Genomic DNA, 133,597 nt, shown 5'->3' on the forward strand with positions numbered 1-133,597 from the left:
TGTCAAGGTGATTTGTTTAAGTGACGCATATTTTGTTCTCATTCCATTTGTCAGCTTAACCAAACACCGTGTCACCTACACTGGAAGAAACAAAGCACGTGTGCAGACCCAAAAGTATTAAAACTGACATGACATCTGTAATTTACACACCAGGGTTGATGCCAGTGAGATGACAGAACTGTACTATAACCTTGAGACGAATGCCCATGTACGCCTTCCTATGGGGATGTCATGGTTCCCCATTAATCCATGATGGCGGTAAAAGACAAATGTGATGTTGACCTGTTTCAAGATATCTGACCAACATTATAAGTTTGGTGCCATTTATCAATGGTTGAATATGTATGCGTGTTTAGATATAATCCTAATGTTGGCACCGAATTCGCAGAGTAAGTCAATTGTTCACGCTCGTCTTCAGTGACCAGTTACTGAGACACCAGTACTGGTGAATCAGGTACCATTATGGCAATTATTGGGGAATACATCATCTTTTGATGACGCGTTACTATCTGCCATAAAGTAGAAACAATATATACGAACGACGCTTTCACCTTATGACACAAGAGTCACATGTATTCCAAAGAAGTCAGATAAAGTGAGATGTTTGTAGTTGTTTTTGTTGTCTCCCGATCCGATCCCCTCCAACACGCTCCTCATTTAATTACCGGGGTGGACAGTCTCAATGATTCTTTGCATTATATCATTCTGGGAATAATCATATAGTATGTAAGATCTCCCTCCCAGACATCTTTATATCGACCATAAGTGCTATGTTCTGGCACATGTGAGTGAGTGAATTAAAATGTAAAGTCACTTTGGGCAATATTTCAGCCATATCGTGACTAAAACAAGTTATAGAATAATAATAATTAAAGGTAAATTATAAAACCTGTAAACGAAGTACAGTAAAACAACTAGGATAACACATACACTAGTAATTAAATTTAAAACATTTTAACTATAGAGGAGAACACAATGTGAAAAACAGGCTATAGATTGCCAACAGCTGAAAGTTGATCACCATACACGAACCATGGGGACTAACAGTACTGTTGCTGCCTGCATGGACACTAGCTGTATTTTCATAATCCCTTCAGTCGCTGGCGATTGTAGTCAAATGTAGCCATATTTTTTTTTTAAAAAACCGTTAAAAAAATACTACGTTTAAAAACCTGATAAATGTTAAATTTCCTTTGAATGTTTCGGAACTTACGTACCCTAAATATTGCCGATGTGACGTAAAATCCTAACTCACTCACTATTACATGCTAGTTTTAATTCTAACTGTGATAATCGAGTTGTTTTACTGTCCTTTGACGACAGGTTTTATAGATGTTCTTTATAAACGTCAAATAGTTTTCGTTACGATACGGTGAAACATTGCCGATGTGACGTAAAATATTAACTCACTCACTCGCGCCTAGTTAAAGTTAGCATTGATGCATATTGGCAATCTGAGTGTAGGTATTCCAAATTCTACTTAATGCTCAACATATCATATTTTTAAATTGTCGATAAACTTGAAGGATATTGAAAAACAAACCACCCCCTATGTTTTGCAGTTCAGAATTTCTGCCATTAATTCCAATGAATATTACCTAAAATATCGCACGCCAGACTAATATCCGTTGACAAGGACATAATCTGTTTGCCTGTCATGTGTGATATCGACACATACAATTGGAACTAGGGTGAAGACCTTGATTCATCTGTAAACCTTGTGTAACACCATTAGAGCAAAGTGTGCCTCTTGCTTAACCCAATCTTAGCGCCAAAGGGCACACCTTTTGTTTACAGATTGCATTTGCCAGTAGGAGCAGATTTGGACCTATTGTCTAGTGTTTTCTACTAAATGAGGCAATCTTGTCTATGGTTCGCATTTCTATCACTGCTAACCTCAGGGCTCACTGCAACCTCGATCATTTTTTCCTAAAGCGGTGAAACAGCCCTTTTCCGTGTGCCGGAGATTCGAGGAACTAAGGGCACTGACGTCCCAACTATCGTTTCCACAATTCGCCAATGTGTCAACAGTGACTCGGGGGCGTATTAAACATTGGCAGCATAACGAGACATGTCATCTGAAGATGATCCATGCAGCTGAACGCTTTGGTCGTGGTTCAGTGACAGTGTGGGGTTGCGATTCCCATGAGCGCACGTTTTATCTCAGACCGTTCCGGGGGACTAAAGAGTCAAAACGTTTTCAACACGAAGTACGTTACACTGCCGTCGTGCCAGATTTTGATAAACCCTTGTCAATCGTTTAATATTCCTTTTGGAGCTGTCATCACCCATTTGCAGGGAATCGAAACATTACCATAGCCCACAAGAAGGGTCGATATGAACCCTATTTACCATCCTTGGGATTATCTTGCAAGCAAGATTAAAGCTTGAGATGGTCCTGATTAAAATTTGCAGGAATTGGTGAAGACACTGCATAAAACATGTGGAAGTCACGGTGGCTGAGCGGGTTAGGCGGTTAAATTTGTGTGCTGGCGATTAAGTGCCTGACTCTGAGGGTGTGGGTTCCAACCCCAGGTGGGACTCAACCCAAGAAAGGTAATATAATCTATACTTTACTAAGAAAGTGTAACCCCAAACATAACATATGTTACATTTGACCACTTTCTAAATGACATTGTGTATTCAAGACACTGCATGAAGTCTGGCAGAGAATTTGACGCATAATTGTCAGCATGGCGAGGAGGCTGACAGATGTTAACCATGCTATACCCAGCACAGTTAACCATGATATGGACAGTGGCAGATCATACCATCCCAACAATTATTATTTGACAACTTTCTGACCATCACATTTGTAGCGTAGTCAAGGATAACCATAACTTCCGGTATTGCTCATATTTTGGAGATTCCAAACAAATTGTTACCAAAACTTCATTTTAAATTTTGTCGGAAAAACATATGTTAAAGTAACAATTTCAATTAGGTTTGGTGGAATATTATGTAACGCTACACTCATTCACGCACCGAGTATCAGTTTCACCTACTTGTGTTGTCACTCCAGATATGAAGACGTCATTTTGTCGTATTTTCCATTTTCAATATACTCCCCGATACTTCTTAAGAGGTGAGATCCTCCATTCTCTCTTCCTTATGATAACAAAATTGCAGACAAGTATGTCATGCGTGACTTGACAGATATTTTCGTAACAAGGAATCGATGTTTCAAATCTTCATCTGTGAGAGATTCCTTTACTGGAATCAATTCTCATATAAATATTATTTTGTTAAGGAAATTGAATTGGTTCATAGTACAGTTGCTTCCTATATAACGGCTGCGTATACAAATGAAGCTACATGTAGTTTATTAGTGGCTGTGTCCCAGACTGAGGTTGAAATACTGTAAAAGTTTTGTCGCCCTTGGTGGGTACCGTAAGGGCTTTACTTAAATACATGTTATTTGTGCCATCGCAGTGTAACTGACAATTTCAGTTGATGGCTAAAACTGGGTACAATCGCCAAAACGTAAACGATGGTTTAAAGCCTGATGGGGAACCACACAATTAGTAGAAGTATCGCAAGTCCATATTCCCCCTAGTGTGATGGTTCAACTTTAGTTAATGGTGATTTCTAGGTCTTTTGAACAACGTGTTGTTAAATGATATTATATCCTTTTATGCATACAAATTAGTTTCAGTTCAAATCTGTGACACTGGATTTCACACTGTGGGATTCTGGAAGCTATTGTGGGTATTGTAACCGTCCGAGACCAGGATACATCTGTTACGTGGGGATTTTACAGTAAAAGGTCCCTAGGGCTTCCTGCTATAAAACTGACATAAAGCGATGTCCGAGGGGACACAATATTGTGATGGGGTTCAAAATGTCATAGCATCTATTGATCCAAATCTAACACACCACCATTACACGATAATATATTTTTCGTAATCTGCATGCAATAGTTCGTTATATATCCAGTTGCTTTGATTGGGAATATCGGGGTTGCCGCCCCTTTATTCGTCATCCGAGCATATCCCACACATGTTCTATGAGGGAGAGGTGGGGCACATCGCTGGCCATGGAAGAGTTTCGATTTGGTGCTGCAGGAGATGATCAAGGACAATGTGAGCATGGTGAGCCCTGGCATTATCATCCTGGAAAATGAAACCTTGTCCGTGGCGGCGTGCAAACGGCAGGACGTGTGGCGTGATGATGTGGTCACGGTAGCAGACTCCAGAGACTCTCCCTTGGTAGATGTCGGTACTGCACGTCATCGTGATCCCATCCCACACCATTACAGACCCCCTTCCACATTGATCACCACTAACATCACATGGGACCATCGGGCATTGTTCCACCGTTGCTGACGATGACACCAGTCATTCCGGGCCTGCCTGTGGTGGCTTGTTAGGGGCAACGGGATGCATGGTCGCCTTGCTTGAAGGTGTGCAGTATGGAGACGGTTCCGTATAGTCTGTGTGGAGATGCGGTTGCCAGTGGCCTGTCTGTGTACTTGCTACAGCTGTGTTGCATTTTGTCGACGATCACGGAGGGCTCCAGTGATGATCCGCCGGTCATGCAAGGTCTCTTCCATTAGCAGTGTAACGTGCCCACAGCCCGCTGACCAGAGACTGCGACACACCCAATTGTGTTGCTGTGTGGGCTTGTATTCTTCCGGCCTGGAGCATCCCTATGACTCTCAATCTATTGTCTTCTCGTAATCTTTGCATTATGGACAAAAAGGTGAAATGATGGCTGGCCATGGTCCTAGACCGACATTTATAGCCACCCTTGCACATGCAGCACGTGCATTTTGCCATTTCCATGTGTGAAACATGGTGTGAGTTTTCATTCCCACCCCCAGGTGCATTTGATTCCATTGTTTTCGGATCCAAGGACACAAAGTGGTCAATGTGCAACATGGTGAGGTGGGCCAATTCTTATCCTCCACATATCTAAAGTACTCGGAGGAAAATACATTCCAGTTTTTTGCCGCTGTCTTTAACTTAAATATATCCTACTTTTTTGGGAGCAGTTAGAGTTTACGAGGACTAATGGGAAAATAATAAAAAACAAAATAAAAGTTATCTCTATACATAATGCAATAATGTAGTGTAATTTGTAAAATCCTGTCATTCGTATTGGAGGTCTGACAATGAAAGTAACACATTACCTGGCAACTCTCTTCCCAATTCCTTCACAAACGCATACACCTCCCTACAGCCTAACAACCACTCTAAACTATTCGTCTCTTCGGAATCTCACTCAGAGACTAACACAAACTTCTAGGTATAAAATTGTCGAGCGTCCTGCCGAGATTCGAACCACGGACCTTGTGATCCTGAGGTAATGATGTCATCTGTGGGATAACTCCACGCCCTGCTCCGTACTGCAACGTATTGTCTGACGATATCGTGACTGTAAAACGTCAAGTGCTCGTTCCAACTTCAAACATATCAATTGCAGGCAGACATTCCTGACGTGTCATGTCAAAATACTTTTCGTATGAGTTACAACGATATCAGAATAAATTTTCGTCTTTTTTTGTCACTGAAATGTTCATTAACACACAACCACTGTCAAGTCTACCTTGCAGGGAATTGGATCATTCATGACACGTTGTGAATAGAATAATCATTTTCTAAATCTATACACAATCATTAAAATTGTTAAAGTAAATATCCGAGGCATGCTTTAACGAACGACTGTTGGATCTAAGGTACATGGACCATGCCCTATTATATGTAACTGAATAATATCTCAAAATATCCTGGAGTTGCCGCGCCCTTACTAATCTCATCGTACACGTGATCCAAAGTAATTATCGAAACACCAGGAAAACGTTGTTTTTTAAAAAATATATTGACATTTGCTTCTTCCTTCTCTCAGCGTTGCCTAAATTCTTCTGGAAACATCCGACACACAGCTGACAGTACGCGTGTTGATATACACGAACCTGACCTCTGCCTGTTGCAGACTGTGTACACATGTTGTGGGTTATGGAGTGCTTTGTCACAGTTGTGACCAGCATGAACACAATATGTAATATAGTAAAAAAGTTCAAAACAGGGTTTCATACTTGGCAGTTATAAAAACAACTCTTAATTCAGAATTATAATTTTGTTACACTAACAATTCATGGAAGAACGGTTGAAGTCGAACCTGTTTAATTTGGTTGATATTAGTTCTAGGCATAGATCAATGTAACCATAGAATTATAGATGTCCCCAAAGTTGTAAATGTCTGAAACCAGTTGACATGTGACTGGACACATGAATAGAACATGAAACCAGGAGCTTATAGCACCTTTTTTCAGGAACACTAGTAATACATGCAGGCTAAGTGTGTGAAATATGTGTCACTCCTACCCCAATATAAACTTAACTGCGAATCCTTAATCCGAATTTCAACCCACATACTAGGTGAGATGATCTATCCTGAAAATCAAAAATGTTTTTTGTTGTATGTGATTGACTACGTGGACGTTTGAGGACTATTGCAGCTACGACATCACTGTCGAATTTCACCTCAAGTAATCTGATCCAGGATGAAACATAACTGAGGAACTTTTCGTTTGACTCCAAATTATTTGACCTTTTTAACATAATATCATGCATTCCTAACGTGTTTCATCGACAGAGATGCTGGTGCTCTGAACTACTGAGAGACTATGTACGATAGAAAGCGCTCAATAGGAAAGTTTAAATGGTTTGGAGGTGGCATGTCACCAAAGTATTTGACGAAAGTAAGTATCTGAGAAAGAAAGTATACTGAAAGCCATTAAAAACCCAATTTGGTATTCATACTTTCTTTACTCACACTCAAGTCAACATACATAAATGTAACTGGCAGATATGTTTTAAGCAAACATCTGTGAATAATTTCATCTGAAACTGTCCAATCAACAACAACATCAGTGACGCAACAACATCATCAAATGAAGGAGGGTCCACTTGCAGTCAATATCGTGTGTGTCCGCCGTGTGCTGCAAGATGTGCTCGAAGTCTCCGGGATATTGAATGACACAAATTTCTGAGGAACAGCTATGGGATGGTCTACCAGTGATGTTGAAGGGCCTGTGTCAATTCAGCAACTGTCGGATGCTCGATTGGGTTCATGTCTGGTCCCTATGAGGGCCAGTCCATCACACGAACATTCTCATTATTCCAAAAATTCCTTGTTATGCTGGATGCATGGGGACGTGCATTATCATGCTGTAACACAAAATGGTTACGACCGCCATGTTAATCCACCATTGTCAGTACAGCCGTACGAAGGATATTGTCCACATAACGTTGAGCATTCAGACCATGACTCCACCTCCTGCAAAACGATCATGTTCAAGGACACTCTTTGGCTCAATTCTTTCTCCTCGACGTCGATAAATCCGTTGACGTCGATCTGCAAAGGATACGTTAAACCTGGATTCATCTGCAAAAATGACATCTCGCCATGGCCTGTTGCCAAGATTGGCCCCATTAGCTGCCCATCGCTGTCTGGCAAGTCTCTGGCAATGCAATATGGTTGGACCACGGTACAGGCGACGACACCGGATGTTGAAAGTTTTCGCACCGTTTGGGCGCCGACATGACGTTGTCTTGTCCCAATCGTCCTTCTTGCCGTATCAGCAGCTGTTTGGAACCGATTTCGCAAGTGTGAAGCTCGGATATTGCGGTCCTGTCGAGCTGACGTCACAGGTTGTGCACCAGGCCGTGGACGATCAGCAACACTTCCGCATGCCCGAAAACGTTGAGTCTACGAACAGTGGATAGATGCACATAAAAGTGCCTGGCAATCATCACATCTGACCATGGCGATTGCCTTATTCCTTTCTTCTTGGTTAAAGCGTGGCATTTTCTCAGTGATTGAGTTTCACAATTCCTTGTGCCTTTAAGTGGCCTAGGTGCACGTAATGCACGTGCACAACTTGTTTCATGAATGTGGTTGTGTTTAAGAGAACTGTCAAAGGTTCAGATTAAAGCATCAAAGTTCATGTGAGAGGAATGCTCGGGGACTCGAACTCGAAATGGGCCAGAATAACAGCCTTTTATGCCTACATCCTCTGTATCGTAGGAGAAAAATCGTAGATAGAACTTTCGTAAGTTCCAGGACAACAAATACCAATTGCGTTTCTAATGGCTTTCAATATATATATACAGTTTTTACCTCGACCTCAAAGTGTTACAACGTCTTGGTATACTTTTGTGGAGTTCTCATTCTATGCCCAACTTAAATCGCAGTGACTGTGTAGCCTTTTTAATGCAGTTTAGTGATGTGAATAACATAATGCAGACAAATTGCGTCAGTTTTACGAAACATTTTGCTTGGCAGTAGTTACTAGTGATATCGCGGGAAGAGAGCAATAACACGATTTGGGGAAATTATGAGAATCATTATCAATTCAGATAAGCCTGTTCTCTTTGAAGTAAACGACCAGCCTAAAATTGTATTTTCGCAAAGAAAGACAATATGTCCAGTGTCTAGAGCGCGTTCACGCATAATCAGATGCATCGTTAAATATAAGAAGTCGTCATTAAGAATTGGTGTAGAATTGATGAAATAGGCAGATAACCCAGTCACACAAATCAGTCAGTCAACAGATATTACCACGCGTAGCAAACGCCGATGTACTTCGGGTTTACTCTCGCCTAAGAGACCTATGTTGAGTGTATTTTTTTGTGTATTGTGTATAGTTTCTATAGAGAAGAGTTATGCAATAATGAATTCTGATATTTATTATACTTTTCCCCAAATTCTGAATCGATGTGAGGATGTGTGCATCATACGTGGGTATGGTACTTCGTTCAGTACAAATTGGAATATCAATTTAAAGGTTAAATGGCGTATGACTTTACAGGATGGGGGATGAGGGCAGTCATATGGATCATATTTCTAATAGAGGTCGCTTATATTTGGGAGAGAGTGCTAATTGCGTGGAATACGGTATATGTTTAGGTAGATAATACACAAAACAACATTTGTCTCATTCTTTTTTCCTCCTAATTTACGGTCTGTGTTTTAAGTAACAATTAGTTAGATGTTAAATCTGACGCTTTGCAGTTCTTGATAGTGCATGAAAACAATGCCAAGAATAGCGTCTGTCACCCTTCTGCCCTATCTGCAATGAAATGGCCTAAATGATACATGTCTAGATTTACTCTAAATCTCCGATGTCACGGGAGCTCCTTTTCTTTTAAAATGTATTATTGGTTTGTGTCAAAATTGTATGTATTCAGAGACTACACGTTAATCAACCAAGACCACAGCAGAACAGATAGCGAGGAGTGTTGGAATGATGTTGATTGTTGCTTAGCCGGGTCATTTGCAGGAACCTCGGGTTCAGTTGCCTGACCACTACTTCTGGCTACACCAGACTGGGTGGACAATGAACTGAGCACCTAGCTGTAGACAACGTGTGACCACCCCAAAGAACTTCCACCATCTATTAACTTTACATGTACGCGAGTTGTCTCTCCATTCGGTGTTGATAGGACTGAGACGTGTCAATAGACATACACTGTCCTGACGATTTTCTGACATAATGTTCTACTTTGGCAATGCCAGGCTCCATACTTACAGAACAACTTACCCGTCATCATCACACAACTTCAAATGGTCTGACTCGAACACTGAAGCAAACATGTGCACAATCCTTACTCCTGACAATCTGACTAGGACCCTAAAATATACATCTAAACAGTCCTAACTCGGAAGGGGTCGTGAGATAGTCTTTTGTTTAAAACCTTCGCTCGTGCCAGACACCCGGGTTTGATTCCAAATATGGGTACCCTGTGCAAAAATATTTTTTGTAGTTCTCAGACGTGATATTCCTGGAATATTGCTAAAAGTTAACTCAGACACTAACATAGACATTTTCTTACTGTCTGACTCATATCGCTAAAGCATACAACTAAACAGTCCTAACTGGGACACAAGCACATACCTCATAGTTTAACTCCGCCGTCCAAACTCACACGTCAAACGATAAGTCCTTCTTGTTTCAAATATAATCCCCACTTGCATCTCATATATAAGTGATGCAGTTACATGGATCTTGATTTGATTTGTCGCCTTATACCACACTGTGGAATTGTTGGCCATGGCAGTTATATATTATTGTGTGAACAATCTTGATCCAAGTAACAATGGAGCTTTATCTGTCAGTGAGGTCTAAACGGTGTCTCAACGAACGATGCTGTCACGTAGCGACACCACACTCACATGTATTCCAAAGAAGCCAGATAAAGTGAGATGTTCATATTTATTGTTGTTGTCGCCCTATCCGATCCCCTCTTACACGCTCTTCATTTATAGTCTGCCAACCCAACTTTTGGGACACCCCTTTTTGTGAAATATATACCAACTGACAACATGCCATTAATGTAGTATCTTAATGATCCCCTTTGACATGACCCCGGGTCCTCTTTGCAAGTGACTTGGAAGGACAGTTGTTGTCAGGATAATTTCCCCATGTTAAGCAAAGATATGAAACTTTTATCAAGAATGTGTATATTGTTTTTCAAGAATGAAGCCGAAAGAGGATATCCTTTACAATCTATCACCAAGTGTACAGAAGGAACAGTGGCAGCATTAAAAATAAAGCGTTCAACACTCTATCGTGTTATCTCCCCTGATCAGGTAATTGACAGTAGTCTTTTAGGGACCGTCTCTAAACCAAATACTTCAGTATAGTTGGACACTTTCAATTTGAGACTAATCAGAGACATAATTTGCCGTTTTTATCAGAGAAACCAAAATCTCTCGTCAAGAAAACTGAAGAAATTCTTGATGATGAACACGACTTCTGCATTTCCAGATTTACAATATGTAAATATATTAATTATTCGTGAAATTCGGATTCGTTTTAAACGAATATCCGGCACAAACGTTTCACTTTTTGAAAGAGGTGATCACTTGAGACTTTGAAGTAGTCTATTTGGATGAAACTTGGATTGTTGCTAACCACATCCCTTCAAATCAGTCGCAGCACTCTGACTCCAAAGAAAACAGGATGATTCTTCCAGGAAAGCGTGAGAGACTTGTCATTGTACAGGCAGGGTCTCATCTGGATTTCCTACCAGGATGTGACTTGGTGTTCAGATCTGAATCTACTGATGGTCGTGAATGTCATACAGAGATGAACTCAGTGTTCACAGAATACGTCACAGAGCAGCTGCTGGTGGTTATGGACAATGCACCATACCACAGGGTTAGAGATCCCCTGGAGAAGACTCTCTACCTCCGCTTCCAGAAAACATGAGATGACTACTTGGTTGTCCGGGCATGGTATCGACTTTCAAGCTAAAGCTACTAAAACTAAACTGCATGATATCATACTAGCTCGCAGACCAGCCCCTGTTTACTTGACTTAAACCATGTTGAAAGAGCAAGGTCATGAAATTCTACGTTTGCCGCCCTATGACTGTGACCTTAATCCAACTTAACTGATCTGGGGCAATTTAAAGGATTCAGTTGCACGAACACATGTTTCTGTCAAGCTCAAAGACGTGAAACAAATTTTCAACGAAGTAATAGCAACAATTTCACCAGAAATATGGCAGCAATGTGTACCAGAATTAATGCAGCAATGTGCCAATCATGCGATCAAGGTGGAAGAAGAACACTGGGTTAAAGATGGTATACAAAGGAAACGTGTCCAGCCCATCTTGATCAATCTAGACTCTGATGACGATCATGACACTGGTAGCTCTGATTTTGAAGCGGGATTGTCGTGACGTAAGTGTGATTATTCTTTAATGCTTTTGAGACGTTCCCCTGTTATAGACATTTGAAAGCGAACCGAGCGCTGTTTCGACCCGAGCGTGAATTGCGCGCTGACCTAAACCGTAAGCAGCGACTACACCCCGTCTCTTGCCCCAGTAACTTTAATGATAGTGACCAACAAAGCTAAAACTATTTTTTCTTATTACGTCAAAGGGGTCATTAAGATATAACATGATGAGAATAATAATATACAATGTAAGACTGGATCTCTTCTGCTGGCGAGGTTGTAACTATGACGTTTGGCGTTGATAAAAATAGGTTTTGCAAAATGCAAAAAGAAATACACTATTTGCTATCGTTGCTGGATACCTTCCTTCAGACTCAAATCTTAATAATCAGAGTGGCTAGTGTCATTATCTGTGGATAGACAAATCAATGTACACGAGTCTCTCCATTACGTAAACCCCAACGATCCACCAAACACGATTTCAAAATGTATTCAGTAGTTTATCCTGAACTGAAACTGATTCATAAACTGCGATATCTATATTGGGAAATAGTCAAAAAATAACATAAGAACTTATCCGCTTTTTCTAATTTGAAACAGAGAAAACAAACGGCAATGAAAAAAATATATAAGATCTGTACCAACATGCAAAGGCAAATGCATTATCGAGTAAATGCTATTGAATAGTATCACCAAGAGAACATGGCATATCAAATTCAGTTGATAAACTGACTCATGTAACGAGGTCACATGTTAATGTTCAAAATTTCACAACCGTTAGTAATGATCGAAGAAATTTTGCTCACGCCAAAGAAGCAGTTATTCACATTCTTCTACATTTCTGGTCATAAATATATATATATATATATTTGTAGTTAAAATAAACTTGTTCAACAAAATAAAATTTTGATTGATAATCAGAAAAACGCGTGTGAAACGGAAGCGTCACATGGCATTTTTTGTACTCCTTCATTTCCAGATGAAGATAGACATCTGAGAAATGACAGTGCCAATGTAGTGTTAATGTGTTGAAAAAAGAACTACCTCTCCAAAACGTGTTCTGAAAGGAACGAAATAATGAAACTATATACATTACTGGTCCTGCCATTATAAAATTCGGATTAACATTTCAAAAACTGACAAAGTACAAGGTTTACATTGAGAATCATATACATAGCCAACAGAAAACACCTTAAACATTTAGTTTTGCTTCTGTAAATAACATAAATAGATTTATGGTTGATCTCTCCGACAGGGATAAACTGAGGAAGTACTATGCAGATAATGTCCATGGTCTTCTGTTTCAAGGGGACATTGATACGACCCAAGAAGTACAGCCTCATCATCCTGTACAACATACAGAACAAGCTCACCACACTCTCCAGGATCAACGCGCAGACAAACCACAGACAACTACAACGTACCAGATAAAATCCTTGGCGAAAACCTACTCTACGCTGGAAGGTGTACCAAGGATAAAGACTAAACGTGTAGTCTTATCTAACATAAAGGCCGATAAACCTTTTGACAGTGTGAAACAGCTCATTCACGACTATGCACATGCTCGCTATGTGCGTGTGACGTACACAAGACTGCTACGCAAGCGCTCATACTATGACGGAACAGATACCTTCACAGTGCAGGTCAATATGGCGTGTGACGACTACACTGGTGATATGAACGATAACTTCTGGCCAGCTGACATCACATGTCGTGACTATGTACCACGACATAGGAAACGGGACAATTATGGGCAATATAGTGATAATGGATATTCATATCAAAATGAGTAAGTTTCTCCTTGTTTCCCTATATATCATGGCTCTAAGTTTAATATCATGGAATATTCGCGGCTTAACACATGATTGTCAAGGTATTGTCAATAATATTCCAGATGATGTTGATATTGTTGCTGTGCAAGAACATTGGCTCAATCCAGATAATGTCCACAGTCTCAATGATATTAATGGTTTTTCACTCATTTCATCTATTTGTAACAAAACAACTTCTTCTCGAGGTGCTGGCGGTGTTGCCATACTGCATAACAATAAGTCCACCTGGAAGCTCCGCAGAATTGCAACCAAGACAGAATTTTTTGTTGCTGCAGTTGTATATGCACATGGATACCCTGATATGTATGTAATGTCTTCCCTACAACCTTCTACTAATGTTCTGCACTCTGTGTATGTAGATGCAGTTGAACAACTCTTTGATATGTATGATATCCTTAGTCAAAAGGGTGATACTTCTATACTGGGTGACCTCAATGCAGTTATCTGTAAAAACATATTATCCCCACGTGATAGTGTGCTTTATAACTATATCACAGAACGGCATCTTATACATGCTGTTAGTACATTACGCAACAACGGGCCTGGCCATACATTTAGAAGTAAGGACGGCAGATTTAAATCGCTCATTGAATACATACTCCTCCCGTCACACCTGACCAATCAGCTTGCCTATTGTTGTGTAATGGATGATTGTAGCTACGCTGTATCTGACCATTACCCATGTCTTACTACTGTATCTAGACAACAGGAACATGTACGCAAATCTGATAGCCTCTATTTTCCAAAATGGCATAAAGCTGACCAATGTGACATTACCGTATACAGCGAAGAGAGTTTCCGACTTCTCTCTACCTCCCCATGAAATTGAATCATACACATGTAAAGATATAAATGATTTACAATCCGCCAGTTCCCGGTGTATTCCTTCGGGTGTTTTTAAAGCACATTTAAAGCCATACTGGAAATCAAACGGACTAAACGATTTGCATTACAATATGCGCGTAGCTAGACGCGAGTGGTTGGTTGATAGTAAACCAAGGACAGGTAACTCGCCTTTGTATATTAATTACAATCAGCTAAGCGGGAATTTAGACGATTACATAGTAAGTCTAAACGGAAACAGCAGTCAGACTTAAGTAGCGAATTAGAAAGGTGCTTCGACGCTGATATGGGTACTTTCTTTAAATCAGTTCGCAAAATGAGGCGACAGAGTCCAGTTGTTAAAGAGCTAGTATTTGGTCATAAATGTGCAAACACAGCAGAAGATATTTGTGAACTATGGGGTGATTACTTTGCAGATCTCGCCAAACCTCATTACTCTCCATTATTTGATAGCAACTTTCTAATAACAGTTAACAGGAAGGTTAGAAATATAAGCCAGAAACAATCCTCATGCAAAGAAGATATTTTATATAAATATATTGAAAGTGATGAAGTGAAGGAACATATCAGTAATCTCCACAAAAATAAATCTCCTGGCCCGGACTGTATTCAAAATGAACATCTTATTTATGGTGGTGATGACATCGTAAATACATTAACGGCACTTTTTAACTCTATTTTAGGATCTGCATATGTCCCTAGCACTTTCAGAAGAGGTGTAATTATCCCAATATATAAAGGTAAAAAGGCGAAAAATGACCCAAAAGATTTTAGAAAAATAACTCTAACTTCTTATATAGGTAAACCTTTTGAAAAAGTCTTATTGGCTAGACTAGAAATCTGGGTGCAAGAATACATACCCTCATTTCCAGACAAGCTCCAATTTAGGTTTAGAAAGGAACATGGAGTAACCACTTCAGTCCTTACTCTAAACGAAAGTTTATCATAATATCTAAGCAGAGGTTCTCCAGTTTATACAGCCTTTATGGACAATGAGAAGGCGTTTGATCGCATATGGCATAATGGACTCTTTTTAAAGCTATATCAAATGGGAATAAAGGGCAAAATGTGGCAGCTCCTATATCAAATTTATACATCAAGCTCTGCTTTTGTGCAATATTGTGGTCTGAGATCAAATGAATATGTTATCAAGCAATGCGTTGGGCAAGGTAGAGTCTTGTATTCCTGGTTTTTCCTTGTTTTTATTAATGATTTGATATGTGAACTTAGAGATTTGGCATTTGTGTAAGTGGCATTAATATCCCATGTATTCTATTGGCTGACGACACAACCCTTGCTTCCACTTTTCCAAAAGGTCTTCAATCATCACTTGATACTGTTTATAGCTATGCTTGTAAGTGGCGTCTAACGTATAACGGTTCTAAAAGCACTTGTGTCATTTTCTGCAAATATAAGAAACGTCTGGGTAATTATTCTTTCAAATTTGGTGATTCAGACATACCAAGAAGTGATTGTGTTAAGTATGGAGGCATTTTACTTTCGTCTGATCTATCTCCAAAATCTAGAGTATATTCATACTGCCAGAAAGCACGGCAATCTGTAAATTCTCTAAAAAGTCTTGGTTTAAATGGTAAAGATCTCCACCCTACTTCCTCTGTTAAAATATGGAAAAGAATGATACTTCCAACGAGCTTTTACGGTTGTGAACTTTTACCCATTTTTCGAGGTAAAGATTATGACTTGGTAGAAAGTACACAGAGATATTTTGCCAGATGCATTCAGGGTTTCGGTAAGCGCTTTTCCTCTGCTTCAGTGCTAAGTAACCTTGGATTGTGGAGCATGGATGGTTATATAGATAAATGTAGACTATTATTTCTCGGCAAGCTGTGCAACAGCAAGTGTAACTCTTCTTTTAAGGATATTTTCTGTGTACATTTAGCCACCTTTCAAAACAGAACAGCTGTCTTACACAGTATATGTGACACACTTATTCAAACCAGTTTAAAATACAGTCTCCTCAATTATCTTAGTGACCATCTCGATTTTGGAAGGTTTAGATGTAAATCGTCACGGCGAAGAATAACTATTAATTGCATAAATAAATCTGAAACTGAACGATGGGTTTCTCAAGTGTGTGTAAGGCACGATATGAATAGATATCGCTTGACCTACAACTTCTTTGGTGTACATAGATTGTATTGTTTGATGTATTTTTACCGACAGTTTAAAGATATATTACAGTTTTGTGTACAAATCAGCTCAAGGGGAAAATTCTCAAAACATTGTGAACTCTGCAAAAGATATTGTAATGATTATGACTGCCATGTAATTCTACACTGTGAACACTTAACTATATGTACAACAGAAATAATTTCTTTTCAAAACTTATAGATCTCTTTGATGTGGATGTTTATGTACAAATAGAATTATTATCTGAAGATGAAATGTTATCACTATTTTCTGGGGGTGAACCACTAGTTACTAACGATATTGATGAAATGTCATGGATATGTATGATTGTCCTCTTCTGTAAATACCTATATTCCTTGCTTCCCTCACTAAACTGTGCATTCTAGACCTTTCATTTTTCTTTTTACATATGTGTGACTATATGAATGTGTTGTGAATATATTGCTATGATTATGTTGCTGTAAATATTTCATGTACATGTTCATAATGATCTTCGGAATATAATCTGGAGGAAATAAAGAGATTCATTCATTCATTCATTCACCAAGAGAACATGGCATATCAAATTCAGTTGATAAACTGACTCATGTAACGAGGTCACATGTCAGGCGTACACTGCTGTGTTGCCAAGTTAGTAATGCATTAGGACAGATATATTCTTGGAGTTCAGGGACTGTTGTTTATGAAGAGCACACAATGTGACGTTGAGGACCAACAGACGGACTTGTGTTGTCAAATCGACTAGTGTCCATAGAGCATCGACAATTCACCACATATGCCATCGGCGGATAATTGGTTACAAGGGGGATACGTGCAGTTTTGACAGTTACAAAGGGTTAGCATCCCTGGACAAGTTATTCTATTAACTACGAAGCAACAACGAGACAAGCTCTCATCAGAGATAAGATGTCTCTCTTCGTTGCAAGGTATCTTTTCCTTATCGACCTTCATTATGAGCAACGCGAGGTGGAATTGACAACAGACGTGAGCAAATGATGCATTAACATACCACTTAATCTCTTTCAACTCTGTACATCTCATCTAAACACATCACTTAATCGCTGTACATTTCAATCTGTAATACTATCTTCCTGGCTTCCTTTGGATACTATATATTGCTTGTATCATATTCTGTCATTCACACCATGAAGGGGCAAGAAGTAGCCCAGAAACGTTGTGTTGTAAATATTTCAGAAGTTGTAAATCCATACCATACGTTGTTGTGTGAGTAAATGATGCTTATAGAACAGAAATAATACTAGCTACAATATTTTTTTCAAACACTTAAGGGTTTTTAGCTATAACTCTCACAAAATGTGACGTCCTCTGCGTTGACAAGAAATCCTTATTTTGGTCTGCCACTCATTATGTATGAGCACTGTCATATGACTACCTATACTGAGTCAAAAAAGAAACTTCACATTCTCTCTTCAGGGCACTATAAAAGAACAAGAGATGGTAAGATGGTTAAAATTGTTATTATTTCATTGCTGAGATCTGTGTGATGTACTCGATACACTGACAGTGCCATAATCAGTTCCATTAGGCTACACCGCCGTTCCAAAACATAGGTATACAGAATGTCAAGTCATAAGAATAAAAATGCGAAATTTCTCAGTTTAATATCGTGTATGGCCGCCCCGTGCATTCACCACTGCCAAACACCGTCTCCTCATCGACTGCCTGATGCTTGTGAACACGTGGTTGGGGATTCTGCGCCATTGCTCTTGGAAGGCAGCGCCAAGTTCCTGCAAATTCTGAGGTTGGTTCCTAAAACCACGAAGCCTTCTCCCAAGTGCATCCCAAACGTGCTCTATTGGATTAAGGTCAGGGGACCTCGATGGCCAGTCCATGACGTTGATTCCAGCGTTTTGAAGGAAATTTGGTGTCAACATCGCGGTATGCGGCCGAGCATTATCATGCTGGGAACTGTAGACCTGGACCATGTGCCGCCATGAAAGGAACGAGTTCAGGGGTGAGAACCTGGTCGCGGTTAGCAGCAGCTGTGAGGTTTCCACGGATGACCAGAAGACGGGAACGGTTGTTCCCACAGAAAGCACCCCACGCCATGCAACTTCCGCCCCCGAATCTGTCGACTTCCTGTACACAACATTGGGCAAACCGTACACAACGTCGTCTCAAGACTCTGTGCCTGCCGTCCGCGAATCTGAGGGTAAACCTGGATTCATCGCTAAAGACGACTCGATTCCAGTCTCTCTGGGTCCAACGGGTGCCGTTGGGGCCACAGCAGACGTTGACGTTGATGAAACGGCGTCAATATTGGCCCACGATATGGACGTCGAGAATGGAGTTTGGCAGCCCGCAACCGATTTCGAATGGTTGCACATTTGACAATCGTGGCATTTCAAGTACCGTTAGAACTGTGGTTTTAAAGTGTTTTTTCAATTCTTGAGGCCAATGCAAACACATGCATATGAAGAAAACTTCGATGCGAAGATCACATGATCGACTGCACGTGCAAAACCTGATTTGGCACTAACGTCATTTGCACGACGAATGGATGGGTTTGAGTGGGTTTTGCTAACGTTTTTTCTAGAGTCGAAAGATAGGGATCCCATTTCGGATACATAGATTTATCATCAGAGAAAAATCATTCATTATTTTTTCAAATTACATTTTGTGAAGTTTCTTGTTTTACTCAGTATATATGAAGGTATACTGTCTGACCAATATCATTGTCAGAGTGATTTGTTTAAGTGACGCATATTTTTGCATTTGTCAGTTTAATCAATCAATGTGTCACCTACACTGGAAGAAACAAAGTATCAGTGCAGACCAAAAACTATTAAAACTGACATAACATCTGGAATTTACACACCAGGGCTGATGTAAGTAAGATGACAGAACTGTACTATAACGTTGAGATGAATGTCCATGTATGCCTTCCTACGGGGATGTCATGGTTACCCACTGAACCATGATGGCGGTAAAACACAACGTGATGTTGACCTGTTTCACGAAATCTGACAAACAGTATAAGGCTGGTGCAATTTATCAATGGATGCGTATGTATGAGTGTTTACATATAATCCTAATTTTGGCACCGAATTTGCAGTGTAGGTCAATCGTTCACGCTTCTCTTCAATGACCAGTCACTCAGACACAAACATTGGTGAATCATTTGCAATTATCGCCATTAATGGGGAATATGTCATCTTTATTGACGCGTTACCATCCGCCATAAAATAGAAACAATATATAGGACCCACGTTTCCTCCGTCCATCACTAGTACTTCATTTCTAGACATGGTTAGACATGACAAAGACATTTGATATAAAATGCCATATACTGGAGATGAGAGTACCGTATTTGCGATGCGAGTACCGATTTCTAAACCAAAGCCTGTCTCTAACAGCTTCACGTTGCCCTTTTTAGGGCTTATCTTGTTTACAGGCTGTCGTAATCGTTGATGAGTTCAGTGTTGAAAAGAACGCATTTGCCAGAAGTAATAAGAATCAGTCAAATACGTTACATGGCAGTGCTGCCTAACCAACGCTTCCACCAGTTCAGAAGTACATACACTGACGTTTTTAACTATCATGTTGGACATGTCGAACTGATGTAAGATGCCTTTATCGTCTCTGTGTCATAAAGTGTAAGACTCAATAACATGATTGAGTGAGTTTTACGCCGCTTTCAGCAATATTCCATCAATAACACCAGAAATGTGCTTCACACATTGTACCCATGTGTGGAATCGAACCAGGGTCTTCAGCGTGACGAGCGAACTCTTTAACAACTAGTCTACCCCAACGCCCCATGACTCAATAACCGCATCAATGCGACAAAGATGTCTTCTATGGTCCACGGCCTGTTGATCTGCTGAGAAGTAAGATATGTTGTGTTGCACATAGTGGAACGGAGTTTTGTTATTAAGAATCAGTAAATGTACAACATCAACTGATCATGCATTCTTTCAATAACCTATAAGGAATATAAGGTTAAATATTCATCTTCTAAACAAGTAAAGTATAACTAACCATTATTGAGAATTGCGGTTATTATGTGATATAGTGGATGCTATCACTGCTTAGTAATTAATAAAGGGATATAAAACACAATAACTGTGAGTAATAGACTTTTAAAAATTAGCTATATATGAATCACCCATGGGTATAGACTGTAGTTAACAGTAATTCTCCGATCACGAGATACGACTTGAGACCAATCAGAACTATATCATCGGGACATGTGACAAGGGTGGAGCGGACTCGAACACTTTAAAAAGACATCGTCAGAACTAGCAAAGTGGTGCGGGTTTCAAAGACAGCAGAACGTTCACATCGTGATCGTTGCAGTTCCACGTTTGGTCAAAAGCTTGCCCTGTCCTGTCCAGTCCGAGTCACCTTGTAATGAAGAGTGAGTAAGTGAGTTTGGTTTTACGCCGGGGCGGGGGACACAAGAAATGGGCCCTCCACACATTGTACCCACGTGGGGAATCGAACCCGGGTCTTCGGCATGACGAGCGAACGCTTTAACCACTAGCCTACCCTACCACCCCTTGTAATGAAGTGGGTGAGTTTAGTATTACGCTGCACCCAGCAATGCTCCAGCTATATGGCGGTTGTAATGAAGAGACGGAATGAGTAAACCCATGTGAGAGTAGAACGTGGGGTTGATTTCATTATTTGTATGAATGTGCGCCAGTACATGAATGCAATGTGGTTAGTTAGGAGTCATGGCCGTCCAACTCTTCACTCCTTGACTAAGCATCACTCGACGGACGACATGAGTGTAAAGCTTGAGCTTAATTCTCAACAGAATAATTTAGAGTGAGTTAATATTTAACGTCACATCGGCAATATTTCAGCCATATCGTGAATAATTTAGAACGGCCATATTAATAGGTCACTGTTGTAGGGTCTAATGACATCCAATCGGCAGTTACGATATAGCTTTTCATGTCATCACATTAAATATGTAAAATAGTGACACTTAATGCATCAGAAAAATGTGAAGTTTTGGATTGCCATTGAAACTTCCATGTATGGTTGTTAGACCAACGCAGCATTTGGACCTCAACAGCTATGACTGGACGACGTGCGCTATCGGATGGAAACAACGATGCACAGGTTTACGATTCTGCAAACTTTTGAAGATGAATTGTGCGTTACGCATGGTTCCATATGTTGTGCACTAGCTTGCAGCACCAGCTTTAATAAAACTAATCCAACGAGGAGGGTTGTTATGAAGCAGTGGTATACGTTGCACGACAGTGTTTTAACTGGTTTACATTTTACCTGTAGCTTCAGCAGTGAGGGGAGGCGGTGTACCTACCTGACAGGTTTCCCCATTGACGCTGTGAACAGCATAGACATTTATCGATTTTTTTCTAAGGTATACTATTGGAAAAAAGTAACTGTGCACAGCATAAGATCAACACTATTTGAAAAATTAGAAAAGAAACCCTAAGTAAACATGTAGCAACGAACTTTGCTTGACATTTGAGATTGCGTATCGTACGTGAACTTACTTACTTTTTGCGTGCTTTTCGACACCTGAAGTACACACTCATGATACATCCCATAGTCGGATACAACTTGTCATTTTCAATGGCAATAGAACAGGGATAAGATCATTTCATTTAAGGACAGAGACGTAACTTTGTGTGTGTGCGTGCGTGCGTGCGTGCGTGCGCGTGCGCGTGTGTGTGAGAGAGTAACGAATTATTGCCTCACATTGCATCTCAAGCCACAAGAATACAGGCATTATATGTGATACTCATGACCTGGACACTCTCTGCCTAGACATTTCTTTCAAGTTGGATTACTGTTAATGAGAAGTGAATGTTACCACAATTGTTCTTATTGCTATTGTCAATGCTCTTGAATCTGTATTGCCACAATCACTGGCAATGTCTTAGTGATACCTTTGTATTGAAGAGTGAAATTAGTTAAATCTAGAATACAATTGATAATTGCATCACATTTCATAGTTGGTTACACACGTCCTAGTTCTTTTACGGAACGATAACTGGTTAACGTTTTAGTTTCAGATTGGGAATCAACAAATCACAGGGTCAATTGCATAAATCGATGTCTATATACTTACGGTGAAATAACAGTTGTGGGTTAATGAGTCAGTATTGCACTGGACACGTGTACCATTTCTTTGCTTTCTCTCGTTCCAGGAGTTTTATGTGTACCACTGTACCTCAATAATTGTTATGTCTAATATATTAAAGTATTTTGTTCTCAATTCAATAAGATGTATATTTTTTTTCAGATTGTGAAGATTGTCTGGTAATGAAACGAATTATACACGTCCTTGAATGGAAACATACACTAAGAAATCACTTGACTCTTATTGTAATTTAAAGGTACCAAATCACTATGATCAGTCTTGATTAATATAGCCGATCACTGCAGTGCCACATTTTATCGAAGGGATTTTTTCTCAGTTTAGTCGTGCTTTTGAATAATTATGATCATAGACAACGAAATGCAGAAGTGCGTGTGTATCAAATTTGGGGTCCTTATAATTAAAAGGTACATTACAAAACAATGGTGTATTATCATTATTTGTTTTGAACAGTCGTGGATGGGGTATAGTGCAAGAAGGTCATGTACCTTAACCGTATTTTAATAGTATAAAATTAAAAGCTGATAAATAGGTTCATTAAAGTGTCCTGGTATTTTATTGTGGCCAGTTTCTGTTGATCTAAATATCAAGCGGATAACGGAACTCATTAAAAGCTACCACGGCACACTTCAGAAAAATTTCCATATCTATCTTACGCTGTAGAAATGCTAATTCAATTTAGCATATTGAAATGTAATCAAGCTGCATGTCTTAATATATGCAAGCTGGGAAAGATGAACAGTCTTTTAAACCAAATGACCAAATGATATAGGAGAAAAATCCATTACCATTCAGCTTATAAGACAAGTCGATTTCATAAACATTTACTACTTACTACTTGAAAATCTTACAAAGTGTGTGACTCACTCTCTATCGGGATCGACTGACTATCGGTGAAATGGTAGTGAATGACGACCAACTTCCGGTTAGGCATAGACAGGGCTTAACCCCTGTGTTATATATCGTTTATAATTATTAAACAAAATGTATACTGTTAAACTAAATATCATCGAACGGAAAACGGAGCTCATTTAGACCTACCACGGCACACTTGAGAAAAAAACTTATATAGCTACCTTACACTGCATGTATAAATGCTAATTCATTTTAGTATGTTGAAATGTACCAACTTGCTTCTCTTAATATATGCAGGCTGCGAATATGCACAGTCTTTGAAACGTACATAAAATGCCTTTCCAATCCTGAAGAATCAATTAATTAATGCTTTGATCAAGCAAAACGGTATAAACATTACGTTTGTTGGTTTTCTCAGTTCAAAGTGATCATGTATGATATGGATTGTTTGGCATTTCGTTATGGTGGTCCTTCCCCAGTTCTTGACTTTCCCGATATGATTACATTCTTTTGCAAAATTTTAGGCTGACATGCCATACAGGCCACTGATATACGACGGAAATGGTCTCATATCACATCTCAAATAATTCAGAGATTATATAAACATACTATGCAATTTTGTCAGAATACATTTTACTGACAGCATGGGGCGGCGGGGTAGCCTAGTGCTGAATGCATTCGCCTTTCACGTCAATGGCCTGTGTTCGATTTTCCACTGCTGCTGTTTAAAACATCCTGTTTTCTTATATAGCATTCCATTTATTGAAAATCAAAAGCCAAATCTGACTGACAAAACTTCATTCCTTCACACCTACAAGATTAGTTTTAACCAGATATGTCCATCTTCTCAGATACATTGGTACATGTATTCAGCTGTGATGTGTGTATGTAAACTGTAGTATTACGTACACCAGTATGTGGCTGGTACAATACTACATCAAAGTACCTTATTATAGTGTGGAATCGTGTAGACATCTGTTTTACTTCAGTTTTCTGTGGACCCGTGAAGGTCCGGGTTAGAATGAGGCTTCAGTAACCCATTAGAGGCGACAAACGGGATCGGGTGGTCAGGCTCGCTGACTTGGTTGACACATGTCATCAGTTCCAAATTGCGCAGATCGATGATCATGGTGTTGATCACTGGATTGTCCGGTCCAGATTCGATTATTTACAGACCGCTGCCATATAGCTTGAATATTGCTGAGTGTGGCGTAAAACTAAACTCACCCACTCACCAGTTTGGTGTGGTGTAGTATGGCAGTTGACCCTAACATTACCCATGTCTTTTACTGTAACAGTAAGTAACAATGAAGTCAGACTTGAAAGAATGTTTTCAACTTCATTAACGGTTCTTTTCCGATGTAGCATATTCTTATCAAGCAGATGAAACAAGTGTCAGTTCACGTTTCCGAATCATTTGACTCGAGCCCATCACTGTTTGAAATAACTTTCGTATATCTCACCATGTCAGTGAAACGAAGTATATATAACTCACATTTGTTGCAAGGCAATGGGAGGAGTATGGGCCCAACGTATTGCATAAAACAAACAGACAGGGTATATATACTCTCCCACAAAAGAAACGCATCTTAAAAATAGCAATTTCATGTAGCAATGAATTAAAACGTGATTCATTTTACCAATGGTTTTGGTCTGTTTATGAGTCCTATGGTGTTTATGTTTTGAAACATCACAGCAAAACGCACCATCCGTAAAATACCCGTAGGTTGATCGCTGTTTGTCAATTATTCACTGTATTTGGAATATTGTTTACGAACGCAAAATGTCACGTCTAAGTGAAGCCAACCGTCATATCGCCATTTGTTTGCTTGAAGCTGGCCAGTCTCAACGTGCAGTTGCCCGACGAATGAATGTTCACAAAAGCACAATTTCTCGGCTCTAGGAGAGATATCGCCGGCAGAATGCGGTAGCAGATGCCCCTCGCAGCTGGCGACCTCGAGCGACCACTGCGGCGCAGAATCGCTACATCCGGGTACATCACTTGCGTCATCGAACAGCTACGACGACCAGTACACCTTGACAAATACCCGGATTGAGGAGGCTTTCTGCACAGACCGTCAGGAACAGGTTGAGAGAGGCTGGTTTACGTGCCAGAAGACCTTATTTTAGCCCTGTGCATCGACAACAACATCGTCGACATCGAGTTCAATGGTACACCAACGTTCAGGCCTGGAACCTACCGAATTGGTGAAGAATCTGGTTCTGTGATGAATCACGATTTCTATTGGAACGACGCGATGGAAGAATTCGGATGTACAGACGTCGACGTGAACGTTTCGCCGACGCTTGCGTTCCCCAGGTGGACAGATTCGGCCGGGACAGTGATATGATGTGGGGAGCGATCACCTGCCGTAGGAGAAGTGATTTGGTGATGACCCAGGGCAACCTGACAGCTCAACAGTACTGTGACGAAATCCTACGCCCACACCTCCTTCCAATCATTGATCGCCAGAGGGAGTTGTTTCAACAGGACAATGCCAGGCCCCATACAGCACGTCAAACTAGAGACGTCCTCCAGAACCACAACATGAATGTGCAGGCCCTCAAGATCACCGGACTTAAACTCGATCGAACATCAGTGGGATGCCCATGACAGACGGATGCGACGCCGTAACCCTCAGCCCCATACACTTCAGCAACTCGCACAGGCACTACTGGCAGGGTGGGCTGCGATTGGGCAACACGAAATTCTTAGACTTATTCGTTCGATGCCGAGGCGATGCCGTGCAGTTCTGGATGCCCACGGTGGTCACACGAGATATTGACTTCAGCGCCACCACGCGTCTCAATATGACACTCAAACTGACTTTCCTCGAGTTGGTGCCAAAGACGGATAAGTCTGCATTCCCTGTGTGCAATTTCGCTATATTCCATTGACTCATAAAGCCTACAAGATGTTTCAAAATAAACATAAAAATACAGTTGAAATTCCTATATGCGTTTCTTTTTTAGAGACGATATGTATGGTGTATGTTGATTAGCAGGTGGTGACACAACATTAATTTTGCCAGCGTCACCTGTAGTTCTTCAACTAAACATTTATCGATGTATCTTGAATGCATTCATTATTAAAAAAACCAAAACAATCAGTTTAATTAACCGGATTGCGAACGTCTTTTAACAAATTATTAATGTACAGGCTACTCTGGTGTGTTGAGTTGACTGACGTGTATGGGTTTACATTACTGGCGGGGTAAACGATGAGCCCTGCGTTGTTTCCCTTGCAGAGTATGAACGAACGCTAGAGTGCATGGATGAGAGCAAGATTGTCAGCTGTAATGGATTAACATAATCATTTTGGCTAGGGTCACTGACCGGAACCAACTGGTTACCGAAAGAGTGAGTGAGTTTACTTTTACTCCGCTAATATCAATATTCCGGCGATATCACGGAGGGAGATTCCAGACAGGAGGAACCCAGGAACCGGCCCCGTAAAACTCTGTCTTCCCATTCTCATAGTAATTATAAAATACGTTAATCAGGCGAAACGGTATGAACGTTGTTGGTGTTCTCAGTTCAAAGTGATTATTTATGGGACTAAGTGTTTAGCATTTCGTTTCCAATTTAGTTTCGTCAAATCAAATAATTTACGCCAGTATGATACCTATTAGCCAACGAAAGCCAATGTCAGTAAGGGTATTGTTCACTTTTTGTGTCATTACCTGTAATTCCTACCGCCATGACCACCTCAGTGTTAAGTGACAATTGATGCTTTTCAAAACACCCATTTTTTCTTATGTAACCTCACTGGTAATGTACTTATACAATGAAATCCCAACCATACTGACAAAATCTAATTTGTTCACACTTCCAAGATAGATATATTGTTATTCAACTATGAGATTTGTGATAACACGTAAGTGGTTTCTACTTTCACTAACATACCAGATGCCTCTAAGTGCCATTTTAGAAAGGTCAATGACTGATTTTAACTTTATTGGCGTTTCGACACAGATAATAGTATCGTTATTAAGCATTTGAAACAGGTTACAGCTAACACACACATAAAACTTTATTGGAGGAATAAAGAAGTTGAAAACAATATGCGACCGAAACTGTAGATGTGCTGAGTTGATACGAAATATCTCTGGCATATTTACGGGACACCGGTTGGTAACATTATGCCATTGTTATACAACTACAGGTACACAGACACTACACCATACTGCACCTCTCCTGTCAGCTGACATGCACTATTACTGGTCTACCTACACTGTGTGGTAGGTAGATGAAATGTCTGATAAAGGTACTTACCCAACGTTGTCTCTCACGTTCCTGAAACAGAAGATGTTTTGATAAATTCCCAAGCCAATTTGCCACGGGGTGCACGTCAAAGCAAAGTAAAACAAATGAGGTACATTTCAGGCAAGAACACAGATGAGTCACTGACCATTTGTGCATGTCCGAATCAACCAATTGGTGGATGACCCCCAACTCATCGACAAGAATGAAATACACAAAAAACTAAGACATCCCCGATTCATCTGTACAATTTTATCAGTGCCAATGACCAATCACCGCGACTTACGTCTCCCAGTCATCTGAACCAAGTCCGTCACTGTTTGAAATAGGTTTCGAAAATCTCACCGTGTCATGTCGATCAATGAAACAAACTCATACTGTGTTGACTGTAATGAATGTGTTCGCACTAGTGACAGGGTAAATGACGAGCCCTGCTTTCCCCAACAGACTATGAATGAACGCCAGAGGGCAGAGATGAGAGATTGTCAGATTTATTTCCTTTTCTTGACAACATGAGTGACTTAGATATTTTGGCTAGATTTGTATATTGGTTAGACTGATTGAAGTTTGCTTTGCGTTACATAAATATTTGCGTGAACCTCTGAAACAGACGTTGAAAATGATTCAGATATTAGAGACATGTCTACCATTATTATTCAGAAAAGGTGAACAAAGTGCTCTTTGTTTTGCCATTTGCCTAGGTTGGATCACTGACCAGCCGACCAACCAACTAACTGGCTACCGGAAGAGTGAGTGTGTTTAGCTTTACCCAGCCATATGACGGTGAGGGACACAAGAAACGGGCTTCACACATAGGGGGGCAGAACCCGTGACTTAAACATGAATATTGGACGCGTTAATCAGTAAGCTACCTCAATGCCCCTGCAATGGAAAGAAGCAGGGACCTGAATATGTATACATAGTAGGAACCAAAGTTTATAACTATTTTTACTCATATATTTTAAGTAAGTCTGCCAAGGCCTTCTGATTTGATTTTGCTGTTGTTAACCAAGTAGCATGACATCACCTGGGTTTGTCTTCAGGCCTTACTTTATGTAACAACACATAGAGATGTTCGATGTTTCTACTGTTCAATGATATAGGGGCAGTTATATTAACTATGACCTATATCTGATATGTTGTGGTCAACGTCATTGTCTGTGAGAGGAACTATTTAACCAGACTTGGCAAATTAAACGCATGTTGTTTTGTGATTTGGTATACTTCTGCTGTGGATATACATAGTACAACGTTCAGATACACGTTATATTCTGGAATTATCATTAGAATGGTATCTGTCTGAGTATGTAGATGTCAGGTCAGGTATCTACGTGTCAGGCTGGGTATGTAGGTGTCAGGAAGACCATTACTGGAATTTTGCTGAAAGTTGCGTAAAAGTAAACTCACCCACCCACCCAATCACAACATTGAGATACACGTTTTTTTTCTGAAGTTATTATCTATCTGGAAACGTTGTGTTTGGACACCATGTGCAGGTCAGGTATGTGGGTGCATGACTGGATCAGGTTCAATTTGATGGTATCTTCTAGGATAAACATGTAGGTTCTGTATGTTGGTATCAGGCAGGATATGTAGGCATGAGGTATGTAGGTATCAGTGTAGATATGTAGGTATCACTGTAGGTTTGTAGGTATCAGTATGCGTATGTAGGTATTAGTTGGGGAATGTATTTCCAATGTCCGCTTCATATTTGCAATGTCGGGTTCAGGTTGGGTATGTAGGTATAATGTTAGGTGTGTCACAACTGACTGGCTATGTAGACACGTAACTTGATTTGTGTTTTATACTAAGTGGCGAGAGGCAGATGCGCACGGGTCTGTACTCATGCCAATAATCGTTTGAAGTTAAGTAAAATCGATTATGGAATAAACTTTTTATGGATGAGACTGCCCGGCAGTTAAACCAGAGAGGATGTCTTGTCCTTACACTGAAGCACTTGTACCATGGGATTTCCTTATGCAGGTTATGTTTATAGAAGTATTGTGAATGAACACTCTGTGGAGAGTGTAAGGGTTATGGGTGTGAACCTATCCACTAGACTAACACATCTGGGTTGCACGACTCGTAGCGGTTGTTCAGAATTTCAGAATGAAAGCACAAACCGATTGAGAGACATGCAATGAAACCATCTAATATTGTCCCAACTCAGATATTGGATATCGCATTCATCCAGACTCTTGCACAAATGTAACATCTTATTCTCGTCGCTATATGGCTGACATATTGCCGATGTGACGTTAAATTTACGCTCATCCATTATATTGATGCATTTTGATTACGAGAGAAGGTTATCCATGTCAGGTGAACGGCGATTTTTTTCAATAGTGCACGTGATATCAACACAACAAATCATCGTCATCCTGTCATGGATATCACGGGCAATTCCCGTGCGGCACGAGCCAGATATAACACTGCAGCGGGGAGTGAGAGCTGCTGTTTGAACGAGGCGGGAAGAACGTCCCATGACTGTCAGTGGCTTAACTCATGTTTTGTATTTTTTGCAGCATCATTACTTATGAAAATATTATATCAATTCAATATCCAACTAGGCAAGTGGAGTGGGGATGTACTTCAGCAAAACAACTTTAACATCGTAGGGTGAATGAGTTGAAGTCGTGTTTATATGCAATGTTCAAGTATGAAAAAATGCAAGTTGATGGTTATAAGAAAACGATCCACAGCGTACTATTCCATAATATACGACAGATCATACATGTCATGATTATCATTTTTGGTTGACCTGACTTCACAATTATTATGCCTCGAGTGCCATTTCGTCCTCTTGCCAAACAAACAGGATGGAGAATATATCTAATCGGGACTGGGGTTAGCACAGTATTTCAAGCGTGTGCTCCTCACGCGGAAGGCCTATAGTTAGGTTCACACATGTGTTTAGTTAGTGAAGTCAGTTCAAAGTATTCTCTATATTGGTGACAGATGGGTACAATGTGTGAAGCCCATTTCTGGTGTCCCCCGCCGTGATGTTGCTGGAATATTTCTAAAAGCGGCGTAAAACCAAACTCAGTCAGTTTATGTTGGTGACAAAATACTTTATTGGTATAAAACAAAACGGACATGAAGCAGTGGTATACGTTGCGCGACAGTGTTTTAACTGGTTTACATTGTACCTGGGTGGTGGGGCACACTTTATTTCAACCGATTTCACGAGTTTCATTGGTCATTTATCAAACTTTCAGGACAGAATGCGTGTGTGGGGTTGTCAAGCCTGCATCAACGCCAATGTTGGTCACAGGTGATACTGAATTTGTGAATTGACTTTCAAAAACAAATCTTTTCAAGGGTATGTCACGATGCCTAGTGTCAAATCATACATATTCCGATATTATCCTGTGAACAGTTTACAACGATTAAGTAATAGCCCACAAATCATTTTATGTTTTTGCAATAAAATTGTCACAACGTCAAATAATGCACAGCTACTTTATTCCAATAGTATATAATTATGTGTGGGGAGCTAATTATTGCCTCACATTGTATGTCAAGCCACAAGAAGACTGATTTTGGGTCCTAATAATTAAAAGGTACATTACAAAACAATGTGGTATTATTATTATTTGTTTGAACAGTCGTTACAATTTAAAGCTTCTCTTACCTACATCCCAAAGCAGCTGATGACACAGCCTGGTGTGATGACACAAATTTGGATGGGGTATAGTGCAAGAAGATCAGGTACCCTAACCGTATTTTAATAGTATGAAATTAAAATCTGATACATAGGTTCATTCAAGTGTCCTGGTATTTAATGTGGCCAGTTTCTGTTATATTAGATACGGCGCTAACATTATACTGTCCTTCGTGAGAGTAATTCATCAACGTAATTGGTCCCTTCACTTTGTGAAACACCGGCAATGAGACGAAACATTTCTACTCATTTACTCCTCTCATTGTTTGGGGAGAGCAGAGAGCTTGAGACCCTGACACTTTTCATTTCCAGTATGACGTCTTAACACTTGTTGTACAAAACATTGCAAATCTTGATATATTTTTGTTAGGAAGGTTGGTTGATGGTGAACTGAGAGTGTCAGTGTTACAAACATTTAATACCTTCATAGACACGAGTTATGGATAATGATAGAAAGCAGCACAGAAAGTGTCACTTTTGTCTGGCATTTTTATGTCGTATTATACAGAATGTATGCTGTTGATCGAAATATCAAACGGATAATGGGGCTCATTTTAAACTACTATTACACACTTCAGAAAAACTTACATAGCTACCTTACGCTGTAGAAATGCTAATTCAATTTAGCATATTGAAATGTAATCAAGCTGCATCTCTTAATATATGCAAGCTGAGAAGTCTTTTGAACCTAAATAAATGCCTTTGCAATCATGAAGAATTGATTAATTAATACGCTGATCAAGCAAAACGATATAAACATTACGTTTGTTGGTTTGCTCAGTTCAAAGTGATCATGTATGAGATGGAATGTTTAGCATTTCGTTATAGAGATCCTTGCCCATTTTCCCGACATGATTACAGGTTTTGCAAAACTTTAGGCTGACATGCTGACATAAGCCAATGAAATACAACGGAAATAGTCTCATATCACATCTCAAATAATAGAGAGATTATATAAGCATGCTATGAATTAATAGATTTATAGAATAGATTTTACTGACAGCATGGGGCGGCGGGGTAACCTAGTGCTGAATGCATTCGCTTTTCACGTGAAAGGCCTGTGTTCGATTGTCCACCGGGGTACAATACGTGAAACATATCTCATGGATATTGCTGAAATATTGCACAAACGGTGTAAAATCATACTCACTCACTCACTTTCTCGCTCACCACCAGTAGTATAAAAAGAGTTCACACATTCCGCACACTCCGTTCGACGTGCTCGACATTGATCAATTGCTAATTGTGAATCGACGATTTTGCGGCCCGATTCACAATAATGGCCTTGGGTATCGTTTATATCTGGCGTCCTAACAATCATCAGGATTTCGTTGTAGTCATTTACGAATTGCTACCGTCGCTCGTCAGGTAAAGCAATATATTTGCAGGTCAGGATGTGGCAGTTCTCTGTGACAACTGCTGTTGTTTAAAACATCCTGTTTTCTTATGTAGCATTCTATTTATTGAACATCAAAAGCCAAATCTGACAGACCAAACTATAATCCTTCACACATACAAGATTAGTTTTAACCAGATATGTCCATATTCTCAGATACATTGGTATTTAGCAGTGATGTTTGTATGCAAACTGTAGTATGACGTACGTCGCACCAGTATGTGGCTGCTACAATACTACATTAAAGTACCTTATTATAGTGTTGAATCGTGTAGACACCTGTTTTACTTCAGTATTGTGTGGTGTAGTATGGCAGTAGATCTAACCTACAATAACATTACAGAAATCTTTAACTGCCATTTCAGATGTAACAATGACGTCAGACTTGAAAGAGTGTTTTCGAATTCATTGACGTTTCTTTTCCGATGCTAGTATCGTTAGCCAGGAATTGAAACACATGTCAGTTCACGTTTCCCAATCATTTGACTTGTGTCTGTCATTATTAACTTTCATATAACATAATGTCAATAAGTCACATTATCATCTACGTAGGCCAAGACGATATAACATTGATAAATCCAAAGAATTCATTAACAACTTAGACACCGCTAGGATAAATAATCTGAGCCAGAAGGAACATTTAGCCAGACTTGAGAAAGTTGACCTAGTACTGGTGAGTGACATCACTGATGAGGTCGCGCACGTGCTGACAGAGACTGCACGAGCAGCCTTCGGAGACCGAAGTCAGAGAGAAAGAAGGAAGAAAAAATATAAATAACCTAAACCGTGCTTTAGTGTAGCGTGTCATAATGCTGTAATAAAGGAAAAGATTCAATAAAGCCAAACGGCGAATTAAAAAATATCATTCAGTTTATAACAAGGATTTTATAGAACAGCATGAACACGGAGATAATGGTAATACTGACTATGCTACACAGGTTACATGTGATGTTTTAGAAGAAGAAATCATTTCTGCAATTAAACAACTCAAGAGGGATAAGGCATCGGGGATAGACTTAAAATAAGAGAAATATTTGATATATAGTGTTGACTTGATGGTTCCGTTATTAGTTTAACTATTTAATGTCATATTTGAGAAGGATGTTTTACCAGAATCATGATTAACGAGGATAATTAAACCGATTACGTTGGCATTTCAGGGAATACAATGGCCGATCTTGCTGCCAAGGCAGCACTCAACAAATCTGTGACACCACTTCAGATCCCATACTCTGATTACAAAGCTGCTATTAGATCTCATATCCGTGATCTAATGCAAAAGAAGTAGGACACCCGAGTAGGTATCAGTAAATTACATGCAGTAAAACCAACTATCGGTTACACCTACTTGGGTTGTCAGTCCAGATTTGAAGAGGTCATCATACGACGATGTCGTATTGGCCACACAAGATGTACTCATGAGTACTTATTAAAAGGTGAGGATCCTCCGTTTTGTATCCCTTGTGATGAAAGAATCACGGTCAAGCATGTTCCATTACAAGGGATATCTATTTCAAATCACGAACTATGAAGGATCTTTTTAGTAGTATAAGTTCTCATTTAATTATTGAATTTTAAAAAGAACTAGACTTGTTAATTGAGGTTTTGATAATTTACCATTATTTACTATGTATAACATTAATTGTTCTCGTCACGATATGGCTGAAATAATGCCGATGTGACGATAAATTTTAACTCGCTGACTAAACTTATATCAATATATCTTGGAACAGTAAATTATTTGAAAAGAAAAACCATCAGTTTCATAAAACAGATAAGAGTACTTTTAACAAGTTGTACATGTATGGCATAATCTGGTGTATTGAGTATTGAGTTGTAGTGTATGTGTTGTGGCAGGGTAAATGGCGAGCCCTGTTTTGTTTCCCCTACAGACTATGAATGAACGCTGGAGTGCAAGGATGAGAGCAAGACTGTCAGCTGTATCGGATTAACATCATTATTTCTTGCCAACCTGCATGGATTAGATATTGGCACTACGTTCATGTTGATTTGAAGGATTTAACATTGTCTTGCATCGCATATATATTCGCGTGAGCCATTTTCTTTGTATGCTAAATGTAAAGTACTAGAACTATTTGTAAATTCAACAACTGACATAGAAGTTGCGAAAATGATGTTCCATATTATGTGAGCCATATTATTCAAAATAAAGAATAATGTGTTGTTTGTTTTGTCAGTGACCTAAATCAACTGGCAACCGGAAGAAGTTGGGTAACCAAGTGGTTAAAGCGTTTGCTCATTACAAAAAAATACCCGGGTTCAATTCCCCGCATAGGTTCAAAGTGTGAAGCCCATTACTGGTGTCCCCCGCCGTGACATTGCCGAAATGTGGCTGTAAAGTGGTGTAAAAGTAAACTTATTATCTGTCTGGTAACATTGTGTTTGGACACCATGTGCAGGTCAGGTATGTGGTACATGACTGGATCAGAAGCACTTTGATGGTATCTTCTATGGTAGGCATGTAGGTTGTGTATGTTGGTATGAGGTTGGGTATGTTGGTATGAGGCTCGACATGTTGGTATAAGATATGTAGGTATAAGTGTATGAATGTAGATATCAGTCGCGGTAGCTGAGCGGGTTAGGCGGCTGACTTTGTGTGCGGGTTACTTTGTGTTATCATAGGGTTCAGGTTGGGTATGTAGGTTTAAAGTTAGGTGTGTCACAATTGGATTTGCAATGTAGGCATATAACTTGATTTGTGTTTTATAGTAAGTGGCGCGGGGTAGATGCGTATGATGTCATGTCTGTCAGATGAGTCTGTCAATAGTCATTTGATGTTGAGCAAAGTCGGTTATGGATTATACTTTAACCCCACACTGAAGCACCTGTACCATGGGATTTCCTCAGGCAAATAATGTTTATAGACGTATGCCTCACCCGGCAGTACCAGGGCATAGATGGTACAGATAACTTGGCATTGTGAATAAACACGGCCTGGACACTATCCCATTGACAGGGGTAACAATGTCAGTGCTTTCTGCATTCTCTGCATTACATTTTCCATTTACAAACGTTCGACAACTTTCATTTGTTTTGAGCTCTCGACTTTCTTCACTGAAGTTTTCTTTAAGCATTTGAAACTTTTAGTGGAGCAACGCCCTCTCTTTATGCATATTTGCATCCCATAGAACGTCACAGATCATACATATTTTGCTGCATGGAATTGAAATTCTCTCAATATAAAACAATGACGCTACCTTATGAAAGCAGTAAATTGTGTGTTACTTTTGAAAATGTTTCCTTGGGTAGGAAGGTACTTACTCATTTGTAATATGTTGTCTCATATCTAAACAAACACCTGCCATAACAGGTACAACACACTTCCATGACTAACACATGTGTGTGTATATTTGACGTAGTGGATTCTATAATGCATGTACATAAAGCTATCAACGACACTAGTATTGCTATTATGTTAAATTGAAAAGAGATTTAACTTTAGCAATCTGATAGTACTATTTTCAAGTGGTATATGATATTTGAATAGTTCTATTCTTGCTCCAAAATAGCCAGGGAGCTGTTTCAGTATGAATGTACAAAGTCATCTAGTTACCAGCTAGGCGACTGTACACTAAACGATAATAGAAACGTTACCCTCCTACCTTTACGAATTAAAGATATGTTAGAAGGTATAAGTTTACAAGAAAGCTAAACAACGCAGCTTTATGGAAATCACGTTATTCAAATGCATTCATATTTAGGTGAAATGCATGTTTCAGAAGAGGTAAATCGTCCTATTTTCGACCATGCCCGAAATAAACCAATAACAAAGGTTGAAATAAAATTCTCCTTCGAGACAAAGATAAACCATCTAAAGTCACCATTTTTCAACTATTGAAACAAGAAACAGATGTTGTAGAGTGTGTAGCATTGTAAAATAATCATTCCTATGATTTCAGTCTCTTAAAACATGTTCTGCTGATTTGCATTAGTGAAAACAAGTAAAACATGTCTTTAATATTGTAGAAAGGTGTTTAGGAACATCTAAAATGATCTTTGTTCACATCTCTTATTGCAAAGTAACATTTTTTCTATTTTCTGTTTACACATTGCAATATCAGTCGCCAAACCGTAGCAATATTCTAGCAGTATTTGCATCCATTTCACATGTAGAATGATTCTAAGGGTATAAAGAGAGACTTGAATGCATGATATCATACACAAGTACAAAAAATATGCCACCATTAACAGCTGAAGAGAGAGAAAGAGCCATTGGGATGTGTCCAGATGGGGACGACATACAATGCTGTTGCCAAAGCCCTCGGATGCCACCGTATCACGGTTATAAGACTTATTCAGCGCTATAGACAGACTGGGATCACCGTACACAGACCAAGAAGTGGACGTCCAAAATAGGCACCTCCGTAAATAAGGAGGGAGGGTGACGTTTCATTTGGCGTTTAGTGTACTTTATGCTCGTTACTTTAAGTCACTACATTGAGGATGGTGAAGCAACTTCGACAACAGAGGACAGTTGGCTACCCTAAAGAGAGGGAAGGACTGGACTGGAGCTGATCGGCTGCCCCAGCAAACTAGACGATCCTAAAGTACAAACCACGTGTGGCTTTAAACCTATTAAACCCGCATGTCTGGTCCGTTGAGGCACTGGTTTTAACAAATAACCTACCGAGCCACAAAGAGCTTATTCCTTAAAATGTAAGTGTATATATGCCCAAACGCACAGTATCAGAGGTATCATGTGTCGCACTGTAGTTTTGTATCATGTGTGTATGTTCGTACGAGTGTGTACATGTGTATGCCTGTGTGTTCTCAAGGAACTTTTTTATATGATCTGATTCGTGGATAGAGCAGAAGGATTAGCGGAAGTACAAATGAAACTATATCAACATGATACACAAAGCCATTAATGGCAATAGTATTACTGTTTTATTGCATTCAATGTAGGTTTAATAATCGGCCAAAAGTAGTTAATGAGTCAATGTCAATGGACCTGAAAAACCAACGGCATACTCACTACCAGCTCACCGATTGTAGAACGTAAATGGATGGTTCCATGGTTACGTTTTATGAAACATATCCTTGATAACTGCTGTTTATCCTACGTGTTTCTAAATCCGTCTATATGCTCGACGCCCTTGTCTCAAGGGTCGAAAACACCTACAGAGCCCAGGTTTTTCCAAAATTGGAAGTCAAATGTTTATTCAAGTTCCAAGGGAGATTATTATAAATATTTCAAACCCAAACCAATCTTAGAAAAAACATCTTTTTCTTCTTCCAAAAAAAATATATACTACCCAATTTTGAAGATTAGAACATCTAACCATAAATTACCAACTGAGACAGGCCGATAGTTGGGCATTCCACGTGAAGACAGACAATGTCCACTTCGTGTATCAAACGCTGTTGGAGACGAATTTCTATACTTGTTTAGATGTGAAGCTTTTCTCCAACTGCGACGTCAGTCTCTGAACATTAAATATTTCCAAATTTGTCTATCTTTAACAAACTCTTGTCTACTGCCAGTATAAGCGACCTTAAAGGCCTTTCTAAATTACTGAATCATATATGTAATACATTTAATAAATGGAAATATTGTTATCTTATATCTTGCTATCATGTAAGCTGCTGTCTTGCATATTATGTAAATGGAAATACGTTTATCTCATGTACCGTCGTTGGCGGTTTGTAGAGAATAAAGAGTTTGAGTTGAGTTTGGTACCTTATGCTGAGACTAGACTGGAAACAATCGGCTCATCCAGAAATTTAGGCTCGTCATATTAATAAATAGGTTCTACCACTCTCAACTTTTTCAACTCCCTTACCTGGACCCGATTACATTGATATCTCTTCGATCGGCTCTAACTGCTCAAAATGTCATAGTCATAATGCCATCAGATGTACTACAATTCGACCTGTACGTGTGTGTGCGAATGCGTGTGCGCGTCTCTGTGTGCATGAATGCATGCGTGCAGATGTGTCTGTGTATGTGTGTACGTGTGTGGCAATGTTAAAGTTTGTATCAATCATGATGGAATCTTCACGTAAGCAATATGGCACTAGGTGGTTCTTTTACACCAAGAACAATACAACTTTGATTTAGGCATAGCAGTGTTTGCCATGAAGGAGGGTGTAGTTTAGAATTGCTGTGAACCAAGAACTATAGATATGCATACATGCATAAATCACTCGTTTAGCTCGTCTTCCATACTCTTCCAGTAGGAAAACAGCTCAGCTGGGAATGTCTCACAATAGATAAGTATCATTTCATTATCATTCGAGAAAAGCAGCTTGATAAGTAGAGAGAAAGTATGGAACGACTTCCTGTGATGTTTCTTTCCACGGTTATGCAGGTAATATTCCTTGTGTGGAAAATGCCTGTGTGCTGTTTAAGCAATGACCCCTGAAATATGACAGTTTATATGTATGTTTGTAAGCAGTGACATGCACCTCACACATACACTGCTTCGTTTTGTCTGGCATTTATACACAGGGTTTAAGTCCTGTCTACGCTCAGCCTGAAGTTGGTCGTCCTCTACTACCTTTTCCCCGATAGAGAGTGAGTCCCAAACTTTGTAAGATTTCCAAGAAATTAATGTTTATGAAATCGACTTCAATGTTTCAGATATCAGAGACATGTCTAATATATTATTCAGAAATGGTGAATAATGTGTTATTTCTTTTGCAATTTGTCTAGGTTCACTGACCGGAGCCAACTGCCTACCGGAAGGGTGAGTGAGCTTAGCTTTATCCAGCCTTTAGCACTATTCCAGCAATATCATGGTGGGGGACACCAGAAACGGGCCCCACACATAGGGGAATCGAACCCGTGTCTTCAACATGAGAAGCGGACGCTTGAACTAGTAAGCTACCCCACCGCCCCGAGTAGTAGACAGGATGGTGGTTCTGGATCAAGGTAATCTAAAGCTTCATTACATAGATAAAGCTTTAGTTGGATACCTTATTTGTACTGTTATTACCTATACAGAAAGCCTTATTTCCCAAATAATGCTTTAGTTATGTCCACTCCTGGACCAGGGTAATCTAAAGCTTCATTACATAGATAAAGCTTTAGTCGGATACCTTATTTGTACTGTTATTACCTATACAGAAAGCCTTATTTCCTAAATAAATGCTTAGTTAGGCTCTCCGGCTTTGATGTCTATGACACTATGCCATGTTTACCTCAACGAAACAGTTTAATGTAAATCGTCTGTTATATTTTTGGTGTTCGTTATAAAGGCTTGCCGGGCTTTTTGTACCCCCTGTTCTTTTTACTTTTTTTTCTCGTCCTCGCTTATAGCAGACTTATGAGACTTGGATCGAATCTCTTGTTTCATTTCGTTATATTTTGTGAGTTCAGAGAGGATCAAACGAAACTCCTCCTCGGAGATCTTACTATCAGCGAGTGCCGTGGAAATACGTTCACTCACCGTGTTTAACTTCGCTTCAGCCAGAACCCTTATCTCGTCGTGTTTTAATGCCATACGATGCAGTCTACGGGATACAAATTTAAGTATCAACCCTAACACTCCTGTCACTCCAGCCGTTATTTCGAGTCCCATCACTATAGGTACAGCCACGATGGTGGTTAATAACCCAACACCTGTCACCCCTAGACCCATGCTGGTTGTCATAAGGGTGGTATCAACACCATCCACGGCATTGAAAGCTCTATGGTATTTTTTATATAGAGATTTCCGCGTATCGCGGTCTTGTTCTAGTTGGCGTCTTACATCGCATAATTGCCTCAAGCGGAACCCGTCTACGGTTTCCAGGGTCTTCACTACTTCATCTACGCCTGGGTACAGTCCCATCCTATAATATATATTACAAAAGATATTTTAATTGGGTTTCATTTAACCTTCGATCAACGTACTTGAGACTTATAAGGTGTGAATCCTCATGTAGGAGAATAGTGGAGAAGTTAATAGGTAACTTTGCATCCACACTATCCCCCTCGGAGGGGATTATTGAGGGGGTTATAGAACCCGTTGAGTCAGGTTGTATGATGATGGTGCGGTGACGTTCACTACGGTTCTGGGGATTCCAGTGTACTATCACCCCGGGTACAAGTTGTTGTTCTAGATTATTACTATTAACTCTAGTGATGTAGACTTCTATGATGAGTGTGGAGCCAGGTGACACAACTGGAATATCCAATCGATTTCTGTAGCATTTATACTGTAACTCACCCCCTCGGAATGATAGTAACATATTAGGTAAACTCGGGGTTAGTATAATCTTTGTATTAGGTCCCGGAACGAAACACCCGAGCGCGGTACCGCTATTCTTAATTTCATAGATATACCCATCTTCTTTTGATGTGATATAAGGTGAGGCGAGTGTTAAGTTGACTATCCATTTGGGCTCTTTAAAATCTGATAACGACACCCGCCTATACACGTTGTCTTTCAAGTGTAGGATGTATAAGGTGTCTTCCTCACCAGTCTGATCAAATCCCTCCGTATCCCCTAAGGCGTTAAGCGTAGTGTTGGGACGAAGCCAAGACATTGCTATAATACTATTACGATATAATTTCCAACTGTTTTTCCGATAATAGTTCAGGGTGAAGTACAACCCCATAAAATGTATATTGTCGGGTAGGAATATCTTGGTTAGTGATATCACGTCTTCCACGATCACGTTGACTCCCTGCAGACTGGTTTTGGAGTTGACACCCACCCGCACGTAAACGTTACAAACGTGATACTGTTGTTGTTTCCCCCACCGGAGTTTGACCCCTTTCACGATCTCTACATCATTCCGCGATGGTTCTCCTAGGTATACTTGAATGATAAGTGTTGAGTTCGCCGGTATACTCTCCAGGATCTTGATCACGCCTTCGAATTCAGACACCAACTGCAATACCACGTTTTGCATACTCGGTTTACTCGATAGCATGTGAGATGGTGTACTGGCGACTGGACTGATGATTACGCTACGCCTCTGAGCCGGAACGTAAGCCACTAGCAGGGTTCCGTTGTTAACGACTTTGTTTAGGTAGTTGTCTTTATTATCCGTGAACACGTAGGGGGAGCCGAGCTTAATATTGAGAATCCAGTCGGCTTTATCGGGTAATAACACCCACTTGTCATCGTCGGTGAAGACGAGTGTATATGGTTTATTTTTGTGATAGCCCGCCACGCTGTTCTCAACATCGCCTAAGTCGAAGCAGTTTGCCACCGAACGATGGGTATATTATCCAGTCATCACCGGTGCTGACAAGGGTGTACTTAGTGTTGACGACCGCTCTTGTGGTATCTACTATATCGCTTAGATTGCTAGTACCACCGGAGGGAACTTCAACGCGTTTGTAAATGCTGTTTTTAGTTGCAAGGCGCGACACTTTACCATCCACTCCGGGTCGTCGAATCGTGTGTCTCCGAGGTCGGAGATCCCCACATTGATGCATTTTTTCAACTTCATTCCAGGACCTTGTGCGCTGGTCATTTTATGTGCAGTGTTACTGAGGTATCCTATATTCACGAGATTATGATTTATATCTAACACCGATATTATCAGTTCAGGATATTACCTTGGGTTAATCTCTTATATTGCCACGTTGAAAACGACTCGGTTCTGCCGTCGTTGTATTTCTCCGCTTTTTAACCGCACTGCTCTAAGTATAGTGGAAGGGTGGCCTCCTTGAATATTGTCCGTTGTGCTAACCTGGTTGAGATGAATGCACAGCTCGGTACGGTACTAGGTCGGGTAACTTCGCGCCTGTGACTGTAGTCGTTGGTTTTACCTCGTCAGGCGGCATACCGAGTGTTCTCGCCAATGTTCGGCCGAGCTTCAAGGAGTTTCTTCCGTTGTTGATTAACACCACTATGCCGTTTGAGTCGTTCATCTTGAGTTCGGCTCCCAGTGGTTTGAATACCTCGTCGCTTAGAGAGCACACGCTGTAGTAACCGTCAATTATCTGATTGCGATTACCACCGACAAACAGTTTATTGTTGCTAGCATTGATGTTAGTCCATCGCGGCAGGTAGGATATATCGCACAGGGCTACTTCGAGTTGACCCGACGTATTATCGATCGCGTGCGTCAGCTGAACGGACTCGCCGCTAGTTATTCCTGGGAGTGTTATGTACATGTTATATAAACTCATTATATAATAGTTTTAAAACATGAAGATCGTGGTCGCTGATGGGCTGTATTTCGACGCCCAATTCATAGATGTGTTCGATAAGTATAAGTTTTCGGTGACTAACGCTAAGACAGTGCACGCTTGGCTCAACAATCCGATGCAGTTCTGGCAGAATCAACTCAACTTCGCAGTGTGGTGCGCTACAACGGGGTGTGGTGTATCCGACACTCGACGTGGACCGCTGAGTCAGTCTGTGTTCACGTTTCACGTGTACTATCAGGTCAGACGTATCCTTAAAGAGATCAGCGCTCCACTCTCACAGGAAAAAGCGTGGAATGCAGTAAACAACCAGTACGATAGACGGGCCTACGAACGTATTTGCAAACGAATTCGAATCGACACTAAAACGGATTGGCGTTTGCTGGGACCGAACCACGGATTGGGTATTCCTATCGTTCACAACATGCCTCTCGTGGAAGCCAGCGAGAAGTTGCAAGATTGGGGATACAAGTCGTATCATCATATCACAACCAACGAGTGGGATGACCGTTATATGGCATTCGACGACAGCAAGGATTACCGAGTCTGGAGGTTCGAGCAGGGTGGTGACTGGAAAAAATTCATGTTGGAATCGAAAGGATATACTCGTGCCGGCACCGAACGCTTGAATGACTCGATTCGAACGTACGTGTGGGCACTGTTGGGTGCGCAGACGCAAACGCGTTCAAATATCCTAGGCAAAGGGACTGTTTACGACGCACAGAAACAATTCGTTGTCAACGTAGAGGATGCTATCAATGCTCCAGTTGATCTACCGAGTGCCATAAAACGCTACCAAGACGTGTTGGAGTATGCCAGGTCGAAAGTCGACTACGTGTTCGACGTGGGACTGTACATGGCTCCGAGCGATATGCAACTGAGAATAAAGAAAGTGGTGGGGTACAACAACGAAATAATTGTAGCCACGGCGGACCAAAAGTTGGGCGTCAACCTCGATGTCAACGTCCCCCACGTCCCACCACCCCCGACCGGTGAAACGGGTATAGTGGCGTCACCACCGGAGCCTAGGGTTCAACCACCACCACCTGTGGGGGTGGCTCCACACGTTCTGGAGCAGCACATCGATAATAAAACAGCAATGGTGGTTGGTGGGGTGGCTTTGGGTATTATTTGGTTAAAAATTTCTTAGCCGCTACGTACACCAAACCAGCTACGGCGACGATAGCTGCCCACAAGTTTTGACTGAGCCACGTAGCAGTTTTAGCTAAAACACTCAGCAACCACGAGACGATGCTACCAAGGATGCCAGGCAGAGCTTCGGCGGCCTTACCAGCTAGTTTAGCCAGAGTTTCCCCTAGTTTTTTAATCCAGGCTCTGACACCCCCACCACTTGGTGCAGGAGTGGGTGTACCCCCACCGCCGCCGGCAGGCATCAGTGACACCACCAGGGTTGAAATGATGAAGCCCAATGCAGTCAGAATGCTGGCGATGGTGATCCCTTGTTCCCGGAACAGGATCCGAATCCTGTCAGCTAACGTGGTGTCTTGGTGGAGGACTCGATCGATGGTTTCCCGCACACGACTGACCTGGGATCGAAGCTGTTCTCGGAAGGAGGAGGCCGTTTCTAGCCGGGTCTTCTTTTCCTCTTCCAAATTACGTATTCGTTCCTCGATAGTGGCTTTCAGAGACTCGTCCTCCGTTTCACCGAGTTTGGCTTTTTCATGGGCGATGTGGTCGTCTTTTGCGTCCAGTTTGGCCGTGTTGTTTACGAGATGTCCGCGAATGGTTTGCATGGCCATGTCCAGCCCCGTAGTTCCCGCGAGGTAAATTCGAACCCGGGCAAGGGTTTGTCGTGGTAGGTGGCCAATAGCTTTTCAATGTTATCAGACATATCTTGATCCGATGTGGCGCCCCGATGTCTTGCAGATCTTGAATGGGGAGGGTCTTAGGTAAATCGCCACCGTGAATCTACGAAGCCTAGTTCATCGCGGATCAAGTCACCACCATGACGACTGCCGAGTGTTGATAAAGCAAGCGGTTCTCTCGTGCGCTTATTCATGAGATCGATCTCCGGGTAAGCCTTCAATCGCAACGTGCCCTTATTATCCACTGTAAACTTGGCATAGTCCCTACCCAACGGCTCTACGTAATTTCTGTCATCTTTTAAACCATCGTAAAACCCGTTGACGGCCTGCTTCACGAGTTCGTTGCCTTGCGAGGATGAAACATCATCCATGGCACTATCATCCCACATATCCTCCATAGGGATATACTCGGCCATTATTTAGTATTAAAACTTATATATTTCATTTATATAACAATGTACGGTAGAAAACTAGATCCTTTCAGGTGATCGAGAGAGCCCCTAGGCGTCAAAGCCGTGCGTCAGTCTGTGACAATCACTAACAATCCCAGCAAGATAGACCAGAATCAAACGCTGCTGGTTAGATTTCCAAACCTTGGCGCGAATGACCTCATTGTACCAGGCACTGTTCGACTGGCATTCAACATCACGTTGACCTCCACCAACGACAAACGCGAGCTAGAAGTGCGGAACGTGAGGGTCGATCCATTATCAAGAAAACGACCATCAAGATCAGCGGTAACGAGGTGCTGAGCATAGACGACAGCGACGTCTTTCACTGCTACAAGGACCTCTGAAAAGCGAGGGAGAACGTCAACGACGCGGTACCAAGGTATCAGTAAATCGACCAGATCGCGCGATTGGGTATAGCTTCACGCAAGAACAGCTAGACAAGCTATCGGACGGTGAAAAGGCCATCGCTCAAGCGTACGGAAACAGGTTCTGCGTGCGCTTCGACTTCGAAGTTGTTTCACCGAACATCGCCGCTTTTACCAAGCCGCGCTGGGTGATAGGCTTGAATACGAGCTCACGTTTAATGACTACAGCAAAGTAGTGCGTACGCCGAACGGCGATGAGGCTAGTTACGCCATAGACAACATCTCTCTAGAGTTCGACATGGTCACTAGTCCAGAGCTGGCAAGGCAGGTTCGAAGCCAGTACTCGGGTAATGTAGCCATCCTGTACGATCGCGTACTAAGACATAGATCTATCGTGCGGGATAAGAGCGACACTGTGTGGAATATCAACCTGAACGTGCCGGCACGATCGATGAAAGGCATCCTGGTAGTCCCCGTGGAGGATTACGAGCCGTTCCGGAGGGATAGCGAGAAGTTTTTCAATCCCGAGATCGAAAAGGTGGAAGTGACCATAGAGGGCGTACCCAACCAGCTGTTTAGTCATGGTATGCGTGCGTACCAACAGTGGGATGAGATAAAAAAGATGCCGAGCAAACACCCATACGTAGCCAAAGACCTGGACCTATCCTCCGTGCAAATCAGCGAATACTTAACTAACAAGTACGCGCTGTGGTTGGACATGCGATCCACGGATGACGATAAACTGCACGGTAGCGGCCGTAGAATAGACAATGGTAGCGAAGGAATTACTATCCAGATTACCAAGAAGGCTCAACCTGCTGGCAAGTTGAAATTATATCTGTACGTTATTATGGATGCGCAACTTAATATAGACAATGGGAGATTCGTGCAAGCCATCTACTGATTTGCCTGGCGGCAAGCCATCTACTGATTTGCCCCGCGACCCACACTGCGCCATAGTGTGCGGGCAGACTGGCTGTGGGAAGACCGTTTTCGTGTTGGATATGTTGGAGGGGTACTACAGGGATGTGTTCGATCACATCGTTATCATGTGCCCTACTCTGAGCATGAATAAAACGTACACGGAAAGACCTTGGGTGATGACGGACCCTGACGTACACAGAGTCGATCCGGGGCCACGTCTACAGGACTGGTTGAAAGCTTACCATATGAAATTTAAAGGGGAGTCGACGTTGTTCGTACTGGACGACTGCAGCGTTAATCGCGAGATAACAAAAAAGAGAGATATGCTATCGTACCTAGCATTTTCAGGCCGACACGCAAAGCACAGCGTCTGGGTGCTAACGCAGAAATTCAACTCCGTGTTGAAAGACCTCCGAGAGCAGACGCGATGGGTTGCCTTATTTCACTGCAAGGATAGGGATTCGTTCGAAGAGTGTTTGAGAGAGAACGATGTGATGAGCAAATTAGAACGGGAACGGGTGAAGAAACAGCTAGCTGAAACTAAACACGCTAAGCTCGTGCTCAAGACCGACCAACCAGTAGCCTATAGTGTGTTTTAGCTTAGCAATGCTTAGCAATGCTTAGCAAATGCTTAGCAAAGCTAAGTAAAAGCTTAGCAATGCTTAGTATAGCTATGGTATTTGAAGTGTTCGTCGTGTGCAACTTAACCTTTATTTCTCTGTGTTTCGCTTATATCGTATATTATATAGTTAAAACTAAAACTTACTTGTTACATTATAGGATGGAGTGTGAGGAATTGTTAGAGCAACTGTTGGTACCTCAATCACCACAGGTGGATGATGATAAGCGAGAGAAACTGGTGGCGTTGGCTGTTGGTGGCAAAGCCAAAGATTACTTTGGGGAGTACACTCCGGATAAAATTCACAAAATGTCAGCCGAAGAAATCGATAAACTGTACGCTAAATACGAGGCTAGACTAGGTTCAGAAATGACAAAAACAATAGGATCGGCTATGACCCAGATATACACTGGTATTGCGTCATACTTCCTTCCCATCCCCCCGGAGCGCCGACTTTACCTGTGGGAAGACCTCGAGAAAGACCCTTTTATCGAAGACGCCTTGAGCTCTATTAGCCGCGAGCTGTATCACAAATACGGTATGTTGTTAGCCCCGGTGACGGCGGCGATTATCACGGCAAAGCATTGTCAATTTGAGAGGAAAAATAATAATAATAGTATAGATGGATGCTGCACAGGAGACCCCACAACTGGCGGAAACCCCCACGTTGGGGAAACCCCAACTGGAGGAGACCCCTTCAGAGGAGACCCCACCACAACTGGAGGTGACCCCTTCACAGGTGACCAGGCAGAAGAATCCTAAGAGAGTAGCTGCCGGTAAAAAACGGTGGTGTAACCAACATAAAATTATCAGGGTGACTCACCCGGAGCGACTCTTGTTAGTTGTATGCGCAACTGCTGCCGTGGCTATCTCGTAGTTATACACACGACAAAGTGAGAGTCACCCGGAATTAAAAGTCAACCCGCATATCATGCAATAAAATATATATTTTTATATCATATACATAATGTCTGAGGGGAAAACGTTCGTCAACGACGCATACCACGCCACAGTGGTCGCCAGTCTAGCCGTAGGATACGCTCGGTTGACCAAAATGGTGCTTAAACAACCAACTATCAAGCTAGATTTCAACCTACAGGATATGGGTATGCTAATAATGAACCTTGGTATGGCGATGGCCACAAAAGACATCCTAGTAAAACAAGGAATAATACCTGAAGATATTATGAAATAAATATAAGGATGGCTACGATTGCTATGATGGTCGGTGGTGCGTTAGTGAATGCCCTGGCATTTTCCGGGAGTAATTTCCTCTTTTCGAAACTACGAGAGTCACACGCGGCTGAAATACAGGCGGAGAGGAAGCGGCACGATCTCGCTATTGAGAACTTACAAACAGCACAGGCCGAGTACGCTAAACAACGCCTCCAGCGGATCGATTACATTAACGAACAACTCAGGCGTGAAAACCATGCCGTTCAAACATTCCACGATGTCGATGACGCAGCGAGACAATACTACTTATTAACTGGTAAACGATTGGAGCCACTACAGAAGCCAACACTCGCTCAGTACTACACACCATCCAAGGGACAAATGGACCGTGAACTGACCTTCATAGCGCTTGGTATAGCGGCGACTGCTTTGGTTGTGAAGCAATTAGACTAATACACATATAAGTATGCTAGACATGTATAGATGTGAATACATACTTATGGGTAAGACCGAGACGTGTGGTAGGGAATGCGGTACTCATGGGTACTGTTGTTTCCACATGGGAAGTCCTAATTACTCGTGTTCTGTGTGTGGCATAGGGGTCAAAGGTCACTACTGTCTATGTAAAGCTCACGGGGCGAACGTAGTCAGACATCACCTCATCTACGAGAATAAAAAGGCCTACATAAAAGAACGTAGGCGATTTCTCAAGATAGCAGTGTGAGTTACCTCCCTTTGACTATGCCCCAATTAGAGATTATTACACACTTACGTGTAGATATGTTTGTGGAACTTGATCCAAGTGAAGACATCGAATCTCGGGTAAAAAACATACTCAAAGATAAACTAAACTTACGGAGATGCTTCAGATTTCAGGTAATATTGAAAATGGTATGGGTTAAAGAGGGTGTTAAGTATACTCGTCCCTTCGTATGTTGGAGGGCCATCACGGCTCAACACCAGATAGATTGTTTTACGAGTATATCGGAATACATGATCAATTTCAAGGAATATTTTATCCAACAATGGGAGTACTGGATCGAAACAGCCCATCTAAAAATAATTGATTGGGGTGACGGAGAGGATATATAGATCGGTGACCCAATTAGACATTAGTTATTATGTGTGTACACAATGACTACTATACAGTTCGTACGCACTGAGCGCGCTGTAGGTAAGTATTTAAGAGGCTGGCGCATGCATGTTAATAGGAATATAGATGTCTCAGATATTAAGCCCCTGATAGATGATAATATAAAACAGGAACTAGCCAGTCTGGGAAGTATTAAATTTCAAATCACAATTAAAATGACACTCGAGAAGAACGTAGGGGATGTTACCGAGTACGTTCAGCCTTACTTCCGAGGTGTACAAGAGGTCGTGACCCAGATAGAGACTATAAACACATCGATCGATATTAGTTTTCAGCAGATACAGGAACACCTAGAACGCTACACACACTTGGGATCCGGGTGGGCTGTAGATAAAATCGATATTGTCTATCTAGACATAGCTAACTACGTGCCGTTCAGAGGCGGGTCATACCTAGACTTGCCTCCCTACTATAAGAAAAAACATGCCATAGTCAATGTCAAGAATAGAGGAAACGATTGCTTGAGATTAGCTATCAGATCAGCCTTGTTTCCAGCTGACACTAATTCGAACAGGCCTTCTAGTTATCCCCAAGACGATGGACTCAACTGGGATGGTATAGATGAACCAACCACCATATCTCAGATCACTAAAGTAGAAAAACAGAATAATCTAGCTATAAATGTCTTTGGACACGAAGACGACACAACAATAATACACAGGCTCAGCTCGTTGGTGGGAACGGGGGGAACCCCCCTCATGTTATCAATATATTTATGATCCAACGAGGTGAAAAGTATCACTACACGTGGATAAAACATTTCAGTCGGTTGTTGTACGACCAGTCGAAACACGGTGGGAAAAAACACTTTTGTATGCGATGTCTGCACGGTTTCAGTCGAGCTGATTTATTAGAATCCCACCGGGAGTATTGTCAAGGTGTGGGACAGACGGCTATACGCATCGACATGCCCGAGGAAGGTGACAATATCCTAAAATTCTACAACCACAAGCACCAAATGTCCGTGCCTTATATTATATACGCCGACTTTGAAGCATTGGTCAAACCAGTTACAGGTGGGGCTGTTGGGGATACCCCAACCACACTCAAAACACAAGAGCATGAAGCATGTGGATTTGGATACATAGTCGTCCGTTGTGATGGGGAAACGAAAGCTCCCGTGGTGTACAGGGGTCCTGACGCGGTTGAAAGGTTTCTAAAGTGTTTGAAGGAGGAAGAAGAAATTATTAGGGAAAAGTTGCATAGAATCGCTCCCATGCGTATGACCCGAGCTGACAGGTTAGCTCACTCCCGTAGCATTAACTGTCACGTGTGTGACTCACCACTGAACGGTGATTCGGTGAGAGATCACTGTCACATAACCGGTAAGTATAGAGGCGCCGCTCATAACGAATGTAACCTTAAGCTTAGAATCAACCCTAAGACAATAAACATTCCCGTAGTCTTTCACAACTTGAGAGGGTACGACTCTCACTTAATCATGCAGGCCATCGCGAAAATCGATGGTAATATAACGTGCATCCCCAACAACATGGAGAAATATCTCTCTTTCAGCTTAGACGGACTTAGGTTCATTGACTCGTGTCAATTTCTATTGGCGTCACTAGCAAGCTTGATTAAAGCCAACGATACCTTCCCTATTACCAATCGATACACAGACGCCGAGACTAGACCCCTGCTTATGAGGAAGGGTGTGTACCCCTATGAGTACATGGATAGTTGGACCAAGTTCGCCGAGACCAGACTACCCCCCATCAGAGAATTTTACAGCAATCTGACCGACTCGGAAATATCCGAAGACGATTACTCGTACGCTATTAATGTATGGAATAAACTGGGTTGTAAAAACCTGGGTGACTATCACGATCTGTACTTGAAGATGGATGTACTACTATTAGCCGACGTATTTGAGACATTTAGGCGGACATGTATCAAGCAGTATAAACTAGATCCGGCATGGTATTACACCAGCCCAGGTCTGTCGTGGGATGCCTTGCTTAAAAAAGACCGGAGTTAAGTTAGAATTGCTTACTGATTATGACATGCACCTGTTCATTGAGAAAGGTTTGCGAGGTGGGATCTCCATGGTAACCAAACGATACGCTAAAGCAAATAATCAATACGTGAATGGCTACGACCCTAGCAAACCAACCAATCACATTCTCTATCTCGACGCAAATAACCTGTACGGATGGGCTATGAGTCAGTATCTACCCACAGGGGGATTCGAATGGGCGTCACATGAGGTCGATGTTATGAGCATCGCCCCGGATTCGAACAAAGGTTATATCCTCGAAGTTGATTTGGAGTATCCCAAGGCATTACACACGTCACACAACAGCTACCCCCTAGCCCCCGAACGTATGAGGGTTAACCCAGACTGGATGTCTGAATACCAACATAACTTGTTAGATAGGCGGGTGACGGGCGTTGAAAAAACTCGTGCCTAACTTAATGAATAAGACCAAGTATTTCGTTCACTATCGCAACCTGCAGCTGTACCTGTCGTTGGGTATGAGGCTGACCAAAATACACAGAGTGCTCGTGTTCGACCAGAGCCCCTGGATGGAGCCTTACATCAGAATGAACACGGACCTGCGAAAGCTGGCCACCAGTGACTTTGAGAAAAAAACTTGTATAAGCTCATGAACAACTCGGTGTTCGGTAAGACTATGGAGAACCTGAGGAAACGCGTGGACGTGAAGCTGGTTCGGTCAAATGAGGAGGAAAAACTCAGGAAGCTGATCGCTAACCCTGCATTCAACCGTAGTAAGATATTCGATAACGACCTGGCTGCCATACACATGAAGAAAAGTCACATAATATTAAACCGGCCTGTTTACGTTGGGATGAGTATCCTCGATTTATCCAAACACCTGATGTATGACTTTTATTACAACGAGCTGAAGAAACAGTATGATGACAGGTGTGAAGTGCTATACACTGACACAGATTCCTTGCTGATGGAGATTCGAACCGAGGACGTGTACGATGACATGAAAAAAACACCTCGATTTGTACGACACCAGCGACTATCCTAAGGACCATACCATACACAGCACGGTGAATAAAAAGGTCCTAGGTAAGATGAAAGACGAGTGTGCTGGCACGTCCATAGCCGAGTACATAGGGTTGAGGCCTAAGATGTACTCCATACTGAAAGCCGACAATAGTGAGATCCGGAAAGCTAAGGGTGTAAAAAAATACGTTGTTAAACAACACATCAAACACACCAGATTCAAGGAAGCCCTGTTCAAGACCCGTACCTTTAGACATAAAATGAACACACTTAGAAGTGATGGCCATAGGATATACGGGCTGACTATAAATAAAACATCATTATCACCTATGGACACTAAACGTTGGATAGCCATTGATGGGATAAACACGTACGCGTATGGACATGAGAAAATTGAACCAAGAACATAGGTATAAATAAATGGTGACATGTCACGGAACCAGAAAAAATTTGAGGCTATTTACTATAGTCCGCGTGGGTATTGGAAAGGAGCTAGCGCTGTAGATAAGCTAGCTAAAATAACTCGAGTATCCCCGGAGGAGGTCAAAACATGGCTTGAAAAACAAGCACTTTGGCAGATATATTTACCACCACCACGCTACGTGCCTAGAAGGAAGTTTGGTATTAACATACCTAATAGCGTTCACCAAGCAGACCTGCTGTTCCTACCTCACGACAGGGTGAGACGCAAAACCTACAAGTATGCTCTGACTATCGTGGATGTAGCCAGCCGCTACAAGGAAGCTGAACCATTGACCACGAAAGATTCTGCCCAGGTAGCTCAAGCTATTGAGCGTATATACAAACGCAGTCCACTGACTTGGCCAACAGAGCTCCAAGTTGACCCCGGACGTGAGTTTATGGGAGTTGTGTCGCAGTTGCTGACTAAGCACAAAGTACGAGTGAGACGTGGCACGGTTGGAGCCCATCGCAGCCAAGCCATAGTAGAGAGATTTAATAGGACTTTGGCTGAGCGCTTATTCGGACATCAGTATGCGAGGGAGATGGCCACCCCGGGAAAACGATCGACTGAATGGGTCACGAGGTTACCTAAGGTGGTGTCGGCAATCAACCATGAAGTCACTCGTCTCACCGGTAAAAAGCCGGCAGACGCTATAAAATTAAAATCGATAGCAGCAGAGCCGGCCGCTCCTTTGCGTGGGAAAGAGAAACAAATACCAGATAGGACCCTAGTTAGGTATTTATACGAGCCTGGGGAACACGAGGGGGATACTCGGAAACGATCCACCGATCCTATATGGTCAGTCAAAACTTACAACATAGATAAGGTAGACATCAAAGCCGGCGAACCTAACTTGTATTTCTTGGTGGATGGGCCAGGGAGGGGTTTTGTAAGAGAAGAATTATTGATCGTACCGTACGGTACAATGCTACCTCCCGTAGATACGACATAGAGGATATTTGATCAAATAAACGTTTTCATGGCTTGACCCAACTAAAGCATTTATTTAGGAAATAAGGCTTTCTGTATAGGTAATAACAGTACAAATAAGGTATCCGACTAAAGCTTTATCTATGTAATGAAGCTTTAGATTACCCTGGTCCAGGAGTGGACATAACTAAAGCATTATTTGGGAAATAAGGCTTTCTGTATAGGTAATAACAGTACAAATAAGGTATCCAACTAAAGCTTTATCTATGTAATGAAGCTTTAGATTACCTTGATCCAGAACCACCATCCTGTCTACTACTCCCCGGCTAGTGGGAGAAGCTGGGACCTGAATATGTATACATTGTAGGAACCAAAGTTGAACTATTTTCATTCATATATTTTAAGTAGGTCTACCAACACCTTCTGATTTGATTTGGCCGTTGTTAACCCAGTGACGTGACATGATCTGGGTTTGTGTTCATACCTTACTTTATGTAACAACACATAAAGATGTTCGCTGTTTCTACTGTTTAGTTACATTAAAGGAGAATACTAGACAACTGCAATAATTTGAGCTTCGGTCATTATGCATATTCCGCTGGAACTCACGTGACCTTTACGCTCGTGACGTCATATGTGACATGGGCCCGCAATATTGTCAAAGAACAAGCGCTACAGTAATACACATCGTGTTGTTTCTTTCTTTTTTGTAAATGGTACGATGGTGTATTCCGATGCCTGGGGATGCACGGAATCTTCGTAAAATGGAAAGAGCCACCATGTCTTCCGTTTTTAAAGTAAAGAGACAGATTTAGGCAGGACAATTGCTCCGATCATTCTGAGTCGGACGCATATGGAAGAGACATGCACACATGGGGTGTGAAAATCCCAAAACTAGGCTGAAGAAGGAAGAAGTACCAAAGAGATTCATTTATACTCCATCATTCCCTGTTACAACTTACTGTTAGTGGTATTTATAACATAAATTAGATTAAAGTCCGATTGCCAGTTGAATTGCCCCCGCTACAAATTGCCTCATCAAATTTAGTCAAATTTCCCCGAAGTTTTGGTCATATTGCCCCAAGGGGTAGTCAAAATGCCCAAATTTATTTAAAATGAGTAGATATAGGCCATAAATGCATAGTTTTGTCAACTTTGATATCCTATTCCAAACAAGATATGCATAACCCTGAACTCTGTTGCGAAAATGTTGTATTTTCAAACATGTATAACTCGCCCACAAATATACTTTAGGACATGAATATTTACATCAGTTTAGAAGAAGGTAATGTTTATATATCTAAGTGGATAATTTTAGATAACGGAGACGTTGAGAGCGATGGTGACCACGTAGCATGGTCCCGACGTTGGGTCTCCTGGCTCTCAGTCCAATCTCTCTCAACCTGTTCCGTACAGTTTGACCGGATATCCTCCGAAGTCCAGGTACCCTGGCTGCTGTGCTCTCACCCGTGGCAGTACGATCACGCAAATGTAGTATCCGGATGTACCGATCTTGGGGTGCAGTGGTGGTCTGCCTGTACGGGGACGGTCATTTGTTATACCTGTTTGGTTGTAACGAGCTGCAAGCAGTGATATCGTGCTCAGACTAACATTCATATGCCTGGCAACAGAAAATTGGTAATCTCCAGCGTGGATTCTTTCAGTGGCGATGTTCTGTGTCGAAGACGTGGAACAGTGATTTGACCTTGAAACTCCTTCAAAACGAATGCCGATTTCCGAAAGTAATCTGATATTTTTATAGCCAGACAGTGCATGCTCTTTGCTGCACAATATATAAAATATATGTACAAAATAAGTGACCCTCTGCATAGCATGTAAAAAACTGATAAATGACACCCTCCCCTCCCATAATTTCTAAGCATAATTTTAAACATATTTTCATGCTGACCCCCAACTACATGTGTACACATTTGCTGACCCCCTCCCCACCTCCCCAGAACAAAATTGGCGACCCCACCTTGAAATCATCATCAGCCCCATAGCCACAAATGGAGTATTTTTCAGAAATATTACTTCCTAATACCTTTTATATGAAGAAGATAACATCAAAGTTGACAAAAACTATGCATTTACGGCATATGTTTAATCATTTTAAATAAATGTGACCAAATTAGAATGAATGAGGGGCATTTTGTAGCCTGGGGCAGTTCGACTGGTACCCATGAGAGACATATTATCAAATCAGTAAGGGATTTCACATGAGCTTGAAAAAGTTTCGCTAAAACGTTGTTTTCGGTTTGGAGCCGAAAAAACGGCAATCATGAAGTACTTGTTGCTTTCATTCAATTTGTTTTCCATTTTGTCCAATTATACACGTCGGCATCACACTCGCTATTTGTCGGAAGTGTGTGCCATGAAAGTTGTTCTGTGTTCACATTGGCTGACAAGATGTCATTCTAGGGCTATGACCGAGTACCATAACTATTTCCATAACCAAAAACTAGGGAAACATACATTGTCCTGACTAGTATAATTCATCAGTTTGGGGGAATAACTTATCTGCGCCGCGAATATTATCTCTGCTCGCCCAGGCTTGGATCTTGTATGGAGTCTTGATACGTTATTAATGAGAACTAGGATCCTAATTTTTTTCAACAAAATAATTCCAGTGTAACTTTTGTAGCAGATAGTTTCTAACACACAAACACACACATACACACACACACACACACACACGCACGCACACACACACACACACACACACACACACACTCTCTCTCTCTCTCTCTCTCTCTCACACACACACACACACACGTCTGAGGACTGGTCATATAAATATAGGGTCGGGTTTGCTTGTTGGAACTGTGTCACATTTTGCTGACAAATAGTATTCTTGTTAAATGATATGGTCTATTTTAAAATTTATTTTGACCACAAGCGGTGCCTCCGTTTCGTTTGATTGAAGATTGTCTTGCAAGATGTATTGGTACGGTCTTGCGAGATCGTATTGATACGGTCAAATATCCATTTTAGAAATGACATCAGGAGCATCTTTTACTGCTTCAGAAATTAATGGACACTGTGAAGTTGTGAGGTAAAGTCAAAGAGGAAGCCATCAGCAACAGGCACATATGACGTCATGTTACGTGATACCCCCTCTGCACAGTAACTGTCGGGTGTTTCCGTAATAGGCGTTAATACGAGGGGTTCCCGTTTTGCAAGACGATTTTGTTCTAGATAAAAAATCACTGCTGCACGATAATCCCTTAACAATAGGGGATTAACTTATGGCCTTTTTCGGCTATGTGTACACACTATAGCTTCATCTCGATATTTTCACTTCAATATAAATATTTTTCATTATCAAATAAAACTAAGGGTGACAACTACTCACTGAAAACAGACTATAGCCAGCAAACTAGCGGACAGTTACTCTTTATCCGTGATCATCACATCAGCTGTCCGGCAAAGCGGGGTATGACCGTAAATATGAGTACGTTTTTTTGTGTTTTTATTGCTATTTTACAAACTTTTTGTTCAATTTTAATCACTGAATGTGACTTTTAGAATATCCTTTACATTATATCAAAAGTTTTGTTTTCGTTCGTATTCTCCTTAAACGATGACCTTTTATTTAACATAATAATAAATGTTTGATTGAACCATACTATTCAGAAACGGCGAATAATGTGCTCTTTGTTTTGCAGTTTGTCTTGGTGATAGGTATGTTGGTTTCAGCTTGGGTATGTTGGTTTCAGCTTGGGTATATAGGTTTCAACTTGGGTATGTAGGTTTCAACTTAGGTATGTAGGTTTCAACTTGGGTCAGAAAACAAAACAGAACGGGTATCTCAATGTTGTGTTTGAGTGGGTGAGTAGTTTCAGTCTGAATCAACCTGACAAAGTCCTCTGGATACCATCTGGGACGTGGAGGCGCTGGTTCGTTTTAACTGATAATCCTAATTGCTCGAAATGTTACAGTATTTATGCTCAAACACATAATATTAGAGGCATCATATTTCGCAGCACGTCAAGCGTGTGCATCTTCGCGAGTGTGTGCCTGCGTTCGTGCATGCGATTGTGTTCTCAATTATTTGATATGAGTCATGAATAGAGCACATGGAATAGTGGAATTACAAATGTAATGATATAAATATGACACAAAAAAGCCATCAATGACAATAGTATTACTATTCTATTGCATTCCAAAGAGGTTTAAATTAAGTAATTTGATAGGATAGGGAGCCCCTATGACGTTTTCAAGTGTTATGTGATATTTCAATCGATCAGAGTTTCAACCTCGCTTTTATTTTATTACTAACTACCAGGTTCCCGGGGATAAAACGTAGATAGATCCGTTATGCTGAGACTAGCAGTTCAGCTGGGAATGTCTCCTAATAGATGGGTATTGTTTCATTATAGTTAGAGAAAAGGTAGAAGCAGATTTGATAATTAACAAGACAGTATGAAAGGAATATGTGCGCTGTTAACCCCTGAAATGTGACAGCCTATATGTAGTTTTGAGTAGTGACATGTACCTGTACATATCACCTGGCCGAATATGGATTCGAACCCACAATCGTAAGTTCCTAGCAGCGAATTGCCGCGCCCTAGAGGGCTGCGTCACCTGTGTCTATTATTAGCATGTAATTCACTTAAAATGACAATCATCAAAGACATACATTGTTATCACTTTTACTTCCATCTGAAGCAGTCTCTCAGTGGAGCATGGTATAGTCTGGTGATTAATATTACACCATTCTCTCTTCACTGGGATCGTTCATATCGTCACAGGAATATAATGTCTTGAACTCATTCTGTTAATATTGTTTTAAGCCGGGACAAAACGTATCGTTTAAGATTTCACTAAGTCTTATGACTTTTGATCTCTTGTCGCAAGTGAGGCATTTTGAGCGTATTGTTAAGTAGGCTCACAATAGCTCATGTCATCGCAATAAAGCTGTCAAAATCGTCAAACTAGATATAAAGTATTGCATTGTTATTGAATATTCCATATAGGGTTGTTCTACCAATGCAACATTTCGACCACAACTGCTACGACTGGGCAGCAAGCAATATATGAAAGAAACAATGATGCACAGAGCCCTGTTTAAGATTCTGCAAATTATCTTACAATCTGATGTGATTTTACAGCACACTAAAATGTATGTTTTGCGTTGTTGCACATGTTGTTTACTGGCTTGTCGCTTGAGTTTTAACGAACAATTATGAGGCAGTGTTATACGTTGTGCAACCAAGTTTCAATTTAACATATGTTATATTTGGGGTTACATATTCTTAGTAAAGTACAGATTTTAGTTCTTTGGGTTGAGTCCCATCCAGGATTCGAACCCATACCCTCAGAGCCAAGTACCTAACACACTAGGTGAATATTACTTTCATTGTTCTTATTGCTATAATCAATGCTCTGGAATTATTGTGATACCCCCGTATTGAAGTTTGAACTGAATTCATTCTCAATGGGAGTGTTAAATCCATCTAATTTCTTTGTTGCTTGTTGGTTTTAACGTTTTAGATTTGGAATCAACATGTGAGTCAATCACTTAAAACGCAGCTTACACACTTACTCAGGGCGTCACCCCATTTGTGAGTTAATGGGTCTGTGTTGCATTGACAATACCGTTTCCGTGTTTTACCAGGAGTTGCTATTACACGCTTATATCTGGAGTAAGGTAGACATATGCTGCTATAAGTCAGTCATTGAATTCTCATGGATCAGTTTCATTATGGTTTACATTCTTTACGTTATTTCGGTTGATAATTTTGAACAATCTTTACAATTTAAGGCTATTATTGACTATAGCCAAAACAGAGGGGAGTGATAACAAACTGATAAATCAGGCCGGGATATAATGCAAGAAGATACGTCCCCATGGTCCCTGGCATAAGCTAGTCTGTCTGGGGGTTGGCGTATTTAATAGCATAATGCCAAAATTTGTTAAGTTTAGTATTTAATGTGCATAGTATTTATTAAAGAAGTTAATGTGTTCACATTTCACTGTCCTTCGTGAAAGGAAAACTGTTCTTGTCACTATATGAACTACTGACGATATAACGTTGAGTTTTTACTCAATAACTCATTAGCGATTCTTATATTATTGGAGAGAAGAGAGCTTGATAATTACTAGCAACTTCCAGTATATGGGGTTGAACAGTGTCAGTGTCACACATTTAATTCCTTCATAGACACGAGTAAGGTCTCACTCACTCACACAACTCACTCACTCACTCACTCACATATTTGTACTGGTTTGTGATGTTAAAGAAGCTACCAAATCAACTCATCACCTGATGATTCTGTTTGGGAAGGATAGATGACAGAGTTGCTCCTCCTTGCCACCTGTCTTCCACTCTATGCTCTTTTTCATTTTTATGTCTCTGTGTCATCACTGTTTGAAATAAGTTGCATATAACTCACCCGTGTTGTAAAGAAATAAGGGGAGTATGAGACCCACGTACTGAATAAAACAGATAGGGTATATGTGTGTGGTGTATGTTGATTGGTAGATGGTGACAAATCATTGAGTTTGCCAGCGTCGCCTGTAGTTCTTCAACTAAACATTTATCGATATATCTTGAATGCAATCATTATTCAAAAAACCAAAACAATCAGTTTAATAAACCAGATTGGGAACACCGTTAACAAATTATTCATGCACAGGCTACTCCGATGAGTTGAGTTTACAGAAGTGCATGTGTTTACATTAGTGGCGGGGTACATGACGAGCCCTGTTTGTTTCCCCTGCTGAGTATGAAAAAACGCTAGAGTGCAAACTTGTCAGCTGTAACGGATTAACATAATTATATCCCTTTCTGGGCAACCTGACTGATTTAGATATTCTGATGATACGTGCATATTGCTTTGATTGATTGAAGTTACCATTTCTCTGCACGCTAGAGACTATAATAGCGAATGTGAAAACTGGCACAGACGTTTCCAGACAGGTGTTTCAGGCATCAGAGACATGTCTCCCCCATTATGCAGAAATGGAGAATAATGTGATGTTTGTTTCGTATTTTAGCTAGGGTCACTGACCGGAACCAACTGGTTACCGGAAGAGTGAGTGAGTTTACTTTTACTCCGCTAATATCAATATTCCGGCGATATCACGGAGGGGAGATTCCAAACAGGGGCAACCCCGGAACCGGCCCTGTAAAACGGTGTCTTCCCATTCATATAGGAATTATAAAATACGTTAATCAGGCGAAACGTTACATTTGTCGGTGTTCCCAATTCAAAGTGATTATTGATGGGACGGAAGTTTTGTCTTTCGTTTCCAAATAATTTAAGCCAGTATGATACCTGTTAGCCAATGAAAGTCAATGTCAGTAAGGGTATTGTTCACTTCTTGTGTCATAGCCTGTAATTCCTACCGCCATGCCCCTCAGTGTTAAGTGGCAATCGATGTTTTTCAAAACAGCCTGTTTTCTTATTCAACCTCACTGGTAATGTACTTATACAATTAAATCCCAACCATACTGACAACATTTAATTTGTTCACACTTCCAAGATAAATTTTAATCAGAAATTTCAATCATCTAATATATATTGTTATTCAACTAAGAGATTTGTGATAACACGTAAGTGGTTTCTACTTTCACTAACATACCAGATGCCTGTAAGTACCATTTTAGAAAGGTCAGTGACGTCGGACTTGACAGACTGATTTCAACTTTATTGGCGTTTCGACACAGATAATAGTATTTTTATTAAGCATTTGAAACAGTTTACAGCTAACACACACACAGAAAAAAAACTTTATTGGAGGAATAAAGAAGTTGAAAACCATATGCGAACGAAACTGTAGATGTGCTGAGGTGAAACGAAACATCTCTGGCATATTTACGGGACACCGGCTGGTAACATTAGGCCACTGTTATACAACTACAGGTACACAGACACTACACCATACTGCACTTCTCCTGTCAGCTGACATGTACTATTACTGATCTGGTACACTGTATGGTAGGTGGATGAAGTGTCTGATAAAGGTACTTACCAAGCGTTGTCTCCTACGTTCCTGAAACAGAAGATGTTTTGATAAATTCACAAGCCAATTTGCCACGGGGTGCACGTCAAAGCAAAGTAAAACAAATGAGGTACATTTCAGGCAAGAACACAGATGAGTCACTGACCATTTGCGCATGTCCGAATCGACCGATTGGTGTGCAGGATGACCCCCAACTGATCGCCAAGAATGCAAAACACAAAAAACTAAGACATCCCCGTCTCATCTGTACAATTGTATCAGTGCCAATGACCAATCACCGCGACTTACGTCTCCCAGTCATCTGAACCAAGTCCGTCACTGTTTGAAATAGGTTTCGCAAAACGGCATTGTGCCATGTCGATCAATGAAACAAACTCATACTGTGTTGACTGTAGTGTATGTGTTCACACCAGTGGCAGGGTAAATGACGAGCCCTGCTTTCCGCCACAGGCTATGATTGAACACCAGAGGGCAGAGATGAGAGATTTTCAGCTTTATTTTATTCTCTTGGCAACGTGAATGACTTAGCTATTGTGGCTGGATTTGTATATTGGTTTGATTGATTAAAGTTTGCTTTGCCTTACATAAATATTTGCGTGAACCACTGACACAGACGTTGAAAATGATTCAGATATTAGAGACATGTCTCCCATTATTATTCAGAAAAGGTGAACAGTGTGCTCTTTGTTTTGCCATTTGCCTAGGTTCGATCAATGACCAACCGACCAACCAACTAACTGGCTACCGGAAGAGTGAGTGTGTTTAGCTTTACCCAGCAATATGACGGTGAGGGACACCAGAAACGGGCTTCACACATAGGGGGGCAGAACCCGTGACTTCAACATGAATAGCGGACGCTTTAACCAGTAAGCTACCCCAATGCCCCTGCTATGGGAGAAGCTGGGACCTGAATAAGTATACATAGTAGGAACCAAAGTTGAACTATTTTCATTCATATAGTTTAAATAGGTCTACCGACACCTTCTGATTTGATTTGACTGTTGTTAACCCAGTAACATGACATCACCTGGGTTTGTGTTCAGACCTTACTTTATGTAACAACGCATAGAGATGTTCGATGTTTCTACTGTTCAGTGATATTGGGGCAGTTATATTAACTATGACCTATAACTGATATGCAGTGGCCATCGTCATTGTCTTTGAGAGGGACTATTTAACCAGACTTGGCAAATTAAACACATGTTGTGTTGTGATTTGGTATACTGTTGCTGTGAATATACATAGTGCAACGTTTAGATACACGTTATATTCTGGAATTATATTTCGAATGTTGCTATCTGGCTGGGTATGTAGATGTCAGGTCAGGTATCTAGGTGTCCGGCTGGGTATGTAGGTGTCAGGAAGACCATTACTGGAATTATGCTGAAAGCTGCGTAAAAGTAAACTCACCCACCTACCCATTCACAACATTGAGATACACGGTTTTTTTCTGAAGTTATTATCTATCTGGAAACGTTGTGTTTGGACATCATGTGCAGGTCAGGTATGTGGGTGCATGACTCTATCAGGTTCAATTTGATGGTATCTTCTAGGATAAGCATGTAGGTTCTGTATGTTGGTATCAGGCCGGATATGTAGGCATGAGGTATGTAGGTATCAGTGTAGATATGTAGGCATCAATATGCGTATGTAGGTATTAGTAGGGGAATGTATTTCCAATGTCCGCTTCATACTTGCAATATCAGGTCAGATTGGGTATGTAGGTATACTGTTAGGTTTGTCACAAATGACTGGCTATGTAGACACGTAACTTGATTTGTGTTTTACACAAGTGGCGAGAGGCAGATGCGCACGGGTCTGTACTCATGTCAATAATTGTTTGAAGTTACGTAAAAGCGATTATGGAATAAACTTTTATGGATGACACTGCCCGGCAGTTAAACCAGAGAGGATGTCTTGTCCTTACACTGAAGCACTTGTACCATGGGATTTCCTTATGCAGGTAATGTTTATAGAAGTATTGTGAATGAACACTCTGTGGAGAGTGTAGGGGTTATGGGTGTGAACCTATCCACCAGACTAACACATCTGGGTTGCACGACAAGTTAGCGATTGTTCAGAATTTCAGAATGAAAGCACGAACCGATTGAGAGACATGCAATGAAACCATCTAATATAGTCCCAACTCAGATCTTGGATATCGCATTCATCCAGACTCTTGCACAAATGTAACATCTTATTCTCGTCGCTATATGGCTGACATATTGCCGATTTGACGTTAAATTTACGCTCATCCATTATATTGATGCATTTTGATTATGAGAGAAGGTTATCCATGTCAGGTTAACGGCGAGTTATTTTCAATAGTGCACGTGATATCAACACAACGAATCAACGTCATCCTGTCATGGATATCACGTGCAATTTTCGTGCGGCACGAGCCAGATATAACACTGCAGCGGGAAGTGAGAACTGCTGTTTGGACGAGGCGGGAAGAACGTCCCATGACTGTCAGTGGCTTAACTCATGTTTTGTATATTTAGCAGCATCATTACTTATGAAAATATGATATCAATTCAATATTCAACTAGGCAAGTGGAGTGGGGATGTACTTCAGCAAAAAACCTTTAACATCGTAGGGTGAATGAGTTGAAGTCGTGTTTATATGCAGTGTTCAAGTATGAAAAAATGCAAGTTGATGGTTATAAGAAAACGATCCACAGTGTACTAGTCCATAATATACGACAGATCATACATGTCATGATTATCATTTTTGGTTGACCTGACTTCACAATTATTATGACTCGAGTGCCATTTCGTCCTCTTCCCAAACAAACATCGAGGGTGGAGAATATATCTAATCGGGACTGGGGTTAGCACAGTATTTCAAGCGTGTGCTCCTCACGCGGAAGGCCTATAGTTAGGTTCACACATGTGTTTAGTTAGTGAAGTCAGTTCAAAGTATTCTCTATATTGGTGACAGATGGGTACAATGTGTGAAGCCCATTTCTGGTGTCTCCCGCCGTGATGTTTCTGGAATATAGCTAAAAGCGGCGTAAAACTCAGTCAGTCAGTCAGTCTATGTTGGTGACAAAATACTTTATCGGTATAAAACAAAACGGACTTGTGCGTCTTAAGTGAGACCGCCATGGTACCAACAGTTAAATAATGTTAACCCGTGTTAACACTGGGAGCATCTCTGTAGGTTAGAACTAAAACACCTGGATACACCTTGACAAATGGAAGCAGACACACACACACACACACACACACACACACACACACACACACACACACACACACACACACACACACACACACACACGTGTTTCGGATGGAAACAACGATGCAAAGGTTTAAGATTCTGCAAACTTTTGAAGATGAATTGTGCGTTACACGTGGTTCCACTGGTGTGTACTAGCTTCCAGCACCAGCTTTAATATAACTAATCCAATGAGGAGGGTTGTTATGAAGCAGTGGTATACGTTGCGCGACAGTGTTTTAACTGGTTTACATTGTACCTGGGTGGTGGGGATTACTTTATTTTCAACCGATTTCACGAGTTTCATTGGTCATTTATCAAACTTTCAGGACAGAATGCGTATGTGGGGTTGTCAAGCCTGCGTCAACGCCAATGTTGGTCACAGGTGATACTGAATTTGTGAATTGACTGTCAAAAACAAATCTGTTCAAGGGTATGTCACGATGCCTAGTGTCAAATCATACATATTCCTATATTATCCTGTGAACAGTTTACAACGATTACGTAATAGCCCACATTTTATGTTTTTGCAATAAAATTATCACAACGTCAAATAATGCAAAGCTACTTTATTCCAGTAGTATATAATTATGTGTGGGGAGCTAATTATTGCCTCACATTGCATCTCAAGCCACAAGAAGACTGATATTGGGTCCTAATAATTAAAAGGTACATTACAAAACAATGGGGTATTATTATTATTTGTTTGAACAGTCGTTACAATTCAAAGCTTCTCTTACCTACATCCCAAAGCAGCTGATGACACAGCCTGGTGTGATGACACAAATTTGGGTGGGGTATAGTGCAAGAAGATCAGGTACCCTAACCGCATTTTAATAGTATGAAATTAACATCTGATAAATAGGTTCATTCAAGTGTCCTGGTATTTAATGTGGCCAGTTTCTGTTATATTAGATACGGCGCTAACATTATACTGTCCTTCGTGAGAGTAATTCATCAACGTAATTGGTCCCTTCACTTTGTGAAATACCGGCAATGAGACGAAACATTTCTACTCACTCACTCCTCTCATTGTTTGGGGAGAGCAGAGAGCTTGAGACCCTGACACTTTTCATTTCCAGTGTGACGTCTTTATAGGCGTTGTACAAAACATTGCAAATCTTGATATATTTTTGTTAGGAAGGTTGGTTGATGGTGAACTGAGAGTGTCAGTGTTACAAACATTAAATACCTTCATAGACACGAGTTATGGAGAATGATAGAAAGCAGCACAGAGAGTGTCACTTTTGTCTGGCATATTATCGTATTAAACAGAATGTATGCTGTTGATCTAAATATCAAACGGATAATGGGGCTCATTTAAAACTACTAATACACACTTCAGAAAAACTTACATAGCTACCTTACGCTGTAGAAATGCTAATTCAATTTAGCATATTGAAATGTAATCAAGCTGCATCTCTTAATATATGCAAGCTGAGAAGTCTTTTAAACCTAAATATATGCCTTTCCAATCCTGAAGAATTGATTAATTAATACGCTGATCAAGCAAAACGATATAAACAATACCTTTGTTGGTTTGCTCAGTTCAAAGTGATCATGTATGAGATGGAATGTTTACCATTTCGTTATAGAGATCCTTGCCCATTTTCCCGACATGATTACAGGTTTTGTAAAACTTTAGGCTGACATGCTGACATAAGCCAATGAAATACAACGGAAATAGTCTCATATCACATCTCAAATAATAGAGAGATTATATAAGCATGCTATGAATTTAGAGATTTATAGAATAGATTTTACTGACAGCATGGGGCGGCGGGGTAACCTAGTGCTGAATGCATTCGCTTTTCCCGTGAAAGGCCCGTGTTCGATTGTCCACCGGGGTACAATACGTGAAACATATCTCATGGATATTGCTGAAAAATTGCACAAACGGTGTAAAATCATACTCACTCACTCACTTTCTCGCTCACCACCAGTAGCATAAAAAGAGTTCACACATTCCGCACACTCCGTTCGACGTGCTCGACAGTGATAAATTGCTAATTGTGAATCGACGATTTTGCGGCCCGATTCACAATAATGACCTTGGGTATTGTTTACGTCTTGCGTCCTAACAATCATCATGATTTCGGTGTAGTCATTTACGAATTGCTACCGTCGCTCGTCAGGTAAAGCAGTTTAACTGCAGGTCATCAGGATGTGGCAGTTCTCTCTGGCAACTACTGTTGTTTAAAACATCCTGTTTTCTTATGTAGCATTCTATTTATTGAACATCAAAAGCCAAATCTGACAGACCAAACTATATTCCTTCACACATACAAGATTAGTTTTAACCAGATATGTCCATATTCTCAGATACATGGTATTCAGCTGTGATGTTTGTATGCAAACTGTAGTATGACGTACGTCACACCAGTACTAGTGTGTGGCTGCTACAATGCTACATCAAAGTACCTTATTATAGTGTTGAATCGTGTAGACACGTGTTTTACTTCAGTATTGTGTGGTGTAGTATGGCAGTAGATGTAACCTACACTTACATTACAGATGTCCTAGAGATTTATAGAATAGATTTTACTGACAGCATGGGGCGGCGGGGTAACCTAGTGCTGAATGCATTCGCTTTTCCCGTGAAAGGCCCGTGTTCGATTGTCCACCGGGGTACAATACGTGAAACATATCTCATGGATATTGCTGAAAAATTGCACAAACGGTGTAAAATCATACTCACTCACTCACTTTCTCGCTCACCACCAGTAGCATAAAAAGAGTTCACACATTCCGCACACTCCGTTCGACGTGCTCGACAGTGATAAATTGCTAATTGTGAATCGACGATTTTGCGGCCCGATTCACAATAATGACCTTGGGTATTGTTTACGTCTTGCGTCCTAACAATCATCATGATTTCGGTGTAGTCATTTACGAATTGCTACCGTCGCTCGTCAGGTAAAGCAGTTTAACTGCAGGTCATCAGGATGTGGCAGTTCTCTCTGGCAACTACTGTTGTTTAAAACATCCTGTTTTCTTATGTAGCATTCTATTTATTGAACATCAAAAGCCAAATCTGACAGACCAAACTATATTCCTTCACACATACAAGATTAGTTTTAACCAGATATGTCCATATTCTCAGATACATGGTATTCAGCTGTGATGTTTGTATGCAAACTGTAGTATGACGTACGTCACACCAGTACTAGTGTGTGGCTGCTACAATGCTACATCAAAGTACCTTATTATAGTGTTGAATCGTGTAGACACGTGTTTTACTTCAGTATTGTGTGGTGTAGTATGGCAGTAGATGTAACCTACACTTACATTACAGACGTCTTTTAGTGCCATTTTAGATGTAACAATGACGTCAGACTTGAAAGCGTGTTTTCGACTTCATTGACGTTTCTTTTCCGATGCTAGTATCCTCGGCCAGGAATTGAAACATATGTCAGTTCACGTTTCCCAATCACTTGACTCGTGTCTGTCATTATTAACTTTCATATAACATAATGTCAATAAGTCACATAATCATCTACGTAGGCCAAGACGATATCACATTGATAAATCCAAAGAATTCGTTAAACACTCAGACACCTCTAGGATAAATAATCTGAGCCAGAAGGAACATTTAGCCAGGCTTGAGAAAGTTGACCAAGTACTGGTGAGTGACATCACTGATGAGGTCGCGCACGTGCTGACAGAGGCTGCACGTGCAACCTTCGGAGCTCGAAGTAAGAGAGAAAGAAGGAAGGAAAAATATAAATAACCTAAACCGTGCTTTAGTGTAGCGTGTCATAATGCTGTACTAAAGGAAAAGATTCAATAAAACCAAACGGCGAATTAAAAAATAACATTCAGTTTATACCAAGGATTTTATAGAACGGCATGAACAAGGAGTAAATGATAGTACTGACTATGCTACACGGGTTACATGTGATGTTTTAGAAGAAGAAATGATTTGTGCAATTAAACAACTCAAGAAGGATCGGGGATAGACTTACAATAAAATGAATAGTGTGTTGACTTGATGGTTCCGTTATTAGTTGAACTATTAATGTCATATTTGAGAAGGATGTTTTACCAGAATCATAATTAAACCGATCAAGTTGGCATTTCTGGGAATACAATGGCTGATCTTGCTGCCAAGGCAGCACTCAACAAATCTGTGACACCACTTCAGATCCCATACTCTGATTACAAAGCTGCTATTAGATCTTATATCTGTGATCTAATGCAAAAGAAGTAGGACACCCAAGTAGGTATCAATAAATTACATGCAATAAAACCAACTATCGGTTACACCTACTTGGGTTGTCAGTCCAGATTTGAAGAGGTCATCATACGACGATGTCGTTTGGCCACACAAGATATACTCAGGAGTACGTATTAAAAGGTGAGGATCCTCCGTTTTGTATCCCTTGTGTTGAAAGAATCACGGTAAAGCATGTTCCATCACAAGGGATATCTATTTCAAATCACGAAATATGAAGGATCTTTTTAGTATTATAAGTTCTCATTTAATTAATGCATTTTAGAAAGAATTAGACTTGTTAACTGAGGTTTTTAAAATTTACCATTATTTACTATGTATAACATTAATTGTTCTCGTCACGATATGGTTGAAATATTGCCGATGTGACGATAAATTTTAACTCACTCACTCACTAAACTTATTTCAATATATCTTGGAACAGTAAATTATTTGAAAAGAAAAACCATCAGTTTCATAAAACTAATTACGAGTACTTTTAACAAGTTGTACATGCATGGCGTAATCTGGTGTATTGAGTTGACTGTAGTGTATATGTGGCGGCAGGGTAAATGGCGAGCCCTGTTTTGTTTCCCCTACAGACTATGAATGAACGCTGGAGCGCAAGGATGAGAGCAAGACTGTCAGCTGTATCGGATTAACATCATTATTTCTTGCCAACCTGCATGAATTAGATATTGGCACTACGTTCATGTTGATTTGAAGGATTTAACATTGTCTTGCATCGCATATGTATTCGCGTGAGCCGTTTTCTCTGTATGCTAAATGTAAAGTACTGGGACTATTTGTAAATGCAACAACTGGCATAGACGTTGCGAAAATGATGTTCAATATTATGTGAGCCATATTATTCAGAATAAAGAATACTGTGTTGTTTGTTTTGTAATTGTCAGTGACCTAAATCAACTGGCAACCGGAAGAAGCTGGGTAACCAAGTGGTTAAAGCGTTTGCTCATTACAAAAAATACCCGGGTTCAATTCCCCGCATAGGTTCAAAGCATCAAGCCCATTACTGGTGTCCCCCGCAGTGACATTGCCGAAATTTTGCTGAAAGTGGCGTAAAAGTACACTTATTATCTGTCTGGTAACATTGTGTTTGGACACCATGTGCAGGTCAGGTATGTGGTACATGACTTGATCAGAGTCACTTTGATGGTATCTTCTGGGTAGGCATGTAGTTTGTTTATGTTGATATGATGTTGGGTATGTTGGTATGAGGCTCGACATGTTGGTATTAGATATGTAGGTATAAGTGTATGAATGTAGATATCAGGTCGGGTGTGTCGGTATCATATTTCCAATGTCCGCTATATAATAGCAATGTCGGGTTCAGGTTCGGTATGTAGGTTTAACGTTAAGTGTTTCACAATTGGATTTGCAATATAGGCATATAACTTGATTTGTGCTTTATAGTAAGTGGCGCGGGGCAGATGTGTCTGATGTGATGTCTGTCAGATGGGTCTGTACTCATGTCAATAATCATTTGAAGTTGAGCAAAGTCGGTTCTGGATTATACTTTCATGGATGAGCCCGTCCGGCAGTTTAACCAGTGAGGGTTTCTTGCCCCACACTGAAGCACCTGTACCATGGGATTTCCTCAGGCAAGTAATGTTTATAGACGTATGCCTCACCCAGCAGTACCATGGCATAGATGGTACTGCCTCGCCCAGCAGTACAATGGCATAGATGGTACAGATAACCTGGCATTTTGAATGAACATGGCGTGGACACTATTCCATTGACAGTGGTAACAATGTCAGTGCTTACTGCATTCTCTGTATAAAATTTTCCATTTACAAACGTTCGACAACTTTCATTTGTTTTGAGTTCTCGACTTTTTCACTGAAGTTGTGTTTAAGCATATTTGCACCCCATAGAACGTATACATATTTTGCTGCGTGGAATTGAAAATCTCTCAATATAAAACAATGACCCTACCTCATGACTAACACATGTGTGTGTATATTTGACGTAGTGGATTCTATAATACATGTACATAAAGCCATCAACGACAAAAGTATTGCTATTATATTAAATTGAAAAGAGATTTAACTTTAGTAATCTGATGGTATGGGATTCCCTTTAACTATTTGCAAGTGGTATATGATATTTGAATAGATCAGAGTTCCATTCCTGCTCCAAAATAGCGAGGGAGTTGTTTCAGTATGAATGTACAAAGTCATTTAGATTACAGCTAGGCGACTGTACACTAAACGCCAAAAGAAACGTTACCCTCCTACCTTTACGAATTAAAGATATGTTAGAAGTTAGAAGTTTACAAGAAAGCTAAACAACGCAGCGGTATGCAAATCACTAAAAACGTTATTCAAATGCATTCATATTTAGGTGAAATGCATGTTTTTGAGAAGAGGTAAATCGTCCTATTTTCGACCGTGCCGAAATATATCAATAACAGTGATTTAGATGTCCAAAAGAAAGGTTGAAATAGAATTCTGCTTCGAGACAAAGATAAACCATTTAAAGTCACCATTTTTCAACTATTAAAACAAGAAACAGCTGTTGTAGAGTGTGTAACATTGTAAAATAATCATTCCTATGATTTCACTCTCTTAAAACATTTTCTGCTGATTTGCATTAGTGAAAACAAGTAAAACATGTCTTTGGTATAGTTAAAAAGTGTTTAGGAACATCTCAAATTATCTTTGTTAACATTTCGTATTGCAAAGTAACATTTTTCTATTTTCTGTTGACACATTGCAATATCAGTCGCCAAAACGTAGCAATATTCTAGTAGTATTTGTATCCGAAACATACTAGCCACATAAAGAAACTGTGAACACAGAAAATTCCTTCGCAATTCGAAAACAACACGGAAATGACGACATGATGTAGACACTTTATAAGCTGAAGTATCGGGCCTCAAAAAACATGTCAAAAGAACATGAACAATATCCGTAACGATGACGTCAGAAGTTCAAAATTGAGCTGGGGGTCACACGTCGAAGTCACAAAGTCAATAACGGGTATGACCATCATGCGCATGAAGCACAGCAGTACATCGACGCATAGAGGCTACCAAATTTTCCAATGACGGCCTGGGGAATGGTTTGGGATGAGGTCACTGCCACCTGGAACATGTGTCTGATATGAGTCACCCGAATCCATCTGTCCTGTCTTGGCGTCGTTACTCGGGGACGCCCAGAACGTGGGTGGTCGGCGACGTCATTACTGCCTGACCAATGCAGATATCGTGTTACGATGGCATTGGAAATGTGCCGCCATCTGATGTTGGCTCATGCCTGCTCGAACCATTCCAATGGCTTCATGACGTTGAGCACGTGTTAATCTTGGCATCATGTGCATGTGGCTTTTCATGTGAATTTGTGAACGTTTGAATGACCAAAGATCAAGCTTTCGACAGTGACATCAATTTCTGAGTTTCACATGTTGTGTGCAGCTGCACAGGCTGCACGTGCAGTAACACATTGCAAGTCCATAGGCCACCATCAATGACGTCACGTCGCCTAGCACCAGCATGAGCGTTTGATTGTCTCCAATACTTGCTATGTTCACATCTTTTTTTATGCATAAAGACGCTGTCTGCCTATCTTTATATTTACTGTGTGCACAGTGTTTTTATGTGGCCAGTATACAATGCTGTTGCCAACGTCCTCGGATGCCACCGTATCACGATAAGACTTATTCAGCGCTATAGACAGACTGGGGTCATCGTAGACAGACCAAGAAGTGGACATCCAAGATAGGTACCTCCGTCATTAGGGAAGGAGGGTAACGTTTCCTTTGGCGTTTAGTTTATTTATGCTCGTTACTTTAAGTCACTACTTTGAGGATGGTGAAGTTACTTCGACCACTGAGAGCAGTTGACTACCCCAAAGAGAGGGAGGGACTGGACTGGAGCTGATCGGCTGCCCCAGCAAACTAGACAATCCTAAAGCACAAACCACGTGTGGCTTTAAACCTATTAAACCCACGTGACTGGCCGTTGAGGCACTGGTTTTAACAAATACGAGTAACCTATCGAGCCACAAAGGGCTAATTCCTTAAAATGTAAGTGTACATATGCCCAAACACATAGTATCAGCGGTATCATGTGTTGCGCTGTAATTTTGCACCATGTGTGTATGTTCGTACGAGTGGTTACGTTTTGGGAAACTTATCCTTGATAACTGCTGTCTATCTTACGTGTTTCTAAATCCGTCTGTATGCTCGACGCCCTGGCTTGTCTCAATGGTCGAAAACACATACAGAGCCCAGTTTTTCCCAAAATTGGAAGTCAAATGTTGATTCAAGTTCCAAGGGAGATTATTATAAATATTTCAAAACCCATCCAATCTTAGAAAAAATATCTTCTACTTCCCAAAAATATATACTACCCAAGGTTGAAGTTAAGAACATCTAACCATAAATTTCCAACTGAGACAGGCCGATGGTTGGGCATTCCACGTGGAGACAGACAATGTCCACTTTGTGTATCAAACGCTCTTGGAGACGAGTTTCACTACTTGCTTAGATGTGAAGCTTTTCTCCAACTGCGACGTCAATCCCCGAACACTAAATACTTAGAATTTCCAAATTTGTCCATGTTTAAGAAACTCTTGTCTACTACCAGCATTAGCGACCTTAAAGGCCTTTCTAAATTACTGAATCATTAAAAAAATGAAATACTGTTGTTATCTTATATCTTGCTATCGTGTAAGCTGCTGTCTTGTATATTATGTAAATGTATATACGTTCATCTCATGTACCGCCGTTGGCGGTTTGTAGAGAATAAAGAGTTTGAGTTTGAGTTGAGTTTGGTACCTTATGCTGAGACTAGACTCGAGACAATCGGCTCACCCAGAAAGTTAGGCTCGTCACATTAATCCATAGTATCTACCACTCTCAACTTTTCAACTCCCTTACCTGGACAGATTAGATTGATATCTCTTCGATCGGCGCTAACTGCTCAAACTGTCATAGTCATAATGCGATCAAATGTACTACAATTCGACCTGTACGTGTGTGTGTAAATGCGTGTGCGCACGTCTGTGAGTGCATGAATGCATGCGTGCACGCGTGTCTGTGTATGTGTGTACGTGTGTGGCAATGTTAAAGTTTGTATCACTCGCACTAGGTGGTTCGTTTACACCAAGAACAATACAACTTTCATTTAGGCATAACAGTGTTTGTCATAAAGGAGGGTGTAGTTTAGAATGGCTGTGAACCAAGAACTATAGATATGCATACATGCATAAATCACTCGCTTAGCTCGTCTTCCAAACTCTTCCAGTAGGAAAATCAGCTCAGCTGGGAATGTCTCACAATAGATAAGTATTATTTCATTATCATTCGAGAAAAGCAGCTTGATAAGTAGAGAGAAAGTATTGAAGAACTTCCAGTGATGTTTCTTTCCACAGTTATGCAGGTAATATTCTATGTGTGGCAAATGTCTGTGTGCCGTTTAAGCAATAACCCCTGAAATTTGACAGATTATATGTATGTTTGGGAGCAGTGACATGTACCTCACACATACACTGCTTCAGCATACAAAGTGTGACATTCTGTCTGGCATTTATACACAGGGTTTAAGCCCTGTCTATGCTCAACTGGAAGTTGATCGTCATCAACTACTACTCCCCGATAGACAATCGATCGCGATAGAGAGAGAGTCCCAAACTTTGTAAGATTTCCAAGAAATAAATGTTTATGAAATCGACTTGACTTATAAGCTGAATGGTCATGGATTATCACCCCTATATCACTTGGTCATGACACGTTGTATTTTATTTACATTTGAAGCATGTCTTGACACGTCGAGAAATCGACCACTTTCGACGTGCTTACAACATTATCAATTAACATCAGTTCACGTATTGTGCATGTTTAGGCTAAATGAGGTTATGCAGCCACCGTGTCAAGACGTTAGCTTTTGTCAAAACATACAAACTGAGATATTAACGGAAACTAAAACTGTATGCATCGATGGTATAAACATTATAAACATTATTAATAAACGGCATAAACATTAAGTTTGTTGGTTTTCTCTGTTCAAAGTGATCATGTATGAGATGGAATGTTTAGTATTTCGTTTTCTTTTGCAATACTTTAGGCTGACATGTCATATAGGCAAGTGAAAAACAACGGACATAGTCTCACATCACAACTCAAATAATACATTATTTGATAATTGATTATATAAGTATACTATGCATTTTGTCAGAATAGATTTTACTGACAGCATGGGGTGGCGCGGTAACCTAGTGCTTAATGTGGTCGTTTTTCACTCACTCACAGCCACACACCCACTCACACACCAACCCACTCACTCGCTCACTCACTCAATGCAGAAACAACTGACAGACGTTGACAATAATGTTTCAGATATCAGAGACATGTCTAATATAATTATTCATAAATGGTGAATAATGTGTTATTTCTTTTGCAATTTGTCTAGGTTCACTGACCGGAGCCAACTGACTACAGGAAGGGTGAGTGAGCTTAGCTTTATCCAGCCTTTAGCACTATTCCAGCAATATCAGGGTGGGGGACATCAGAAACGGGCCCCACACATAGGAGAATCAAACCCGTGTCTTCAGCATGAGAAGCGGACGCTTTAACCAGTAAGCTACCCAACTGCCCCGGCTACTGGGAGAAGCTGTGACCTGAATATGTATACATAGTAGAAACCAAAGTTGAACTTTTTTCACTCAGATATTTTAACTAAGTCTGCCAACACCTCCTGATTTGTTTTGGCTGTTGTTAACCAAGTGAAGTGACATGATCTGGGTTTGTGTTCATACCTTACTTTATGTAACAACACATAAAGATGTTCGCTGTTTCTACTGTACAGTTACATTCAAGGAGAATACTAGACAACTGCAATAATTTGAGCTTCGGTCATTATGCATATTCCGCTGGAACTCACGTGACCTTTACGCTCGTGACGTCATATATGGCATGCGCCCGCCATACTGCCAAAGAACAAGCGCTACAGTAATACACATCGTGTTGTTTCTTTCTTTTTTGTAAATGGTGCGATGGTGTATTCCGTTGAATTGGGATGCACGGAATCATCGTACAATGGAAAGAGCCACCATTTCTTCCGTTTTTCAAGTAAAGAGACAGATTTAGGCAGGAGAAATGCTCCGATCATTCTGAGTCGGACGCACATGAAAGAGACATGCACACATGGGGTGTGAAAATCCCAAAGCTAGGCTGAAGAAGGAAGAAGTACCCACGAGATTCATTTATACTCCATCATTCCCTGTTACAACTTACTGTAAGTGGTATTTGTTACATAAATTAGATTAACGTCCGATTGCCAGTCGAATTGCCCCCGCTACAAATTGCCCCATCACATTTAATCAAATTGCCCCGAAGTTTTGGTCAAATTGCTCCAAGGGGTAGTCAAAATGCCGAAATTTATTTAAAATGAGTAGATATAGGCCATAAATGCATAGTTTTGTCAACTTTCATATCCTATTCCAAACAAGAAATGCATAACCCTGAACTCTGTTGCGAAAATGTTGTATTTTCAAACATGTATAACTCGTCCACAAATATACTTTAGGACATGAATTTTTACATCAGTTTAGAAGAAGGTAATGTTTATATATCTAAGTGGATAATTTTAGATAACGGAGACGCTTAGAGCGATGGTGACCACGTAGCATGGTCCCGACGTCGGGTCTCCTGGCTCTCAGTCCAATCTCTCTCAACCTGTTCCGTACAGTTTGACTGGATATCCTGCGAACTCCAGGCACCCTGGCTGCTGTGCTCTCACCCGTGGCACTACGATCACGCAAATGTAGTACCTGGATGTACCGATCTTGGGGTGCAGTGGTGGTCTGCCTGTACGGGGACGGTCATTTTTTATACCTGTTTGTAACGAGCTGCAAGCAGTGATATCGTGCTCAGACTAACATTCAGACGCCTGGCAACAGAAAATTGGTAATCTCCAGCGTGGATTCCTTCAGTGGCAATGTTCTGTGTCGCAGACGTGGAATAGTGATTTGACCTTGAAACTCCTTCAAAACGAATGCCGATTTCCAAAAGTAATCTGATTTTTTTATAGCCAGACAGTGCATGCTCTTTGCTGCACAATCTATAAAATATATGAAGAAAAAGTGACCCTCTGCATAGCATGTACAAAACTGATAAATGACCGCCCTCCCCTCCCCATAATTTCTAAGCATAATTTTAAACATATTTTCATGCTCCACCCCTACATGTGTACAAGATTGCTGACCCTCTCCCAAGCCCCCAGAACAACATTGGCGACCCCACCTCAAAATCATCATCAACCCCATTAAGCCATAACGGTGGAATGGAATTTTCAGAAAGATAACTTCCTAATAACTTTTATATAAAGAATATAATATCAAAATTGACAAAAATATGCAATTACGGCATATGTTTATTACATTTTAAATAAATGTGACCAAATTGAATGAATGACCAAATGTGGGGCATTTTGTAGCTGGGGCAGTTCGACTGGTACCCATGAGGAGACATATTATCAAAATCAGTAAGAGATTTCACATGAGCTTGAAAATGTTTTGCTAAAACGTTGTTTTCGGTTCAGAGCCCTAAATGCTGCAGTCTACACCTGAAACATTGCCGAATACAACGTCAATCATGAAGTACTTGTTGCTTTCATACAATTTGTTTTCCATTTTGTCCCATTATACACGCCGGCATCACACTCGCCATTTGTCAGTAGTGTGTGCCGTGAAAGTTGTTCTGTATTCTCATTGGCTGACAAGATGTCATTCTAGGGCTATGACCAAGTACCATAACTATTTCCATAACCAAAAACTAGGGAAACATACATTGTCCTGACTAGTATAAGTTTGGGGAATAACCTATCATCACGAATATTATCTCTTGGGGAATAACTGATGCGTTATTAATGGAGGCGTTTTCAACAAAAAATTACAGTGTAATTTTGTATGAGATAAGTTCGACAACTTTTAACTTGGGATAATCTCTACTTTGCTCAAAATGTTGTTTGAGTGGGTGAGTATTATGCTGAGCCAAACACATAATGGGACGTGGAGCTGGTTCATTAACTATTTCGCTCAAGTTACAGTATTTATGTCAAACACATAATATTGAGGCATCTTCGCGACATGTGTGCATCCTGCGAGTGTGTGCCTGTGTTCATGCGATTGTGTTCTCAGTTATTTGATATGAGTCATGAATAGAGCACAAGGAATAGTGGAATTACAATTTTAAATATATAAATATGACACAAAAAGCCATCAATGACAATAGTATTACTATTCTATTGCATTCCAAAGAAGTTTAAATTAAGTAATTTGATAAGATAGGGAGCCCCTGAGATGTTTTCAAGTGTTATGTGATATTTGAATGGATCAGATTTCCAACCTCGTTTTAAAATAGCCAGGGAGCGGTTCCCTTGAACAATTTATCGAGTAGTTTATGTATTTGATTAATAACTACCAGGTTCCCGGGGATAAAACGTAGATAGATCCGTTATGCTGAGACTAGCAGTTCAGCTGGGAATGTCTCCTAATAGATGGGTATTGTTTCATTATAGCTTGAGAAAACTTAGAAGCAGTTTTGATAATTAACAAGACAGTATGGAAGGAATATGTGCGCTGTCAACCCCTGAAATGTGACAGCCTATATGTATATTTGGGAGTAGTGACATGTACCTGTACATATCACCTGGCCGAATATGGATTCGAACCCACAATCGTAAGTTCCTAGCAGCGAATTGCCGCACCATAGAGGACTGCGTCACCTGTGTCTATTATTACCATCAACATCAAGGCATGTCATTCACTTACAATGACAATCATCAAAGACATACATTGTTATCACTTTTACTTTCATCTGAAGCAGTCTCTCATTGGAGCATGGTATAGTCTGGTGATTAATATTAAACCATTCTCTCTTCACTGGGATCGTTCATATCGTCACAGGACTACAATGTCTTGAACTCATTGTCATATTGTTTTAAACCGGGGAAAAATCGTATCGTTCAAGATTTCACTAAGTCTTAAAACTTTTGATCTGTTGTCGCAAGTGAGGCATTTTGAACGTATTATTAATAAGTCTCACAATAGCTCATGTCATCGCAATAGGGGCGGTGGGGTAGCCTAGTGGCTAAAGCGTTGGCTCGTCACGCCAAAAAAAACCCGGGTTCGAATCCCCACATGGGTACAATGTGTGAAGCCCATTTCTGGTGTCCCCCGCCGTGATGTTGCTGGAATATTGCCAAAAGCGTCGTAAAACCAAACTCAGTCAGTCAGTCATCGCAATAAAGCTGTCAAAATGGTCATACTAGATATAAAGTGTGCATTGCAACATTCCATATAGGGTTGTTCTACCAATGCAACATTTGGACCACAACTGCTACGACTGGGCAGCAAGCAATATCTAATACAAACAATGATGCATAGACCCATGTTTAAGATTCTGCAAATTATCTAACAATGTGGTGTGATTTTACAGCACACTAAAATGTATGTTTTGCGTTGTTGCATATGTTGTGTACTGGTTTGGAGCTTGAGTTTTAACTGACAATAATGAGGCAGTGTTATACGTTGTGCAACCAAGTTTCAGTAGTAACATATGTTATATTTGGGGTTACATATTCTAGTAAAGTACAGATTCTAGTACTTTGGGTTGAGTCCCATCCGGGATTCGAACCCATACCCTCAGAGCCAAATACCTAATCGCCAGCACGCTAGGTGAATATTACTATCATTATTCTTATTGCTATAATCAATGCTCTTTGAATTATTGTGATACCCCTGTATTGAAGTTTGAACTGGATAAATTCTCAATGGGATTGTTAATTCCATGGAATTTCATTGCTCTTTTGTTGGTTTTAACGTTTTAGATTTGGAATCAATGTTATAGCCCGTATTTTAATAGCATCAAGCAAAATGTGTTGGGGGTGGGGTGGGGTTGTTACGGCCCGTATTTTAATAGCATAAAGCAAAATGTGTTGGGGTGGGGGTGGGGGCTTTTAGCCTGTATTTTAATAGCAAGCAAAATGGTGTTAAGTTCATTCACATGTTTTAGGTAGATGTGGATGGTTTGGATAGTTTGTTCACATTTAAAGTTGTTAATGTGCTGTTCTTGTCACTATATGAAGTCATGACTATATAACGTTAAATTTTTACTCAATAATAATACGAAAGACAATATCAGATATAACAACTATGGAGTATCGCTTGCAGAAATGTGTTGTACATATGGTCTACATGCTTTGAATGGAAGGTTGTTTGATGATAAGGAAGTCAACTTCACCTGTTTGACCCATAATGGTGCTAGTGTTGTGGATTACTTCCTAGCAAGTACTGATCTATTCCCCTATTTCAGCTCTTTTGGTATTCATGAATGAGACAAGTCAAACCATTTCCCTCTATATTGTTCTATTGATCTTCCTGGTGCAGCTTCAACTCAAAGGTGTAAAGATAACAATTCCAATCAGTCATGTGTTATGGATCAAGAGGCATGGATAAAATACAACTGGTCCCCTGAAATGTACAACATATTTTTAGTTGATTTTTCATGAATTGTTTATGATGCAGTATGACGCAATGTTACAAACAGATTGAAGCAAATGGGAGGAAAGTGTCAAAGCATTAACTGATCTCTACCAAGCTGCAGCAGATAAATTCAAGAGAGTTTACGATAATTCTCTTCCCATGTGTTCCAAGCAGCCCCCCTGGTGGGACTCCGAATTAGAGCATATCAAACAAAAGAAATACTCAGCTCTTAGAGCACACAGATCAAGGGGTGAAAACATTGATTCATATATATATTCAAATCTACATTTCAACTGAAGAAAGACGTATATTTTCAAGATCAAAGGAGAAAACTTAGTGACTCAAGAAATGACCCTAAACAATTCTGGAGTGTATTAAAATCAAATTCAGTTTCTCGTTCAGAGACTCCTAATATTCCTGTAAATGAATGGCATGATCACTTTCGGAACCTTTTATATTGTGAATCTGCCAATAATGTTATCGAAGAGACATTATGTGAGGATATAAATGACAACATGACATCTCAGTTGAATGATCCCTTTTCAGAACATGAAGTGTTTTCTAGTCTTCAAAACATTAAGAGTGGCAAATCAACAGGACCAGATGGCATAGCCGGTGACTCTTTCAAGGCTTTTAAAAGTTATAGTTATGTAACCATTATTAACTAAACGATTCAATAAGCCACTTGAAGATGGTACTTTTCCCTGAGACTTGGGAAAGAGTATCATCTGCCCCTTGCATAAATCTGAAGCAAACTGGACCCAACCACCACCAGAGGTATTTCTTTGATCAACTCAATGTGTAACATTCTTCCCTTCCATAATCAATAACAGATTACAACAATGGTGTGGATGACAACAACATAATCTCAGGAGTCAATCGCTGGCTTTAGACATTGTTATTCAACCACCTGACCATATATATTCACCTTTACAAGTCATTTATGAAAAGAAGGGGTGATTCTATTGCTTGTTCATAGACTCTTTACCAAAGCTTTGACTGCATTATTCATCAAATATTGTTTAGAGTCTTGTGGAGCATTGTGAAGGGGAAATTGATGAAATTTATCATCAAGATGTACTCATCATTATGTGCTTGTGTCAGAACTGATACTTGATTATAATCTTGTTTCAACTGTAATGTTGGCACAAGGCAGGATGTATTTAAGTCCCTCAAATTTTCATTCATTTTACATAAATCAACTATCACAAATGCTGGCGAGAATGATGGTGGAAGAGGTATTTTATATCTTCACAAGCCAAGGATGTTTATTCTCTCCTATTTGCTGATGATGTCTCATCTGTATCTGACAGTGCTATGCAGCTCCAAAGGAAAATTAATGTTGTTGAAAGGTTTTGTGCAGAGACTGGAATGAAGGTGAGTCTGAAAAAGACTAAAATAATGGTATTTCGCAAATGAGGTCCGCTCAGGGATTATGAGAAGTGGTTTTTAAATGGAACACAAATTGAGGTTGTTAATATGTATAGATACTTAGGTACTGTGTTTACTCCAAGATCATCATGGACAAAAGCGAAAACCTAAGCGCGGAAGGCCATATTTTCTATCAACAATTATCAAAAATGTTTTGGATATATTAACCATCATGAATTGTTTAAGATATTTGACTCTATGATTGCACCAATACTCTGTTACGGATCTGACATATGGGGAACAAGCTACTGTAAACTTTTTGAAACTGCGCACACCAGATTTTGCAAGTCGTTTCTTATAGTTAGTAAAACTACCAACAACAACATGGTTCTGGGAGAGTGTGGGAGAGCTCCCCTCCAGTATCAATATATCTCAAGAGCAGTCAAGTACTGGTGCAGACTGATACAGCTTCCACGAAACAGACTGCCTTATCAGGCATATCTAATGATGAAAACTCTCGATGATAATGGTAAAACAACATGGGCTTCTCATATTAGGGTTGATATTATTCCAATATGGGATTTGGTTTCTTATGGATATCTCAAGACATAGGCTTGTAAATCCCATTCATGGTAATTTTTAACAGAGATTCTATGACTGCTTCACTCCAAACTGGCATGCATCACTATTTTCGTCACCCAAATGTAAATACTATTCACAATTTAAATCAACGCTAAGCGTAGAACCATATTTTAACCAGTGAATTGCTACCAAATCAACGAAAAAAAATAATAACTCAGTTTCGGTTCTGTAACTTCAGATTTGGCAGTGGAATAATGGCCGTCATACAACATCTCCCGTATAATGAACGTCTCTGCCTCTTTTGTCGTACTGCTGGCCTTGATTACATTGAAGATGAATTCACATTTTATTAATATGTCCAAAAATATTCCCCAACAAAGATCTGATTGTTTTCAGTATATCTGACTCAACCACCGACACTTGAAACCTTCATCCGATTGTTGTCATCAGACAATATACATATTTTAAAATCACTGAGCAAATATATTTTTACAAGTTCGCCGTAGAAAGGAATGATTATCTGTAAAACAAATCAATACTAAACTTTACTCTAGCTTTACTCAGTATGTATTTTACTTTTTGCCAAATGTATGTATTATGGGCCTTGGGCCTAAATTACCGAATAAAGCTGTCTGTCTGTCTGTCTGAGAGAAGATAGCTTGAGATTTTACTAGTAACTTTCAGTATGTGGGGTTGAACAGTGTCAGTGTCACACATTTAGTTCCTTTCATGGACACGAGTAAAGTGTCACTTACTAACACAACTCACTCAACCCACTCACCAACTCACTCAACTCCACGCACTCACTCACACCACTCACCCACATATTGGTACTGGTTTGGTGATGTTAAAGAGCCTACCAAAATAACTCATTCTGATGATTCTGTTAGGGGAAGGAAAGATGACAGAGTTGTTCCTCCTTGGCAACTCCGTTTCCACTCTTAAAACGTACCATTTGCGTGAACCTTTTTCTTTACATGCTATATGTCTTGACTATACTTGAGAATGCGAATACAACTGTCACATACGTTGAAAATGATGATTCAGATATTAGAGACATGTCCACCATTATTATTCAGAAAATGTGAACAATGTGCTCTTGGTTTTGCAATTTGTCTATGTTCACTGACCAGCCGACCAAACAACTAACTGGCTACCGGAAGAGTGGAGTGTGTGTTTGCTTTACCCAGCAATATCACGATGAGGGACACCAGAAACGGGCCCCACACATATGGGGATCGAACCCGTGTCTTCAACATGACATGCGGACGCTTTAATCCAGTAAGGTTACCCCAATGACCCGGCTACTGGGAGAAGCAGGGACCTGAATATGTATACATAGTAGGAACCAAAGTTGATCTATTTTCACTCAGATATTTTAAGTAAGTCTGCCAACACCTTCTGATTTGATTTGACTGTTGTTAACCCAGTAACATGACATAACCTGGGTCTGTGTTCAGACCTTACTTCATGTAACAACACATAAAGATGTTCCATGTTTCTACTGTTGAATGAAATAGGGGCATTTATATTAACTATGACCTATATATGATATGCTGTGGTCATCGTCATTGTCTGTGAGAAGAACTATTTAACCAGACTTGTGATTTGGTATACTTCTGCTGTGAATATACATAGTACAACGTTCAGATACCCGTTATATTCTGGAATTATCATTAGATTGTTGCTCTCTGGCTGGGTATGTATATGTCAGGTCAGGTATCCAGGTGTCAGGCTGGGTATGCAGGTGTAAGGAAGTCCATTAGCTTTAAGCAGACATGCCCATCTTCTCACTATCTTTGATATTCAGCTGTGCTGTTTGTATGGAAACTGAAGTATTACTGACATCACTGGAGTATGTGACCGCTACAATACTACATCGAAGTTCCTTATTATAGTGTGGAATCGTAAGACATCCGGTTTTACTTCAGTATGGTGTAGTGTACTATGGTAGTAGATGTAACCTACACTAACATTACAGATGTCTTTAACTGCCATTTAGATGTAACACTACGTCAGACTTCTGAAAGAGTGTTCCGACTCTTTATTAGCGTTTCTTTTCCGCTGCTTTCGGGTATCTGGGTGTCAGGCTGGGTATGTAGGTGTCAGAAGACCATTACAGGTGTTCCCGTCCGATGACATTGCTGGAATTTTGAGGAAAGTGGCGTAAAAGTAAACTTCCACCCACCCACTAGAAATCACACCATTGAGATACACGTTTTGCTCTGGAAGTTATTATCTACCTTGAAACGTTGTGCTTTGGACACCATGTGCATGGGTCAGGTATGCGGGTGCATGACTGGATCAGGTTCAATTTGATGGTATCTTCTAGGATGCTAGCATGTAGGTTCTGTATGTTGGTATCAGCCGGATATGTAGGCATGAGGTAAGGCGTAGGTATCAGTGTAGGTATGTAGGTATCCGTGTGTAGGTATGTAGGTATCAGTGTAGGTATGTAGGTATCAGTATGTGTATGTAGGTACCGCATGTGTATGTAGGTATAGTTGGGGAATGTATTTCTAGTGTCCGCTTCAAATTTGCAATGTCCGGTTCAGGTTGGGTATGTAGGTATAATGTTAGGTGTGTCACAATTTACCGGCTATGTAGACACGTAACTTGATTTGCGGGTTTTATACTCAAGTATGAGAGGCAGATGCGCACGGGTCTGTACTCATGTCAATGATCGTTTGAAGTTAAGTAAAATCGATTATGGATTAAACCTTTATTGATGAGACCGCCGGCAGTGCAGTGTTCCAGAGAGGGCTTCTGTGTCCTAACACTGAAGCATTTGTACCATGGGATTTCTTATGCGGGTAATGCTTATAGAAGCATTTGTGAATGAACATGGCGTGGACATTTTATACCCTCGACGGGGGTAATAATGTCAGCGCTTTGAGCTACGCTATAATCTATCGATTCTCAATATAAGTTGACACATTAGTACTCCTTTTTAGCATACAACATTTTGCATTTACAAACATTCAACAATTTTCGACGTTACAGCATTCGACAAATTGAATAAAAAAGAGATGTGTTTCACCTGCACACATATTTTAGATACCTAACTTTCTTCATTGAAGTTTCTTTAAACAATTGAAATCCTGTAGTGGTGCAAAGCCCTCCCTTTATGCAGCTTAGCACCCAATATAACTCTTTACAGACCATACATATTATGGTATTTCTCCGTTTGGAATTGAAATTCTCTCAATATAAAGGAAAGACGCTACCCTCATGAAAGTGGTAAAATGTGTGCCACCTGTTTCCTGAGGTAGGGCGGTATTTACTCGATTTGCACTAGTTCGCCCTCATATCTCAACAAACACCCTCACTAACAGACATAACACACTCCCATGACTAACACATGTTTATATTTGACTTAGTGGATGCTATAATACATAAAGCTATCAATGGACACACGTATTGCTTTTTATGTTAAATTCAAAAACAGATTTAACTGATTTAATCTGATAGGTTAGGAACCCTTTAACTATTTTAAGTCGTATTTGAATAGATCAGAGTTCCATCCCTGCTCCAAAAATAGCAAATGGGTGGTTTCAGAATGAATGGCCCTGACAAAGTCATCTGGACACCAACTAGGCCCCTATACTTTATGCTCGTTACTTGAAGTCACTACATCGAGGAAGCAACTTCGACCACTGTGAATAGACTGCATGCGGATACCTCAAAGAGAGGTGGGACTGGACGATCCTAAAGCACAAACTATGTGTGGCTTTACACCTTTTCAACCCGCGCGTTTGTTCCGTTGAAGCCCTGGTCTGTTTTAATTGATAACCCACCGAGACACACAAGGCTAATTGCTCAAAATGTTGTAGTATGTATGCCACAACGCATAGCATCAGAGGCATCATGTCTCGTGTTGTACTTCCGCACCAAGTGTGTATGTTCGTGCGTGTGTGTGTAGGTGTGTATGCGTGCGTGTTCTCAAAAAAATAGATGATACAACTCATGGATAGAGCAGACGGAATAGCAGATGTAACGGTATCAACATGACACATAAAGCCATCAGTGACAATAGTATTACTATTTTACTGCATTCAATGTAGGTTTAACTATAGCAATGCGAAAGAATCGGGTTCCTTGAACTTTTCATGATTAGTGTATAGTATGGTATGGAAATAATCAGACTGCATACTAACTACCAGCTCGTCGATTGTAGAACGTAGGTGGATACCCTGTATCGAGACTAGACTAAAGGAAATCGACTCACCCAGAAAGTTAGGCTCGTCATATTGATAAATAGTATATACCGTCTCACCTTTTTCAACTGTCAGGTCTGTTTAAATTGATATCCCTTCGAGCTGGGTTAATTGCTAAACCTACCATAGTCAAAATGCCAATAGGCGTGATATCAAATGTATCATAATTAATATGTATGTTTGGGAGTAGTGACATGTACTTCACTCACACTTTATCCCGATTGTCCAGACTTCACCACGTCTCTGTTTAGAGACTATTGTTGTCCACCTTAACTACAGCATCTGCTGACGGACGAATACAGTCGTCCTGCTATCTGTGTCTGCAGACAAGTTACAGACAACTCATTCCTTCACTGACGGATGCGGTACTCACCAAGTATTCTTCTAATGCCTCCTTAGTAATCCTTCCTGTATACATCACACGGGACTGAAACACAGCAAGCACATCCTTGAATATCGACACGATGATCTTGTGCAGCAGTACTTACGAATCATTTCGGAACATGCTAATAAACCGAATATATTGATGTTTCATGTCAGCACATGATAATTAATCACATGTTTCAATGTTGAACTTCATTGGTGTTTAGTATAAGTGATAATGTGTGTGGAACTGAGCAAGAGGGATGTGATGTTATCCATCAACCAAGTCATTTAGATTCTCCTTTGAAGGAGATAGTTTTTTTTATATCTCTTTTTGTTTCATCTGCAGTTAATTTCCACCGCAATATATTGTCACACAAAACACAAACATATTCATTGATTACATGAATTCATTTATCATAGTGTGTTTTATGGAAAAATTCCCCAACGACAGGTATTGTAACAAGTTCTCAATGCTCATACCTGTGTAGTACTCCCGTCCTCCATGTTATTCCCTCGAACAGTTCACCTGCCTGGACTCATGATGGACTCAATTCCGAAGGAAGATGAACAATGTGAGAATACATATTGGTATCATAACACACTTGGTAGGGTAGTGATCGAGACGTAAGCTGGTTGGCCATTTTAGGACAGGTAATAATTACACGCAACTGACAATGCCGTAAATGTCACACGTCAACATACACTGTTCACTCAGGGTTACCATGAAAACAGAATATCTTCTAAAAATGTCATTCTAATCTATTCAATACTTGCTGAGGCAGTAATTTGTCTGCTCTTCTTTAGATATTGCTCTTCTTAATTATATGCTCAGTTTACGCAATGTCACATAATCTGTACAGAAACATATTTCACCATTACAAACATGGACATTTCCAACAACATGGTGTAATGAGAGAAGAAGCTTTCAGTATTAAGATAGTGGTTAGTCTCGTATGACGGGGTGTCAGTATTAAGATAGTGGTTAGACTTATGTGACGGGGCATCAGTATTAAGAAAGTGGCTAGTCTCATGTGGCGGGGTATCACTATTAAGAAAGCTATAGTCTTATGTGACGGGTATCAGTATTAAGAAAGTGGCTAGTCTCATGTGACATGGTATCAGTACTGAGCTAAATGTGTCTCCCCTATGTTGATGTACCACTACTGGACTGGCGTTTGCTATTTCCAGCGCCCATCCTTACATGTGATTGTCAGTATTATGGTTGGGATATGGACGATAAGCAAGTATATACTACACTGACCACATGTTTTTCAAGCTACAACACATGCCACGGGTTATTCTCCAAGCTTCCTAAGTTCTCACATTCTAATATCAGGTGTTTGTCGCGTCTGTGTTTAAATATATAATCTGAATTTGATTGGATTCGATTCACAACCAATAAGTACTCTCTCCGATGATATTGATATTTAAACAACATTTATATACCAGCATCTTACATCATATTACATCTCGCTTGTGCTGGAACTGAACTGAACTTTTTACACCCCGGCCGCGTTCTGCAGCATTAGAGGTTCACGTTTACATCATATCTATATTGCAACTACTTTATGATACATTAATGTATGATACACCAAATAGCAATATGTATGTCAGGGTAGAAGATTGCGATATCGTAGAATCGGATGTTCTACTAGTAGTGATTGCAATCGAGTCTCTACTAGTAGAGAATGCGATCGGAGTATCTACTGGTAGAATCTCAATCTTACCAGTGGAGATTGCATTGTGATTATATAGAATAACCTACACAATCGCAATCTCTACCAACAGAAGCTCAAATATGATCATACTAGTAGATATTGAAATTCTACACTTATGCAAGCAAGTAAATATTTAAAATATTACAGTGAGATGTGTAATCTCTTCTCTCCAACATCTCAAAGTCTGAGACTCTCAGTTAAAAGTAGGAAGTTCATTCAGATGTAATTTCTCAACTAATGATCAGTAAGCGTTAGAAAGATATAGCTTTCCACACAATCTGTTCCCCCTAAAAAAATACATTATATATATATATATGGGGGTACCCAACACACACACACACACACACACACACACTTTATATATATATTGGTCTTTGCTTGATTTCATGATACACAAGATGTAATATTTTGATACATGTTGTGAATAACCTTAAACGTTTTCCGGTTGTTGTTTGATATTAATTTATCATAGTCCCCAACGCCAGACGGTGACAAAGGCTTGTTGGAAATCAATGAAGGCACAATATAATTTCTTTGTTCTAGTTTTCAGGATTCCAAAAAAGATGATAAAAAACATTGTCCAAATCCAGCTTGTGCTTCAGATAAAATTGTAGCAGATTCCTGGAAATCTGTGAGGACTATTGTTTTAAAATAAATATAATTTCACGAAACGGCTCAAAAGTGTAATATGTGTAACATTTTCCAGCATTTTTGGATCACCTTTGTGTTTATTGACTGGCATTAATAGTCCATTTAACCAACTTTCTGGGCACCTCCCCGTGCCGTAAGTTTTGCATAAATTATATCACTGGTCGAAGAAATATACTCCTTTATGACATCACCAGGTCTAGCAGCGTTATCATTTTTCAGTTTATCTGCCTGCTTGTTCACTTGATCCTGTCTGAACGACTGGCTGTGTTGGTGATTCCTATGCACCTCACTGAAGCAAGTGCAGTTGGTTTATCTTGTTGCTATAAATAGATCCACGTTGGATCTATGACGTAACACTCATACGCGCTGGTTAATCTTCTGATACACCTGCCTATATTGTTACCTCCCTTTGTATCATACGATACTCTTCATTTGTGTTTTGCAAAATGGCATTATATCAATATCCGAAATGCGGTTTGCGTCATATAACTTAGAAAACGGCACTATAGCCAGTGAATCAAGTGTGTAGATGTGTATGATTGTGTCATTTCAGAACAGAACAATAAGGTCAGCAAAACCATAAGCTGAGATAGAGCCCAATCTTTGCATCGTGTCAGAGGTAGGGCTCTATGTTTACACATGATCACGTTGGGTCATATCTGATCTTACACCACAAGACAGAACGATGTCAGTCAATAAGATTATTGCTGCTGTGAGCCTCCTACAGTCTCCTAATATGTCAACACTAACAGATAAACAGAATCTTCACTAAATGAATTATGTTTGATGTCCGACATGAAATTAGTAATGTTGGCGCATAATTTAAAAAGCAGTGTAAGTTTATCGATTGTCTCATCTCAAACTGTGCATACGTTATGTTTTGTTGTCATGTTAATATTTTTCAATATTGGGAATACATGCCTATTTCTACCGAATATCGTGTTTGAACCAGAAGCACTTGAAAGTTACGACAGTTCACAATTGACATTGATCAGGTTCTAGTGCGGTAGATTAATCCTGCCGCTTGCGAGACGTCACGTGACTAGCATTCAACTCGGTATGCTTGCACTGCATTTCACTGCATGTGACACACATCTTGCCAGGGAGATTAACCACCACACGCAATGTCTCACTGTCATTGTCAGACATACGTAATACAAACACGTTATAAGTTTGGTCACATTGTGATCCCTGAATAAGTCGCTACTTTGGAATATTCGTGATAACGCTAAACAGTCTTAAACGCAAGAAGCACACACAATAGTTTAGAGTAATGCTATTATGTGTCTACCTACCTAGAGTTGCCCAGAATAACATACAAAACACACAGGTATATCCTTGTATGACCACAGTGTATGTCCTGTGTCTACCCAGACATGAGTCTACCTACCTAGAGTTGCCCAGAATAACACATAAAACACACAGGTATATCCTTGTATGACCACAGTGTATGTCCTGTGTCCACCCAGACATGTATCTACCTACCAAGAGTTGCCCAGAATAACACACAAAACACACAGGTATATCCTTGTATGACCACAGTGTATGTCCTGTGTCTACCCAGACATGTGTCTACCTACCTAGAGTTGCCCAGAATAACACACACAAAACACACGGGTATATCCTTGTATGACCACAGTGTATGTCCTGTGTCTACCCAGACATGTGTCTACCTACCTAGAGTTGCCCAGAATAACACACACAAAACCACACAGGTATATCCTTGTATGACCACAGTGTATGTCCTGTGTCCACCCAGACATGTGTCTACCTACCTAGAGTTGCCCAGAATAACACACAAAACACACAGGTATATCCTTGTATGACCACAGTGTATGTCCTGTGTCCTCCCAGACATGTATCTACCTACCTAGAGTTGCCCAGAATAACAAAAAACACACAGGTATGTCCTTGTATGCCCGGAGTGCACCAAGCTGTGTGTCTCCTGTTGTGAATCTGTATCTCTGTGTGGGCTGTCTATATACAACCCGGAAGTTATATCACTGATGGCTAACCTGGTGCTACAATTAAATCCACGTTGGACCAATGACCGAAGTCTCACAACTTCACTGGTTAATCTTTCACTCAGGTTTGCCTATGAGCATCAATTTATTCACGTTGAGAAATACTTCTGTGAATGTTTTTGCCATAAATATTTCACTGTTTTCATTGTTATTTAACGGAATTTATCATTTAAAGGAATTTATCATCGTGGAAGCTTCCTGTAACAATGTTTCAGCAATACTAGGAAGAAAGACACCTGGGGCGAGCTCAATAATTCTAAACATGAGGGAATGGAACATGCGTCCAGTCACAGGGTTGCACATTTACAATGAACAACATTGTCAGTACATTTGAGGTCGAAGTGTGTGACTTGCCTGGATATTCCATCAAGGAAGCTTTATCTTACTGCTATAAATACATCCACGTTGGTACAACGTTCGTCTCATAACCGTTGTGAATAGATATGCTCATGGCAATTCCTGCTTCCACGCTGGACCGTTATATGAACAATGTTCTACGCATTCATACTGAGTCATAGCAGTGATAGTTTCAAACCGATGTCTTAGTTACAGGCAAATTTATGTATTTGGCACAAAGTGTTAAAATGCTATGCTTGGAATTAAGGAAACAGGACAAAGATTTGCTCGCCTCGGATCACACTGCAGCATAGTATATAATTCAGTTGACTATCTCAGTACAAAGGGTCACACAAGCTCACATGTACACGCACGCTCATACATGGACACTGAGGTATGTGAGGTTGTTTGTGATGTCAAATCTCGACTCATGTTATTGACAGAGAGCAAATGCTTTATCAGGGTATATCACATTTAAACTCAGCTATTGGGTTTCGAATTCTACCTCAACAAGGGACATAACTTGTGTCTGTTCTAAAGGCTCCTGTCACTGGCTCGGCCGCAACAGGTTAATCTTGTAGGTAAATACCACAACGTCAGTGGGTTTAACCAGGATACTATAAATAGATCATGTACGTCACTGCACTGTACAGCAGATTAATCTTCAGTCGTTTTAAAATACTGCATATTACGACTATCGTATGTCTGAAAAGTACAGTTGCTATGGAAACAAACAGCATGCAGGCATAAGTACATGAATCCTGAAGTGTGTTTGTTTTCAAAATATCACGCTATCTCAACAGCACAATTATATGGGAAATGGAAATAAAGGTAGTATTAAACCAGAGACCATGACGCTGTATATATCGTATAAACACACTCACGAACAGCAACCGTCTGATGCGCTGTATATATCGTCAGATGCATTATTTTATTCCAATTGACGCCAGTGATATAGTTCAATCTTCTCTGCCTGCTTCTATAATTATTGATGTATCATATATTATTAGATTTCTTGGGGATATAGTCTCAATCTTTGAAGCCATCTTCGTTATACAAGTGATTTTTTCTCAATCATGTTGTTATTAAATATCAAGCCAAAACACTCTCAACATTTGAATTTGAACTCTTACACAGCAGAGGTCATTCTTTAGATGCAACGTTCTTTGTATCAATCAATACTACTCAGCTGGATTATGCGACTGATGGTAAGTATTAGTACACAATATTGAAGTTTAGGTTCCAATATTCAAGTTATCATCAGACGACACAATATCTGGCAAACAGATTCAGCAGATGTTACGGGTGTGGTGTTTCACGGAGGATACCGTCAGATTAACCCTTGTCAGTACAGATTCAGCAGATGTTACGGGTGTGGTGTTTCACGGAGGATACCGTCAGATTAACTCTTGTCGGTACAGATTCAGCAGATGTTACGGGTGTGGTGTTTCACGGAAGATGCCGTCAGATTAACCCTTGTCGAAGGTGGTGATATACGTGTACATATTTATACTTGTTTTATACATGATATTAAACTGAGGTTAAACCTGTTTCGTCTGATTGTCAACAGTGGGAAATCTTTGGCACTGACGTTTAATGCTAATGATAAGAATACGATGGTGCTTAAGCATCTTAAGCAAGTCACATGACAAAACTCAAAACCCTTAAATTGACATGATATATTATCTGGGGCTCACTACAGCTGATATTTGCCCATGGTTTATAAATTACTGGTGGCGTTGACAGTCTATGAAGAAACCTTATAATGATGAATAATATGAAGGAAATAGCCAGGGCTCTCTGAATGTATCACAATAAAACAACACAATAACAGAAGACAATCTGTCTACAGTTTTTGGTAACATCTGCTAGGCTTACAATGGAAGCGTTGACATGATATTTATAGAAGGATACCCTGGTACATTATGAATCATGCGCTGAAACATCAGTACATTTCCACATGTTCGTTTATTAAATATATCGTGTAACACCAGTGTCTGGTAGGGCAGATTCATCCTGACAATTCCCGTCACGACGGAACATACATAGAGGTGATGTAAGTTTGAAGCATTCGTCATCATGGTGTTATAGTCATCGCAGGAGTCAAGAATCATGTGACTAGCACGTGAAGTGACGTGTCTACACTACAGCATTGTGCATTTCAACACACACACACACACACACACACACACACACACACACACACACACACACACACACACACAAAAACAACAACAAACAAACACACACAGACACACACACAAATCAAAAACAAAAAAAACCAACCCAAAACAACAAGCAAACAAACACACACTCGCTCTCACACACACTCTCTCACACACTCTCACGCTCACTCTCTCTCACACACACTCACACACTCTCTCTCACACAGACGCACGCACACACATACACACACACTCCTATCATATCCGTCACTGAGTGTTCTATTGTCAATGAATTCAGATGTGAAACATATCAAAGTGTAATCTAAACTATAACGCATGTTACATAATTTGACCACTTTCTAAAATGTCATTGTGTAATCATATGAAGCATATCGGTTAGGTGATGCAGATTGAGATCCCTCATTAAAATTGTTTAGGTCTGGTAGTTGTTTAACACCGCACACAGCAATATTCCAGCTTTATGGCGACCGTCTGTAAATAATCCAGTTTGGACCAGACAATCCAGTGATGAACAGCGTTAGTGTCGATCTGCGTATCTGGGATACGATAACGTGTGTCAACAAAGTCAGCGAGCCTGATCACCCGATCCCGTTAGTCGCCTCTTATGACAAGCATGGGTTACTAAAGGCCAATTCTAGCAGTCACTGTTGGATTGGAAGTGCCTTAAAGGATTGTGCTATTTATTATATTTATGTTCAACCAAAGTAGAACCTCAGCAATGTGTACATTATTTCATACCAGCATTGCATATGCTGGTTAAACTTGTACTATAAATACACCCACGTAACTGGGACAACCCACAATGCTATAAATAGATAGTTTGCTTCACTGCCCTGCACAAAGGATTAATCCTCGTGTTGCGTTAGCACTGAGTTATCTCCCCTAGCGAATATCTGAATACTGAAGTTGTTATGGAAACAAATAACCACAGTCATTAACATGTGAATCCAGAAGTGCGTTTGTTGCCAAAATATTATCTGAATCCGAAGGCATTTTATGTAGCAAATAAGACGTATGTATGAACTCACACATGGACGGTACCAGTGACATGCGTGGCGGGGCTATCCTGTGGCTAGAAATAGTTCCAGGATGGTCTCCTGACCTGACGCTGATAAATACAAACTTGGTTCTTCTTCACATGCATATTTCTAATCGTCAGTTACTTTCATATCAATTATAAGTCTTCGGTGGGTTTATGTCGTTGATATCTAGAATTCTTGAGTGTGTGTGAGTAAGTTTAGTTTTACGCCGCTTTTAGCAATATTCCAGCAACATCACGGCTGGGGACAACAGAAATGGCATTCACACATTGTACCCATTGGGGAATCGAACCCCAGTCTTCGGCGTGAGGAGCGAACGCTTTAACCACTAGACTACCTCCACCGCCCAGAGAATAAGTATCTGAATTAAACCTTGCAATACATAAGTTTACTGTACCCCCCTCTGGTGAACAGATTCTATACATGTTGTGGGTCTGGTGCTTCAGCAATAACAATAATGTACTTTACAGAGAAATTGTAATCCCAAATTTAACATATGCTACATTTGACCACTTTCTAAATGGCAATGTGTATTTCACTAACAATACCGTCAGGTCAACCTTTGACGAAGGTGGTGCTGTATGTTTACACACTTACACCGTTTTACAAGAAATATCTCCCATTAAAACAGTAGTTTAGTGTGTTTCTAAGGATAGTCAACACTCTCACGTGGAAGAGTATCCTAGCTATTTTGTACACTTGTATTAAACAGTCGCATGAAAATAGTCAGGCGTTGAAGTGACACTGGCGCTTTAGAAACAGTAACCTTACACAGATGAGTGAGTGAGGGGGTTTTACGCTGCTTTTAGCAATATTCCAGCAACATCACGACGGGGGACTCCAGAAATGGGCTTCACACAATGTAAATGTACCCATGTGGGGAATCGAACCTGTGTTTTCGGCGTGACGAGTGAATTCTTTAACAACTGGGTTATCCCACCGCCCCATACACTGATGAATAATATGAAGAAAAATATAGAATTATGTTTTAATGAACTACCTTGAAACAGACCCGTAGTAGAAAGAGTTTTATGTTCTAAGAGCACGATAGAAGAGAGCAGGACTTTAAGTTCTAATAACATCTGCCAAGCTTGCTCTGGAAGTATTTACATGACACTGACAGAACTATACATTTAACGACTCCTGCTTTACATATTAGCAGTCCATGTGCTGATGTATGTCTACTGAATGTGTTATGAACATTACATAAGGTTAACAGTTGACAGCCTCCTCAATACCTTGTGACCAGTTCCTGGCAGGGCAGGTTAATCTCATGACACTTGTGTGACGCTGATACTGACTGTTTGTGTAGCCAGGGAGAGTAACCGCCATATATGATATATTTGACAAGTCCAATTGTGAATGATTGTTATTCCTGAATAATTCATTACTGTGGAGTATTCTTGTACAGTCATAATCTTTCTACAACAAGCAAATAGTTGTTATCGATTAATGTTATTGTGTGTCTACCTACCTAGAGTTGTCCAGAATAACACACAAAACACACACTGGTATGTCCTTGTATGACCACAGTGTATGTCCTTGTATGACCACAGTGTATGTCCTTGTATGATCACAGGTATGTCCAGTGTCCACCCAGCTATGTGTCTCCACGTCTTGTGTGCCTGGGACTATGCGTGGGCTGTATATAAACAACCCGGAAGTTATATCACTGCTGGTTAACCTGATGCTAAAAATAGATCCACGTTGGACCACTGGCTGTAGTCTCACGACAACACTGGTTAATCTTTCACTCAGGTTATTCACGTTGAGACATTCTTCTGTGAATGTGTTATAGACTTTCTACTGTGTCCCCTGTTATTTAAATAAATTTAATAACCCTGGTTAGTAAGTTTTCGTTGGAACTTCTTTTAACAATTTTCCAGCAATATCAGGGTGGGCGACACCAGGGGTGAGCCCAATGGTTGTGCACGTGTGGAAATCGAACATGGGCAGGGGCGTAGCTACCATTGTAAAAAAATCCGGGCATACACGTGATTTCGAAAAGGAAAGTTGGGCAAGCCCTCAATACTATAAACATAAAGCTTTGCAACCTATCGGGCTTACACGAATAAAATGGCTGACGGGTCCAGTCATGGACTTGCACATTTACAATGAACGACATTACATTGTGTGCCTGAATCCTGGTATGGGCTGTCTATATTCTACCAGGAAGTTATATCCCTGCTGGTTAACCTGATGCTAAAGATATATCCACGCTGGCCAGTCTCACAACAACACTGGTTAATCACTGACTACAGTTACCGTGTAAGCATAGTTTACTCACTGTGAGAAATGTCAGATCTTTTACTATGGAGGTGCCACTGGGCTTAGTGAGATAGTGTTCAGTCTCCTCCTTACAATGTTCCCGCAATATCAGGGCGGGCGACACCAGGGTTGAGCTCAATGGTTGTACACGTGAGGGAATCGAACAAGGGTCCAGTCACAGAGTTTAACATTTATCATGATTAATAACATTTCACGGTACACACACTTAAAATATGTGACTTTTCGGGCATTCCGTGGAGCTGATTAATAAACTGTTGAAAATTTGTTCAGCTATATTAGGATCTCCAGCCTTCCTCAGCACACGACATACATAAATCTCCTAACAGCTCAAGTGCCTCTCCTGAATGATCCGACTGTGGCTGGTTAATCTTGGACAGTAGATACACCCGCAATGCTATAAATAGATAGTTTACGTCACTGTAGCGTTCATGATAAAATATTATTACAAAGACACATTCATGTGTTATGTTGTGAGTGAGTATGGTTTTATGCCACTTTAAGCAATTTTCCAACAATATCACTTGAAATGCATGGGCTTCACACACTGTACCTATGTGGGAAATCGAACCCAGGTCTTTGGCGTGACGAGCAAACGCTTTAACTACTGGGCTACCCCACCACCCCTTTGAGTGGTATATAAGAGTGTGTATAAAGACATATATTGACAGAACCAGAAACATGTACCCTGATCGATAATGACCCTACAGATCCTCTCTTCAGCTATATTGTGAATTGATTTTCCATTGAAAATAAAACCTGTCAACAAAAGACAGTAAAACAACTAGATGATAAGATGCTCTTGAAAGTAACCCTGTGCCCCTGTACCCCTGTGTTATTGAATATACCAGTATAACAGTAAAATAACAGGCTGCCATGATGGAATCCTCTCAGGACTGTTCCTAATGTTCATGCCAACTAGGTGTTGTTTTATTTCTCCTATAACAACCCTTAGCAAAGTCTGAGTTTTGAAACGTGCTTGGAAGTACATACCAAAACACGGTCAGTGTCCCCACTTTCCTTGTAAAACGTGAACTTACATAGCCCCTCTCTACAATATCTTGTAACCAGTTTCTAGTAGGAAAGATTAACCCTGCCGCTTGTGTAAAGTCACGTTGTAAGCATATCATGTGACTTGCACTTCAACGCTGCAATGCTTGTGACATGCGAGTGATCATGAAGATTAACCACCATCTATGACACGAAATGTCTGATCATGAATGAGCAAGTGATGTAGGTTTGGACACAGATTGTAATCCCTGAACAAGTCATCAAGGTTCAATATTCGTGATAACAGTCTTGAATCATGTGAACTGAGATGTCTACACTGCATCATCCTGCATTTTGCACAAACGCATACACTAACACACACACAGACACTCTCACGCTAACATAGACACAGACACACACCCGTTAACACTAACACACTAACACACACCAAACACACCCTAAAACAAGGCCAGAAATGTTGGAAAATGCTTTTTGGCAATTATTTGATAAAGGTTGATATTTCAGATTCAAAATTCATACTGTTTTTTATTCATACCACCTCGACCTAATACGGCATATGAGTATCACGATGTACCCTTCCCTGATCATAATGATTACTCGTAAAATATCGAAACACTTAGAACAATTCCATGGCAGAGACACTTCAAAGAAACAGACTATACTGTGACCCACCTGGCAGGCACACAGGGTGCCAGCGTTATGTAACGCACTGGCAGTGCATGTCAGGGACCGTTTAATTAGTTGAGGCTATATTAATGATTATAGTCTGTATATTCAAAACTACAGTTTGTACTTCGAAAAATTTCAAAACGTCAAAATTTCCACCTGTGAAGTCACCCCTCAAGTGCATTGTGTCATCTGAGCTTTAATATCCAACTAGGGGAGTCGTACATGTATCATATATGTGCTTTTATCTTGTGTCAAATTCATCATATTGATGTTGAAGCCGAAAAGCATTTTCCAAGCATTACTGGCCTTACTATAACACGCTCTAACACACACCAACACACGCTCTAACACACCAACACACTGACACATACACACTTGGCGAGATTAACCATCATATTCGACACTAAGTGCCCTACTGTGAATGAATACAGATGTGAAACATACCACTTAGGTCATACAGAATGTGATCCCTCATGGAATAGCTGCTGTAAAATAATCATGATAGCACCCAGTAAACGCATGCATGGTCTTCTCAGCCTTCTTGTTTATACAAATGATTCTTCTCAGTCATATGTTATTAAATTTCCAACCAAAACACTCTCAACATTTGAACTTTGCTAATGTGCTAATGTGCACAGAGAGACTAATCTTAAGGCTATGTGTAGATCAACGTCGGTCCTTTGACATGACTCATACAGAGCAGGGGTCATTCTTCAGATACATCGTTCTTTCTATCAATCAATACTACTCAGCTGAATTATGCCACTGATGTTAGGTATTAATACACAATATTGAATTTTAGTTTCCAATATTCAAGTTATCATCAAACGACACAATATCTGGCAAACAGATTGAGCAGATGTTACGGGTGTGGTGCTTCACGGAGGATACCGTCAGATTAACCCTTGTCGGTACAGATTCAGCAGATGTTACGGGTGTGGTGCTTCACGGAGGATACCGTCAGATTAACTCTTGTCGGTACAGATTCAGCAGATATTACGGGTGTGGTGTTTCACTGAGGATACCGTCAGATTAACTCTTGTCGAAGGTGGTGATACACGTGTACGCATTTACCCTTGTTTTATACATGATATTAAACCGAGGTTTTCCTGTTTCCTATGATTGTCAACAATGGGGAATCTTTGGCACAACGTTTCATGCTAATATAAGAATATGCTGGTGCTTAAGCATCTTAAGTAAGTCACATGAAAAAATTCAAAACCCTTAAATGGACATGCTATTTTATCTTTGATATCTGGGGTTGACTACAGCTGATATTTGCCAATGGTTAATGAATTGCTGGTGGCGTTGACTGTCTATGAAGAAATGGTATAGTGATGAATAATATGAAGGAAATAGGCATTACTATCTGAATGTACCATAATAAAACAACACAATAATAGAAGACAACCTGTCTACACTTTTTGTAAACATCTGCCAGACTTACAATGGAAGTATTTGCATGATACTGATAGAAAGATACCCTCGTACATTATGAATCATACATATGCACATGTTCGTTTACTGAATGTGTTAGAACCACTTGTTACATTTGACAGTCTCCTCGGTACCTTGTAACCAGTTTCTGGTAGGGCAGATTAATCCTGACAATTCCCGTCACGAAGGAACATACATAGAAGTGACATGTCACATGTGACAAGCACATGAAGTGACATGTCTACATTACAGCATGGTGCATTTCTACACAAACGAACAAACACACACACACACACACACAAACATAAACTAACACACATACAAACACACACACAAACACACAAACTAACACACGCACACTTGGCGAGGGACATTTACTATCAAATGCGACACCACTGAGTGTTCCATTGTGAATGAATTTAGGTATAAAACGTATCAGGTCACACAGATTGTGATCCCTCATTAAGTTGTTTTGGTCTGGTTGTTGTTTTACGCCGCACACAGCAATAATCCAGCTTTATGGCGACCGTCTGTAAATAATCCAGTTTGGACCAGACAATCAAGTGATGAACAGCATGAGCATCGATCTGCGCAATTGGGAACCGATGACATGAGTCAACTCAGTCAGCGAGCCTGACCACCCGATCCCGTTAGTCGCCTCTTATGACAAGCATGGGTTACTGAAGACCAGTTCTAACCCGGATCTTCACGGATAGCATTATCTACTGACGCCAGCAGTCGTTGTGGGATTTGAAGTGCCTTAAAGGATTGTGCTATTTATTACATTTATGTTCAACAAAAGTAGAACCTCAGCAATGTGTAAATTATTTTATACCAGCATTGCATATGCTGGTTTATCTTGTACTATAAATACACCCACGTAACTGGGACAACCAACAATGCTTTAAATATATAGTTTGCGTCACTGCCCTGCACAGAGGATTAATCCTCGTGTTGCGTTAGCACTAAATTATCTCCCCTAGCGAATATCTGAATACTGAAGTTGTTATGGAAACAAATAACCATAGTGATTAACATGTGAATCCAGAAGTGCGTTTGTTGCCAAAATATTATTTCAACCCAAAGGCATTTAATGTAGCAAATACGACGTATGTACAAACACACACATGGACAGTACCAGTGACATGCATGGCGGTGCTATCTTGTGGCTAGAAATAGTTCCAGGATGGTCTCCTGAATTGCCGCTGATGAATACAAACTTGGTTCTTCTTCACATGCATCTTTCTAATCGTCAGTTACCTTTATATCAATTATAAGTCTTCCGTGGGTTATGCCATCGATATCAAGAATTATTGAGTGAGTGTGAGTGAGTTTAATTTTACGCCATTTTTTACCAATGTTCCAGCATCATCACAGCGGGGGACACAAGAAATTGGATGCACAAATTGTACCCACTGGGGAATCGAACCCCAGTCTTAGGCGTGAGGAGCGAACGCTTGAACCAATAGACTACCACCACCTCCCCTAGAATTAGCATCTGAATTAAGCCTTGCTGTACCCCCTCTGGTGAACAGATTCTGTAAATGTCGTGGGTCTGGTGTTTCAGCACTAACAATACCGTCAGGTCAACCCTTGGCGAAGGTGGTGCTATATGTTTACACATTTTAAGGAGAGTCAACAATCTCACGTGCAAGTGAGTGAGTTGGGTTTTACGCCACTTTTAGCAATATTCCAGCAACATCACGACCGGGGACACCAGAAATGGGCTTCACACAATGTAAATGTAGACGAGTGACGAGTGAATGCTTTAACCACTGGGCTACCCCACCGCCCCATACACTGATGAATAATCTGAAGAAACATATAGCATTATGTTTTAATGTATCATCTTGAAACAGCCCCGTAGTAGAAAGTGTTTTATCTTCTAAGAGCACGATAGAAGAGAGCATGAATTTAAGTTCTAATAACATCTGCCTAGCTTACAATGGAAGTATGTACATGACACTGATAGAAAGATACATTTAACGACTCATGCTTTTAAACATTAGCAGTTTCTACTGAATGTGTTATGAACATCACATAAGGACAACAGTTGACAGTCTCCTCAATACCTTGTGACCGGTTTCTGGCAGGCCAGGTTAATCTCATGTGCTCATGTATGTCTACTGAATGTGTTATGAACATTACATAAGGACAACAGTTGACAGTCTCCTCAATACCTTGTGACCGGTTTCTGGCAGGCCAGGTTAATCTCATGTGCTGACGTATGTCTACTGAATGTGTTATGAACATTACATAAGGACAGCAGTTGACAGTCTCCTCAATACCTTGTGACCAGTTTCTGGCAGGCCAGGTTAATCTCATGTGCTGACGTATGTCTACTGAATGTGTTATGAACATTACATAAGGACAACAGTTGACAGTCTCCTCAATACCTACCTTGTGACCAGTTTCTGGCAGGTCAGGTTAATCTCATGTGCTGACGTATGTCTACTGAATGTGTTATGAACATTACATAAGGACAACAGTTGACAGTCTCCTCAATACCTTGTGACCAGTTTCTGGCAGGCCAGGTTAATCTCATGTGCTGACGTATGTCTACTGAATGTGTTATGAACATTACATAAGGACAACAGTTGACAGTCTCCTCAATACCTTGTGACCAGTTTCTGGCAGGCCAGGTTAATCTCATGTGCTGACGTATGTCTACTGAATGTGTTATGAACATTACATAAGGACAGCAGTTGACAGTCTCCTCAATACCTTGTGACCAGTTTCTGGCAGGTCAGGTTAATCTCATTTGCTGATGTATGTCTACTGAATGTGTTATGAACATTACATAAGGACAACAGTTGACAGTCTCCTCAATACCTTGTGACCAGTTTCTGGCAGGCCAGGTTAATCTCCTGACACTTGTGTGACGCTGATACTGACTGTAGGTTTGGTCAGTGAGAGTAACCACCATTTATGATACATAGAGAATTCTATAGAGAACAGAAATTCTATTTATCACCAAAAATATCGCTCTTCATTAGTTTTCAATCTCTGAACACGGTTCTGCCATTAGACTTGCAGTGCTGCGATGTGATAGCATTGTGACGACATCAAGTTTATTGTCAGGGTATTGTACAAAATCTACTGTCAAAATGATATCTCATAGGAGATTTCGTTTGATCTCACACAAGCGATATCTCCCGTTCTGGATGATAAATACATGTCCAGTTGTGAATGAAGATATATATATATATATGTAAGCTTTGTGACAGATTGCTATTCCTGAATAATTCATTACTGTGGAGTATTATTGAACAGTCATAATCTTTCTACAACAAGCAAATGGTAGCTATCGATTAATGTTATTGTGTGTCTACCTACCTAGAGTTGCCCAGAATAACACACAAAATACACAGGTATGTCCTTGTATGACCACTGTGTATGTCCAGTGTCCACCCAGCTATGTGTCTTCACGTGTTGTGTGCCTGGGTCTCTGTGTGGGCTGTCTATATACAACCAGGAAGTTATATCACTGGTTAACCTGATGCTAAAAATAGATCCACGTTGATCCAATCACAGAAGCCTCAGAGCTACACTGGTTAATCCTTCACTTAGGTTTGCCTATGAGCATCAAGTTATTCAAGTTTAGATATACTTCTATGAACGTATTGTTATAGAGTTTTCACTGTTTCCCCTGTTATTCGAATTAATTTAAGAACTGATTACCGAGTTTTCGAGGGAGCTTCTGCTAGCAACGATCAAGCAATATCAGGGCGGGTGACAACAGGGGGGAGCTCAATCGTTGAACACGTGAGGGAAGCGAACATGGATCCAGTCACAGAGTTGAGCATTTCCAATTAACAACATCGTCAGTACATTTGAGGTCGAAGTACTTCTTATGTGTGATTTCCAGGACATTCCACCATGAAGGTTAAACATACTCCTAAAAATACCTCCACGTTAGAACAACCGATGTGAATAGATGTGGCATTCTCTGCTTGTAAACACGTTGGACCGTTATGTGAGCATCAGGTTATTCACGTTGAGATATACGTCTGTGAATGTGTTGTTGTAGACTTTTCACTGTGTCCCCTGTTATTCAAATGAATTTAATAACCCTGACTATAGTTTGGCATGAAATGCATGTGGACCCGTTTTTTTGTAAATATCTCTTCATCCAATGACCCAATCGATCTCAAACTGTGCAAGTGGATCTTTGTCAGACAACCTAACCATATTGTAAATCACCGATTTTATGCATTTGTATTAAAGAATCTGTCTATGTAACTGTCAACAAAATAAACAGCAGAACACAGAATGCCTGCAGAGGGAGGGAGCCAATGACCTGTAACAGCGGCAGTGTTGGGTCATAAAGGTCAATGCACGTGCAGTTCCTGATAGTTACCTGTGCACTGCACAGCGATAGACCGTTTGGATCATTCACATTGACGACTTCTAGCTGTCATCATGAAAGCTTATTCAGGTGATGCTAAACGTTTCATTAGAAATGTGTTGAATTTTTTTTAAAAAGAGAGCAAACGTAGCAAACCGATGTATAAGGTGTCGGATAACCTAACCCTAAAAAACCGGGTCCACATGCATTTCATGCGAAACTATAGTGAGTTTCCGTGGGAGCTTCTCTTAACAATATTCCAGCAATAGCATGGCGAGTGACACCAGGGGTGAGATCAATGGTTGTAGACATGAAAGAATCGAACATTTGTACAGTCACAGAGTTTCACAGAGTTTAACATTTATCAAGATATACACATTTTTAGTACATTTGCCGGGACACCCACTTAAAATGTGTGACATGTCAGGACATTCCGTCAAGGTAGATTAATAAACTGCTGAAAATACACTCAGCTATTTCAGGGACACTATTCTACCTCAACACGCGACATGCTCAAGCGGGTCTCGTGAATGACTCGACTGGGGCTGGTTAATCTAGCGGGATAGATCCACCCGCGATGCTATAAATAGATAGTTTACGTCACGGTAGCGCACAGCGGATTAATCCTCGAGTCGTTTTTCTATGATTGTTTACTCTAGCGTACATCTGATTGATAAGGTTACCCAGCCACCATTGACAAGAGAATCATGGTGTGGGTGTTTGTTTACAATATATATTATCAATACAAAGACACATTTATGTGTGACTGAATATGGTTTTACGCCACTTTTAGCAATATTCCAGCAATGTAATGGCACATCTAAGTAATAAGCTTCTATGGAACATACCATGCAGTCATTAACAAAATATAATTCAAAGCAGCATTACAAAGGCACATCTTTGTGGTATATAATGAGTGAGTGAATATGGTTTCTAGCAATATTCGGGGGCGGTGGGGTAGCCTAGTGGTTAAAGCGTTGGCTCGTCACGCCGAAGACCCCGGTTTGAGTGATGTACCCCCGGTTCGATTCCCGCATGGGTACAATGTGTTAAGCCTATTTCTGGTGTCACCCGCCGTGATATTGCTGGAATATTGCTAAAAGCGGCGAAAAACTAAACTCAGTCAGTCAATCAGTCTAGCAATATTCCAGCAATATCAAGGCGGTTAGCACGAGAAATGAGCTTCACAGATACTACCTATGTGGGGAATCGAACCTTGGTCTTCGGCTTGACGAACACTTTAAGCAGTAGGTTAACCAACTTCCATTTATGTGGTATATAAGCGTTTTTTTAAATATATATTTAAAAAAAAGTATCCTTATCACGTGTAATCCTACAGATCCTCTTGAGTGAGTGAGTGAGTGAGTGAGTGAAATTTGAATCACGTCGGCAGTATTTAAACCATATCGTGGCTTGATTTTAAACAATACATTTCCAACTAAAACCTGTCAACAAAAGACAGTAAGACAACTATATGGTAACATCCTTGATGTTAGCCATGACCCCTGTGTTACTGAATATACAGGACGAAAGTAAAATAACACTCTGCCAAGGTTAAATCCTCTCAGGACTGTTCATAATGTTCATAACTGCTGCCAACTATGTGTTGTTTTATTTCTCTTAAAACAACCCTAAGCAACGTTTGAGTTTTGAAACGCGCTTGGATGCTTATACCAAAATACGGTCAGTGAAGTGGTGTACTCACTCGAAAATGTCCTTGCTTTCATTGTGCGGTTTAAACATGAAAACGTGCACTCGCATAGCCCCCTCTACATTATCTTGTTCCCAGTTTCTAGTACGAAAGATTAACCCTGACGCTTGTGTAAAGTCACGTGGTAGGCATATCATGTGACTTGCATTTCAACGCTGCACTGCTTGTGACATGCAACTGACTAGGAAGATTAACCACCTCTACGACACTGAATCTCTGGTCGTGAATGAACATACATATAAGTTTGGACACGGATTGTAATCCCTGAACATGTCATCACGGTTTAATATTCGGGATAACAGTCTACACACACACACACACGCACATTCACTAACACACACAGACAGACATACACAGACTAACATACACACATACAGACACACACCCATTAACATTAACACACACTCTAACACACACCACCGCAGGCTCTAACACACACCAACACACCTAACACACTAACACATACACACACACTTGGTGAGATTAACCATCATATTCGACACTAAGTGTCCTATTGTGAATGAATACAGATGTGATACATATCAATTAGGTCATACAGACAGTGATCCCTCATTGAAAAGCTAGCATTGGCGGATCCAGAGGGGGAAGGGGGTTGCGGCTTAAGATCACATTGAATATTTTTTTTTGCGTTGGCGGAGCCAATGGGGGGTTCAGGGGGTTCGAACCCCCTCCTTTCAAAATTCCTGGATCCGCCCATGGCTAGTGTAGAATAATCGTGGTAGCACCCAGTAAACATTGGACGGAGTAGTGGTGTAGTTGTTACCTACCTACAGTAGCCCAGAATAACACACAAACACACAGGTATATCCTCCTTGTATGATCACAGTCGCTGTCCGAGGTGTACCCGGCTATGTAGCGTCTGGTGTTCTGGGGCAAGGTTTCAACGTAGACGCTTTATGTACTACCCGGGAGTTATATCACTGCTGGTTAACCTGATACTAAAAATAGATCCACGCTGGACCAGTGTGTCACGTCTCACAACTCTGGTTAATCTTCCACTCCGGTTTGCCTATGGGCATGAAGTTACTCATGTTTAGATATAGTTTGGGGAAAATCTATTTTTTAGACGCTGTCGGGGAGTAAATATGTGTACATATATACTAACGGAAAAAAGTAACTGTGCATAACATAAAATTGCATGAAACAAAAGTTAAATGAAAAGTTGTAAAAATAACCTAAATTACCATGTGGTATGTTTGCATGAAAGTTGATATGACAATTCGGCTGATCCATCTAAGGAATCAGTTCCAGAATGTCAGTTTGACTGACCATGTCAGTTTGACTGACCATTCCTGGCTTACGTCCAATCAGTTCCAGGACTGCACGAAACCGACTGAGGGCACTCAATGTCCGGCCCTGACACCCAGCAAGACGCCCAATTCTACTGCAATGTCACCGACACCTCTTGCCTGGTACAGACAGTATCTATGACAAGATTGGGATGAAATTTTTGTTCACTGACGAGTCAAGATTTCATATGGACAGCTCAGATGGCAGGGCAAGGGTGTACAAACGACGAGGGGAACGGTATGCTGACTTTGCTCAACGTCGACAACTCCTCTTGCCTTCTTTAATCATTTAGTGTCGTCTATGCGTCGTCCTTGTCAAGCCTGCATCAACGCCAATGGTTGACACACAAGATACTGAATTTGTGACTTGACTTTTGACAGCACATCTCGTAAAGGGCGTATCAGGATGCTTAGAGTCAAATCATACAGATTTCGAAACTATTCTGTCAACGATTAAACAGTGATTAAGGAAAACACCACAAATCATGTTATTATCTTTTTGAATTAAATTGGTTTAACATCAAATACCGCACAGTTACTTTATTCCATCAGTGTACTACCCGCTGCTGGTTAATCTGATGCTAAAAATAGATCCACGTTCAATAAACGTCCCACTAGCACTGGTTAACCGTTGACTAAAAATGTCCCTGTGAACACCAAGTTACTCAGGCTCTGCCGATGTCTGATCTTCAGACATATTTTACTTAAATCACATTTTTTTCTACGTATCTTCCAGTGCGTTCATATGTATATGTATGGGTGAATTCCCTTTTTCTAACAATTTTGCCCGACGGAGTTCTGTCACACACGACAAAATCGTAAAAGCGTCCAGTCGCACAGTTGTTCATTCTCAACTGAGAAAAAACTGACTGGGCATTTTGTGGCGGCAGATTAATGGTGTTGCGATGAAGAGATTCACGTTGGTACAATGGTCAGCTCCTAGCGATGGTGAACCTTTGTGTCATGTCCTTCTTACAAACTGTATCCCAGTGTAATATGTTGATCACGAGTCACGACAGTCATACCTGAGTCAAACCAATACTTTAGTTACAGGTATAATAATACGTAATTGGTTGATGTTGCTGGACATTACAAGGTGATACTTTGTTCTCTGTGTGGCCCTGGGCGCCGTAATACTGCAGGACATTACAAGGTGATACTTGGTTCCCTGTGTGGCCCTGGGCCCAGTGATACTGCAGGACATTACAAGGTGGTACATGGTTCCCTGTGTGGCCCTGGGCCCAGTGATACTGCAGGACATTACAAGGCGATACTTGGTTCTATGTGTGGCCCTGGGCCTCGTGATACTGCAGGACATTACAAGGTGGTACTTGGTTCACTGTGTGGCCCTGGGCCTCGTGATACTGCAGGACATTACAAGGTGGTACTTGGTTCCCTGTGTGGCCCTGGGCCCCGTGATACTGCAGGACATTACAAGGTGATACATGGTTCCCTGTGTGGCCCTGGACCCAGTGGGCCCAGTGGTACTTGATTCGCTTTTAGGACGTGATTACAAGGTGGTACTTGGTTCTCTGTGTGGCCCTGGGCCTCGTAATACTGCAGGACATTACAAGGTGATACTTGGTTCCCTGCGTGGCCCTGGGCCCCGGTAATACTGCAGGACATTACAAGGTGATACATGGTACTTGGTTCTCTGTGTGGCCCTGGGCCCGTGATACATGGTTCCCTGTGGTAAGATGGTCCTCTGGCAGGACATTACAAGGTGATACTTGGTTCACTGTGTGGCGCTGGGCCCCGTAATACTGCAGGACATTACAAGGTGGTACTTGGTTCCCTGTGTGGCCCTGGGCCCCATGATACTGCAGGACATTACAAGGTGATACTTGGTTCCCTGTGTGGCTCTGGGCCCCGTGATACTGCAGGACATTACAAGGTGATACTTGGTTCCCTGTGTGGCCCTGGGCCCCGTGATACTGCAGGACATTACAAGGTGATACTTGGTTCCCTGTGTGGCCCTGGGCCCGTGATACTGCAGGACATTACAAGGTGGTACTTGGTTCCCTGTGTGGCCCTGGGCCCCCGATACTGCAGGACATTACAAGGTGATACTTGGTTCGTTCCTGTGTGGCCCAGGGCCCCGTGACACTGCAGGACATTACATGGTGGTACTTGGTTCCCTGTGTGGCCCTGGGCCCCGTGATACTGCAGGACATTACAAGGTGATACTTGGTTCCCTGTGTGGCCCTGGGCCCCGTGATACTGCAGGGGCATTACAAGGTGGTACTTGGTTCCTTGTGTGGTCCTGGGCCCCCGTGATAGTGCAGGGCATTACAAGGTGGTACTTGGTTCTCTGTGTGGTTCTGGGCACCATGATACTTTAGGATTTTACAAGGTGGTACTTGGTTCCCTGTGTGGCCCTGGTCCCGTGATACTGCAGGACATTACAAGATGGTGCTTGGTTCCATGTGTGGCCCTAGGCCCCGTGATACTGCAGGACATTACAATGGTACATGGTTCCCTGTGTGGCCCAGAGCCCCGTGATACTGCAGGACGTTACAAGGTGATACTTGGTTCCCTGTGTGGCCCTGGTTCCCGTGACACTGAAGGACATTACAAGGTGACACTTGGTTCCCTGGTCATGGCTCCGTGATACTGCAGGACATTACAAGGTGATACTTGGTTCCTTGTGTGGTCCTGGGCCCCTTGATATTGCAGGGCATTACAAGGCGATTCTTGGTTCTATGTGTGGCCCTGGGCGCCGTGATACTGCAGGACATTACAAGGTGCACGTGGTACTTGGTTATCTGTGTGGGCCCTGGGCGTCGTGATACTGCAGGACATTACAAGGTGGTACTTGGTTCTCCTGTGTGGCCCAGGGCCCAGTGATACTGGATGACATTACAAGGTGATACTTGGTTCTCTGTGTGGCCCTGGGCCCAGTGATACTTTAGGACATTACAAGGTGGTACTTGGTTCCTCTGTGTGGCCCTAGGCCCCGTGATACTGCAGGACATTACAATGGTACATGGTTCCCTGTGTGGCCCAGAGCTCCGTGATACTGCAGGACGTTACAAGGTGATACTTGGTTCCCTGTGTGGCCCTGGTTCCCGTGACACTGAAGGACATTACAAGGTGACACTTGGTTCCCTGTCATGGCTCCGTGATACTGCAGGACATTACAAGGTGATACTTGGTTCCTTGTGTGGTCCTGGGCCCCTTGATATTGCAGGGCATTACACGGTGATACTTGGTTCTCTGTGTGGTTCTTGGCAGCATGATACTTTGAGGATTTTACAAGGTGGTACTTGGATCCCTGTCTCGCCCTGGGCCCCGTGATACTGCAGGACATTACAAGGTGGTGCTTGGTTCCATGTGTGACCCTGGGCCCCGTGACCGCCTACAGTGAGATATTGGTGTAGTGGTGATACAGAGTGTCCGCCCGGAGAGCGGAAGGTAGCGGGTTCAGTTCCCCGAACGCGTCATACAAAAGACGTTTAAATATGGTACGTGTTGGTCCCTACCTTGCGCTCGGCATTAATGGGTACAACAAGGACTGGTCGGCTCGGAGTCAGTATAATGTGTACTGAGTTGGGTATTCATGCTTCACTGCGGTATGGTATCTCAATGGGCTAGCACTATAAAACCAGCTTCAGTCTGGGCTAGTACAAGCAGCCGCTAGTACACATACACACACGCATGCACGTCGTCATATGGGCTGAGAAATATTCTTAAGGACGACGTAAAAGATACCAACTTCACCTTACCTCACCTGAGACCCCGTGATACTGCAGGACATTACAAGGTGATACTTGGTTCCCTGTGTCGCCAGGGCTCCGTGATACTGCAGGACATTACAAGGTGATTCATCGTTCCCTAGTGGGCCCAGGGCCCCGTGAAACTACAGGACATTACAAGGTGACACTTGGTTCCCTGTGTGGCGCCGGGCCCCGGATACTGCAGGACATTACAAGGTGATACTTCGTTCCCTATGTGGTCCTGGGCCCCGTGATACTGCAGGACATTACAAGGTGACACTTGGTTCTCTGTGTGGTCCCTGGCCCCGTGATATTGCAGGGCATTACAAAGGTGGTACTTGTTTCCCTGTGTGGCCCTTGCCCCGTGATACTGCAGGACATTACAAGTTGATACATGGGAGGGTGTAATCAGGGGTGGTCGCAGTGTAGACGGTATGATGTGTCCAGGTATCCCTGTTAAACAGCTGCATTGCATCTCATGGTAGTACCCAAATATAAACAACAGGAGTTTGGGCAGACAAGGAGAGAAAAACATAAACACAGACACAGAACAGGGAAACACACACAGACACACACACACTCGGACACACACAGTACTAAGTGTAATGTATTGTCGGCTGGTGCGGTATGTTAGATGCAATGTGTTTGTGATGGGTGTGGTTACTTTGACGTCTAGCCACATCTTGTGTCTGTGTGTACGATTAACAAAACAATACCAGCAGTGGGGACAGTGTAGTGTCCTATCAATGCAGATATCCTCAACTTCCTATTGTTGTGGTGGACCCTCAGAGACCAGTGGCTACAGGCCATTCATGGTTTTGGTGTAGTTTCTGTGTATGTGATCCCCAAACGCTTAAGTTAAAGTTTAACCACAGCTACTGGGGATTGTATTCTACATCAACAATGGAGACACCACAACTCTGGCTAAAGTTTAACCTCAGCTACTGGGTACTGTATTCTACATCAACAATGGAGACACCACAACTCTGGCTAAAGTTTAACCTCAGCTACTGGGTACTGTATTCTACATCAACAATGGAGACACCACAACTCTGGCTCGGCTTTTTCAATAACTCGACCACGGCTGGTTAAGCTTGTACTATAAATACACCTACGTGAGTGGGTTAAACCACGATACATTAAACAGCTTGCGTCACTCTACTATTCAGCGGATTAATCCTCCAGCCGTTTCATCGTCGAATATTTCTCCTAGCGGACATCCTAATAATAATGCGTTAGGTTTTACTCCTGTGTCTTAGCATGTTGGAATTGTGATCAGTCCTGTGTTTTGTTTGATTACTGCTAAGCTGAAGCTTTGTGATATTTGTTAAGGTATCAACTCTGAGCTGTTAATCCCACATGTCATGGTATCAGTATTACGGTACTAGGCCCCTCATGTATCTGGGTATCAGTACTTAGTGGTTAGTTCGACTCAGGTGTCGATGTGTCTGGGTATTAGTATTGTGCTGTAACTTCAGCTAAGGTGTTGATAAGTTGGAATTATTAGTAATGAGCTGTTAGATTGACTCAGGTAGAGTCGTGTCGGGGAATATCAGTAATGAGCGTTATTAGATTGACTCAGGTGTTGCAGTGTTGGGATATTAGTATTGAGCTGTTAGTTTGACTCAGGTGTTGATGTGTTGGGGTATCAGTATTGGGCTGTTAGTTTCACTCAGGTGTCAATGTGTCGGTTGGGGTATCAGCATTGAGCTGTTATTTCAACTCAGGTGTTGATGTATCTGGGTATTAGTATTTAGCTGTTAGATTGACTCAGCTGTCAATGTATCTGGGCATCAGTATTGAGCTGTTAGTTTGACTCAGGTGTTGATGTATCTGGGTATCAGTATTAAGCTGTTAGTTTGACTCAGGTGTTCGCGTGTTGGGTGTATTAGTATTGAGCTGTTAGTTTGACTCAGTTGTTGATGTATCTCGGTATTAGTATTTGGCTGTTAGATTGACTCAGTTGTCGATGTATCTGGGTGTTATCAGTATTGAGCTGTTAGTTTGACTCAGGTGTTGATGTATCTGGGTATCAGTATTGAGCTGTTAGTTTGACTCAGGTGTCAATGTGTCGGTTGGAGTATCAGCATTGAGCTGTTATTTCAACTCAGGTGTTGATGTATCTGGGTATTAGTATTTAGCTGTTAGATTGACTCAGGTGTCGATGTATCTGGGTATCAGTATTGAGCTGTTAGTTTGACCCAGGTGTTGATGTATCTGGGTATCAGTATTGAGGCTGTTAGTTTGAAGCTCAGGTGTTCGTAATGTTGGTGTATTAGTATTGAGCTGTTAGTTTGACTCAGGTGTTGATGTATCTGGGTATCAGTATTGAGCTGTTAGTTTGACTCAGGTGTTGATGTATCTGGGTATCAGTATTTAGCTGTTAAGATTGACTCAGGTGTCGATGTATCTGGAATTATCAGTATTGAGCTGTTAGTTGTGACTCAGGTGGTGATGTATCTGGGTATCAGTATTGGGCTGTTAGTTTGACTCAGGTGTTGATGTATCTGGGTATCAGTATTGGGCTGTTAGTTCGACTCAGGTGTCGATGTGTCAGGGTATCAGTATTGGCTATTAGTTTCACTACGGTGTTGATGTGTTGGGGAATTATCAGGATTGATTTTGTTAGTTTGACACAGGTGTCGATGTGTTGGGGTATCAGTATGGAGCACTTAGTCTGACTCAGGTGTTGGCGTGTTGGGGTATCAGTATTGGAGCTTTTAGTTTGACTCAGGCGCTGATGTATCTGGGTAACAGTATTGAGCTTTAGTTTCACTCATGTGTCGATGTGTTGGGATATTAATATTGAGCTGTTAGTTTGACTTAGGTGTCGATGTGTTGGGTTATTAGTATTGAGTTGATAGTTTGATTCAGGTGTCGATGTGTCGGGGTATCAGTATTGAGCTGTGGTTTGACTCAGGTGTTGATGTATCTGGGTATCAGTATTGAGCTGTTAGTTTGACTCGAATTGTCAATGTGTCGGTTGGAGTATCAACAAATTAGCTGTTATTTCAACTCAGGTGTTGATAATATCTGGGTATTAGTATTTAGCTGTTAGATTGACTCCAGGTGTCGATGTATCTGGGTATCAGTATTGAGCTTCCGTTAGCCTGACCCAGGTGTTGATGTATCTGGGTATCAGTATTAAGCCGTTAGTTTGACTCAGGTGTCAATGTGTTGGTGCATTAGTATTGAGCCTGTTAGTTTGACTCAGTTGTTGATGTATCCTCGGTATCAGTATTTAGCTGTTAGTTTGACTCCAGGTGTTGATGTATCTGAGCATCAGTATTAAGCTGTTAGTTTTACTCAGGTGTTGATGTGTTGGTATATTGGTATTGAGCCGTTAGTTTGACTCCAGTTGTTGATGCATCTGGGCATCAGTATTAAGCTGTTAGTTTGACTCAGGTGTTGATGTATCTGGGCATCAGTATTTAGCCGTTAGATTGACTCAGGTGTTGATGTATCTGGGCATCAGCATTGAGCTGTTAGTTTGACTCCAGGTGTTGATGTATCTGGGCATCAGTATTGAGCCGTTAGTTTGACTCAGGTGTTGATGTATCTGGGCATCAGTATTGAGCCGTTAGTTTGACTCAGGTGTCGATGTGTCGGGGTATCAGTATTGAGCTGTTAGTTTCACTACGGTGTTGATGTGTTGGGGTATCAGGATTGAGTAGTTAGATTGACACAGGTGTCGATGTGTTGGGGTATCAGTATGGAGCAGTTAGTCTGACTCAGGTGTTGGCGTGTTGGGGTATCAGTATTGAGCTGTTAGTTTCACTCAGGTGTCGATGTGTTGGGATATTAATATTGAGCCGTTAGTTTCACTCCAGGTGTCTGGGCATGTGTTGGGGTAGCAGTATTGAGCTGTTAGTTTGACTGAGGTGTTGATGTGTTGGGTTATTAGTATTGAGTTGTTAGTTTGACTCCAGGTGTCAATGTGTCGGTTGGAGTATCAGCATTGAGCTGTTATTTCAACTCAGGTGTTGATGTATCTGGGTATTAGTATTTAGCTGTTAGATTGACTCCAGGTGTCGATGTATCTGGGTATCAGTATTGAGCTGTTAGTTTGACCCAGGTGTTGATGTATCTGGGTATCAGTATTGAGCTGTTAGTTTGACTCAGGTGTTCATGTGTTGGTGTATTAGTATTGAGCTGTTAGTTTGACTCAGGTGTTGATGTATCTGGGCATCAGTATTGAGATGTTAGTTTGACTCAGGTGTCAATGTGTCGGTTGGAGTATCAGCATTGAGCTGTTATTTCAACTCAGGTGTTGATGTATCTGGGTATTAGTATTTAGCTGTTAGGATTGACTCAGGTGTCGATGTATCTGGGTATCAGTATTGAGCTGTTAGTTTGACCCAGGTGTTGATGTATCTGGGTATCAGTATTGAGCTGTTAGTTTGACTCAGGTGTTCATGTGTTGGTGTATTAGTATTGAGCTGTTAGTTTGACTCAGGTGTTGATGTATCTGGGTATCAGTATTGAGCTGTTAGTTTGACTCAGGTGTTGATGTATCTGGGTATCAGTATTTAGCTGTTAGATTGACTCAGGTGTCGATGTATCTGGGCATCAGTATTGAGCTGTTAGTTTGACTCCAGGTGTTGATGTATCTGGGTATCAGTATTGAGCTGTTAGTTTGACTCAGGTGTTGATGTATCTGGGTATCAGTATTGAGCTGTTAGTTCGACTCAGGTGTCGATGTGTCGGGGTATCAGTATTGAGCCTGTTAGTTCGACTCCAGGTGTTGATGTATCTGGGTATCAGTATTGAGCTGTTAGTTTGACTCAGGTGTCAATGTGTCGGTTGGAGTATCAGCATTGAGCTGTTATTTCAACTCAGGTGTTGATGTATCTGGGCATTAGTATTTAGCTGTTAGATTGACTCAGGTGTCGATGTATCTGGGTATCAGTATTGAGCTGTTAGTTTGACCCAGGTGTTGATGTATCTGGGTATCAGTATTGAGCCGTTAGTTTGACTCAGGTGTTCATGTGTTGGTGTATTAGTATTGAGCCGTTAGTTTGACTCAGGTGTTGATGTATCTGGGTATCAGTATTGAGCTGTTAGTTTGACTCAGGTGTTGATGTATCTGGGTATCAGTATTTAGCTGTTAGATTGACTCAGGTGTCGATGTATCTGGGTATCAGTATTGAGCTGTTAGTTTGACTCAGGTGTTGATGTATCTGGTATCAGTATTGAGCCGTTAGTTTGACTCAGGTGTTGATGTATCTGGGCATCAGTATTGAGCTGTTAGTTCGACTCAGGTGTCGATGTGTCGGGGTATCAGTATTGAGCTGTTAGTTTCACTACGGTGTTGATGTGTTGGGGTATCAGGATTGATTTGTTAGTTTGACACAGGTGTCGATGTGTTGGGGTATCAGTATGGAGCACTTAGTCTGACTCAGGTGTTGGCGTGTTGGGGTATCAGTATTGAGCTTTTAGTTTGACTCAGGCGCTGATGTATCTGGGTAACAGTATTGAGCTTTTAGTTTCACTCATGTGTCGATGTGTTGGGATATTAATATTGAGCTGTTAGTTTGACTTAGGTGTCGATGTGTTGGGTTATTAGTATTGAGTTGATAGTTTGATTCAGGTGTCGATGTGTCGGGGTATCAGTATTGAGCTGTTAGTTTGACTCAGGTGTTGATGTATCTGGGTATCAGTATTGAGCTGTTAGTTTGACTCAGGTGTCAATGTGTCGGTTGGAGTATCAGCAAATTAGCTGTTATTTCAACTCAGGTGTTGATGTATCTGGGCATTAGTATTTAGCTGTTAGATTGACTCAGGTGTCGATGTATCTGGGTATCAGTATTGAGCTCTTAGTTTGGACCCAGGTGTTGATGTATCTGGGTATCAGTATTAAGCTGTTAGTTTGACTCAGGTGTCAATGTGTTGGTGCATTAGTATTGAGCCGTTAGTTTGACTCAGTTGTTGATGTATCTCGGTATCAGCATTTAGCCGTTAGTTTGACTCAGGTGTTGATGTATCTGAGTATCAGTATTAAGCTGTTAGTTTTACTCAGGTGTTGATGTGTTGGTATATTGGCATTGAGCTGTTAGTTTGACTCAGTTGTTGATGTATCTGGGTATCAGTATTAAGCCGTTAGTTTGACTCAGGTGTTGATGTATCTGGGTATCAGTATTTAGCCGTTAGATTGACTCAGGTGTTGATGTATCTGGGCATCAGTATTGAGCTGTTAGTTTGACTCAGGTGTTGATGTATCTGGGTATCAGTATTGAGCTGTTAGTTTGACTCAGGTGTTGATGTATCTGGGTATCAGTATTGAGCTGTTAGTTTGACTCAGGTGTCGATGTGTCGGGGTATCAGTATTGAGCTGTTAGTTTCACTACGGTGTTGATGTGTTGGGGTATTAGGATTGAGTAGTTAGATTGACACAGGTGTCGATGTGTTGGGGTATCAGTATGGAGCAGTTAGTCTGACTCAGGTGTTGGCGTGTTGGGGTATCAGTATTGAGCTGTTAGTTTGACTCAGGCGTTGATGTATCTGCGTATCAGTATTGAGCTGTTAGTTTCACTCAGGTGTCGATGTGTTGGGATATTAATATTGAGCTGTTAGTTTCACTCAGGTGTTCATGTGTTGGGGTAGCAGTATTGAGCTGTTAGTTTGACTGAGGTGTTGATGTGTTGGGTTATTAGTATTGAGTTGTTAGTTTGACTCAGGTGTCGATGTGTCGGGGTATCAGTATTGAGCTGTTAGTTTGACTCAGGTGTTGATGTATCTGGGTATCAGTATTGAGATGTTAGTTTGACTCAGGTGTCAATGTGTCGGTTGGAGTATCAGCATTGAGCTGTTATTTCAACTCAGGTGTTGATGTATCTGGGTATTAGTATTTAGCTGTTAGATTTACTCAGGTGTCGATGTATCTGGGTATCAGTATTGAGCTGTTAGTTTGATCAGGTGTTGATGTATCTGGGTATCAGTATTAAGCTGTTAGTTTGACTCAGGTGTTGATGTGTTGGTGTATTAGTATTGAGCTGTTAGTTTGACTCAGTTGTTGATGTATCTCGGTATCAGTATTTAGCTGTTAGTTTGACTCAGGTGTTGATGTATCTGAGTATCAGTATTAAGCTGTTAGTTTTACTCAGGTGTTGATGTGTTGGTGTATTGGTTATTGTTAGGCTATTAGTTTGACTCAGTTGTTGATGTATCTGGGTATCAGTATTGAGCTGTTAGTTTGACTCAGGTGTTGATGTATCTGGGTATCAGTATTTAGCTGTTAGATTGACTCAGGTGTCGATGTATCTGGGCATCATGTGTTGGGGTGTATTGAGCTGTTAGTTTGACTCAGGTGTTGATGTATCTGGGTATCGAGTATTGAGCTGTTAGTTTGACTCAGGTGTTGATGTATCTGGGTATCAGTATTGAGCTGTTAGTTTGACTCAGGTGTCGATGTGTCGGGGTATCAGTATTGAGCTGTTAGTTTCACCTACGGTGTTGATGTGTTGGGGTATCAGGATTGATTTGTTAGTTTGACACAGGTGTCGATGTGTTGGGAATATCAGTATGGAGCACTTAGTCTGACTCCAGGTGTTGGCGTGTTGGGAGGTATCAGTATTGAGCTTTTAGTTTGACTCAGGCGCTGATGTATCTGGGTAACAGTATTGAGCTTTTAGTTTCACTCATGTGTCGATGTGTTGGGATATTAATATTGAGCTGTTAGTTTGACTTAGGTGTCGATGTGTTGGGTTATTAGTATTGAGTTGATAGTTTGATTCAGGTGTCGATGTGTCGGGGTATCAGTATTGAGCTGTTAGTTTGACTCAGGTGTTGATGTATCTGGGTATCAGTATTGAGCTGTTAGTTTGACTCAGGTGTCAATGTGTCGGTTGGAGTATCAACAAATTAGCTGTTATTTCAACTCAGGTGTTGATGTATCTGGGTATTAGTATTTAGCTGTTAGATTGACTCAGGTGTCGATGTATCTGGGTATCAGTATTGAGCTCTTAGTTTATTGGGGTGTTGATGTATCTGGGTATCAGTATTAAGCTGTTAGTTTGACTCAGGTGTCAATGTGTTGGTGCATTAGTATTGAGGCTGTTAGTTTGACTCAGTTGTTGATGTATCTCGGTATCAGCATTTAGCTGTTAGTTTGACTCAGGTGTTGATGTATCTGAGATATCAGTATTAAGCTGTTAGTTTTACTCAGGTGTCTGATGTGTTGGTATATTGGTATTGAGCTGTTAGTTTGACTCAGTTGTTGATGTATCTGGGTATCAAGTATTAAGCTGTTAGTTTGACTCAGGTGTTGATGTATCTCTACAGGTATCAGTATTTAGCTGTTAGATTGACTCAGGTGTTGATGTATCTGGGCATCAGTATTGAGCTGTTAGTTTGACTCAGGTGTTGATGTATCTGGGTATCAGTATTGAGCTGTTAGTTTGACTCAGGTGTTGATGTATCTGGGTATCAGTATTGAGCTGTTAGTTTGACTCAGGTGTCGATGTGTCGGGGTATCGAAGTATTGAGCACAGTAGTTTCACTACGGTGTTGATGTGTTGGGGTATCAGAGTTGAGTAGTTAGATTGACACAGAGTGTCGATGTGTTGGGGTATCAGTATGGAGCAGTTAGTCTGACTCCAGGTGTTGGCGTGTTGGGAGGTATCAGTATTGAGCTGTTAGTTTGACTCAGGCGTTGATGTATCTGCGTATCAGTATTGAGCTGTTAGTTTCACTCAGGTGTCAATGTGTTGGGATATTAATATTGAGCTGTTAGTTTCCAGGTGTTCATGTGTTGGGGTAGCAGTATTGAGCTGTTAACAGTTTGACTGAGGTGTTGATGTGTTGGGTTATTAGTATTGAGTTGTTAGTTTGACTCAGGTGTCGATGTGTCGACGGGTATCAGTATTGAGCTGTTAGTTTGACTCAGGTGTTGATGTATCTGGGTATCAGTATTGAGATGTTAGTTTGACTCAGGTGTCAATGTGTCGGTTGGAGTATCAGCATTGAGCTGTTATTTCAACTCAGGTGCTGATGTATCTGGGTATTAGTATTTAGCTGTTAGATTGACTCAGGTGTCGATGTATCTGGGTATCAGTATTAAGCTGTTAGTTTGACTCAGGTGTTGATGTATCTGGGTATCAGTATTAAGCTGTTAGTTTGACTCAGGTGTTGATGTGTTGGTGTATTAGTATTCAGCTGTTAGTTTGACTCAGGTGTGTCGATGTGTCGGGGTATCAGTAGTGAGCTATTAGATTGACTCAGGCATAGATGTATCTGGGTATCAGTATTGAGCTTTTAGTTTGACTCAGGTGTTCATGTGTTAGGGTATTAGTATTCAGCTGTTAGTTTGACTCAGGTGTTCATGTGTTAGGAGTATTAGTATTGTACTGTTAGTTTGACTCAGGTGTTGATGTGTTGGGTAATCAGTATTGAGCTTTAAGTTTGACTCAGGTGTTCATGTTTTGGGATATCAGTATTGAGCTGTGAGTTTGACTCAGGGTGTTCATGTGTTAGGGTATTAGTATTCCAGCTGTTAGTTTGACTCAGGTGTTCATGTGTTGGGGTAATAGTATTGAGCTGTTAGTTTGACTCAGTAAATGAGTTTACAGCTATCCGTTTCTCAAGGAAAATTCCAAACCGACGTATCTTTTGCTGCTTAGTATATTATGCTGTTACTTCCAGCTCCAGGTATTGATGTGTTGGGGTATCAGTATTGAGCTGTTAGTTTGACTCAGGTGTCGATGTGTTAGGGTATCAGTATTTAACTGTTAAGCTTGACCCAGGTGTTGATGTGTTGGGGGTATCAGGATTGAGTTGTTAGTTTGACACAGGTGTCGATGTATTGGGGGTATCAGTATTGAGCTGTTATTTCAGCTCAGGTGTTGATAATGATGGGTATCAGTACTCAGCTGTTAGTTCGGCTCAGGTGTTAATGTGTCGGGGTATAAATGTTGAGCTGTTAGTTCAACTCAGGTGTTGATGTGATGGGTGTCAGTATTCAGCTGTTAGTTCGGCTCAGGTGTTGATGTGATGGGTATCAGTATTCAGCTGTTAGTTCGGCTCAGGTGTTGATGTGTCGGGGTATAAGTGCTGAGCCGTTAGTTCAGCCTCCAGTCTTCAGAGTGGCAGTGGTATAAGTACTGAGCTGTTAGTTCAGCCCAGGTCTTCACGTGGCAGGGTATCAGTATTGAGCTGTCGTACAGTGATACATAGCTCTGGAAGTCTTTGTGCAGCCAGTGTTTGTCGGTCGTGGTACATAGCTGTGAGTGTTTGTGGCGCCAGTGTTTGTCGGTCGTGGTACATAGCTGTGAGTGTTTGTGCAGCCAGTGTTTGTCTGTCGTGGTACATAGCTGTGAGTGTTTGTGACGCCAGTGTTTGTCGGTCGTGGTACACAGCTGTGAGTGTTTTGTGTCGCCAGTGTTTGTCGGTCGTGGAGACACAGCTGTGAGTGTTTGTGTCGCCAGTGTTTGTCGGTCGTGAGACATAGCTGTGAGTGTTTGTGTGCGCCACCAGTGTTTGTCTGTCGTGGTACATAGCTGTGAGTGTTTGTGTCGCCAGTGTTTGTCGGTCGTGAGTAGCGCGAGTGGTGTGTCACCAGTGTTTGTCTATCGTGGTCCTAGCTGTGGTGTTGTGCCACCAGTGTTTGTCGGTTGGTACATAGTTGTGAGTGTTTGTGCAGCCAGTGTTTGTCGGTCGTGGTACATAGCTGTGAGTGTTTGAGCCACCTTTGTTTGTTGGTCATGGTACAGTAGCTGTGATTGTTTGTGCCGCCTGTGTTTGTCGGGCGTGGTCCTAACTGTGAGTGTTTGTGCTGCCAGTGTTTTGTCGGTCGTGGTTCATAGCTGTGAGTGTTTATTACCACCCATGTTTGTTAGTCGTGTTCCTGGCTGTGAGTGTTTGTGCTGCCAGTGTTTGTCGGTCGTGGTACATGTGAGCTGTTACCCACAGTGTTTGTGCTGCCAGTGTTTGTGCCGTTTGTCGGTCGTGGTACATAGCTGTGAGTGTTTGTGCCGCCAGTGTTTGTCGGTCGTGGTACATGGCTGTAGACGTGCTGTGAATGTGTTGCCAGCCGTTTGTCGGTCGTGGTACATAGCTGTGAGTGTTTGTGCTGCCAGTGTTTGTCGTCGTACACGGACGACAAGCTGTGTGTTTGGGCCGTTTGTCGGTCGTGGTACATAGCTGTGAGTGTTTGTTGCGCCAGTGTTTGTCGGTCGTGGTACATAGCTGTGAGTGTTTGTGCTCGCCAGTGTTTGTCGGTCGTGGTACATAGCTGTGGAGTGTTTGTTGTCGCCAGTGTTTGTCGGTCGTGGTACATAGCTGTGAGTGTTTGTGTCGCCAGTGTTTGTCGGTCGTGGTACATAGCTGTGAGTGTTTGTGTCACCAGTGTTGTGGTACACAGACGAAAAGCTGGAAATATGTCCTCCTACCCAACGTTCGGAATACGTCGGGCTGTTGCTGCCTGTGTGCAGGTGCGTGCTGTTGCTGCCTGTGTGCCTTCTGCCTGGAACACGAACGGAAGAAAGATAAAGATTTGAAGAGTTACTTCCCTTCCCTCGAAATCGTCGCTACTAATCATATGACAGTTCACGAGGCCCACTTGTGGAGTCGTCCTCCAAGTGTGTCATTTCGCTGTTGTTGAATAGCATAAGCAGTGAAGAGTTATCTCCCATTGACCTCACCTCTATTGCTTGCTGTGGTAGGATGGCGGCAGGTACGGATTTGGTCAATATTTAAATCGGGATCATTGGTTGATGATCTGTGACGCTTCATCACGACATTGGACCATCAGCAGTGGCCAAAATACCTTCAGTTGGTTCATAACCATGTAATAATGGCCGACTACTCACGTACTTCTTTGTTAAGCGGAGCAAGTCCATCTACCTGGAATAACTTAAACATTATTCTGACTACGGTCATCCTTAGGTGAAGCACTAACTGGATGTTTGAAATGATGGAGGGGAAATGATAATGGCAGCGTGTGAGGTAGGTAGATGTTGAATAATAGGAACTGGTAATGAATATTATCGGGCCCTGAAGGAGTGTCATGAACTGAAGTGTATGAAGCTCATGAATGGATTTGATAATAATCTCCCTTTGCCTGAATTAAATTTTAGTTTCGTTTTGTCTTGCGGTTTTGTTTTTTAATTCTGAAAGGTTGATAACAGATGAGTAGGAAAGATGATTAGGAATTTTATATAAACAATATGGGATTGTTCTGTTAGAAGAGTGACAGTCCCCTTCAGATGTTGAACACTACATTTGGACCCTTTACCTTTAATTGTCTGTGCCATATTCCAATCATTAGAAACAGGTGTTCGTGAATTAATTTTAGAAACATAGGTTTGCCATGATTGTCATTTATTTAGCTTAAATGTGCAACGAACCTTTGCGTTTGAATTTTCAAATTGACATTTGTAACAGTTGGATGGCGACCGAAACATTGTTCTGCCTTCTTCCTAGCCTTTCTAGCTTGGCTGCAGTCACCGTTACACCCATGGAGTACGAATGTGTGGGACTGTCGAGGACTTTGGAATGAGCAATTATATATAGTAAGCTCATCAGAAAACGTTTGGATAGGATCAGTAAAATTCAGAAATAATTTGTTCTTTAATCTCTCACCGCATAAAGTACATACTCCCGAAAAGAAACCAACTGGTTTTGGTAAAGTCCCACATTGATGATGCGTGGGCATCAGTGGGTTTACGGTAGAAACAATAGTTGGAAGTCAGAGCTTAACCTGCAGTGGTAACCGTTACGTCGAAAGCAACCTTTGTTCTGCAATATATACTATTCGAAACTGTTTCCTGTCTCAAAAAACGCCCTCCACAATTTTACGGACTTTTAATGTACAAAGTAGCATCATGGCTTAAATGTTCAAGAAATTCATAAATATCAGAGAATCAAGTTGAGAAGAGAAGTCACTTCAAAGCACATTAAATGTCAGGTTCGTATGACCTTCTTGCCAAAGTGTCAGTCCCAGTTTCGTCGAGGTGTCAAAAAGTGCTGAAACGATTTGATATCTATTCCATCCGACATATACCCCTATCTTTGATAAGCATGTTTAACTGACACAAAGCTATTGTCCAACCCACAAATGATATTTGTCAGCATACTTTTTCATTTTAAACTCCTTCAACCAGAAAATCTAACTGAATTCGTAGCCAAGCTCTGGGTACTTATAGTTTAATGACTTCACTTCCGGTTATGCAAGTACTAAATGTGCGGTTTTCCGTTTCCTGTCTACGCTCCTGAGTTTAGATTTTCGAAGCTGTCTTAGCGCTAAGATAGTCGTAAGTTAATGTTAATGCATGGCACTTACAAGTATCTTAGCGCTAAGAGACCTTCGAAGATCTAGGCCCTGAGTGGCAAAATACATCTACAGCAAAAAAGATAAACGTTACAAAATCCGTATTTCCTTCTAGCATTTCAATAAACCAACAGCCTTAACTTTTTAAAGTACTATCGCGCATGTGCATTTTGCAAATGTTTCCTGCGAGTTGTTTTGTAGAGTTTTAACACGTGAAGTTCGAAGTTTAAAAACACCCTTGATTTTAAAGTCACCATTGAATGTAATGTGTTCAACCGAGTGAGTGAGTGAGTTTAGTTTTAGGCCGCACTCAGACATATTCCAGCTATATGGCGGTGGTCTGAAATAATCGAGTCTGGACCATACAATCCAGTGATCAACATCATGAGCAACGATCTGCGCAATTGGGAACCGATGACATGTGTCAACCAAGCCACCGAGCCTGACCACCCGATCCCGTAAGCCGCCTGTTACGACAAGGTTACTGAAGGTTCACATTCACGGGTGAATATGTTCGACTGAAGCAGTATGAAAATGCATATACTTCAGTCAGTCCATCATTTTGTGCTGCTGATAAAAAGTTAAACTTGTTGTTAGAATATTGTAGTGTTAGACGTTAGACAATTAGTGGTATTTAGCGGTTTCATTTTAAAGTTCATTTCATCTTTGAGAGAATCATGTTTAGTTCCTTGTAAATAATCCAGTTTTTCACTTGAAATAGTTATCACGTTGAGTTCTTTGTTTTGGCCAAAGGTAAGTTTCTTGCCTAGAGCTTATAACCAGAAGGCGGTGGCTTATGGGCCAATCTGGTTGATCCTCTGGATTAACTGGAGTATATCATTTCTGTAACCCTTTGGTGTCAGTTTGCTGGAACACCGCTTACCTATGGCTCGGCTCTCGTTCGCGCACCATTTCGGGCAGGGAACAGATTTGATGAACCAATATACAATTCAACATGGGTAAGCATAATCCCATAAAACCAAAAGGTAACTTTTGGAATGTGATTCTGAACTTGATTCTGATGAAGATGGCGTTGTTACTCAACTGTTATATTCGGAAAGGGATACTTGGTTTCTTGTTCTGGAAGCAAAGGGTGAACGAACCCTTGCTTCCTATTCTCCATTTCTGTTATAAAAGGATTGCAAGGTAAAGCTGGTGAGTTGAAAAATGTTACCAAATTACGGTCTGATGTCGTTTGGTTGAATGTGCCAGGAAATCCCAGGCCATTAACCTTATGACGCCAACCAAATTAGCTGACATTCCAATTACATGTTCAGCACACAAGACCCCGAACTTTCTTAAGGTCTCAGCCGTGATAGAGACCTAAGTCTCACCGATGAATCTGTTGAAGACACTGTATCTCAGCTTAGAAGTCAAGGTGTCTTGAGGCCAAACGATTTACATATCGTAAAGATGACCGTGTATTCCCGTCAAACACATATCTTTTGACTTTTGACACACCGGTTCTGCCAACTTCTATTAAGGTTGGATGTTTTGCCATAACTGTAGATCTCTCTTTATCCCACGCCCTACTCATTAAGTTGTTTTAACTGGCAGTAGTTCGGCCATGAGCAAAATTCTTGTAGGAACAAGTTAGCATGCTTCAGATGTGGAGAACTTGACCATGATGGCAAAATATGTACAACACCATCAAGTGCTTACATTGTAAAGGTGACCATATCGGGTCTTTTCCTGTTACTGCTCCTTGTGCCACCATGACCCATTTGTCCAACATTATTCAATGGAATTGCAGAGGATTGAAAAATAACTCCAGAGAAATACAATTACTCATTCAAGATCTTCAACCGTCAGCATGTTGTCTTTAAGAGACATATTTTAAAAACACAGACACCTTTAACTTAACACAGTACAACGATTTTCATTCCATTTCCTCCAGGAGATAGAGCATCTGGAGGTGCTTCAGTTTTAGTACGGCAGGGCATCATGCATAGGCCTTTATCTCTGTATAGACTCTGTGCAGCTTGTATTTCCTCCCTTCTGACATTCGACAGTCGGATCTTTAAAATCTATATGATCAGCTTCCAAAGCCATTTATCATCATGGGTGACCTTAACGGGCACAACCCGCTTTGGGGATATGCCAACACAAATAATATAGATAAAATCATCTAGGAATTCATATCCGATAATAATTTATGTATTTTCAATTGTGATTCAGCCACTTACCTACATCCAGCTACGGGAACATATTCTTTCCCGGATCTATCACTTGCTGACTCCACTCTATATAATGAATATAGATTACGAATGTGGATATCACCATTGCTCAACAAGGTGGCGTTGAAGAAAAATGCAACACGTCGATCCAGCTCATCCCATATGTGGTCGTTCGGACTGAGGTCGGGGCTACCCAACGGCCAATCCAGAACGTGGATATAGGCATTTTATAAAAAATTATGTGTAAGAATGCTGTATCCGGTCTTGCCTTGACTTGTTGGAACGTCAGTCCAGGGCCATGTTTCTGCATAAATGCAAAATATTATCCCTGTAAAGCATTTCAGTTCCCTCGAACGAAAACAAAGGGAGAACGCCTGTGTGCGCAAAAGAATTAAAATAAACGAACCCCATGCCATTATCCTTTCGCCACCAAATTTGTCCACTTCTGGGACGCTTGTCTTGTAAATGTTGTCTATGTTGATTGATGGTGGAAATCATTGACTGGGTATTTCTGTGCATGTATTCTTTGATTATATTTGTTTCATATTCAATACATTTGCTTAATTTTGTATTTGTAATATACTTTGCATATATTTGTGTATAAGTATGTTTTTAATTCATATATGTTGGGTTTTGAATGGTAAAGAGATCGGGGTGAGAGTGTATTTGGTGTGTGATTCTAGTAATATGATTTTAAAATCCACTCAAGTATGCTAAAAAAATAGCCCACCTGAAGTGATCATTTAAAGAAAGAAGATTATTCCCTTATTAGTGATTTTCATATTATCTCATCTGTTTCATTGTACTTTCAGGTATTCGCCTTCCCAAAACAATTCTTTATTTTAATCCAGGGTTTCAGTGCTTCACTTGCAAAACTAACAGAACGTAAGACAGTACTGGGTGTGTGATTTACTGAATTAAAAGAGAATTCTATAGAATCCACTCAAAAATGTTAAACTTAGCCCACCTCTTTTCTATAAAAAGAAGAGTTTATCTTTTCAGCGATTTTCATATTAACTCTTTTGTTTCATGTTATTTAAGTTTTTACCATACTGTCACCACAACTCGCATGGTAAATGCCTGAACTGTTCTTAATACGTTTGATTTTTGCCATGCGATGGGACCTCTGTATGAGTGAGTGAGTGAGGTGAGTGAGTTTAGTTTAACGCCTCACTAAGCAATAGTCCAGCTGTATGACGGCGGTCTGTAAATAAGGCCAAAGCTATTGCCACGGCTTTGACCTATATTAAACATCAGAATCAATCCAAAAACTTCATCGTTTTTACAGATTTACTATCTTGCCTTCAAGCACTTCACAATGTTACCTCAAGTAACCCTATCATCCTAGACATTTTAGAACTTTACAACGATCTTTCTACTGTCCAATGCGACATCGTCCTCTGCTAGTTGCCGGGTCACGTCGGCATAGTAGGTAACACAAAGGCCCATGCTGCAGCTAAAAGCAGCTCTTGCCAAGCCCTTATCTCCACTGCTAATCCCGAACAGTGATTTCAAACCCCACTATCGAAAGTTATACTCAGGACCTTATGCAAAAAAGGTGGGACACTGAAGTAGGAAGACATACACTTCATGAATTGAAGCCAACAATTGGTTATACCTACATGGGTTGTCAGTCAAGAGATGTGATGGTAGTTCTACGACGATGCCGTATTGGCCACAGTCGGTTTACACACATGACTATCTGCTGAAAACGGATGGGGATGGACCTCCCATGTGTCTCTTTGGTGAAGAAGTGTTCACCATCAAGCATATTCTGTTTGACTGTGTGGACTTTTCGACTGCAAGGTATTCACATTATGATGCGAGAAATCTGAAAGATATGTTCTCACGCGTGAGCGGACATCTCATTGTAAGCTTCCCGAGGGAAGCTGACCTGCACCAAAAATTTTAACCATGTAATGTGAATGACGGATTGTTTATTTTTGAATTTGGTGCTGTGACGGTTTCTGTTTGTAAATAATAATGTAATGAATATATTTGTTTTTAAACTAAAACTCATTCGGACTTTGGACTTGAAATATCCATGAAAACAGACTTGTTCTCGTCGCTATATGGCTGAAATAATGCCGATGTGACGTAAAGCCCAACTAAACAACTGTAAATAATCGAGTCTGGACAATCCAGTGATCAACAGCATAGCATCGATCTACGCAATTGGGATACGATGACATGTATCAAGCAAGTCAGCGAACCTGACCCTATCCTGTTAGTCGCCTCTTACAAGCAAGGGTTACTGAAGATCAATTTCTAACCTGGATCGTCACGGGTACCTCTCTATGAGATAGGACTGGGACGATACACTATGTCACGATACGCATCGCGATATTTTACCTGCGATACGATACGTATCACGATACATACACCTTGAAAAGAATGACACAGTATTAAGATTTAAAATGATTTATTTCAAGGTATTTAAGCATAACAATAACACTATTGTAATAAAACAAACAAGTTACTCTATCATTCACCCATGTCACTTTGAGTTAAATTTGTCGCTTTAAAACTGTATACCCTAATTGACAGGATCACTGGAACAATCTTTTAATGAGCAAATGAATGAATGTCCATAATATGATAACATCAACTCACTACAAGAGTGGGAAACTGTATAATTGTTTGTCAAACAAGCTGAAACATACAAACTTTTAAATTCATAAATCATAATATTGCATTGCTTTCCGGGCCATCTGGCAGATCATATACAGTGAGTAGATGATCTAGATCACTATATAATCTTGATTATATTCAAACCTCCAGCAGTGACAAACACCCATCACAAGCTGGAAATAAAATCTTACCTTCAGCATTATTATCATTATCAGTCCTCTTGATACAAGTCTGTCCATGTTGTCAAACAGTGAACATAGAGTCAACATAGAATTACATTGTGCATCACTCTCAAACTGTATTACCCTGAAAGACTAGGTACTGACTAGATGACTGACACAGTCTTAATCATTGTTAATGAATGCAAACATCAACTGCTGGAAATCGAATTAAAAATTAATATTGTCAAAGATGAGTCAGAACACAGATGTAACTTTTTTCAGTCCGTATCTAAAGAAATGAGACTAAAAGTCTAAAACTTACAAGAACATCTGAAAACATCAGACAATCATCTGATAAGTTTCCAACTGCATTTACTGCAGACCTGTAATTCCTCTAAGAGAGTTCAATGTTTTAACATTTGTAACTATATGTAGGATGTTTATTAAGCGTTTATTGAAATGTCTACATTCAACTGTTCAACGTGTTTTGTATCCAAATGTCATACTTTTTACTACAAACAAATTCATTTCTCACATTTTCTAATTTTTGTTTTCAGGAATATGAGCTTATCCACGTTCTCTGGTTTGAGGGAAGATCTTGGACTGGTGACAAGTCACCTGCAGTTGCGAAAAACCTGCTCGCTAGGGTACTGTTGTACCTGGTATGACCAAAAGACACGTGGCAAATTCTGATAGATGTGGGAAACGGTAATTCTCCCTTCCACCGCAAGGGGCAGATTAGAACCCACAGTAACGGAATGACTCTGCTTATACACTTGAACTTCATCTTCAATCTGTTTCTAATTGGACTTATGTCCTTCTTCAATGTTTGTAATGAAAACGTCTTCTAAAAAGTTTAGTCATTGCTGTTTTTGTTTCTTTGCTGGTGCCCAAGAAGATTCTTCTTTGACTGGAACGCACTGGTAGATTTGAACTTGTTTGACTGGTGGAGGGATGTTCTCTTGAATCTCAACATTATCAATTATCATATTGGTGGTCTGGATTGTCTAGAAAGGTTTGATAATGGGAAGGTTTGGTATGCTTTGGTAGTGGTGGGACCGTCACATCTGTTTCAAGTTTTTACTTGGTGCAGACTTCACCTGGAAATGTATAAATTCAAAGTCATTAAATTTTAATATTAGTTCATTCATGACAATCAAGTCAATCATGTTGTTTTTTTTGTTTTAATTTAGCAACTCATCCATGCTGAACACAAAATTTACACAATATATTTCTCATATTTTCTCAAGATCTGCATCCCATTTTGACAAGTGTGTATGTAATTCACTATGAAATCATTAATCCAGATTATTTAGATATAAATAAATGAAATAAAAGCTTGAGTTTTCCATGTTACTGGTAAAAATTCTGTATTAATGTTCTTTAGAAAATCATGATCAATAATTGCAACTTTTGTCTCAGCCTTGAGATTAACAACAGTCTACAGTAGATACCCACCTCCCAACGATGATGCTCTATGGCTTGGGTGAGGGATGTTTTTGTGTTCATCCACCCCAGTTCACCACATACACGTTGTTTCTCTTGTTCATTTATGATAGGCAAAGAAAAGCGAATCATGTACAATGTTAGGAATCCTCTGCCATAAGCATCATGGCATTCTAATACATTTAGTATTCTTCAGTGGTAGGATCAGTGAAGTTGTAGGGCTTTCTAAATGGTACAGAATAGCTGTGACTGTCCTCAATGTCTTTAATGTATGAACCACCTTTTCCCATTGCTTATATCATGTTCGGATAGAGTTACATTATTCTTTGCCTCTTTCCCTGACTTCTTTTGACATGAGTGTTTGCCATTATGTCCAAGCATTTCATAGGAACTGTTCCATCTAGTGGAGACGTCCATGGTGTGGGGCCTTGAATGTATATCATCTTCAGTTTCTCCGGCAAGATTTTTGTGTTGCCTTCGGACTTCTATGGAAGTAGCTTACAATTCTTCGAACACGTCCTAGTATTCACAACACTCAGGAGCGTTTTGAAGCCAAGTTAATGGTGTGGGCAAAACACCCAAGATGTGGTTTCAGATCACTAACATTTACAGCAACTTTCATGTTCTTAGCATTGTCGGTCACAACACAGTTTATGTTATGTTCCCTAGTAGTGTTCCAGTTTGATTTCCGCCTGTCTCCAACAGAACTGACTCAAGGTTTTGCTCCAGTTTGAGACTCTGGCATGTGCACTTTTTCCAAAACTTTGCTTTTGACCTTTCATTCATGTGAAATAAAATGGGCTGTTGTAGTTATGAAGGACTGGGCAGCTCTAGATGTCCAGCCATCGAGTGGTTAGTGCAACTGAAACAGTTTCATTAATTTGTGACTGTACTTCCTGTTTCACTTCTTTATAAAGTGATGGTATAATGTGTTCTACAAAGTAAGTTTCCTTGGTGGAACCTTGTACGTGTGATCCATTACAAAAGCAGGATTTGCTGCAATGGTTAGGGCCTCACATCACAGGCTATAAATATGCGTATGTGTTGTGTGATAGTTTCGTACACGTACTGAATTTCTATCATTTCTGTTTCCTAGTTGAAGACACTGGGACGTGGCTGAGAATTACGACCGGGGCTGTGGCTAATTTTTGCCGATCTAGAAACATTTGCTACGCTACTTTGTGTTTGATGAAGCTGCACTCAGATCAACATTACGATGATGGCTGAAGGTGAAAAGTCATCATATTGGTTGTGTTACCTGTGTGCTGAAGCTCGGCGTAATATTCCCCTGCATTACAAACAGATTGAACTACACCCCAGGTTTACGATCACCTTTAAAACCAAACTATTTTCACACACGCAACTTATAATCTACAATTTCCAGTTTCGCATCGGCCGAGTGTGAAGTGGTTGCTATTTTGGCGAGACGGAAACAGCGATAAAGTATACGCAATTTGATTGGTTGCAACATACAGTTCATCCAATCAAAAGAATGGTTGTATCATACTGTGTGGGAATGGCCGGTAGTGGCCGAATATAACAGAACAGAAAACTAGAAAACTTACATATTTTCTAAATAAGTACCTTAACACGTTTAAGATGATACTGTTTTGAAGAAACGTTGTGTATCGTTTTGTATCGATACATAGTCGACGGGCATGATAGCGGTATCAAACTTAAATGTATCGGTGCGTGGGTGAATCGTCCCAGCCCTAGTATGCGATAGCTACGCAAGGAGGAACAAACTATGGCAATAAGTTTAATGTTGATATTCATATTGTGCCTGACCCAGTTCTATGCATGCTCCCTAAAGTTCTCTGCTAAGCGAGCTTAGACAGAGCGAGGCGACATAGTATGTGTAATCTCAGTCAGCTGAGGGGCAGTCACTCAGTACAATAAACTGAGTTGACATAACACTGCCTTTACATCATCTTCAAAATGAATCAGATCCTAAAGGACAAGGTATTAATGATATGGGTGGTTTTTGGCCCACAAACAGAACTGGCTGAACACATGTTATTTGTTTAGAGACAAGATAGCTTTGCATAAAAAGCTATTTTTTAAATGATCTGAGGCTATAATTTCAATGCAGGGGCCCCAAAATGTGTTTTATCAGTTCCCATGAAAAATAACAAAGAAGTCTGAAATATCAGTTATTGCCATAATGACTTATATACAACTGTCAGTTTATTTACATACAAATAGTATCTGTTTTACAACAGGAAT

General features: G+C 40.8%; 4 long non-coding RNA genes across 5 annotated transcripts; 3 read left to right on the forward strand and 1 right to left on the reverse strand.

Annotated features, from left to right (window-relative positions):
- Positions 1 to 18,203: 18,203 nt before the first annotated feature.
- Positions 18,204 to 39,641, forward strand: LOC124256957. Its single transcript, XR_006893143.1, has 3 exons — positions 18,204 to 18,215; positions 19,781 to 19,785; positions 39,506 to 39,641. It is a non-coding gene; the product is annotated as an uncharacterized LOC124256957 (long non-coding RNA).
- A 17,121-nt stretch (positions 39,642 to 56,762) lies between these two features.
- Positions 56,763 to 64,805, forward strand: LOC124256976. Its single transcript, XR_006893153.1, has 3 exons — positions 56,763 to 56,842; positions 63,702 to 63,706; positions 64,795 to 64,805. It is a non-coding gene; the product is annotated as an uncharacterized LOC124256976 (long non-coding RNA).
- LOC124256946 lies at positions 61,461 to 107,636 on the reverse strand. Of its 2 annotated transcripts, none has more exons than XR_006893142.1 (4): positions 107,455 to 107,636; positions 87,730 to 87,795; positions 87,257 to 87,310; positions 61,461 to 61,797 (listed from the first exon to the last, which is right to left on the reverse strand). It is a non-coding gene; the product is annotated as an uncharacterized LOC124256946 (long non-coding RNA). The 2 variants fall into 2 exon arrangements; XR_006893141.1 differs by lacking the exon at positions 107,455 to 107,636 and adding an exon at positions 103,944 to 104,014.
- LOC124256970 lies at positions 91,195 to 91,450 on the forward strand. Its single transcript, XR_006893152.1, has 3 exons — positions 91,195 to 91,235; positions 91,334 to 91,356; positions 91,429 to 91,450. It is a non-coding gene; the product is annotated as an uncharacterized LOC124256970 (long non-coding RNA).
- Positions 107,637 to 133,597: the final 25,961 nt, after the last annotated feature.

Source organism: Haliotis rubra, unplaced genomic scaffold (assembly GCF_003918875.1).
Source record: "Haliotis rubra isolate DU_JTF1 unplaced genomic scaffold, ASM391887v1 Scf1167, whole genome shotgun sequence".
NCBI classification, from domain to species: Eukaryota; Metazoa; Mollusca; class Gastropoda; order Lepetellida; family Haliotidae; genus Haliotis; species Haliotis rubra.